Source organism: Schistocerca cancellata, chromosome 10, assembly GCF_023864275.1.
Source record: "Schistocerca cancellata isolate TAMUIC-IGC-003103 chromosome 10, iqSchCanc2.1, whole genome shotgun sequence".
Lineage (NCBI taxonomy): Eukaryota > Metazoa > Arthropoda > Insecta > Orthoptera > Acrididae > Schistocerca > Schistocerca cancellata.
This window is the reverse complement of record NC_064635.1, coordinates 224,715,966-224,860,144: the sequence shown is the minus strand read 5'-3', so window position 1 is coordinate 224,860,144 and position 144,179 is coordinate 224,715,966. Positions and strand designations below refer to the sequence as shown.

Here is a 144,179-nt window from a genome sequence, read left to right as displayed (position 1 = left end):
ATTGAACAGTGGAAAAACGTTGTGTGGAGTGACGAATTACGGTACACTATGTGGCGATCCGATGGCAGGGTGTGGGTATGGCGAATGCCCGGTGAACGTCATCTGCCAGCGTGTGTAGTGGCAACAGTAAACTTTGGAGGCTGTGATGTTATGGTGTGCTCATGTTTTTCATGGAGGGGGGGCTTGCACCCCTTGTTTTGCGTGGCACTATCAAAGAAAAGTCCTACATTGATGTTTTAAGCACCTTCTGCTTCCCACAGTTGAAGAGCGATTCCGGGATGGCGATTGCATCTTTCAACACGATCATTATGCACGGCCTGTGGCGGAGTGGTTGCACGTCAGTAACATTCCTTTAATGGACTGGCCTGCACAGAGTCGTCCGCAGTTCATGGTCTAGTGGCTACAGTTGCTACCTCTGGATCACGGGGTCCCAGGTTCGATTTCCGGCCGGGTTGCGGATTTTCTCTGCCCGGGAGCTGTGTGTTGTCCTCATCATTCATGAAAGTAATTAGATGGGACTGTGTACAGATTGAAAATGCGTACGGGCGCTGACGACCGCCCAGTTCAGCGCCCCACAAACGAAGCATCGTCATTATGATCATCATGCTCAGAGTCCTGACCTGACGTGGATCCTACAGAACCCCTTTGGGATGTTTTGGAACGCCGACTTCGTGCCAGGCCTCACCGACCGACATCGACACCTTTCCTCAGTGCAGCACCCCGTTAAGAATGTGCTGCCATTCCCCAAGAAATCTTCCAACACCTGACTGAATGTATGCCTGATAGACTGGAAGCTGTCATCAAGGCTAAGGGTGGGCCAACGCCATATTAAATTCCAGCATTACCGATGGAGGGTAATGCTGGAATTCAATTTTCAATTTTCAGCCAGGTACCAGGATATTTTTGATCACATAGCGTAGTCCCCAAGGAAAGATTGATACTTGTGTTGATCCACTGCAAATTGCCGAATTATGAAAGCATTCCCCAGACGACTAACCTCCCTCCTGCGGCCTGGGTCCTTCCGACAATTATTGCAGGGTGTTCGCTTTCAGACGTTTCACTCCGATGGAGCATGGAACGTGATTCATCTGAACAGCCGACCTGACGCCTCTCAGTTTGGTGTCTACTGCAGCCTTCATCGCCGTCGAACAGCAGTCATCTTGGGTGCGTGAACCAGATGCTTCCTGCAGAGGCCCATATGCATCAATATTAGCTAAACACTTTTGGTAGTCTCATGACCCAGTTGGTTGTTTGCTTGCTCAACAGTTGTACTCCGTCGTGTAACTGAGGCAGAACGTGGGGACCAGCCATGCATTCACCTAGGAGGATGTGGAAAATCGCCTAAAAACCACATTCTCGCAGCCATCGTTGACCCCTTCGATCACAGTTGCCTCGTCGCCAGTTTTGAATTGAGCCATTTTGCTATGCACAGTATAGTTTAACCACGGAGGCATGCAAACAGTTTAAAACCCAAGCCCAAAACCTAATGATTTTGCCGTTTTGGACGTAAGGTATTTCGCTCCCCTTACAATAACAACTGCATTGTGTTTCGGTGTTCCCCCAACATGTTTTATATACCCTCCTTGGTAGTGCTTCCAACCTACTGTCAGTGAGTGATTATTGCACGTCCATGTTGAACACAGGCGATGGTCACATTAATGTGACTGCGTTGTGTAACGTCAAATGTGAAATTTATTGGAGGAAAATCTCAGCCCTTCGAAAGAAACCCAGGTGTAGCTCAAGGCCTATGACAGTTCTGTTTAACTGCGTTCTAGAAAAAATAGTAGGGAACTTGAAATGAAAAGCTAAGTGAATATGGGATTTCACCAATAAGGTTGCAAAGTGGAATAAACCCGCCAGGGTAGGCGAGAGTGCTAACGCACTGCTTCCTGGACTCGGGTAGGCGCGCCGGCCCCGGCGAATTAACATCGTCGTCTGGTGTGCCGGCCACCCTGGATGTGGTTTTTAGGCAGTTTTCCACATCCTCCTAGGTGAATACATGGCTGGTCCCCACGTTCCGCCTCATTTACACAACTCACAGCCATTTGAAACACATTCACACTATTTCACGATTTACACTTGACGTAGACAGATGTTGTTGTTGTTGTGGTCTTCAGTCCTGAGACTGGTTTGATGCAGCTCTCCATGCTACTCTACCCTGTGCAAGCTTCTTCATCTCCCAGTACGTACTGCAGCCTTCATCCTTCTGAATCTGTTTAGTGTATTCATCTCTTGGTCTCCCTCTACGATTTTTACCCTCCACGCTGCCCTCCAATACTAAATTGGTGATCCCTTGATGCCTCAGAACATGTCCTACCAACCGATCCCTTCTTCTTGTCAAGTTGTGCCACGAACTCCTCTTCTCCCCAATCCTATTCAATACTTCCGCCTCTGCCTCGAAGTGACTGGGTGTTGTGTGATGTCCTTAGGTTAGTTAGGTTTAAGTAGTTCTAAGTTATAGGGGACTAATGACCATAGATGTTAAGTCCCAGAGTGCTCAGGGCCATTTGAGCCAATGCTTCCTCATTAGTTACGTGATCTACCCATCTAATCTTCAGCATTCTTCTGTAGCACCACATTTCAAAGGCTTCTATTCTCTTCATGTCCAAACTATGTATTGTCCATGTTTCAGTTCCATAGATGGCTACACTCCATACAAATACTTTCAGAAAAGACTTCCTGACATTTAAATCTATACTCGATGTTAACAAATTTCTCTTCTTCAGAAACGTTTTACTTGCCATTGCCTGTCTACATTTTATATCCTCTCTACTTCGACCACCATCAGTTATTTTGCTCCCCAAATAGCAAAACTCCTTTACTACTTTAAGTGTCTCATTTCCTAATCTAATACTCTCAACATCACCCGATTTAATTCGACTACATTCCATTATCCTCGTTTTGCTTTTGTTGATGTTCATCTTATATCCTCCCTTCAAGACACTGTCCATTCCGTTCAACTGCTCTTCCAAGTCCTTTGCTGTCTCTGACACAATTACAATGTCATCGGCGAACCTTAAAGTTTTTATTTCTTCACCATGTATTTTAATACCTACTCCGAATTTTCCTTTTGTTTACTTTACTGCTTGCTCAATATGCAGACAGATTGAGTAACATCGGGGAGAGGCTACAACCCTGTCTCACGCAGACAGATGGGGTACACTAAGTCCGTCCTGGGGGGTGTGGGGTGGCGGCAGAAAGGGCATCCGGCCACCCCTTCAAATTAACCACGCCAAACCCGTACTTACCCTGCTGACCCTGTGCACAGTCCGGATAAAAGCAGTAGCGGCAGAAAGAAAGAAAGAACGGAAGTTGCAAGGTGGAACAAGACATATAGAATTAAAAGGTGTCGCACTAGCAGCTGACATCACAATATTTCCTGTTAAAGTAAATCTGTTGTGACAGAAAGTAATCTTTTTGAGGAAACAGGCACCAGGATTGGCTTTTTCTGCAGGAAAACCAAATTTTTAACGAAGACTAAAAATGCAGGGAATAATTGAGTACGGATATTGTCGAAACAGAGAAGGTTAAAAAATTTAAATATCTTGGAAAGATAATCCCAGAAAATGTCTTGGGAAAAAGCTGCTTCCGACGAAAGGGTGAATAAAATAGGAAGGTTATGCGGTATAACTAATGAACTTTTCAAGTAAAATGGCAGTTTAAAAGTGGTCAGATAATGGTTCAAATGGTTCAAATGGCTCTGAGCACTATGGGACTTAACATCTGTGGTCATCAGTCCCCTAGAACTTAGAACTACTTAAACCTATCTAACCTAAGGACATCACACACATCCATGCCCGAGGCAGGATTCGAACCTGCAACCGTAGCGGTCGCGCGGTTCCAGACTGTAGCGCCTAGAACCGCTCGGCCACTCAGGCCGGCGGTCAGATAATGCATTGGAGTGTAGCAGTGAAGGCAAAATGCCGATATACAAGCGAATGGCGAACATTAAACCATAATTTAGGTGAATTAGAAAGGTTGAATCGTTAGCGAAATATTAAGACCACGAAATGCTATGAACGATTGGATGTTACGAAGTAATTATGAAATATATCTAAACATAGAAAACATACGAGAAGTAATGAGAGAAAAAAGACTCATGTCTTTTTGGACATTTATATCCAATGCAGGACGTTAGATTAACCAAAAAGGACTTCAATATTTGAAGGATGAAAAAGTCAACAACAAGTTAGATTCACAAAGTAAAAAAGGATGAAGGAAAAAAAAAATAGAAGTTGAAGAAACAAGTGACAGAGGTGTTGCGGAAGCAAACATCGAATATGAAACGATTCCAAGGTAGAAGAACGAAAAAAATTGATCTGAAGATAGAAAGAAATAACATAGTGAACAGATGAAAGAGTACTAGAAGAAAAGAACAACAATAAGGAACTGAAACTGACTCATGGTCCTTAGTTGGCGCATCCAAGAAGCAGACATTAACAGTAATACATATTATTATTATTATTATTGTTAGTAGAAGTGACAGTGGTGTAAGTACTATTGCACCTACTGCTACCAGGTTTTCCGAGCTTATTGTACTGCGTAAGACAGTGCACTAGCTTGAGCGGGCAGTGCGCATGACCCGTGTCGAAACTGTGCAGCGGATTAATGACTGTTGGGCAGCAGTATCACTGCTGCTTTTGGCGTTTTTCCACGCTCGTTTAGGCATATGCGGGCTGTTTGCCAATCTTCGCCTCAGATAATTCGACACACAAACAGCTAAAATACGATAACACTAAGAACAAAGTTTACTTGATCATCATCATCATCATCATCATCATCATCATTTAAGACTGATTATGCCTTTCAGCGTTCAGTCTGGAGCATAGCCCCCCTTATACAGTTCCTCCATGATCCCCTATTCAGTGCTAACATTGATGCCTCTTCTGATGTTAAACCTATTACTTCAAAATCATTCTTAACCGAATTCAGGTACCTTCTCCTCGGTCTGCCCCGACTCCTCCTACCCTCTACTGCTGAATCCATGAGTCTCTTGGGTAACCTTGCTTCTCCCATGCGTGTAACATGACTCCACCATCTAAGCCTGTTCGCCCTGACTGCTACATCTATAGAGTTCATTCCCAGTTCTTCTTTGATTTCCTCATTGTGGACACCCTCCTGCCATTGTTCCCATCTGCTAGTACCTGCAATCATCCTAGCTACTTTCATATCCGTAACCTCAACCTTCTTGATAAGGTAACCTGAATCCACCCAGCTTTCGCTCCCATACAACAAAGTTGGTCGGAAGATTGAACGGTGCACAGATAACTTAGTCTTGGTACTGACTTCCTTCTTGCAGAAGAGAGTACATCGTAGCTGAGCGCTCACTACATTAGCTTTGCTACACCTCGCTTCCAGTTCTTTCACTATGTTGCCATCCTGTGAGAATATGCATCCTAAGTACTTGAAACCGTCCACCTGTTCTAACTTTGATTCTCCTATTTGGCACTCAATCCGTTTATATTTCTTTCCCACTGACATTACTTTCGTTTTGGAGATGCTAATCTTCATACCATAGTCCTTACATTTCTGATCTAGCTCTGAAATATTACTTTGCAAACTTTCAATCGAATCTGCCATCACAACTAAGTCATCCGCATATGCAAGACTGCTTATTTTGTAAATAAATTATACACAACTGCAACCAGTCACTTTTTCACTGACTGGTTGCAGTTGTGTATAATTTATTGACATTAATATACAGTCACGGTTCTAAAATATCCGTAATGGATAAGCATAATCTGCTTATTTTGTGTTCACATATCTTAATCTCACCCAGCCAGTCTATTGTTTTCAACATATGATCCATGAATAATATGAACAACAGTGGAGACAGGTTGCAGCCTTGTCTTACCCCTGAAACTACTCTGAACCATGAACTCAATTTACCGTGAACTCTAACTGCTGCCTGACTATCCATGTAAAGACATTTAATTGCTTGCAAAAGTTTGCCTCGTATTCCATAATCTTGTAGAACAGACAATAACTTCCTCCTAGGAACCCGGTCATATGCCTTTTCTAGATCTATAAAGCATAGATACAATTCCCTGTTCCACTCATAACACTTCTCCATTATTTGCCGTAAGCTAAAGATCTGGTCCTGACAACCTCTAAGAGGCCTAAACCCACACTGATTTTCATCCAATTGGTCCTCAACTAATACTCGCACTTTCCTTTCAACAATACCTGAGAAGATTTTACCCACAACGCTGATTAAAGAGATACCTCTGTAGATGTTACAATCTTTTCTGTTTCCATGTTTAAAGATTGGTGTGATCACTGCTTTTGTCCAGTCTGATGGAACCTGTCCCGACTCCCAGGCCATTTCAATTATCCTGTGTAGCCATTTAAGACCTGACATTCCACTGTATTTGATGAGTTCCGACTTAATTTCATCCACCCCAGCAGCTTTATTGCACTGCAATCTATTGACCATTTTTTCCACTTCCTCAAATGTGATCCTATTTCCATCATCATTCCTATCCCATTCTACCTCGAAATCTGAAACATTACTGATCGCATTTTCACCTACATTGAGCAACTCCTCAAAATATTCCCTCCATCTTCCCAAGGCATCCACAGGATTCACCAGCAGTTTTCCTGACCTGTCCAAAATACTTGTTATTTCCTTCTTACCTCCCTTTCGAAGACTGCTAATTACACTCCAGAATGGTTTTCCAGCAGCTTGACCCATAGTCTCCAACCTGTTTCCAAAGTCTTCCCACGATTTCTTCTTGGATGCTGCAATTATCTGCTTGGCTTTGTTTCTTTCTTCAACATAACTTTCTCTGTCTACCTGGGTTCTGGTATGTAGCCATTTTTGATACGCCTTCTTTTTCCTTTTACAGGCTGCCTTGACAGTATCATTCCACCAAGCTGTTTGCTTCATCCTACTTTTACACACTACTGTTCCAAGACATTCTTTAGCCACTTCTAGTACTGTGTCCCTGTACCTTGTCCATTCCTTTTCCAATGACTGTAATTGACTACATTCAACTAACTGGTACCTTTCTGAGATCGCAGTTATGTACTTGTGCCTGATTTCCTTATCCTGAAGTTTCTCCACTCTTATCCTCCTACATATGGACCTGACCTCCCGCACTTTCGGCCTCACAATCCCAATTTCACTGCAGATTAAATAATGATCAGTGTCATCAAAGAATCCCCTGAATACACGTGTGTCCCTCACAGCCTTCCTGAATTCCTGATCTGTTATTATATAGTCAATGACAGATCTGGTTCCCCTGCCTTCCCAAGTATACCGGTGAATGTTCTTATGTTTAAAAAAGGAGTTTGTGATTACTAAGCCCATACTGGCACAGAAATCCAAGAGCTGTTTCCCGTTCCTGTTGGCCTCCATATCCTCTCCAAATTTACCCATAACCTTTTCATACCCTTCTGTTCGATTTCCAATCCTGGCGTTAAAATCACCCATGAGCAGAACACTGTCCTTGTCCTTTACTCTAACAACTAACAACTACATCACTGAGTTTACTTGATTCACAGAAATATGGAACAGACGATTTCTCTCCGTCGGATTAACGCTAGCGCAAGAAGCGTGTTGGACGACACAACTGAAATACTTTTGTCAAACGCTGGAACCGAAGGGAAGAGAGGGTTACTAATGAGTTTTCTGTCACGACCGTTAATGGAAATGGCCTTACACACAAGCACTTTTTTTACATAGATTCCTAACGTTAACACTCCTACTTATAATAATAGAATTATTTAATCGGGTTTCTTCGACTTCACACCTTAAAGCACACCATTATTTAATCACACTGAGGAAACCTGAGACGTTACACAATAATTATTTCAGTAAACTGTGGTGTAAAATAACTTGTGTGCATTAAAGCTGGCCCAGTGCAAGAGTATGCTTTCAGATTATAATAAAACAATCGGACAAGTGAGCGTAGGAATCGCGCTGTCAGGGTCCTGTTCAAACTTAACTATGTACTGCACTTGTACACGGTGGTCCATTGATAGTGACCGGGCCAAATATCTCACGAAATAAGCGTCAAACGAAAAAACTACAAAGAGCTAAACTTGTCTAGCTTGAAGGGGGAACCAGATGGAGGGATGGTCGACCCGCTAGATGGCGCTGACATAGGTCAAACGGATATCAACTGCGAAGTTTTAAATAGGAACCCCCATTTCTTATTACATGTTCGTGTAGTACGTAAAGAAATATAAATGTTTTAGTTGGACTACTTTTTTCGCTTTGTCATAGATGGCGCTGTAATAGTCGCAAACATATGAGTACGTGGTATCACGTAACATTCCGCCAGTGCGGACGGTATTTGCTTCGTGATACATTACCCGTGTTAAAATGGACTGTTTACCAATTGCGGAAAAGGTCGATATCGTATTGATGTATGGCTACTGTGATCAAAATGCCCAACGGGCGTGTGCTATGTATGCTGCTCGGTATCCTGGACGACATCATCCAAGTGTCCGGACCGCTCGCCGGATAGTTACGTTATTTAAGGAAACAGGAAGTGTTCAGCCACATGTGAAACGTCAACCACGAGCTGCAAACAAATGATGATGCACAAGTACGTGTTTTAGCTGCTGTCGCCGCTAATCTGCACATCAGTAGCAGACAAATGGCGCGAGAATCAGGAATCTAAAAAAACATTGGTGTTGAGAATGCTACATCAACATCGATTGCACCCGTACCATATTTCTATGCACCAGGAATTGCATGGCGACGACTTTGAATTTCGTGTACAGTTCTGCCACTGGGCACAAGAAAAATTACGGGACGATGGCAGATATTTTGCATGCATTCTATTTAGCGACGAAGTGTCATTCACCAACAGCGGTAACGTAAACCGGCATAATATGTACTATTGGGCAACGGAAAATCCACAATGGCTGCGACAAGCGGAACGTCAGCGACCTTGGCTGGTTAATGTACACTCCTGGAAATTGAAAGAAGAACACCGTGAATTCATTGTCCCAGGAAGGGGAAACTTTATTGACACATTCCTGGGGTCAGATACATCACATGATCACACTGACAGAACCACAGGCACATAGACACAGGCAACAGAGCATGCACAATGTCGGCACTAGTACAGTGTATATCCACCTTTCGCAGCAATGCAGGCTGCTATTCTCCCATGGAGACGATCGTAGAGATGCTGGATGCCTGTGGAACGGCTTGCCATGCCATTTCCACCTGGCGCCTCAGTTGGACCAGCGTTCGTGCTGGACGTGCAGACCGCGTGAGACGACGCTTCATCCAGTCCCAAACATGCTCAATGGGGGACAGATCCGGAGATCTTGCTGGCCAGGGTAGTTGACTTACACCTTCTAGAGCACGTTGGGTGGCATGGGATACATGCGGACGTGCATTGTCCTGTTGCAACAGCAAGTTCCCTTGCCGGTCTAGGAATGGTAGAACGATGGGTTCGATGACGGTTTGGATGTACCGTGCACTACTCAGTGTCCCCTCGACGATCACCAGTGGTGTACGGCCAGTGTAGGAGATCGCTCCCCACACCATGATGCCGGGTGTTGGCCCTGTGTGCCTCAGTCGTATGCAGTCCTGATTGTGGCGCTCACCTGCACGGCGCCAAACACGCATACGACCATCATTGGCACCAAGGCAGAAGCGACTCTCATCGCTGAAGACGACACGTCTCCATTCGTCCCTCCATTCACGCCTGTCGCGACACCACTGGAGGCGGGCTGCACGATGTTGGGGCGTGAGCGGAAGACGGCCTAACGGTGTGCGGGACCGTAGCCCAGCTTCATGGAGACGGTTGCGAATGGTCCTCGCCGATACCCCAGGAGCAACAGTGTCCCTAATTTGCTGGGAAGTGGCGGTGCGGTCCCCTACGGCACTGCGTAGGATCCTACGGTCTTGGCGTGCATCCGTGCGTCGCTGCGGTCCGGTCCCAGGTCGACGGGCACGTGCACCTTCCGCCGACCACTGGCGACAACATCGATGTACTGTGGAGACCTCACGCCCCACGTGTTGAGCAATTCGGCGGTACGTCCACCCGGCCTCCCGCATGCCCACTATACGCCCTCGCTCAAAGTCCGTCATCTGCACATACGGTTCACGTCCACGCTGTCGCGGCATGCTACCAGTGTTAAAGACTGCGATGGAGCTCCGTATGCCACGGCAAACTGGCTGACACTGACGGCGGCGGTGCACAAATGCTGCGCAGCTAGCGCCATTCGACGGCCAACACCGCGGTTCCTGGTGTGTCCGCTGTGCCGTGCGTGTGATCATTGCTTGTACAGCCCTCTCGCAGTGTCCGGAGCAAGTATGGTGGGTCTGACACACCGGTGTCAATGTGTTCTTTTTTCCATTTCCAGGAGTGTAATTTGCGGCATTGTGGGAGGAAGGATACTTGGCCCCCATTTTATCGATGGCAATCTAAATGGTGCAATGTATGCTGACTTCCTACGTAATGTTCTACCGATGTTACTACAAGATGTTTCACTGCATGACAGAATGGCGATGTACTTTCAATATGATGAATGTCCGGCACATGGCTCTCGTGCGGTTCAAGCGGTATTAAATGGCATATTTTATGACAGGCGGATTGGTCGTCGAAGCACCATGGCCCGCACGTTCACCGGACCTGACGTCCCCGGATTTCTTTCTCTGGGTAAGTTTGAAGGATATTTGCTATCGTGATCCACCGACGACGCCGGACAACATGCGTCAGCGCATTGCCAATGCATGTGCGAACATTACGGAAGGCGAACTACTCGCTGTTGACAGGAATGTTGTTACACTTATTGCCAAACGCATTGAGGTTGACGGACATCATTTTGAGCATTTATTGCGTTAATGTGGTATTTACAGGTAATCATGCTGTAACAGCATGCGTTCTCAGAAATGATAAGTTCACAAACGTACACGTATCACATTGGAACAACCGAAATAAAATGTTCAAACGTACGTACGTTCTGTATTTCAATTTAAAAAACCTACCTGTTACCAACTGTTCACCTAAAATTGTGAGCCATATGTTTGTAACCATTACACCGCTATCTATCACAAAGCGAAAAAAGTGGTCCAACTAAAACATTCATATTTATTTACGTAGTACACGAATATGGAATAAAAAATGTGGGGTTCCTGTTTAAAAAAACGTAGTTGATATCCGTTTGACCTATGGCAGCGCCATCTAGCGGACCAACCATAGTGCCATCTGGTTTACCCCTTCAAGCTAGAAGAGTTTCTTTCGTTGTAGTTTTTTCGTTTGAGGCTTATTTCTTAAGATATTTGGCCCAGTCACGATCAATGGACCACTATACTTGGATATATATTTGGTTCTTGGATATACATCCAAATTTTTTCCTTTTTTTGTACTGTGAAAAATTGCTTTTTGCCAAATTTTCTGATACTGTGTCAAAGGAATGTACTCTAGAGGTTTTATGAGAGAGCTCAGGAGTATCAAAATTTGTGACTTAAATGGGTATATCTTTTGCTCGCATTTACTCAGAAGTTTAAATTCTTTTATGTGGCCAAAGCATGAATATCAGTTTGATAAATCTACCCGTTTAGACAAAAAGTCAAACATACACACATACGGTCAAAAATGTGATCCTACAAGGTTTTCGTTTCTACCGACTGAGGTACAGAACTGCAAAGAAGTAAAAGTTTAGAGGGACACTGTATGTAAAAGTCAGCACTGAAGAACATTGTGCGCAGCTCGTCTGTGGAGTTCCCGCACTCACCTGCATGTCTTGTTCGTGACGCGACGGTTGGTAACCCTGTGTGGAGCCCGCGGCGGAAGCGCGCGCCGCCTTTATAGAGGACACAGGCGCACATCCAGGGTGGCGGGGGAACCCCCGGCCACGCGTGCTGACCTGCAGGAGAGGCGACACTGTTCGCGCGCCGGCGCCTACTACCTTTTGTTCCGGCCACTTGTCGCCGGCGTCACGGCCGCCAGCCCGCCTGCTTTCGCTCTCCACACACTCTGCGTCCTGTTAGTCTCACGAGAAGTAATAGCAGCAGCGATGTAGCGGCACGGGACGCGAGTGCGGCCCCGCTGGCTACTAGGGGTGGCAAGACGTCGCATGTCTGTCACACAGGGCAGTGACTGAGGGATCCGGTGACCTTGCTGGCCAAGGTAACAATTTCACGCCGTATTTTTATGAAATAGATGATGGGAAAGAAAAGGGAAACGATGGGTGGGTAACTCATGACTTCTAGGCGTATGGGGCATTGTGGTAATGCAAGGCTAAAGTTGAAAACTTATGCTGGACGAGGACTCTAATCGAGATATACCACTTCTCATGAGCAGTTCATCTGAAGAGCCAGAACCATTTTATCTCCTTTCGTAACCACGACGCTCACATCGTCTTCTAAGCCTAGCCTACTATCTTCTGGACGTTTATATGTATTCCTAGTAGTTATTGCGTGAATGTTGAGAGGAGAGGTTATCTTGCTGCCGTGAATGCCGTCAAGGGCATGGGGCAGCCTTCCCGTACGGATTTCGTCGTGTCTATCTCTTTAGTTAGCTGTTGTTTAATCATTATTCGTGTCGCCCTGTTTTTTAATATTTGTTGAGTAATCCACGTGATTCGTGATAGGAACCACATTTATTTAATGATTTTTGAGAAGATAATAACGTGTACTATATCAAACGCCTTCTGGAAGTGTAATCTACATCTACATCCATACCTCTATCGGTTCTCCCTTCTATTCCAGTCTCGTATTGTTCGTGGAAAGAAAGATTGACGGTATGCCTCTGTGTGGGCTCTAATCTCTCTGATCTTATCCTCATGGTCTCTTCGCGAGATATACGTAAGAGAGAGCAGTATACTGCTTGACTCCTCGGTGAAGATATGTTCTCGAAACTTCAACAAAAGCCCGTACAGAGCTACTGAGCGTCTCTCTTCCAGAATTTTCCACTGGAGTTTATCTATCATCTCTGAGATTAGTAAACGATCCTGTAACGAAGCGCGCTGCTCTCCGTTGGATCTTCTCTATCTCTTCTATCAACCCTATCTGGTACGAATCCCACACCTGTGAGCAGTATTCAAGCAGTGGGCGAACAAGTGTAGTTCCTTTGTTTTCGTATTGCATTTCCTTAAGATTCTTCCAATGAATCTCAGTCTGGCACCTGCTTTACCGACGATTAATTTTATATGGTCATTCCATTTTAAATCACTCCTAATGCGTACTCCCAAATAATTTATGGAATTAACTGCTTCCAGTAGCTGAACTGCTATACTGCAGCTAAATGATAAAGGGTCTTTCTTTCTATGTACTCGCAGCACATTACACTTGTCTATATCGAGATTCAATTGCCATTCCCTACACCATGCGTCCATTCGTTGCAGATCCTCTTGCATTTCAGTACAATTTTCCGTTGTTACAACCTCTCGATATACTACAGCACCATCCGCAAAAAGTCTCAGTGAACTTCCGATGTTATCCACAAGATCATTTATGTATACTGTGAATAGCAACAGTCCTACGACACTCCCCTGCAGCACACCTGAAATCACTCTTGCTTCGGAAGACTTCTCTCCATTGAGAATGACATGCTGCGTTCTATTGTCTAGGAACTCTTCAATCCAATCACACAATTGGTCTGATAGTCTACATGCTCTTACTTTGTTCATTAAACGACTGTGGGGAACTGTATCAAAGGCCTTGCGAAAATGACACCATTGTACATTTTATTTGGCAGACATCAGCGGTTGACATTAGATACCTATTGTGACGAAACAAGCGCTGTATCACTTGAGAGTTTTCAGGCACTTGTAAAAGACGGTCAATAAATGTACTATATTATCATCTACCCGCCACCCCACTTTATATTTGCATATATTGTAATTGACGTTCCTGAACGTCTTTGCCTACACCTGTTTGATATGGACAAGTTATGGATTTCATTAGAATTTTCATGCTTCTTGCTAATGCACGGGCCATGGTATTGAAGTCGAAGTTAGGTAATGTGAGTGGCAGCAGGTTTTCAGTTCCGTTGCTGACAGTTTTTAGGAATTAGAACTACGAGCCGTATTTTTTAAGTAAGTACCGTTTTGAAATTAAAAAAAGACATGGTAAGATATCTCAATAATTTTATTTTTACATGAAAGCCTGTACCTTAATCTACGCATGACGCCATTACAGTCTGATTCTTCCGTGTTTACGTTGTGTACTGAGTGTTTAAGATGCCTTCCATAATCATGAATCCCGCCGACTGTGAAGTACGGGCTGTTATAAGATTTCTTAGTGCTAAAGGCCTAAAAGCGATTGGTATTCATCGTGAGATCTGTGCAGTTTACGGAGAAAACATAAATTATGAGTGATGGAATGGTAAGAAAGTGGGTGAGAGCATTTAAAGACAGCCGCATAAATGTGCATGATGAACAAAGGAGTGGGCGTCCTTCGGTCGTTAATGAAAGTTTGGTGCAGGAAGTGGACAATAATGTGAGAGAAAACAGACGCATTACGATTTCCTCCTTGCGGGATGACTTTCCTAATGTTTGTCGTAGTGTTTTGTATGGCATTGTGTGGGTGAGAGCATTTAAAGATAGCCGCATAAATGTGCATGATGAACAAAGGAGTGGGTGTTCTTCGGTCGTTAATGAAAGTTTGGTGCAGGAAGTGGACAATAAGGTGAGAGAAAACAGACGCATTACGATTTCCTCCTTGAGGGATGACTTTCCTAATGTTTCTCGTAGTGTTTTGTATGGCATTGTGACCGAGCACTTTAATTACCGAAAATTGTGCGCACGTTGGGTACCGAAAATGTTGACGGATGTGCACAAAACCAAACGTTTAGACAGTGCGTTGGCTTTCCTTGAGCGGTACCACAACGACGGTGATGATTTCTTAAGCCAAATTGTTACGGGCGATGAAACATGGGTGGCCTACGCCACACCAGAATCAAAGCAGCAGTCCGTGGAAGGTGAGCAAGGGCATCGTTTTGCTGCAAGACAATGCCCGTCCGCATGTGGCGGATCAGACCAAAGATCTCATCACATCTTTTCGATGGGAAACTCTAGATCATCCTCCGTACAGCCCCAAATCTTGCGCCCAGTGACTACCGTCTGTTCCTGCACTTGAAGAGCAGTGAGGGATTAGCCGAGCGGTCTGAGGCGCTGTGCGGCTGGTCCCGGCGGAGGTTCGAGTCCTCCCTCGGGCATGTGTCTGTGTGTTTGTACTTAGGGTAATTTAGGTTAAATAGTGTGTAAGCTTAGGGACTGATGACCTTAGAAGTTAAGTCCCATAAGATTTCACCCACTTTTTTTCCACTTGAAGAAACATCTGGGTGGTCAGCGTTTTCAAGACGATGCCGAAGTCAAAACAGTGGTGATGCAGTTGTTAACAAGTCAGGCAGCAGACTTCTATGAGGAGGGTATTCAAAAACTGGTACAAGGTTATGACAAGTGCCTCAATATTGACGGAAATTATGTAGAAAAGTACATTGAGGTACAGGCTTTCATGTAAAAATAAAATTATTGAAATATCTTAGCTCGTTTTTTTCTAATTTTTAAAAACGGTACTTACTTAAAAAACGCGCCTCGTATTATCACGTCAGGAAAGCTATTTAGGAACGTCGACACTTTCGTTCACAAGCTCGTTGAACGTGCAAAGCAACTTGATTTTCATCTGCGGGGATGCCATCAGATCACGGGGAATTTTTTTAGGTCTCAAAAATGGTTCAAATGGCTCTGAGCACTATGGGACTTAACATCTGAGGTCATCAGTCCCCTAGAGATTAGAACTACTTAAACCTAACTAACCTAAGGACATCACACACATCCATGCCCGAGGCAGGATTCGAACCTGCGACCGTAGCGGTCGCGCGGTTGCAGACTGAAGCGCCTAGAACCGCTCGGTCACTCCGGCCGGCACACAGTTACTCTACAAGTTATAATTACAAGGGTTCCCGGGAATATAGTTAAGCAAATGAAAAGCTACCGGCCGGCTTTGAGGTATCTGTGGTATTGCATCTTTCATTTCGTCCTCACTTCTGAGACTCTTTGCTTCCTCCGCGTTCATTCTGCCTGGTAAATCCCTAAATAGATTTTGCCACGCATTCTCGTCGGTTGGTGTGATGAACACTCAACCTGAAATACGGTTGCGAGCTTCTGTCAAGTGACATTAATGTGACCACTTGTCGAAATCCATAATAAGCACCTTTTGCAGCGCCGACCGCTGTGAAACGTGCGGGAAGAGAGTGAGTCAGGTCGTGGAAGATAGCCACAGGGGTGTGCAGCCCAGCCGACTCCGGTGTCGCCGTCAGCTATGCTAGGTTTCTCTGTTGAGGCTCCGTGGGCGAATAGCTCGATCGATGCGTTTGAAACCGGGAAAAATGATGGCCAGGGGAGGACAGTAAAGTCATCCTGTTGCTCTTCGAACCACGCACGTACACTGCCAGCTGTCTGACACTTTGCATTGTCCTGCTGGTTGATACCTTCATGACGTGGAAAAAACTGCTTGTAACGGTGGTCACGGTTCCTAAAAGTGTGCGATTTGTGCTTTTACCAGTGGGGGGGATGTCTTGGGGGGATAGTATAATTACATATGTTACTGGCTTGGACCGTGGCGTTACCCATGGTTAAACAGTTATTTGTAAATAGATGTTAATGCCGAAACTCACTATTCACGCGTATGCACTATCACAAAAGACATCCCCTGTTATATCTTTAAAAGTACATTATAGCTAAAGCTTTTTTACAAAATCATCTACATACAGGTATACGACGGGAATTCAAAAAGTAAAGGCACATTTGTGAAAAGCTGTACTTATTGTGATGATAGAAAACTGAAACATGCGTTATTTTTCTACGTAACCTCCCTGCGATTTCAATGCAGATTTCCCGACGTTTTACGAGTTTTTTTTTATTTCATCAGAAAATACATTTCTCGGTTGCATCTGTAACCAATTTTGCACTGCAGCAATGACGTCTTCATCACTTTCAAATCTTCTTCCGTTAAGGGTCCAAACATATGAAAATTACTTGGAGTCTGTACTGTATGGTGGATGTTCCAGCACCGCGAATCTCAACTCCTTTATTGCGTCGGCTGTCCGTTTGGCAGAATGTGGGGGAGCGTTGTCTTGCTGCAGGATGACACCTCTTCACAGTTTTCCACGACGTTTGGATCTGATTGCAGGTTTTAGTGTCGTACGCAACACATCACATCCACCATACAATACAGACCTGGCTCTAAAGCCTCGTTTACGCTGGGGCGACGTCTTGCTACATTGTGGCATGCTACGGAAATGTGGTGTGCGTCGCCTTGTAGCATGCTACAACAGGCAACATCTTACGGCGTATGTTGCATGTGGCGGGTTAATTTATACCAAAGCAACAGAATTTGTGCCACACGTGTGTCGGTCTTGCAGTATGATGGATGGTAAAGTGGTCGCAGCGATGGCCTACTTGGTACTTGCACATGCAGCTAACGACGGAAATCAAAACCAAAGGAAAAGAAGAAACGATGGTGGAAGAGAAGAGTATTTAAAGAAGGTCCACGAAATAGTATCCTAGGAAGTAGAAGCAGACGATGGTGGGTTATTTAGTAATGTGTGCTTTCCTCCCAGGCGCGTTAGTCCGCGCCATACCGTTGCCAAAAGGTGGCCTAAGGGTAAATGTTCGCACAGGCACCGGGCCGGTCACCACCCTGTGTGAGGGCCCGGGGTGGGACTTTCAGACCCCAGCTCACCCAACTCTGCGGTACGACTGCTGCGGTATGACTGCCACACTACTTCCCTCGCAAGCTCGCAAGTAAACGGATGACGCACCTTAGACGAAAGCAACAATGACAACATGAGAATGATCATTTAGTTCTAAATGTTTTGAAATGCTTAGCTACTACATAACACTTTTTCAAAATTAATAAGCAAATATATTAATAGTATTAATAGTAAGACTGTATTAAAAACTTTCAGTGTTCGGCTCTACAAATTTAAATTATATGTAAAGTTTTACTCCAGTGCGTGGGAAATAAACATCCCAGGTTGGGATGCATAAATTAAAGGCAGAGAAGGGGATGGTCTGATGCAGAGGGGGGAAATCCCCCCCCCCCATCCCCCCCTGCAAATCGCACACTGGTTCCTAAGGATAGAGCCGTAATTGTGTTAATCTACTGTGCCTTTCAGAATGGTGCATTTGCCCAGGGACTGCCAGGAAGACATTTCCCTGACCATAACGCTACCTCGTACGGTCTGGACCCTTCCCAAGGGTGTTTTCAGACGTTTCACGCCAACGATCACGTTTCCTATGCAGCATAAAACGTGGTTAACCTGAGAAGACCACCTGTCCCCACACAGTGGACGTCCAGGTGTGGTATTGAGGTGCAAATTCTAGCCTTCACCGCCAATGAACAGTAACACGAACTGTAGTTCCTTCTCTAGATTTTCGCACAGATGACAAAATGGTAGATATCGAAATAGACGACAGAGGGATAGAGAAACAATTAAAATCGCTCAAAAGAGGAAAGGCCGCTGGACCTGATAGGATACCAGGTCGATTTTACACAGAGTACGAGAAGGAACTTGCCCCCCTTCTTGCAGCGGTGTACCGTAGGTCTGTAGAAGAGTGTAGCGTTGCAAAGGATTCGAAAAGGGCACAGGTCATCCCCGTTTTCAAGAAGGGACGTCGAACAGATGTGCAGAACTATAGACCTATATCTCTAACGTCGATCAGTTGTAGAACTTTGGAACACGTATTATGTTCGAGTATAATGACTTTTCTGGAGACTAGAAATCTACTCTGTAGAAATCAGCATGGGTTTCGAAAAAGACGGTCGTGTGAAACCCAGCTCGCGCTATTCGTCCCCGAGACTCAGAGGGCCATAGACACGGGTTCACAGGTAGATGCCGTGTTTCTTGACTTCCGCAACGCGTTCGATACAGTTCCCCACAGTCGTTTAATGAACAAATGGACTATCAGACCAATTGTGTGATTGGATTGAAGAGTTCCTAGATAACAGAACGCAGCATGTCATTCTCAATGGAGAGAAGTCTTCTGAAGTAAGAGTGATTTCAGGTGTGCCGCAGGGGAGTGTCGTAGGACCGTTGCTATTCACAATATACATAAATGACCTTGTGGATGACATCGGAAGTTCACTGAGGCTTTTTGCGGATGATGCTGTGGTATATCGAGAGGTTTTAACAATAGAAAATTGTACTCAAATGCAGGAGGATCTGCAGCGAATTGACGCATGGTGCAGGGAATGGCAATTGAATCTCAATGTAGACAAGTGTGATGTGCTGCGAATACATAGAAAGAAAGATCCTTATCATTTAGCTACAATATAGCAGGTCAGCAGCTGGAAGCAGTTAATTCCACAAATTATCTCGGAGTACGCATTAGGAGTGATTTACAATGGAATGATCATATGAAGTTGATCGTAGGTAAAGCAGATGCCAGACTGAGATTCATTGGAAGAATCCTAAGGAAATACATTCCGAAAACAAAGGAAGTAGGTTACAGTACGCTTGTTCGCCCACTGCTTGAATACTGCTCAGCAGTGTGGGATCCGTACCACATAGGATTGACAGAAGAGATAGAGAAGATCCAACGGAGAGCAGCGCGCTTCTTTACAGAATCATTTAGTAATCGCGAAAGCGTTACGGAGTTGATACATAAACTCCAGTGGAAGACTGCAGGAGAGACGCTCAGTAGCTCGGTACGGGCTTTTGTTGAAGTTTCGAGAACATACCTTCACCGAAGAGTCAAGCAGTATATTGCTCCCTCCTACGTATATCTCGTGAAGAGACCATGAGGATAAAATCAGAGAGGCATACCGACACTCTTTCTTTCCGCGAACAATACGAGACTGGAATAGAAGGGAGAACCGATAGAGGTACTCAAGGTACCGTCCGCCACACACCGTCAGGTGGCTTGCGGAGTGTGGATGTAGATGTAGATGTAGATGTAGATGCGTGGTCCAGGCGTCTACAGCGGCGGCAACGTTCAGTGGACGCTCGTCGGTGAGACACTGTTGGTAGCCCCTCGGTTCACCGGGCTGTCAGCTTCTCAACAGGTGCACGTCTATTTGCCTGTACGCATGCCCGCAGCTGTCGTTCACCCCTTCCATCTCTATACTTATATCGATATGGTGTCTGTTCTTTCGGACATGTCCGACACCATTAATGACCTGCAGCCGTCTAGAATGAAATTAGAATCATATATTAATACCGTCAGCTGCTGACGGGAGTTGATATACAGGGTGAAAAGTATTTAAACCGACCTACTCTGGGAGGTTGTAGGGGACATCAAAACAAATACTTTTCCCTAATGTCATTTCTTCCTATGAGGAGTATTTAAACCGGTGGAGGCCGTATTACGCTCTTCAGTTGATAGAGGCCGTATTATGATCTTCAGTTGTTAGAGGGCGTATTACGCTCTTCAGTTGTAGGCAACTGCTGTCACCTGTGTAGTAGCGCATTGTCTCTGTTTACTAAGGACCGATAAACCTGAAGTGAGTACACATAGCGCACCACAACGGACGAGCTGCACAGCGGGTTTATCAACAACAACATCCTAATCGCCGTATCCCGCATCATACGACCTTTGCTGCTGTGTACCGACGTCTGCGTGAGACCGAGTCATTTAGCAGATTACCTGGACAGGGACGCCGTCGCACGGTAAGAACGCTGCAACTTGAGGAAGTTGTCTTGCAGCATGTGGAGCGGGATCCTTCAATCAGCACGCGTGCAATTGCACCTAACATGGGGACGAATCAGACGAATGTAAGAACAGTCCTTCGAGATCCATTCTTACGTCCATTTCACTTACAGCGTGTCCACAACCTGGAACCAGTTGATTATCCACCCAGAGCACAGTTTTCGCAGTGGCACCTGGAACAGTGTGAAATGCATCCTACGTTTCCATCCTTTGTGTTGTTTACCGATGAAGCAACGTTCGGGCGTGATGGAGTCTGCAACATGCAGAATTGCCGTGTTTGGAGTGAGGATAACCCACATGCCACAGTTACTAGCGTTCATAAATTGCTTTTCTTCGTTAATGTGTGGCTCGGTGTTGTTGGGCACTGTTTAATTGGGCTGTATCTGCTACCTAGGCCATTAAATGGCAGGCACTATTACAATTTTCTCGCCAGAGCATTGCCAGAATTGCTGGAAGACGTCCCACTCCCCACAAGACAACGCATGTGGTTCAAACATGACGGGGCGCCGGCACATTTCAGCCATTTTGTGCGTCGATTCCTGGACCGACGGTTCCCAGTAACGTGGATTGGCAGAGGTGGTCCTGTACCGTGGCGTGCTCGATCCCCAGATATGTCCCCTCTGGACCTTTTTGTGTGGGTAGAGATGCGCAGCCTCGTTTACGCAACTCCTGTTGCATCAGAAGAGGATCTGGTTGCCCGGATAGTAGCAGCAGCAGGAACAATTCAGGATACTCCTGGGGTTTTTGCCCGTGTCAGACAGAACATGATCCGACGGAATAATCTCTGTTTACGTGGCAATGGAGGATTTTTGAAAAGCTACTGTAACTGAAATTGGGTTGTGTAAATGTGTTGTCTCTTGGTCATAAAAATGGAAAAGTGTTTGTTGGTTTAATTAATTTGCCGCCAGAGAAATCTTCCTCTACCAGTTTAAATACTCCTCATGCGAAAAAATGACATTAGGAAAAAAAAATATTTGTTTTGATGTCCGCTACAGCCTCCCACAGTTTGTCGGTTTAAATACTTTTCACCCTGTATATTAACAGGGACAGGTGAAAATGTGTGCCCCGACCGGGACTCGAACCCGGGATCTCCTGCTTACCTGGCAGACGCTATATGAGCCACCGAGGGCACAGAGGATAGCGCGACTGCAGACACCTTATCCTTATGAGTATATAGTTCTGACAATACCGGCCATGACCTTCCTCTTCTGTGCAGATGCACACATATTCCCCGAACTCTTACGGGACTTGGTAAGAATGTCTTCCACGAGTAATGAGTGTGTTGGGTAGGGACACTTCGAATGTAGTGGGTCTCGCGGGAGGCGTGCGTGAGATAGTCCCTGCAGTAGCACTATCCTCTGTGCCCTCAGTGGCTCGGATGGATAGAGCGTCTGCCATGTAAGTAGGATATCCCCGGTTCGAGTCCTGGTCACAGCACACATTTTCACCTGTCCCCGTTGACGTATATCAACGCCCGTTAGCAGCGAGAGGTATTAGTATATAATTCTAATTCCTTCCATCTATGCCATGTGGTGCACCACAGTTGCCCCCCAGTGCAGGTTTTGGATAGCGCCACGCACAATAGACTGCAACCACGGCGGCACGCGAACAGTTTACAGACTCAGCCGTTTCGGGAATACTTCCAGCCTTGGCCCGAAAGCTAGCGATCGTGCTCTTTTGGACGTCAGACAAATCGCTGCGTTCCCCCATTACGACAACAACTGGACGGTTTCCCGCGTCGCCTCGACACGCTTTATACACCGGCCACATCTAGTGCTTACAGCTGCCGTCTGTGCGTGATTATTGTTCACGTCAAACAGAGGCGGTGGTCACATTTGACTGGACCGTGTACACTAGTCTGTCAAAGAAACAATGCGATCTCGCGAAAAAAGGGATGTATTACGAGATGTGTATGAGGAAAACAACACTTCCGAAGAGGATGTGGTATTGATAAACAAAATATCGCGGGCAGATATTACATGGTCGCGAACAACGGCTTGACATTGCTAAAGAAACCTCTCTTTCTCGACTGCAACTGTTCGTTTACGAGCGGGTCATCTTTCCTTATCGCAAATCTTTAGTTCCTTCCATACATTCCACCCCCCACCTTTTCTTTTCGTTATGCAGAATCTCGATTTCGACTGTTTTCGGATTGTGACCTGATGGTAACGAGTGTCCTGTGAACGTAGAATGGAAAAGCTACTTGGTTCAATTGGTTCTGAGCACTATGGGACTTACCATTTGAGATCATCAGCACCCTAGACTTAGAACTACTTAAACCCAACTAACCTAAGGACATCACACACATCCATGCCCGAGGCAGGATTCGAAACTGCGACCGTAGCAGTCGCGCGGTTCCGGACTGAAGCGCATAGAACCACTCGGCCACAGCCGCCGACAATCAAGGCTACTGGTATCTTTTTGTACCTTTATATCATTGCAATCTCTCCCGGTTCGTCCGATAGAAAATAGTGGACGTGCACTGCATGTAATTTTGTAGACACCTGAACTTCATAAGGGGTCACTTCCGTTTTCGATATTATGAATTACGCTTTTCTGTATGCTGTTGTACGTAGATAATGCTACACACATCAAAAAACGTTTTGAATCACCTTGGTTCCGAGAGTTCCAGAACCTGTACAGAAAATTGGAGTAGAGGTCAACATTAACATCATTTCCGCCCTTTTTATTGCTCATGAAAACAACACACTGCATGTTGTACAACATACAGCGAGACCTTCATAGGTGGTGGTTCAGATTGCTGTACGCACCGGTACCTGTAATAGCCAGTAGCACGTCCTATTGCACTGATGCAGGCCTGTATTTGTTGTGGCATACCACCCACAAGTTCATTAAGGCACTGTTGGTCCAGATTGTCCCACTCATCAACGGCTATTCGGCGTACATGCTTCAGAGGGGTTGGTGAGTCACGTCGTCCATAAACAGCCCCTGAAGCAAGTCATTCACAAGATGTGCACGATGGGGGTCCAAACTGTCGTCCATCGAGACGAACTCCTCGCTAATATGCTGCCGTTATGGTTGCACTATCGCTCGGAGGATGGCATCCACGTATCTTACAGCCTTTACAGCGCCTTCCATGACCACCAGCGGCCTACGTCGGCCCCACATAATGCCTCCCCAAAACAGCAAGATGGAGTTCTTGCTGCACTCGCTGGACAGTGTGTCTAAGGCGTTCAGCATTGCCGGTTTACCTCCAAACACGTCTCCGACGATTGTTTGGTTGAAGGCATATGCGGCACTCATCGGTGAAGAGAACGTGGTGCCAGTCCTGAGTGGTCCATTTGGCATGTTGTTGGGCCCATCTGTACCGCGCTGCATGTTGTAGTTGCGAAGATGGACCTCGCCATGGACGTCGGGAGTGAAGTTGCGCATCATGCAGCCTATTGCGCACAGTTTGAGTCGTAACACGACGTCCAGTGGCTGCAGCAAAAACCCTTATTCCACATGGTGACGTTGCCGTAATCCTTAGGTAGCGGTCATCCACTGCAGTAGTAGCCTTTGGGCGACCTGAGCGAGGCATGTCATCGACAGTTCCTGTCTCTGTGTATCTCCATGTACGAACAACACCTCTTTGCTTCACTTCGAGACGCCTGGACACTTCCCTTGTTGAGAGTCCTTGTGGCGCAAAGTGACGATGCGGATGTGATCGAACCAAGTATTGACCGTCTAGGCACGGTTGAACTACAGACAACACCAGCCGTGTACCTCCTTCCTGGAGGAATGACTGGAACTGATCGGCTGTCGGACCCCCTCCGTCTAAGAGGCGCTGCTCATGCATGGTTGTTTACACCTTTGGGTAGGTTTGAACACTCATCCTTCCGAATGCGAGTCCAGTGTGTTAACCACTACGACACTTCGCTCGGTGGTGCGTAATCTGTCAATCCTTGTCCGTATTCTGCACGACTAGTCGAAACCAGAGGTTTCTTCCTTATGCAGGACGAGGTCAGCCAATGGGAAGGGCAAGAACGTGTCCAGTTTCGTTCCCAAATTTCATACGAATAGTGCTAAGTGAGAGAATACCTCTCTCTGTTATATTTTCACGAGTAAACCGTAGAACTGATTTCGACGAACTTTGATATGAAGACAGCTTCAACCCTGAGGACAGAGTAGGAAATGGGACATCGTTTTTTACGCCAATGAACGTAAACGATGTTAAGAAACTAGGCTATTGCAAGAAGGACTTGCGGTCTGATGGTTCCGTTCAAACTTAACTATGCATATAAATAGTTCATCTGTAATTTCTTATGAATGTGTGTGCATTAAAATACACTACTGGCCATTAAAATTGCTACACCGCGAAGATGACGAGCTACAGACGTGAAATTTAACCGACAGGAAGAAGTTGCTGTGATATGCAAATGATTAGCTTTTCAGAGCATTCACACAAGGTTGGCGCCGGTGGCGACACCTACAACGTGCTGACACGAGGAAAGTTTCCAACCGATTTCTCATACACAAACAGCAGTTGACCGGCGTTGCCTGGTGAAACGTTGTTGTGATGCCTCGTGTGAGGAGGAGAAAGCGTACCATCACGTATCCGACTTTGATAAAGATCGGATTGTAGCCTATCACGATTGCGGTTTATCGTATCGCGACATTGCTGCTCGCGTTGGTCGAGATCCAATGACTTAGAAGAATAGGGAGTCGATGGGTTCAGGAGGGTAATACGGAACGCCTTGCTGGATCCCAACGGCCTCGTCTCACTAGCATTCGAGATGACAGGCATCTTATCCGCACGGCTATAACGGATCGTGCAGCCACGTCTCGATCCCTGAGTCAACAGATGGGGACGTTTGCAAGACAAAAACCATCTGCACGAACAGTTCGACGACGTTCGCAGCAGCGTGGACTATCAGCTCGGAGACCACGGCTGCGGTTATCCTTGACGCTGCATCGCAGACAGGTGCGCCTGCGATGGTGTACTCAACGACGAACCTGGGTGCACGAATGGCAAAAAGGCATTTTTTCGGATGAATCCAGGTTCTGTTTACAGAATCACGATGGTCGCATCCGTGTTTGGCGACATCGCGGTGAACGCACATTGGAAGCGTGTATTCGTCATCGCCATACGGGCGTACCACCCGACGTAATGGTATGGGGTGTCATTGGTTACACGTCTCGGCCACCTCTTGTTCGCATTGACGGCACTTTCAACAGTGGACGATACATTTCAGATGTGTTACGACCCATGGCCCTACCCTTCATTCGATCCCTGCGAAACCCTACATTTCAGCAGGATAATGCACTACCGCCTGTTTAACGTCCTGTACGGGCCTTTCTGGATACAGAAAATGTTCGACTGCTGCCCTGGCCAGCACATTCTCCAGATCTCTCACCAATTGAAAACGTCTGGTCAATGGTGGCCGAGCAACTGGTTCGTCATAATACGCCTGTCACTACTCTTGATGCACTGTGGTATCGTGTTGAAGCTGCATGGGCAGCTGTACCTGTACACGCCATCCAACCTCTGTTTGACTCAATGCCCAGGCATATCAAGGCCGTTATTACGGCCAGAGGTGGTTGTTCTGGGTACTGATTTCTCAGGATCTATGCACCCAAATTGCGTGAAAATGTAATCACATGTCAATTCTAGTAAAATATGTTTCTCCAATGAATACCCGTTTATCATCTGTATTTCTTCTTGGTGTGGCAATTATAATGGCCAGTAGTGTATGTGACATAAATGTAGCTATCCTTCCATTACTCTAACTTAGAGGCTTTAATCTTTTACACTGGCAAGAGACAGTAGACCTTAACGTTTGACGTAAATTTCAACTTGATACCTCTACCCGTTCCCGAGAAAAACGCGTCTCAACAGATGGAGAGACAGTCATACGGACAACAAAATGTTTCTACAAGGGTTCCGGTTTTACCGACTGAGGTACAGAACCCTGAAAATTATTAAATTCATTGGGTAATGTTTGTTGTTATGGTTTTAGTCCAGAGACTGGTTTGATGCAGCTCTCCATGCTACTGTATCCTGTGCAAGCTTCTTCATCTCCCAGTACCTAGTGCAACGTACATCCTTCTGAATCTGCTTAGTGTATTCATCTCTTGGTCTCCACGCTCTCATCTCTTACCCTCGACGCTGTCCTCCAATACTAAATTGGTGATACCTTGTCGCCCCACAACATGTCCTACCAACCGATCCCTTCTTCTTGTCAATTGCCACTAATTCCTGTTCCCCCCAGTTTTATTCAGTACCTCCTCATGAGTTACGTGATCTACCCAGCATTCTTCTGTAGCACCACATTTCGAAATCTTCTATTTTCTACTTGTCTAAACCGTTTATCGTCCATGTTTCACTTCCATACATGACTACACTCCATACAAATACTTTCTGAGAATACTTCCTGACACTAAAATCTATCGTCGATGTTAGCAAATTTCTCTTCTTCAGAAACGCTTTATTTACCATTGCCATTACATATTATGTCATCTTTAATTCGACCATCATCAGTTATTTTGCTCCCAAAATGGCAAACCTCATTTACTACTTTAAGTGTCTCATTTCCTAATCTAATACCCTCAGCATCACCTGATTTAATTCGACTACATTGCATTATCCTCGTTTTGCTTTTGTTGATGTTCACCTTATATCCTCCTTTCAATTCACTGTCCATTGTGTTCAGCTGGTCTTTCAGGTCTTTTGCTGCCTCAGACAGAATTACAATGTCGTCGGGAAACGTCAATGTTTTTATTTCATCTGCGTGGATTTAAATTCCTTCTCCATGAATTTAAGTTCCTTCTCCATGGATTTTAATTCCTTCTGCAAATTTTTCTTTTGTCTCCTTTACTGCTTGTTAAATATACAGATTGAGTAACATTGGGGATAGGTTATAACCCTTCTCAATCACTTCTTCTCTTTCATGCCCTTCAGCTCTTATAACCGCCGTCTTATTTCTGTACAAATTGTAAATATGCTTTCGCTCCTTGTATTTGGCCCCCGTCACGTCCAGAATTTGGAAGAGAGTATTCCAGTCAATATTGTCACGCGCTTTCGCTAAGTCTACAAATGCTATAAACGGAGGTTTGCCTTTCTTTAATCTATCTTCTAAGATAAGTCGTAGGGTCAGTATTGCGTCACGTGTCTCAACGTTTCTACGGAAGCCAAACTGACCTTCCCCGAGGTCGGTTTGTACCAGTTTTTCCATTCGTCTGTAAAGAATTTGTGTTAGTGTTTTGCAGCCGTGACTTATTACACTGTCTTGTATAAAACGCAGCTGGTTCTATAGGAGATAGCATAGATGCATACTTTTCCAATGCCACACAGCCATGAACCGCTCGGAAGGACACTGCGTGTGCCACCACATCGTATGTTATGGATGTTGGCGGTGGGAAGGGGTACGAAATAATGGCTCTGAGCACTTTGGGACTTAACTTCTACGGTCATGAGTCCCCTAGAACTTAGAACTAGTTAAACCTAACTAACCTAAGGACAGCACACACATCCATGCCCGAGGCAGGATTCGAACCTGCGAACGTAGCGGTCTCGCGGTTCGAGACTATAGCGCCTAGAACCGCTCGGCCACCCCGGCCGGCGAGGGGTACGAATTATGCTTACCTAATCAGGCAGACACGTGAGAGCAGGCGATGTTATTCAACATACAACAGCTTACTTACTCACTATCACACATCGTAACAAAACTTCTGATATGCGAACACAGCTATGGGCAACAGCTAATAAATAATATGCGAGGGGCGTTTTTTCTGAAAGCAAGCTGGTTTTATGCAGGATTCCAATAAAGTGCATTATTCGCCACGGGTTTGGCTACAAAACCCTTTTATCAACATAATCTCTGTTCAGTTCGATGGCGTTACGCAACCACATTGAAAGGGCTCGTATACCCGCATGGTACATATCACTCTACTGGTCGACATGAAAACCAACGTATTGCTGCATCAGTAAACTCCATATCATCCATACACTGCTTCCCACGGAGTGCATAATTCATTGTACCAAATTTAACAGTCCTTCATTGCTCTTTATGTTCTCCTGTTAGGTGGTGACGAACCGAATGGGCATCCACGTTTGAGTACACAATCTGGTGGACGAGTGTGTCAACATGTCCAGTTGAGCAGTGACGTGTCTGATTATGATCCGGCGATCACCTCGAGTGAGAGTGTCCACACGTTTCAAAACTGCATGCACACAGGAGGTCAGACAGGTTCGTGTGACGCTGTTGCGACCCCTCGCCCGATGATTCACTGTGCTTTTGTTTACTGCCAGGTCTCCGTAGATATTCTGCAAGCGCTCATGAATATCTGCGATGCTTTGATTTTCCGCTAAGACATTCTCAACGATAACTCTCTGCTTGGAGCGCATCCCCATTGCGGAAGCCATTTTGGAGGCTACGTATAGCACTGCCACCTATCTGAAATCCATGAAACTATAGGGCTGGAAATATTCCACGATGTCGCACAACAAAATTCCGCATATTTTCAACCAAAATTAACAGAGAAAAGAATGTGTTGCTTTGCTTATTCAACGCCCCTAGTATAAAATATTCCACCAAGAAGCGACGGAACAGTCAGAAGAAACTTTAGTTTGTCTGTAGGTACATCCAGGTAGTTGTGGTACACAATGAAGAGTCCGGCACACAGAGCGCAGCGTGCTGCAAGAGAAAGCTGACCAAAATTGGGGCAATGCACTGAGAACGTTGCTAAGGAGATGCTGACATTTGTTATGTGAAAACTTTATTCATATTTGAGTTACGCGACTTGAGTCGCGCTCACTAGGGCACTATCTCGCAGACGAAGGGCAGCTGGCGGTCGCAGGGCTCGTCGCGGTAGTAGCCGCGCCGCGCCAGCGCCACGCAGTCCTCCGGCCTGCCGCCGTCGCCGTTGTTCGGCTCGCCCACGTCCCACACTTGGAACTCCATGTCGTCCAGGTGCCTGCCTGCGAAAATACCCAACCCGTCATTGGCAGAAGAAGGACGTTTCGTTTCTACACGAACAGCTGCGGCGCGATCACGCTGCGAGAGAGACGGCACTCATATGATAAGTGATGCACACAGGACTACAGTGGAATATTCCTCTTCAAAGCTCTGCATTTTCCAAAGCATTGCATGTACAAACACACGGTCCAGTCACTTTAATGTGGCCGCCTGTGAAAAGCCTGAATAACCATCTTTTCCAGCGTGGACGTGCAGGGACAGTGTCAGTGAAGTTCTGAAAGGTACCGACATGAATGTGGAACCATACTGACTCGAGTACCCTGGCCAGCAGCGCAACGTTTCTCTGTTGAGGATCCGTGGCGTGAACAGTCCGATCGAGGTCGGCCCACAGAGTGTCGACTGGGCTTAAATCCGAGGAGTTTGGTTGCTGGGGGTGTACGGTGAACTTTGAACCACGCACGTACTCAGCGGGCTATGTGACGCGTTGCATTGTCCTGTTGGTACATGCCGTCGTGATGAAGAAAAACAGACTGCATGTAGGGGTGACATGGTTCCCAAGGATTAATTTATACTTGTGTTGAGCCATTGCAAGAATACAAGGAGGAAACCGATCTTACCACAGCCTAGCACAACTGCTTCGGTCCAGATATCTCCCCAGACAGTTCAAGATTCGACCGTATAAAACCATGATCCAGCCTGTTGTTCTATATGGCTGTGAGATTTGGAGTTCCCGGAAACAGGTCTTCCATAAGCTCCTCGTTTTTGAGAGAAAAGTGCTTCAGAAGATCTTCGGTCCAGTTCTGGATGCAGACATAGGGGAATGGAGAATCAGACAGAACCAAAAGCTCAAGGACCTGTACCAGCAGCCCAACATAGTAGGAACTGTCAAAGCCAAACGAATGCAGTGGGCCGGCCATGTGGCCCGGATGGAGGATCACAGATGGCCTCGGAAGCTCCTGGACTTCACAGCTACAGGAAAGAGACCACCAGGGAGACCCAAGAAGCGTTGGAGAGATGGCCTCCATGAATTGAGCCAAGCATCAACAGATGTGGACGGATGGCGGATAGCAGCAATGGACAGAATACAATGGAGGAGGAAACTTGTAGCAGCGTGCGGTCCACTGGGCCTGATCATGGCTGCACGGGGTAGCCATGCAGTCTAAGGCGCCTTGCCACAGTTCGCGCTGCTCTCCCCATCGGAGGTTCGAGTCCACCCTCGGGCATGGGTGTGTGTGTGTGTTGTCCTTGTCGTAAATTAGTTTAAGTTAGATTAAGCAGTGTGTAAGCCTAGCGACCGATGACCTCACCAGTTTGGTCCCATACGAAAAAATTTCCAAAAACCATGTAGAAGAAGATGAAGATGAATAAGAAGAAGAAGAAGAAGAAGAAGAAGAAGACCCACTGTGCCTTCCCAGTGGCGAGATCACCCAGGGAATGACATGAAAATTTTTGCCGGGCTGTATCCGCCAACGGCCATTTGTCCAATGGAGCATAGGACGTGATTCATCTGGAAAGACCACCTGTCACCGCTCACTGAACGTCCAGTTCCGATGCTGGCGGGAAAATTCCAACGTTCCCCGCCACTGAACAGCAGTCAGCATGGGTACGTGAACCAGGCGCCCACACGCATCAACGTTAGCTGAACGGCCGTTGAGGAGGTACTGGTGGTCGCCTCTTTGGTTCATCTGGGCAGTCAGCTGCTTGCCCACACACATCTCGGCAACCGTCCTTCGCTCCTGTCACTTACGGCCTCTGGTGCACCAATTACCTCGGTGCCTCTTTTCGATAATGCAGTTTTGCTGTGCACACTGTAATCGTGACGGGATGCAAAGAATTTACAAAGTTAGCCATTCCGGAAATGCTTCCACCCTCTGTCTGAAAGCAAATTATCACGGTCTTTTTGGACGTCAGATAAACCGCTCTGTTTCCGTATGACGACGACAACTGCACTGTTTTACCATGTCCTCCGACACGCTTTATATACCCTCCACGTCTAGTGCTGCCACCTGCGACGTGTGGGTGGTTATCGCACGTTGACGTCGAACATAGGCGGTCGTCACGTTAATGCGACTGGACCGTGTTTGACTGACGCACGAGCAGAATCGCATACTCACCGAGTTTGCATTGTGTGACACCGGTTGGTGTTACGATTGCAGGGCGTTGACAAAATAACGGCAAAGCAAGAAAAGAGTGTTTGTGTATTGGTACATGCGAGAGGTTTATCAGTTAGAACGGTGCATTGTGGGTTCAGAAGGAAATACGGGAAATAGCCACCGTCTGAACGGAGCGTTGTGCGTTGTTGATGATGATGTTTGGTTTGTGGGGCGCTCAACTGCGTGGTTATCAGCGCCCGTACAATTATCCAATCTTTGCTCAGTCCAATTTCGCCACTTTCCTGGATGATGATGAAATGATGAGGACAACACAAACACCCAGTCATCTCGAGGCAGGTGAAAATCCCTGACCCCGCCGGGAATCGAACCCGGGACCCCGTGCTCGGGAAGCGAGAACGCTACCGCGAGACCACGAGCGGCGGACGTTGTGCGTTGTTGTCGACAGTGTAGGATCACTGGTTGTCTCTGTAAACAGAGCATTACTGGTCAACCAAGTGTGTCAGGTGCAATCGTGGAGAGGTTGACGGAAAAGTTTCGTACACAGTGGACAGTGGAAAACAGTGAACGGTCAGGGAAAGCAACGAATTTGGAATTCTGAAGGAAAGTGTGCTTCATTTAAAATCGTAGAGCCAACAGTTCGTGGAAAAATTAAAACTGGAAGATAATGTCTGGCGCCGTCACCCAGCTTCGTCGTTGAGTACACCATCGCAGGTGCTCCTGTCTGTGATGCAGCGTCAAGGGTATCTGCAGCCATGGTCACCGAACTGATAGTCTGTGCTGCTGCTAACGTCGTCGAACTGTTCGTGCAGATGGTTGTTGTCTTGCAAACGTCTGCATCTGTTGACGCAGGGATCGAGACGTGGCTGCACGATCCGTTACAGCCATGCGGATAAGATGCCTGTCATCTCGACTGCTAGTGATACGAGGCCGTTGGGATCGAGCACGGCGTTCCGTATTACCCTCCTGAACCCACCGATTCCGTATTCTGCTAACAGTCATTGGCTCTCGACCAACGCGAGCAGCAATGTCGCGATACGGTAAACCGCAATCGCGATAGGCTACGCATTTCTCCTCCTTACGCATTTCTCCTCCTTACAGGGGGAATAATCACATCAACGATTCACCAGGTAACGCCGGTCAACTGCTGTTTGTGTATGAGAAATCGGTTGGAAACTTTCCTCATGTCAGCACGTTGTATGTGTCGCCACCGGTGCCAGCCTTGTGTGAATGCTCTGAAAAGGTGATAATTTGCATATCACAGCATCTTCTTCCTGTCGGTTAAATTTCGCGTTTGTAGCACGTCATCTTCGTGGTGTAGCAATTTTAATGGCCAGAAGTTTATGTACACATACAGGGGATAGGCAAAATAATGTGAACGGTGGTAGAAATGGGATGGTTGTGTTTGACGGTCAGTGCGTGTTCAGTACGGACTGTGCGTGTTCAGTACGGACTAGACATGAGTGCAGGTTGTTTACGAGTAGTGCACACTTGGTATTTGCATTCAGAGGCCGAGGTCGGCGTGCAGTGAAAGACATACGGAGTTCCAAAGAAGGCAGGTTGTGGGGGCCCCATTAGCTGGAGCATCAGTAACCGAGACAGCCAACCTACTGAATGTTTCAAGAGCAACTGTTTCAACAGTCACGACAGTCTACACAAACATGGAAAGACATCATCGTGTAAACGTAATACTGGACGCAAATCATAACTAAATGAGAGAGATTGTCGTACGCTAACTCGAATTGTGTCAGAACAGCACAAAACTACGGCAGCTAAATTGACTGCAGAGCCATCTTCGAGACCCCGTATATATCGACACTGTCCGCCGAGAAATCCATAAAGCGAATATTCGTGGACGAGCTGTTATACCTAAACCATTCGTGACGACAACCAACGCAGTGAATCGTAAAGCATGCTGTCAGCAGCATAAATCCTGGACGGCTGATCAGTGGAAACACGTCATATGGTCCGACGAATCAACAGTTTCGTTATTTCCAACATCGGTCCAGCTTTACGTCTGGAGAACGCCAAAAGAAATCTGTAATCCTGATCTCTTGATTCCAACATTTAAGCATGGAGGTGGAAGTGTGATGGTGTGGGCAGCTATATCACGGTATTCTGCTGGTCCCATCATTACTCTCAAAGACGGTGTTACAGCCAACGATTAGGTGAACATTATAGGTGATCAGGTGCACCCCATGAATGAAATGTTGTTCCTTAATAATGACGTCATATTTCGGGGTGACGATGCACCCATTCACACAGCCAGGACAGTACAACCTGAGGAGCACTCAGCTGAACTGCAGCTTCTCCCCTGAACTCGAACATTATCGGACTCGTGTGTGCGGTGTGGGAGCGCAGACTCCGGAGCCACTACAGGAGTTAGAAGGGAGTGGAACAGCATTCCACTGGAGAGTATAGAGTCATTATATGGCATTATTCCTAGAAGTACCGCAGCTGTATTACGGGCAAATGGGGTCCTACTCCTTATTAATAAACCGTTGCCAAGTAAGTACAGCGGTTCACACTGTTTTGACTATCCCCTGTATCAGTCCGTTGGTTGTTTTCCTCTGCATCGAATAGTCTTCCTACAAACACGTCACAAACTTTACAACCTAATGTCGTAACGACATCACTAAGTGGACTACGCCTGTAAGTATAGGCTAACCGTCTTGCGACCACGCATCCTCTCTTCAGCATCTGAGCTACTGCCCAGGGGTGAACAGGCGTTAGTTAGTTAGTTAGTTAGTTACGTGTTCCATTGATCAATAGCACTGTCTTCCTGTTGGAAGGACAATACTACTTCTTCAAGACTGCATGGAAATCCACTACTTCCGTGTGCATTTTCTTTTACTGCTCAGACTTTGAGAAAAATCGTTATGATGTGGAACGTGTCAAATGCACAAGAAATGCGCACGGAAAACATCCCCCTGTTATCTATCCCATTCCCTTGAGTAGCTCAAAATGCATGTATTATATCTCCAAATTTATTTACTCATATTCAAGAATTCATCTACGGTATAGAAGGAGGTATGATTTCGATTTGCTTCTGAAACTATTACTGCTGTCTGACAGACTTTTTATTTCATCTGGTAATTTATCAAAAAGTTTTATAGCAGCACATTTTACCCCTTTCTGTACCAAAGATATGTTAAGTAAAGGATAGTGTAGGTGTTTCTTTGTTCTGGTATTGTAATCATGAATGTCGCCGTTGATTTTAAACTAGTCCGTGTTGTTGATAAAAAATTTCATTACTGTGTAAATGTACTGAGAAGCAGTTGTAAGAATTCCTAACCTAGATGCCTACAAGATGTGCGACAATGAACTTCACACATTATTCTAACTACTTTCTTTTGAGCAGTGAATACCTTTTGCCTAAGTATGGTGTTGACCCACAATATTATTCCGTATGATATCAGAGAGTGTAAGTATGAGAAGTATGTTAGCTTACTAATTTCTACATCCTCAAAATTGGAAATTATTCTGATTGCAAAAGTTGCTGAAACTAGTCACTTTAGGAGTCCAAAATATGACTTTTCCAATTAAGATTCTCATCTATATGTACACCCAAAAACTTAGTGTGCTCTACCCTGGCTACTGACTTCTTTTGATGTGCTATGTTTATTGAAGGAATTATACTTTTTGCAGCAGAAAATTTGATGTACTGTGTTTTTTTTTTCAGAGTTCAGAGCAAGCCCATTCGCAGAAAACCAAAGACCTTATTTGTATCATTTTCAGTCGGATTCTATTTTATTGGTTTAATAATTATGCTTATATCATCAGCAAACAGTGTCACTTCTGCATCTTGTTTCACATAAGAAGGGAGGTCATTCACATATATCAAGAGCAATAGCGGACCCACGATTGAACCTTGTGGAACACCTAATGTGATTTCACCCCAGTTAGATGAAGTGGCAAACTCCTTTGAAACACTTGAAGCATATAAAGATACTTTTTGCTTGCTGTTCTATAGATAGGAAGCTCTTGCCACACGTACTCAGATGTACTACTGAAGCTAAGAACATGCGACTGTAGTTATTAGTGTGCAAATGACGTAAATACTGATGTAATGTCGTGAAGTTGGCAATCCTCAGCCACCAATAGAAACATCTGAACTTATAGCCATTATACACCGTGTAATGTACGAACCCGTTTCGGTAACGAAGTCCCCCTCGTTAGCTTCGTCCGTGAAGCCTACCAGGTACAGCTGGAAGGTATCGTGGTCGAGGTCGAACAGGCTGAGCAGGGCCTCTCCACGGCGCCACGTGTCCGTGACGGCGAGCGTCGCGTTCTCGGAGCGGCACGTGCTGGCCGCCGCCGCGTGGCCCAGCCGCTGCGCGTGCACCTTGTAGAAGCGGCCTGCCTCCTGCAGCCACTCGTAGTCGTGCGGCACGGCCACCGGCAGCCGGCGCTCGCAGAAGAAGGGCGCCCTGTTCTCGCACACCACGTCGTTCGACTCTCCGGCGCTGTTGAAGTCGACGCAGTTCTCGTTGCCTCCGTTGTTGTCGGGCTGGTAAGCCTTCCACGGTATGTACGACACGGGGCGACCTGGGGCAGTACACGGCTAGGTCAGTCGTAAGGAACACCGTCGGCTTAGCCACGAACTTACATCACAGTAGTGCTAATGAGGCAGGCTTTACAATAGAAACAAAGAAGTGTATCTGGATACAGTGTAGCAGCACAATACGTGGCGCATTCGAGTTACTTATTTATAATTTATTTATTTTTTTGAAAGGGTACAGTACCGCCCGACATTGAAAATAGGTACAACATTATTCGTTATTCTTGTCAGAACAACATATTTTTTGTAATATGTTTCAGCACTCTGGCGCTGGATCTTGTGTTTGTAAGACCTGTCTTAGGTGTGTTCCGTAAAGACAAAAGAGTGGAGAAAATGGTATGCATGTGAAATACTTAAGAGTAGTTTGGAATAATTATTTCTCTATTTCAGGAACTTTTGAGGGGAGAATTACATGACAGGTAGGTAATATTAAGGGGACCGTAGTAATCTTCGGAAGTGACCAACGGTCACAATGAAACCACGTGTAGCAATAATTTGAAATACTTCCGAGTGCTTAAGTTAAGCTGAATTACTGGCGTGTGTACTATAAGTTGGAAATATTTAAGAAATGGTGTGTGCAGGACTTGAAATTAGAGACGAGCACTTCCACGTGGTGAGCACTGTGTGAGTCTCAATCTGTGTGTGAGACAAAGGATAAAGAGAAGTACTCGTCCATGGTATCAGTTGAGGACTCGCGTGTGTCACGAATATGATCTTAATATTATTTTGCGTGTTATGTTTCCGTGTGACGCTGGATTCAAACTCTAATACTCTGAGAGAGAAGCAAGGTGAGTCAGCCGTCTATCCAGCAACGCCACTTGGCTTGCATTGCACAGGAAGACGTGCATATATCCTCCAGAGTTCGTACTAGGAAAGAAAAGTTACAATGTGGGGCAGTGTCGTGTGAGACTGGGATGAATACTAATTTAAGTGCGAAAGCTGAAAATGAAGTGATTCTAAAGGTGTGACTATTCTTTATTATGTATTCTATGTTGCCAGTGTGATGTATTTTATGTAATTTAAGTATGTCTGGTTTACATGGGAGAGTAGCAAGATAGGTTCAGATGCAGTGGGTTATGCATGTTTCTTTTTGTACCGCTCGGTCTGGAGTAAATTTTCATGATGATGGGTGTGAGAGTCGAAGCGTGAGATATACCAAAAGATCCACCATCCTATCCAGAAAGTCCACTGTAGCGTTAGATAATTACGAGACCATAAGACAGAGAATCACCAATGTAAAGCCATGACCAATGGGCGGAGTTTCTCATGTGTAATTGTTGTATAAAATGTAATGGTATGTTTAGGTTACCTTCGAATCATAATAGAATTTATCGGAATAAAAAAGATAGTGAAAAAAAAGATTCGTGGCCTTGTTCTGCGAATAGTGTGTAGTCATGATATCCAGAATTTATAATGTGTGCGCCATTCATCTTCAGTGCGATGGCCAAGTGTTGATCGAAGCCGTTGGGTAAGAAAGAAAATGTGGTATTGCCAGAGCTTAGTGAACAATCAGAGTTGTGTAAATTCCTAATAGTCAGATGTGCGCTATCCGTTTCCGTTGCATAATATTCAAACAGGAGAATAATTTGTAGCTTAATTGTGGGTACTAGAGTTCATAATCAGTCATTGATGTTACTCAATAAATAAGATTAAATCCACTCGCTTGGTAGACCACTCATCTTGCAGGCATGACTGCTTGATGCCACACTATGAGCAAGGCATGCGGATGCCTCTCATAATTTCGACGCTGCCAGGATTCTGCTGTTAGGGTTTGCTGTAAACTTTTTTTATGGCATTTGTCAAGATTTTTACGTATATTGTGATAGCATTAAGATGTAACTGACTATGAAACAATGAAACTGATGTTTGTAATACTTGTACTACTCCATCTGCTGCCACTAATAGTGAAAGTAGCAATAATAATAATAATAATAATAATAATAATAATAAACCCCGTGGAGGCCCGGGAAAAGAATAGGCCTCCGGTATGTTCTGCCAGTCGTAAAAGGTGACGAAAAGAACAAACCACTAATAGGGCTAACCCCCCTTTTAGTGTGATTAGTTGGTTCAGGACAGAACTAAAGAAGCCTCGGACAAGCGTCGTCATGGTCGGGGACGACGCTTGAACCCTATGCCCGCCCACAATGGTAACGACACTGCTAGCCAACTGGAAAATTATTTAAATCCAAATAGAGGTGTTTTGCAGGATATGCTTCCTGCAACCACCCTAGAAGGAAAACAAAGACAGAGGATGAGATGGTTAGATGAAGTTAATCGACACCTCATGTTATGTTATTACCAAGCAACAAACCTAGGAACCAACACAACTGGATACAGATCACAAGTATACACAACATTTATTACCAGGTACCCGGAATTAAAATTTTTAACAGAACAACGACTAGCTGATCAGATCCGTGTAATAATAAAAAATAACAGGATACCCCAGTCAGAATTAGAAAACATCAAACAACAAGTACAACAAATACTGGAACAAAATAATGTGCAATTAGATGAAGAAGAAAATACAGTAATGGACTCAAACATCCTAGAGAAAACAAACAAAGAACAAAACCCGTCAATTAAACAATCAGAGGAAAACGAAATCTTAAGACAGCCACCAGAACAAGCACAAATAGAACATGAAGTTCAAAAAATGGTTCAAATGGCTCTGAGCACTATGGGACTCAACTGCTGAGGTCATTAGTCCCCTAGAACTTAGAACTAGTTAAACCTAACTAACCTAAGGACATCACAAACATCCATGCCCGAGGCAGGATTCGAACCTGCGACCGTAGCAGTCTTGCGGTTCCAGACTGCAGCGCCTTTAACCGCACGGCCACTTCGGCCGGCGAACATGAAGTGACACACATGTTAGATATAGAAGAAAAATTTCAGTTGACATATGTAGAATACAAAGACACAAATACAGACATTAGACCATTCTTGCATAGACCACCAAATAACCCACAAGTCGAATCAACAATAACAACTATCAACACAATCATACACAACAAAATAAATGAAAATACAACTATGGAAGAGTTAAAACTACTGGTTTATGTAGGAGCACTCACTACACTAAATTTACATACTAGGCAGATATCAGAACCAACCAACACACAGAAGAAACCCACAAAACCAGCATGGCAACACAGGCTACAGATCAGAATAGAAAAACTGAGAAAAGACATCGGACAGCTAACACAATTTATAAGAAATGAAATATCATACAAAAAACGAAAAAGGTTAGGTAAAATCTCACAACAAGAAGCAATAGAGCAATTAGATGAAAAGAAGCAGAAATTACAAGCATTGGCCAAACGACTTAGAAGATACAAAAAAAGTGAAAATAGAAGGAAACAAAACCAAACATTCAACACAAACCGAAAGAAATTTTACCAAACAATAGATAACACACACATAAAAATAGACAATCGACCGAACATAACAGACATGGAACACTTCTGGAGCAACATATGGTCAAACCCGGTACAACATAACAGGCATGCACGGTGGATACAAGCAGAAACAGACTCATACAAGATTATACCACAAATGCCTGAAGTGATAATTTTGCAACATGAAGTCACCCGAGCAATTAATTCTACGCACAATTGGAAAGCCCCTGGAAATGATAAAATAGCAAATTTCTGGCTAAAGAAGTTCACCTCAACACATTCACATCTAACTAAATTATTTAACAGTTACATTGCAGACCCATACACATTCCCTGATACACTTACACATGGAGTAACCTATCTGAAACCTAAAGATCAAGCAGACACAGCTAAATATCGCCCCATAACATGCCTACCAACAATCTACAAAATATTAACTTCAGGCATTACACAGAAATTAATGACACATACAACACAGAACAAAATTATAAATGAAGAACAAAAAGGCTGCTGCAAAGGAGCACGAAGATGTAAAGAGCAACTGATAATAGATACAGAGGTGACATATCAAGCTAAAACTAAAAAAAGGTCGCTACACTACGCATACATTGATTACCAAAAAGCCTTTGATAGTGTACCCCACTCATGGTTACTACAGATATTGGAAATATACAAAGTAGATCCTAAATTGATACAGTTTCTAAACATAGTAATGAAAAACTGGAAAACTACACTTAATATCCAAACAAATTCAGATAACATCACATCACAGCCAATACAGATTAAGCGTGGAATATACCAAGGAAACTCATTAAGTCCTTTCTGGTTCTGTCTTGCTCTGAACCCACTATCCAACATGCTAAATAATACAAATTATGGATATAATATTACTGGAACATACCAACACAAAATCACATATTTGCTATACATGGATGATCTAAAACTACTGGCAGCAACCAATCAACAACTCAACTACTAAAGATAACAGAAGTATTCAGCAATGATATAAATATGGCTTTTGGAACAGACAAATGTAAGAAAAATATCATAGTCAAGGGAAAACACACTAAACAAGAAGATTACATATTGAATAACCACAGTGACTCCATAGAAGCGATGGAAAAAACAGGTGCCTATAAATATCTAGGATACAGACAAAAAATAGGAATAGATAATACAAATATTAAAGAAGAACTAAAAGAAAAATATAGACAAAGACTAACAAAAATACTGAAAACAGAATTGACAGCAAGAAACAAGACAAAAGCTATAAATACCTATGCTATACGAATATTGACCTACTCATTTGGAGTAGTGAAATGGAGTAACACAGACCTAGAAGCAGTCAATACACTTACGCGATCACAATGCCACAAATATAGAATACATCACATACATTCAGCAACAGAAAGATTCACATTAAGCAGAAAGGAAGGAGGAAGGGAATTCATCGACATAAAAAACCTACATTATGGATAGGTAGACAATTTAAGAAAATTCTTTCTAGAACGAGCAGAAACTAGCAAAATATACAAAGCAATCACTCATATAAATACATCGGCTACACCACTGCAATTTCATAACCACTTCTACACCCCTTTAGATCACATAACATCAACAGATACGAAGAAAGTAGATTGGAAGGGGAAGGCACTACATGGCAAGCACCCGTATCATCTAACACAGCCACACATCGATCATGACGCATCCAACACATGGCTAAGAAAAGGCAATATATACAGTGAGACGGAAGGATTCATGATTGCAATACAGGATCAAACAATAAACACCAGATATTACAGCAAGCATATTATTAAAGATCCCAATACCACAACAGATAAATGCAGAGTTTGTAAACAACAAATAGAAACAGTAGATCACATCACAAGTAAATGTACAATACTAGCAAATACAGAATACCCCAGAAGACATGACAATGTAGCAAAAATAATACATCAACAACTTGCCACAATAAAACAACACGCTCCCACATACAAGTATGCACCACAAAATGTACTGGAGAATGATGAATACAAATTATACTGGAACAGAACCGTTATAACAGATAAAACAACACCACATAACAAACCTGACATCATACTCACCAATAAAAAGAAGAAATTAACGCAACTAATCGAAATATCCGTATCCAATACAATAAATATACAGAAGAAAATAGGAGAAAAAATTGAAAAATACATCCAACTGGCTGAGGAAGTGAAGGACATGTAGCATCAGGATAAAGTTGACATTATACCAATTATACTATCAACTACAGGAGTCATACCACGCAATATCCACCAGTACATCAACGCAATACAGCTACATCCAAACGTATATATACAACTACAGAAGTACGTAATTATTGATACGTGTTCAATTACCCAAAAGTTCCTAAATGCAATGTAACATACACCGTACAGTTAAAAGGAAGTCACGCTTGATGAAGGTCCGCGTCACTTTCCGTTTTTAACCAGACCTAAGGTCTGAGAAAAATAGAAATAACAACATTAATAATGCCCGGCCGCCCAGCCGCGAGGCCTGATGCGCTGCTGCCCCAGCGGAAGGCGTGTCGGTCCCCACCCCACACGAATCCGCCCGGCCGCCGCCTAATGTCGAGGTCCAGTGTGCTGGCCAGCCTGTGGACGGTTTTTAAGGCGGTTTTCCATCTGCCTGGCCAAATGCGGGCTTGTTCCCCTTATTCTGCCTCAGTTTGTCAGCGAATGCTGTGCAAACACTGTCTCCACACTGTCATTACTCTACCTGGCGAACATTTGGGGCTGCACTAGTCGCGTCGTATAAGACGTACCTGGGGCGGGGAGAAGGGGAGGGGGGAATCCAATAGGGGGCCGAACCGCACAATAACCCTGGGTTCGGTGTGGGGCGGCGGTGGGGTGGGTGCACTGCTGTGGACTGTTGTGGGGTTGTGAACCACTTAAGGCTACGGCAGGGCGAAGCCTCTCCGTCTTTTCTTGTTCCCCAGTTTAAAACGCAATACACACACAATAATAATAGCAATAACAATAATAATAATAATTGTATAAAAGTAATTTGTAAAAACTGAAATTAAACTCCACCCGAACAGGCCGTGAAGGCCCAACTGTACCGACCGGCCGCCGTGTCATCCTCAGCCCACAGGCGTCACTGGTTGCAGATACGGAGGGGCCTGTGGTCAGGACACCGCATGTAATGGAGCACCCTCCCCTAACACTACCTTCTTTTTTTATACAAATGCCGGCCTCGGCGGCCGAGAGGTTCTAGACGCTCAGTCTGCAACCGCATGATTTCTACGGTCGCAGGTTCGAATCCTGCCTCGGGCATGGATGTGTGTGATGTCCTCAGGTTAGTTAGGTTTAAGTAGTTCTAAGTTCTAGGGGACTGATGACCTCTGATGTTAAGTCCCATAGTGCTCAGAGCCATTTGAACCATTTAATACAAATAACCGATACCATGTATAGGCCTACTGCCGATTATTGTATAGGTGAACATTCTATGCTGTTTCACTGAAAGAATTTCACTTGATTTTGTATACGATGTATTATATTTCAGACTAAAATGTATAAAAAGAAATTAACTTGTAAATAGTCTGTACTTACAGTTAAAATCACTCTTTCAAAAATATTTGAAATTACGAAATTTGTGATGTACTTAAAATTCATATTATTAATTGCACAATCTAAAGCTAATTATTAAATTCATTTCTGTATTCATTTATAAAATAATGTTATATCTTGGTGATGACTCTCCTTTTATCAAGAAAGTTTATGAATTCTTTTGCTTTGTTAACTCTTTGGAATATTTGGAATGTAAGGAGTAGAGGCCTCTGATGGAGACAGACGTATTTATATGATCCACACTAACAATGTAATTTGGAATATTCAGTGGAAATTATAAAAACGGTGTGATATTTAATAATGTGACAAAGAATAAAGTTTAAGAGTAGTACCAGCAAATCTTCAAAAATGTGTGTGAAATCTTATGGGACTTAACTACTAAGGTCATCAGTCCCTAAGCTTACACACTACGTAACCTAAATCATCCTAAGAACAAACACACACACCCATGCCCGAGGGAGGACTCGAACCTCCGCCGGGACCCCAGCAAATCTTCATCAGTTATTTAGTCATCAGGAACCCACAACGTCAAATCAAAATTTCAGCCAGAAGAATGTGACCGAAGCTGTTACTTCTCAGTCAAGAAGCTCCTCAGTTTGCCTCACAAGGGCTGAGTGCACCCCGCTTGCCAACAGCGCTCGGCAGACTGGATGGTCACCCATCCAAGTGGTAGCCCAGCCCGACAACGCTTAACTTCGACGATCTCACAGGAACCGGTGTTACCACTGCGCAAGGCCGTTGGCAAAAAGAATTTATGTGTGTCCAATATAGACGTTTTCTATTATAGCGAGTTCTGGGCAAAGCAAGTTTAAGGTGACTACATCAACAAAGAATAATGGGGAGTGAGGAATATCTGGTTGAGAAGAAGGGTGTACGCTGGTAAAGAGTGTGTACAGGGAGGGAGAATCGAAACCCTTGTTGTTCCTTTTGTAGATATGTCATTAACTATCTTCTGAAGCTGGAGATGTTTTTCAGTTCTCTAATGTAATGTGCGAAGTTATTCCAGAGGCGGCTTCCTGTTACTGAAAAGGACTTCGACAAACTGGCTGAACGATGGGATGCGACAGGATTTTGCTCTGATGGGAACAGATGTTCCTGCCATGATGTTGGGATAAGACCGTTAGGATACGTAATGTGTATCCGCAGGACATCTGGCATGTAGCTGAAAAATTCTGTCATCATTATCCCTCCATTGGCAAGAGATTCCAGACTAGTCTTCCATTCTGATCTCTGGGAGGCGATTGCCAAGGGAAAAGTAACCTCGAGAAGAAGACTGAATAACCAACGAAAGGATAACGTTCTTCGAGCTGCGGCGTGGAATGTCAGAAGTTTGAACGTGGCAGGGAAGCTAGAGAACCTGAAAAGGGAAGTGCAGTAGCTCAGTCTAGATATAGTGGGTCTCAGTAAGGAGGAATGGAAAGAACACAAGCATTTCAAGTCAGACATGTATAAGGTAATATCAAAAGCAGCAGAAAATGGTATAAAGCGAGGAGGATTAGTTATGAATAGGAAGGTAGGGTGGAGAGTGAGTTACTGTGAACAACTCATTGATAGGGTTATTCTCATCAGAATCGACAGCAAACCAACACCAACAACAATAGTTCACATATACATGCCGACGTCGCAAGTAGGGGATGAACAGATAGAGAAAATATATGGTGATACTGAACGAGTAATTCAGTACGCAAAGCGAGATGAAAATATAACAGTATTGAGGGATTGGAATACGGCTGTAGGTGAAGGAGTAGAAGAAAAAGTTGTAGAAGAATATTCATGGTAGTAGGAACTAATTGAGTTTTGCAATAAATTCAGTTATTAATAGCGAACGTCAATTTTTAATGGCGAATACTCTGTTCAAGAATAATAACAGGAGGTATACTTGGAAAATGCAGGGAGATACCGGGAGATTCCAGTTGGATTAGATCGTGGTCAGGCAGAAATTCCGAAATCAAATACTGGATTGTACGGCTTACCCAGTAGTAGATATAGACTCAGACGACAATTCAGTGGTGATGAAGAGCAGGCTGGAGTTTAAGAGACTACTCAGGAAGAATCAGTGTGCAAGGAAATGGGAAACGGAAGTACTAAGAAATGAAGAGACGCGCGGTGAAGATCTCTGAGAGTGTAGATACTGCGAGAATGAATAGCTCAACAGGCAGTTCAGTTGAAGAGGAATGGACACCTCTAAAAAGGGCAGTCACGGATGTTGGAAAGAAAACCGTATGTAGAAAGGAGGTAACTGCGAAGAAATCATAAGAAATACTTCAGCTGATCGACGAAAGAAGGGAATACAAAAATGTTCTGAGGAATTCGGAAATACAAGAAACTTAAGAACAAAATAAATAGGAAGTGCAGGGAACCTAAGACAAAATGGCTACATGAAAAATAAGTTAAAAGCAAGGGTGGCAATATTAAGAGTGCAACGGGAATTCCACTGTTAAATGGAGAGGAGAGAGCGAATAGGTGGAAAGAGTACACTGAAGGTGTCTATGAGGGGGAAGACTTGTCTGATGAGGTGTTAGAAGAAGAAACAGGAATCGACAAGGAAAAGATAAGGGATCCTGTATTGGAATCAAAATTTTAAAAAAAAAACCTCTGGCATACTGAAGATCAAATAAGACAGAAGGTATAGATAACATTCCATCGGATCATTAGGGAAGCTGGCAACAAAAAGACTATTCACATTGGTGAGTACAATGTATGAGACTGACAATATGCCATCACACTTTCGAAAAAATATCATCCACACAGTTCCGAAAATAGCAAGAGCTGACAAGTGCGAGAATTATCGCACAATCAGCATAAGAGCTCACGCATCCAAGTTGCTGACAAGAGTAATAGACAGAAGAGCGGACAAGAAAATTGAGGTTCTGTTAGTTGACGACAAATTTTGCTTTAGGAAAGGTAAAGGCGCCGCTGAGGCAGTTCTCTGGTTGCACTTATTAATGGAAGCAACACTGAAGAAAAATCGAGGCTCGTTCATTTGATTTGTCGACCAGGAAAAAGCGTTTGGAGATGCTAAATGGTGCAAAATTCTGACAAAAACAGGATAAGCGATAGGGAAAGACGGGTAATACACGATATGTACCAGAATCAGTACAATTAGACTGAAAGACCAAGAACAAGGTGCTCGCATTGAAAAGGGTGAAAGATACTGATTTACTCTTTAGCTTCTACTGTTCACATAGAAGAAGCAATGACGGGAGTGAAAAGAAAGGCTCAAGAGTCGAATTAAAATTCAAGGTGAAAGGATATCAGTGAAAGGATATTAGATTCGCTGATGAAATTGCTATCCTCAGAGAAAGCGAACAAGTATTACAGGATGTTTTGAATGGATTGAACAGTCTAATGAGTATATAATATGGACTGAGGGTAAATCGAAGAAAGACGAAGGTAATGAGAAGTTGCAGAAGTGATAACAGCGAATAAATTAACAACAGAATTGGAGATCATGAAGTAGACGAGGTTAAGAAATTCTGCTACATTGGCAGCAGAATAACCTATGTCAGTCCGAGCAAGGGGGTCATAAAAGACAGACTAGCAGTGGTAAAAAGTGCATTTCTGGCCAAGAGAAGTGTGCTAATATCAAACTTTGGTCTTAGTTTGAGTAATAAATTTATGAGAAATTACGTTTGTAACGCAGCATTGTACGGTAGTGAGGTTTGCACTGTGGAAAAATAGAAACATTTGAGATGTGGTGCTACAGAAGAATGTTTCTACATCTACATCTACATCCATACTCCGCAAGCCACCTGACGGTGTATGGCGGAGGGTACCTTCAGTACCTCTATCGGTTCTCCCTTCTATTCCAGTCTCGTATTGTTCGTGGAAAGAAGGATTGTCGGTATGCCTCTGTGTGGGCTCTAATCTCTCTGATTTTATCCTCATGGTCTCTTCGCGAGATATACGTAGGAGGGAGCAATATACTGCTTGACTCTTCGGTGAAGGTATGTTCTCGAAACTTTGACAAAAGCCCGTACCGAGCTACTGAGCGTCTCTCCTGCAGAGTCTTCCACTGGAGTTTATCTATCATCTCCGTAACGCTTTCGCGATTACTAAATGATCCTGTAACGAAGCGCGCTGCTCTCCGTTGGATCTTCTCTATGTCTTGTATCAACCCTATCTGGTACGGATCCCACACTGCTGAGCAGTATTCAAGCAGTGGGCGAACAAGCGTACTGTAACCTACTTCCTTTGTTTTCGGATTGCATTTCCTTAGGATTCTTCCAATGAATCTCAGTCTGGAATCTGCTTTACCGACAATCAACATTATATGATCATTCCATTTTAAATCACTCCTAATGCGTACTCCCAGATAATTTATGGTATTAACTGCTTCCAGTTGCTGACCTGCTATTTTGTAGCTAAATGATAAAGGATCTACCTTTCTGTGTATTCGCAGCACATTACACTTGTCTACATTGAGATTCAGTTGCCATTCACTGCACCATGCGTCAATTCGCTGCAGATCCTCCTGCATTTCAGTACAATTTTCCATTGTTACAACCTCTCGATACACCACAGCATCATCTGCAAAAAGCCTCAGTGAACTTCCGATGTCATCCACCAGGTCATTTATGTATATTGTGAATAGCAACGGTCCTATGACACTCCCCTGCGGCACACCTGAAATTACTCTTACTTCGGAAGACTTCTCTCCATTGAGAATAACATGCTGCGTCCTGTTATCTAGGAACTCCTCAATCCAATCACACAATTGGTCTGATAGTCCATATGCTCTTACTTTGTTCAATAAACGACTGTGGGGAACTGTATCGAACGCCTTGCGGAAGTCAAGAAACACGGCATCTACCTGTGAACCCGTGTCTATGGCCCTCTGAGTCTCGTGGACGAATAGCGCGAGCTGGGTTTCACATGACCGTCTTTTTCGAAACCCATGCTGATTCCTACAGAGTAGATTTCTAGTCTCCAGAAAAGTCATTATACTCGAACACAATACGTGTTCCAAAATTCTACAACTGATCGACGTTAGAGATATAGGTCTATAGTTCTGCACATCTGTTCGACGTCCCTTCTTGAAAACGGGGATGACCTGTGCCCTTTTCCAATCCTTTGGAACGCTACGCTCTTCTAGAGACCTACGGTACACCGCTGCAAGAAGGGGGGCAAGTTCCTTCGCGTACTCTGTGTAAAATTGAACTGGTATCCCATCAGGTCCAGAGGCCTTTCCTCTTTTGAGCGATTTTAATTGTTTCTCTATCCCTCTGTCGTCTATTTCGAGGTGGACTGATAAGGTGGACTGATAAGGTAAGGAATGAGGAGATTCTCGTTTGAATCGGCGAGGGAAGGAATGCATGGAAAACCCTGACAGGAAGAAGGGACACAATGATAGGACTTCAGTTAGGGTATGAGGGAATGACTTCCATGGTAGCAGAAAAAGCTGTAGAGAGTAAAAACTGTAGAGAAAGGCAGAGACCGGAATACATCCGGCGAATGGCGAATAATAGAGGACGTACATCTTCAGGTTTTGGCGGCGCGAAGACTGTTCCATTAAGTTTCGGGTGTGCAGCCGCAAGAAATCTCCTTTCTTGCGTCTGCACACCCGAAACTTAATGGAACGATAGAGGACGTAGGTTGCAACAAGTGCTACTCTACGATGAAGATGTTCGCACGGGAGAGGAATTTGTCGCGGGCCGCACCAAAGGAGAAAACTGGAAAGAAGATATCGTGGGAAGATATGAGGGACAGCCTTCATTGATCAGACATAGACAGTGGAGAAGACAGGGGCTACGGAAGCCGATACGCTAGTCTGCACGCAGCCACGATAGGTGTCCATATGAGGGTGAAATATGATCAACTAGTGGAACACCCGATTTACGAGTATAACGAACATTGACATTTTTCAACATTTCCATGCGCCGTTAGCTTTCCTGAGAAAGATCTTGCAGGATAAACTCACTGTAATAAAGAATTGGAGATCTGTCTGAACAAGTTTCTTTTTCAGGTCAAGAGGGAAGCGCTTTTTATATTTTTGTACGGCATGGAGAGATGCTGATGTCTTGTTGCTCATTACAGTTACATCTTCTGTCCAATTTAAATTTTCGTTTGTTATTAACCCCTAGACTCTTTGCTGAGTGACAGAAATTGATATTTTTCCCGTTTAGTGTTAAGATGTTGGGGATTACCGACATTTATAATACCACCGATTTTTTTTTTCTTCAGCAGTGATAACACACAAATATGTGGTTTGTTTTAAAAAACGCGCGCACTCGTTGTGCATGAGGAAGGTGGAAGCACTGTACGGTCCACAGAACTCTAGTGGCTGCAGCGAGGGTGATAACTGTTTTTGGTACTTGAAACGGCGACGATTTCATTGTAAGAACAGCTCGTAATCATTCGTTTCCTCCATTTGCGTGGTGTGACAGCGACTGACATTCATCGCTGGTTAAGCGAGGTATGTGGTGATCGTTTCAAGGACGTGTGTAATGTGAGTTCGTGGGTGCGGTATGTCAGAGAAGGCAGAACGTCGTGTGTCAACAAAGCGAGACTGTCTCGGCCGCGCGGCAGCTGATCCGACGACATGATCGAGCGAGAAAAGAGTTGTTTTGGTGGAACGCCAATTCCATGTGGAGCACATCGCCTCCAAAGTTGGCAACTCGTGCGATTCGCGCACAAAATCCTGCTCGAAGACCTGAAAATGAGAGAAGAGTCTACCAGTTGGGTGTCACGAATGCTGAAGAACGACATCTGCATCTACATCTACATGAATACTTTGCAAATCACATTCAAGTCCCTGGCAGAGGGTTCATCCAACCAGCCGGCCGGAGTGGCCGAGCGGTTATAGGCGCTACAGTCTGGAACCGAGCCAGCGCTACGGTCGCAGGTTCGAATCCTGCCTCGGGCATGGATGTGTGTGATGTCCTTAGGTTAGTTAGGTTTAAGCAGTTCTACGTTCTAGGGACTGATGACCACAGCAGTTAAGTCTCATAGTGCTGAGAGCCATTTGAACCATCATCCAACCACATTCGCAATAATTCTCTATTATTCCAATCTCGTACAGCGCGCGGAAGAAATGAAAACCTTTCCGTGCGAGCTCTGATTTCTCTGATTTTATTAGGACGATCGTTTCTCCGTAGACAGGTCGGGGTCAACAAAATATTTTCGTATTCTGAGGACAAAATTGGTGAATGAAATTTCGTATAAGTTTCTGCCGCGACGAAAACCGCCTTTGTTCTAAAGATGTCCAGACGAAATCCTGTCTCATTTCAGTGACACTCTATTTCACGATAATACGAAACGTGTTGCTGTTCTTTGAACTTTCCCGATGTACTCCGTCAAACCAATCTGGTAACGATTCCAGACCGTGCAGCAGTACTCCAAAGAATGGCGAAAAGTGTAATGTTGCCAGTCTCTTTAGTAGATGTGTTGCACCTTCTAAGTCTCCTGCCAAGAAAACGCACTCTTTGGTTTGCTTTCCCCACAACATTTTCTATGCTTTCCTTCCAATCTAAGTAGTCCGTAATTGTAATTCCTAGGTATTTAGTTGAATTTACGGTCGTTAGATTTGACTGTTTATCTTGTAACGGAAGTTTAACTGATTCCTTTTAGCACTCATGTGGATGACCTCACACTTTTCGTTATACAGGGTCAATTTCCAATTTTTACACCATACAGATATCTTTTCTAAATCGTTTTTCAATTTGCTTTGATGTTCTGACAATTTTCCCTAGACGATAAACGACAGCGTCATCTACAAACAACCTAAGACGGCTGCTTAGATTGTCTCCTAAATCGTTTATGTAGATAAGAAACAGCAAAGGAGTTATAACACTAACTTGGGGAACGCCAGATATCACTTCTGTTTTACTCGATGACTTTGTCATTTACTACGAACTGTGACCTATCTGAGAGGAATTCGCGAATGCAGTCGCATAACTGAGACGATATCCCCTAAGCACGTAATTTTAGTACAAACCGCTTGTGACGTACAGTGTCAAAAGTCTTCTGGAAATCTAGAAATACGGAATCAGTTCGTGTGAATAAAGAGGTAATTGTGTTTGACAAGGACGGTGTTTTCTAAATCCGTGTGAACTGTGTATCAATAGAGGTAATTCGTAATGTCCGAACACAATATATGTTCCAGAATCCTACTGTATATCGACGTTAACGGTATGGGCCTGTAATTTAGTGGATTACTGCTACTACCTTTCTTGAATATCGGTGAGTGCAACTTTCCAGTCTTTGGGTACGGATCTTTCGTCGAGCGAATGGTGGTATATGATTGTTCAGTATGGAACTATTGTATCAGCATACTCTGAATCTAACTGGTACACAGTCTGGACCAGAAGATTTGGTTTTTTTCAAGCGATTTAAGCTACTTCACTGTAAGGTGCCAGGATTTGGGCTCTTATACGTTAGCTTACTAACATTAGTATTAATAATAAAGGGATTGGCAAGGGCATCAGACCATTACTTTATTCAATTATGGTGAATGTGAGACACTCTCGAGTAGTATTCCCTGCATATCTGCATGATCAAGTCACTATCTTAAAGCGCTGGTGAAAAGTGTCGGAAGTTGAGGATTGTGGAATATAATGTCTGCAGATGCCCGTAGCTCGCCTGGCCGCCATGGGCGGCAGGTAGCGGGCACCGGAAACGCGGGACAATACGGAGCTTTTGGAGATAGTCCGCCATCCGGAGCCACCTGTGCTGGAATTTCGTTTGCCTAGGGGCGATATGACCGACACGATCATTGGATAGAATCTCAGAAATGGCGTTGGAGGGATTTGGGCGATGTTAGAGCGTTCGACATTGGTTGAAAATGAGTATTCTTCCGCCGCGCTTTCGTACGCGTGGGAGACGGGAGAATGGTGGAGGAGAGGGCTTCGCCTTCAGCCATCGAGCGGTACGGACTTGGAGACGGCGTCTTGGCCATCGTCTGCGAAGGGAGCGGACTTCGACTTGGACGTCGGTGAGATCTAAGACACGAATTGTTCCTCTGTACAGAATAGTGCAGAGAGGGATTTTTCTCGTATACGAATTACGGGTTTTGTCAAAAAAAAGTTGGCATCTGATTTCTAACTTGCAGGATTTGTGGTGTCCTGTCCGGTGGAAGTTTGAGAAGCAACTTTCAATTGAGATTACCGCAGACTGGGGGTGCTGTGATTCGAAGACGGCAGAGCCATCCGAATTATAGGTATCTTTACTAGATGGCCAGTTTCAGTGATTGCCTTCACTATAGATGTAGGATTGCGCATTTTTATAGGTCTACATGATGAGGTTCAGCGCGGGAGGAAAACGGATTGCATCGCAGCATTGCACCAACGTGTGTTCCATGCAGAGTTCTGTGCTCAGAAGCGAGATTTTCACCAACGCTTAACACTTCCAACAACTTACATAGTATTCCTGATCTTGTAGTTATCCTTGCGAGGTGCTGAGTATTCATCAACGTAGCTGCCGGTAATTGGGGTGCGAAATTTCAAATTGTTAATGTTCGGAGTAGGAATTAAAATCCATGGAGAAGAAATAAAAACTTTGAGGTTCGCCGATGACATTGTAATTCTCTCAGAGGCAGCAAAGGATCTGAAAGAGCAGCTGAACGGAATGGACAGCGTCTTGGAAGGAGGATATAAGATGAACATCAACAAAAGCAAAACGAGGATAATTCAATGTAGTCAAATTAAATGGGGTGATGCTGAGGGAAGTAGATTAGGAAATGAGACGCTTAAAGTAGTAAATGAGTTTTACTATTTAAGAAGCAAAATAACTTATGATGGTCGAAGTAGAGAGGATATAAAATGTAGACTGTCAATGGCATGGAAAGCGTTTCTGAAGAAGAAAAATTTGTTAACATCGAGTATAGATTTAAGTGTCAGGAAGTCGTTTCTAAAAGTATTTGTATGGAGCGTAGCCATGTATGGAAGTGAAACGTGGACGATAAATAGTTTGGACAAGAACAGAATAGAAGCTTTTGAAATGTGGTGCTACAGAAGAATGCTGAAGATAAGATGGGTAGATGAGGAGGTATTGAAGAGAATTGGGTAGAAGAGGAGTTTGTGGCACAACTTGACCAGAAGAAGGGATCGGTTGGTACGACATGTTCTGAGGCATCAAGAGATCACCAATTTAGTGGCTCAAATGGCTCTGAGCACTATGCGACTTAACTTCTGAGGTCATCAGTCGCCTAGAACTTAGAACTAATTAAACCTAACTAACGTAAGGACATCACACACATCCATGCCCGAGGCAGGATTCGAACCTGCGACCGTAGCGGCTGCTCGGTTCGAGACTGCAGCGCCTACAACCGCTCGGCCACTCCGGCCGGCACCAATTTAGTACTGGAGGGCAGCGTGGAAGAGATGAAGCAGATTCAGAAGGATTTAGGTGTAGTAAGTACTGGGAGATGAAGAATCTTGTACAGGACAGAGTAGCTTGGAGAGCTGCATCAAACCAGTCTCAGGACAGAAGACAACAACAACAACAACAACAACAGCAACAACGTGCCGTTCTGAGGAGTGTGTGGGTGGACAAAGAAATTCACATTTTTTTGTAAATTTTGTCAGTTGTGGGAAATATCAAATTAAATGCCAGTATTGCAATCGAGTTATCGAATTTACTGTAGCTAGCATTTACCCTGTCCCAGTAAGCTTTGTATGTACCCTAGTCGGTGCACAGCTTGCCCAGAAAGGAAGGAGAGTAGGCTAGCGGTCTTCTGTGTCAGCGACGGACGAATAAGTTTACATCACTACTCTAGCAGCTGTTCTTGATCCGGATTCTGGAGTATTTACTTCGTCTTCCTTGGTGAAGGAATTTAGGAATGCTGTGTTTAGTAGCGCTGCTTTGGCAGCACTGTCGTCTATAGCATTTGCATTGCCGTTGCGCAGAGAAGGCACCACCGATTGTGCGTTGCCGCAAGGCTGCGCGCATGGCGTCTTGCCAGGCAGTGCTGGCGCCTCATGATGGCGCGGGTTCTACTTCCTTTTCATCGATTGTGTCAGTGGGTGGCGGATGGATTCGGTTTTTCAACCCTGAAAGCAAGCGCCAGTCAGGTCAGGGGCGCGCGCGCACACACACACACACACACACACACACACACACACACACACACACAAAAGTTTCGGGTAAGCGCCAGTGCTGAAGTAATGACGGTGGCGGTGCGGTGTTCTGGGACAGCGATACCGTTCCAAAGGGGACTACGGTTACATGTGCATCCTACCACGATGTTTTGGAGAACAAGCTCCTGCCAGCATTGCTTGGAAAACGAGCGAAAATAGCTGCGCATATGGTGTTTCGGCGACGCAGCGGCGTTTCGGGCGAACGGGACGCTGTCGTTTCCTCGCGACGATAACTTTGAAGTGGTTTCTCGTGGTCCCTGCTCACGTGAACTGGCTCCAGGCGGCTTTTGGCTGTTTCCTACATTCTCTGTGGTCGCACATTCGCTGACTCCACCGCTGTCGCGTCAGATATTTTCCAGTAGTCAAGTCAGACTCCTAAGGAAGAGTTGTGAAAAATATTTGACTGCAGGGGGATTACGTCGAAAAGTGACAAGTTTCACAGTTTTCGTGTCATTAGTTCGAGAGAAAAAAAACATCGGTATTGCTATAACTTGAACGCAACTCGTAACATTAGGAAACCGGAAATACACTAAAGTACTTCAGTAAATATTTTACGTGGGTCTGCTGAGAACCTTTATTGAAGAAATGAAAACGCAGTGACAAGAACACTGAGGTGTTTCTCATCCATCTCCCAGAATTTGAAAAAGCAGTTATAAAAGAATCAGCATAAACCGCATAACGATATCGACCTGCTCAGTTATGGAGTTCTATTTTACTTATTTCGTTGGTGTGCTCGGTTTCCTCTACATCCAAAATCTCTTCATTTTCTCATTGTGGTTTCTCCTACATTCTTCTGTCCATGTTCTCTTAGATGTAACACTTTGCTTAAGTTTAATCTGATGCTTCACAATTGGAGTTCTGAAAGCAGCTCCTTGTCCTGTAGTATTTTTTCTGTAATGCATGCTTCCTGAAGATCTTTTTTCAATTTCAGATATCCAAATGTTTTCAACTTTCAGTGAGAGGGCAAGACAGCACAAAATTCCATACAAACACAAACTCACACTTATAATCGCCAACATTTTGAAAAAAAAAGGGAATAAACATAGAATACACAACAGACAACTCTATCTGCAAATACACTACAAAACTGACAAAAAAACGGAGATATACACCAGAAAGCAGGTGTCATTCGATTAGAGTGAGTAAGACCTGTAATGGCAGATACATAGGACAAACAGGCAGAACATTTGATGTCAGGTACAAAGAACATTCGAGCGCCTGGAGGTATGGGACAAACCACACGACATTTGCATACCACCTAAGAGAACACAATCACAAACCAACCACTGCAGGAGAAGACATGAAAATAACTAGAATCAGCAATAAAGAACACCTCCTAACACTGCAAGAAAATTACCACATACAGAAAACCAAAGCAAAAAAGAAAACACCGTTGAATGATGAAGTACATATGCCAAACAACTCATTGTTAACGCTAATAGATAAAATAACAGAGTAACACTACATAGTGCACTATAATAATAATAATACCACCCAAGTCCATTTCACTCACTCGCCCATGAATCTCTCCACGAAACATTTAAACCGAAACTGAAAAAAAGAAAAAAGTGCATGCTTGTATTTTCTCTCTCTCTCTCTCAAACACACACACACAATAAAGTTAGTTTTCAGCATATACTTGTAGAGGTCGGCAACATGTACGTGTACGTACGCAAACCAAACAGGATGAGGTACCCAGTGAACTCAAAGTCGTTATGGCTATATCAATGTCATGTCTACACTAGTGACACAAGACTGGGACTGCATCACAACAACAAGAGCAACCAAATCATAAGTGGGAAGAAAAATGTTTAAACACAGAAACACGCCTATGTTTCGTAAACCGAGAGGTAGTGACCAGATGAGAGGAAACGCCGATGCCAAATAAAAGCGCGCAGAACTGTAAGTAATCACTTATTTACATAAAAAGAAGTGAGCAGTCTCATAATCTAAGAATAACACATAGCAAATCAAAAGTACATCATAAATCTATCATTATAGATCCGACTGATGATGCCTTAATGCGAAAAAAGGCGATACGCATCTGGGAGAATTAAATACAGTCCAGCAATAGAAGGCGTTTTTATTTACAAAACAAATATTTACCATATTTACACATGTTTGCACACATATTCCATCTGTATCTCCAGCGAATTTCTCTGTGTAGTTTCGTATTGACGGATCTCAATATTTATGGTATGGCATCACTTCAACTATGTGTTGTAGAATTATATACACTATGTGATCAAAAGTATCCGGACACCTGGCTCAAAATCGGTAATGCTGGAATTTAATATGGTGTTGGCCCACCCCATGACAGCTTCCACTCTCGCTGCAGGCATACGTTCAACCAGGTGCTGGAAGGTTTCTTGGGGAATGGCAGAGTGCTGCACTACAGAGAGGTATCGATGTCGGTCGGTGAGGCCTGGCACAAAGTCGCCGTTCCGAAACATCCCAGAGGTGTTCTGTAGGTTCAGGTCAGCACTCTGTCCCGGACAGTCCATTACAGAGATGTTATTGTCGTGTAACCACTCCACCACAGACCGTGAATTATGAACAGATGCCCGATCGTGTTGAAAGATGCAATCGCCATCCCAGAATTGCTCTTCAACAGTCTGAAGCAAGAAGGTGCTTAAAACATCAGTGTAGGCCTATGCTACGATAGTGCCACGCAAAACAACAAGGGGTGCAAGCCCCCCCTCCATGGAAAACACGACCACACCGTAACATCACCGCCTCCGAATTTTACTGTTGGCACTACACACGCTGGCAGATGACGTTCACCGGGCATTCGCCATACCCACACCCTGCATTGGATCCCCATATTATGTACCGTGATTCGTCACTCCACATAACGTTTTTCCACTGTTCAATCGTCCAATGTTTACGCTCCTTACACTAAGCTAGGCGTCGTTTGGCATTTACCGGCGTGATGTGTAGCTTCTGAGCAGCTGCTCGACCATGAAAACCATAGTCTTCTCACGTCCCGCCTAACTGTCATAGTACTTGCAGCGGATCCTCATGCAGTTTGGAATTCCTGTATGATGGTTTGGATAGATGTCCGCCTGTTACACATCACGACCATCTTCAACTGTCGGCGGTCTCAGTCAACAGACGAGGTCGGCCAGTACTCTTTTGTGCTGTATGTGTCCCTTCACGTTTCCACTTCACTATCACATCGGCAACAGTGGACCTAGGGACGTTTAGGAGTGTAGAAATCTCGCGTACAGACGTATGACACAAGTGACACCCAATCACCTGATCACGTTCGAAGTCTGTGAGTTTCGCAGGCGCCTCATTCTGCTCTCTCACGACGTCTAATGACTACTGAGGCAGTTGATATGGAGTACCTGGAAGTAAAATGAAGCTAATATGAAAAACATAAGTTTTTGAGGGTGTCCGGATACTTTTGATCACACAATGTATTTTTGTAGGTACATTGAGAGGCATCTGTGAATACTCTGTGAAATGTGTTTTAATAGAGATAGTAGCATAGAAATAATACACTACTGGCCATTAAAATTGCTACACCACGAAGGTGACGTGCTACAGACGCGAAATTTAACCGACAGGTAGGAGATGCTGTGATACGCAAATGATTAGCTTTTCAGAGTATTCAAAGAAGGTTGGCGCCGGTGGCGACACCTACAACGTGCTAACATGAGGAAAGTTTCCAACCGATTTCTCATACACAAAACGAAGTTGACCAGCGTTGCCTGGTGAAACGTTGTTGTGATGCCTCGTGTAAGGAGGAAAAACGCGTACCATCACGTTTCCCTCTTTGATAAAGGTCGGATTGTAGCCTATCGCGATTGCGGTTTATCGTATCGCGACATTACTGCTCGCGTTGGTCGAGATACAATGACTGTTCGCAGAATATGGAATCGGTGGGTTCAGGAGGGTAACACGGAACGCCGTGCTGGGTCCCAATGGCCTCGTATCACTAGCAGTCGAGATGACAGGCATCTTATCCGCACGGCTGTAATGGATCGTGCAGCCACGTCTCGATCCCTGAGTCAACAGATGGGGACGTTTGCAAGACAACAACCATCTGCACAGACAGTTCGACGACGTTTGCAGGAGCATGGACTATCAGCTCGGAGACCATGGCTGCGGTTACCCTTGACGCTGCATCACAGACAGGAGCGCCTGCGATGGTGTACTCAACGACAAACCTGGGTGCACGAATGGCAAAACGTCATTTTTTCGGATGAATCCAGGTTCTGTTTACGGCATCATGATGGTCGCATCCGTGTTTGGCGACATCGCGGTGAACGCAACGTTACCCAAGATGTTATTTACAGGACAAGACATATAACTTAACATAATAGCTTATTAGTTTTAATTTTTGTTTTGTTAGGAATAATGTTATGATGCTGCAATTAACGTTATTCACAATACGGTTAGAGAAGCATTCAGCAGTCTGACGTGATATTTCAACATTGCAGAGACATTTCTGCTCGCATTCCATGGAACATTGTTAAAGTTGGGCACTACCGGAAATACGGTTCGATAATTTTGGTACAGCATATAAATGTCGTAGTTAATGGTAGGATTACCGATGGCATTGGTAGCACTGGTAGGGAAGAAACATAAAGGTATGAGAGAGAGAGAGAGGGAAACTGGGACCCGGCGACTTCTTTCCGTTTTGTTTGTTTGCTTGTTCTGCACACAATTAGAGGTGCGTGTCGTTCAGTGTCAGTCCACTGTGCACGTAATCCCCTCATAAAATATAAATTGCATTTTATAAGCAATAAAAATTAATTGCTCGGGTAACTTCTGCCCTTTCTTGTAACCAAAGCAATTACTTTTTATGGATATACATGCACAAACATAAAAATCTATATCATTATTATTGTTAATTTGTTCTCAATAGAATGTTCTTCATCATGATTAAAGGCGAGAGTTTCTTGTTATTATTGATAAGTGCAAAAGTTGTTTACAACTAATATAAACACATTTTATATAAGTTCAACGAACTATTGAAGCGACGTTTCGTATGTTTTTGTTAGAGCTTTTGTTTAATTTTATCATTTTTTGAGGAAATATTCTAGATATTTATGATAAATGTGTATAGTTTTTATTAATTCTATTACAACATCCTTCTGTTTCACGTTACAAATCAACAGTTACCGAATAAAAATTGAATCAAATAGTGACCGTTTCAATTTTGCTATAAATGCCACTTATTTTTAAATAAGACAAGAGGACAAATATGTAAAACAAATATGTTCCATAGATTATGCGGCCGTTCATTTATCCTCATTCTGATTCTAGACGGTCCACTGCTCCCTGTTTCTAAGAGTCTAGTAAGACACTGACTGCATACGCAAACAAAGCGACTGAAACGAGATAACGCCTGATAGGTATTCACCACACCTAACATATGGGTAACACTGTTACGATCTTAACTGCCAAGGCTACTCGAAAAATATCTTAGTCTACATTTATTTATAATAGTCTAGCGCAGCTTTCGGTAGTTTCATGACTCTAAACATGGTTTGCGTGATGTACAATTTTATTTTGACAACAATTGAGATGCTGACATAATAAATGAATGCTGCACTGATTCACAGTCAAAAAACCTAAAATTGCTCAAGGAAAGATAATGTACACCAATAGTGAGTGTGACGCATACGATTTGAAGCTGCATGCCTATTTATTGTTTTTGATCGCTAGAAAAGCCGTATACACCTATGAGCCAAATCATTGTGATCACCTGTTGTTCCACTTTTCAAATACAGTACAATACGGATTCTACTTGGCACGGAGCTGGCCAAGACGTCAACGTGAGTTCACTATTGTTTCCCTCAAACCACTGCAGCACGATCCTGACCTTGAAACATGAACAGTTATCCTGCTGGAAGATGCCATCGCTGCAGGGCGAGGCCTCAAGCATGAAGTGATGCGGTTGGTCCACAGTATTGTTCACGTAGTTAACTGCCATCATGATGCCTCCCTTCACCACCACAGCTCCCATGAAAGCCCAACGCAGTGTACCCCATAGCATAATTCTGCATCTGTAGTGTGGTGCAAGTTTCAAGGAGCCGTGACGGCGTGTAAGGTCCCAACAATCGACCTGGTGTAACAAGAAATGTGATTCATTCGACAGGTGACACGTTTCTATCGTCGACAGTAGAAGCTCTGTGACGCTGTGCCCACTACAATTATAACTGAATACGTGGTTTGGTCAACACAGGAAGACGTAGGGGTCATGTGATGAGGAGCTTCTGTTCAACAATGGCCTTTGAAACTGCAAAACACTTATACCTACACAGACAATGTACCCTGTCGTTAGTGCTGCCTATTCTGAATGACACAGTGGGGGATGCCTCTACCTCTACATTTTGTGATGAGACGTAGTCGTCCAATACCGTACAGCCTACATGTTACTTCACCATCCTTCAACCACTTCACCATCCTTCAACCACTTCACAATCCCTCAATCACTTCACCATCCCTCAACCACTTCACCATCCCTCAACCACTTCACCATCCCTCAACCACTTCACTGTTCCTCAACCACTTCACTGTCCCTCAACCATTTCACCATCCCTCAACAACTTCACCATCCCTCAACCACTTCACCGCCCCTCATCCACTTCACCATCCCTCAACCACTTCACCGTCTCTGAACCACTTCACCATCCCTCAACCACTTCACCATCTCTCAACCACTTCACTGTCCCTCAACCACTTCACTGTCCCTCAACCACTTCACCATCCCTCAACCACTTCACTGTCCCTGACGTCAGTGGATTTCCTAATTTCTGCCCCGTATGTTCGTTACAATGACTGCCCAGTCCTCTCTTACCTGCTTACATTCTATCGTTACTGTGTCACGTGCCAGCAACAGCACCTGGAAGCTCGCGGTGGGCAGTGGTCATAATTTTTTGGCTCATTAGTGTGTAATAATTAAATTGCAAAAGAAATTACCATCCATTCCCACGAATACACCTTCGTCGGACTGGTCGGTGATTCCGAGGTTGCCCCAGTGCACACCTGGCACTTTGACGAACATCTGCTTCAGCCCGTCGAAGGCGAGGCGGTTGGTCGGGGAGGCCAGCTGCGCGCCCTCCTGCTCGCAGGTCTTCTTCGCCGCCGACCACGGCTTCAGCGTGCGGTGCAGCTTGATGAGAGCGTAGCCCCGCAGGTAGTGGTAGCCCGGCGGGATCTCCGGCACCTCGGCTGCAACAGCACAGCTCAGCTAAGCGGCGCTGCATACCACCCCACGCACAACTCTAGTATAACATAACTCGTACATTTTATTTGCAGCCCCGGATCTACGATATTTCCCAACTGAGACAAAAACTTTATAGTGGTGCACCCCCCCCCCTCCCCCCTTGGAGTGTTTGAGATAGCAGGCCAAAAATTAAGAATAAAAGATTTTTCAAAAAAGTTCATTTTTTAGTTCACATCTTTCTGAAGACGCTGATATAAAAAACATATATATGTTTGTAAAAATGAAAAACATGTTATTGTTCTTAAGTGTGCCAAAGTGCAGTCCCACTCCTCTTCTTCTAACGTACGTCACTGCACTTCACTCTCTTTCTTACCTTTTATTCCTGTTAGTCGTTTATTTCCATTCTGGTAAAAAATGTAAATGTCGTGTGACTATCAGGGATTTTCTCTGCCTCGTGATGACTGGGTGTTGTGTGATGTCCTTAGGTTAGTTAGGTTTAACTAGTTCTAAGTTCTAGGGGACTGATGACCATAGATGTTAAGTCCCTTAGTGCTCAGAGCCATTTGAACCTTTTTCGTGTGACTAGGGCCTCCCGTCGGGTAGACCGTTCGCCGGGTGCAAGTCTTTAGATTTGACGCCATTTCGGCGTCTCGCGCGTCGATGGGGATGAAAAATGATGATCATTACTACAACACAACACCTAGTCCCTGAGCGGAGAAAATCTCCGACCCAGCGGGAATCGAACCCGGGCCCTGAGGATTGACATCCCGTCGCGCTGACCACTCAGCTACCTAGAGCTGACTCTACGGATTTCGCTAATAATTACATTGAAGCGCCAAAGAATCTGGTATAGGCATGCATATTAAAATAGACAGATACGTAAACAGGCAGGATACGGTGTTGCAGTCGGCAACGCCTAATGCGAGACGACAAGTGTCTGGGACAGTTGTTAGATCGTTTACTGCTGCTACAATGGCAGAATATCAAGATTTAAGTGAGGTTGAAAGTGATGTTTTGGCCGGGCACGACCGATGGGACACAGCACCTCTGAGGCAGCCATGAAGTAGGGATTTTCCCGTACGACCATTTCACGAGTGTATCGCGAATATCAGGATTCGAGTAACACATCAACCCTCCGACATCGCTGCGGCCAGATAAAGATCCTCCAAGAAGCGGACCAACAACGACTGAAGAGAATCGTTCAACGTGACAGAAAGGCAACCTTTTCGCAAATTGCTACTGATGTCAATCCTGGGTCATCAAGAAGTGTCAGCGTGCGAACCATTCAACAAAACATCATCGACGTGGGCTTTCGGAGCCGGAGGCCCACTCGTGCACCCTTGATGACTGCACGACACAAAGCTTTGCGCGTCCCCCGGCCCCACCGGCAACGTCACTGAACTGTTGACGACTCGAAACGTGTTGCCTGGTCGAACGAGTCCTGTTTCAGATTGTATCGAGCGTATGGACCTGAATAGTCATTTCGATGGCACTTCCACCAACGATTTTAGAAATTCTGTTATCTGTCCCTTCTGCCTTATTTGATCTTAAGTCCTCCAAATCTCTCATAAATTCTGATTCTAATACTGTATCACCAATCTCTTCTTCTGCCACACTTGACAAATCTTCTCCCTCATACAGGCCTTCAATGTACTTTCTCCACCTATCCCCTCTCTCCTCTGCATTTAACTCTTGATGTTACCGTCCTTGCTTTTAATTTCACCGAAGGTTGCTTTGCCTTTCTTATATGCAGAGTCAGTGCTTCCGACAATCATTTCTTTTTCGATTTCTTCATACTTTCCAGGCAACCAATTTGTCTTAGTTTTCCTGCACTTCCTATTTATTTAATTCCTCAGTGAGTTGTATTTCTGCCTTCCTGAATTTCCCTGAACATTTTTGTACTTTCTTCTTTCATCGATTAACTGAAGTGTTTCTTCTATTACCCAAGTGTTCTTTGCAGTTACCTTCTTTCAACCTATGATTTGCTTTCCAACTTCTGTGATGGCCCTTTTTAGGGATGTCCATTGTTATTCATCTGTACTGCTTACTGAGCTATTCCTTATTGCTGTATCTATAGCCCTAGAGAACTTCAAGCGTATCTCGTGATCCCTTAGTACTTCCGTATCGCACTTCTTTGCGTATCGGATCTTCTCGACTAGTCTCTTCAACTTACTCTTCATCACTACTATATTGTGATATGAGGCTACATCTGCCCCTGGGTACGCCTTACAATCCAGTATCCGATTTCTGAATCTCTGTCTGACCATGATGTAATCTAACTGAAATCTTCCTGTATCACCCAACCTTTTCCAAGTATGCCTCCTCCTCTTGTGATTCTTGAAGAGAGTGTTTGCTATTAGTAGCTGAAATTTATTACAGGAACTCATTTAATCTGTCTCATCTCTCATTCCTTGTCCCAAGCCCATATTCTCCTACAACCTTTTCTTCTACTTCTTCCCCTTTAACTGCATTCCAGTTCCCCATGACTATTAAATTTTCATCTCCCTTTACATACTGTGTTACCCTTTCAATATCCTCATACACTTTCTCTATCTCTTCATCTACAGCTTGCGACGTCGGCAGGTATACCTGAACTGTCGAAGGCATTGGTTTTCTGTCGATTCTGATAAGAAGAACCCTGTCACTCAAGTGTTCACAGTAACACACTCTCTCCTACCTGCCTATTCATAGCGAATCCTACGCTCGTTATGCCATTTTCTGCTGCTGTTGATATTACCTTGTTCTCATCTGACCAGAGATCATTGTCTTCTTTCCATTTCACTTCACTGATCCTTACTATATCTAGATTGAGCCTTGGCATTTCCCTTTTCAGATTTTCTAGTTTCCCTACCACAACAAGCCTCTGACATTCGATACCCAGACTCGTCGAACATTATCCTTTCGTTGGGTTTTCAATCTTAGTAGCTTAAATACTTGCTGTGTCAATGATACAATAACTGCCGCTGAGTACAAAGCGTATGAATCGCGTCATATTGACGACCACCAGACAGTGGATCTGCCGGGTGTTCTGTCCACAAGCAGTGATCTTTTTTAGGAAAAGCCTGGAATAATTAGGCTAACTGTTATGAGTGCAAACTAGAAATAGTATCTCACAAGCTATTCATCCAGCTGTCATATTCCATTCTGTGGGGGAAAAAACGACCTGCCGTCTCAAAGTAAATGAACCAGATGTTGCATTGGAGAATCATCGAACCATCAAGCAGTCCTTATGCAAGTCCACGTTTATCAGTAGCTAAGCCTGGTTGTAAAATACGTCTGGCGGTCGATGCTAAAGTTTTGAGTAAAATATTGGTACCAGCCAGGACGAAGCCTAAAAATCGAGGAGAGCTGCTACAAAAATTTCATGGAACAATGTATGTGAGCAGTATTGTTTTAAGTGCCTCTTACGGGTAAGAATATGCAGAAATAAACTGACTTTGTTTTTGCTGGTAGGAGCTGTCAGTTTAAAATCTTGCCGTTTGGTATCTCTGTTAGCTCTGTTGTACTTGTCATAGTTCTGGAGTTGGTACGTTAACCTGAACTTCTGTATCAAGTTACACTCTACATGGATGATCTGTTAATTGCCACTGCTGCCTAAACAGAGTATCTTACCCTCAGTAAAAAAACTATTACAAACCTTTAGGGAAACAGGTGTTACTAGAAGTTTTCAGAAATCTGAGACTGGGCAGACTGAACTAAATTTTTTGGCCATTTTGCTTGATAGAAAATAAAAGCAATCATCAATTTGACACGTCCTCAAACAAAGAAAGTACTCAAGTCATCTCTAGGAGATTGTTCTTTTTGTGGACGTTTTGTAGACCTGGCTCTCAACAGGACTGCAGTGAAAACTCTATTGAAGTACGAGGCACAATGACATTGGTCACCTTAGTGCCAGGTGCCTTTTAACAAGATCAAGGCCAGCTTGTCTGAAGGACGGGTGTTGTTTCATCCTGTCATTAGTCTTAGACCTTTGCATAGACTTGATGCTTCAAAAGTAGGAGTAGAATGCCGCCTATTCCATTCTAATCAAGAGGATAGTAAAACTATGGTATGGACAATCAGTTTTGTGAACTGCGTCTTAAATAATTGTAAGTAGGCTTATTCCACAATCAAACTAGAAGCATTTGCGATGGTGGGAGCATTCCAGTGCTGCCACTATTATTTAGTGCGACACTACGTCAAACTATACAGTAACCTCATATCCTTAAACTTTCCGCTTGGTGTGTTGCTCACTGTCACAACAAGAATATGACTTTGAGATAGTGTGCGTGAAAGGAACAGACAATGTGGTCACTGATGCATTTACGAGGCTCCCACAAGGATTATAAGACATCACCCACAATACATACAATGAAAGCGATGTACGTCCGCCGCTCGTGGTCTCGCGGTAGCGTTCTCGCTTCCCGAGCACGGGGTCCCGGGTTCGATTCCCGGCGGGGTCAGGGATTTTCACCTGCCTCGAGATGACTGGGTGTTTGTGTTGTCCTCATCATTTCATCATCATCCAGGAAAGTGGCGAAATTGAACTGAGCAAAGATTGGGTAATTGTACGGGCGCTGATAACCGCGCAGTTGAGCGCCCCACAAACCAAACATCATCATTATCATCATCAAAGCGATGTACAGTTGTTGGTCATGAAAGATAAAACACATCAGCTACATTTTCTTGATCTTTGCACGAATGCGTCGCATCTGCAAGTCAATGATCCTTCATGGAACAATGTAAAGGAAAACTGATAGTAGAGAATCATGCACAACTGACATCCCACTATTTGATAGAAGATATTGTACTATCAGAGAAATCCATATACTGAGCAACGGCCATAAAAAATCTGATTTGGCACACACGCATAGCAAAGGGTCACTTTGGCATAAAGTTTACAGACAGACTCAGTGAGTACTGCTACTTTCCCAACATGTCATACTGAATTCAACACATGATCAAAACCTGCTTGATTCGTGATAAAACAGAAGCCACAAGCTTCTGATGCAGGGCAAAATTGTACTCTATCATTCCACACAAATAAAAATAGTGCTTTGCCATAGGTATGTATAGACCTCTTCCACAATCTAAGGCTAGAATTCGAGATGCGGTAGCATTTTACGCTGTGCTTAACAAGTATTTACGACTGTATGCAATCAGGAATGTGACGAGTCTGTCGTTAGATTCATATGAGCTGACCATTTGGCAATAGCTGGCAAGCCTAAGGAGCTGCTCTCAGACAATGGCACACAATTTACAAGTGACGAGGGGGCATATTTTCTCTGGAACAAAGGGATGAGAAAAAATTTAATTTCAAAGTATTATCCAGAAGGTAATACAGCCAAGCAATTCTTTTGCGAACTGCCTCAGTTTATGCTTACATATGTAGTATGAGACCACATGCCAAAGTATTTGGAACCCTTTGAAAGAACAATAACAACTGGTTACACTTGGCATGAGTGGTTGGTTGACAACCCAGAAGATAATGAATGGCGTAAACCTGTTTCGGAATAAGTTTGAGATAGAAAATCTTCACACATAAAGCAAGACATACATTAATAATCTTACACATAAGAGTGAACTAAAGGAAATACTGTTTTTAAAGTCACTCCAGTCTTGACTATAAATTTGGTGTCTTAATCCTGACTCACAATCATCCAGAATCCTCTCTAATATCTAAGGAATGAAAACGTAGGAATTACTATGGATTGAATAATTTAAAACTATTCATATTTAATATCCAGTGTTATACTTACTTAAATTTAGAGTTCAGAAGTTGACAAGTCTACACAACACAAATGGTGTGAGCTATTTGTTTTCCATTAATGGGCCACTGTAAGAGGAGTTGCAGAATATATTTGTCAGTTTGAAAAAGGTACGATATAGCTTTCTTTAACGAGGTACGGATTCATCATTGTGGATACTGCTCGGATCGATGATTACTGGGCATGTAGTATGGTCGACACTATACACATGGTCATTAATTCTTTGGGAAACATTAACACTACACGTTTCTGATATTGAAATGCTATGCCTGCTGGAAGATACCATTCAAATCTGTGTTTTCGGCTGCCCCATAAGAAGAAATCCGTGTTAGACTTGTGTTAATATTTTTTTAATCATTTTTGGCATCCTGTGTGAGGCCACTCCAGTTCCTTTTTTTCACTACTGAATTTATTGTTTTGGGGACCAGGGTTGGGCAACTCCGCTCCATTTCATTATCTCCTATTTCCTACAGCATTGATTTCTACAGGACAAACCAACAGTGAATAAATGAAGTCTAAAACCCTAAACCATTTTCACAGCTGTCGGCAACATCCACGATTCACAGCCTGTTGTCTCTCGCCAGCTCGATTGCCAAGCGGATTATGGCCATTTGGAGAAACGAGAAGAGCGCGTTGGTACGTTTCCATAACGAACACACGGAAAATTCGTACACTGCTGTAAAGAAAAAAGAAGCGCATGCACGACTACAGCCGACCTGCAGGACAAGGCGCATCGCCGAACCGGTTGGGGGTTGGGTTGTGGGTAGCTTTGTTGGGGGAAGGAGACAAACAGCGAGGTCATCGGTCTAATAGGAGTAGGAAAGGGCAGGGAAGGGTGTCGGCAGTGCCATTTCAAAAGGAGCCATCCCAGCATTTGCCTGGAGCGATTTAGGGAAATCACTGAAAAGCTACACTGCTGGCCATTAAAATTGCTACATCACGAACTTGACGTGGTACAGACGCGAAATTTAAGCGACAGGAAGAAAATGCTATGATATGCAAATGATTAGCTTTTCAGAGCATTCACACAAGGTTGGCGCCGGTGGCGACCGGCGTTGCCTGGTGAAACGTTGTTGTGATGCCTCGTGTGAGGAGGAGAAATGCCTACCATCACGTTTCCGACTTTGATAAAGGTCGGATTGTAGCCTATCACGATTGAGGCTTACCGTATCGCGACATTGTTGCTCGCGTTGATCGAGATCCAATGAATTTTAGCAGAATATGGAACCGGTGGGTTCAGGAGGGTAATATGGAACGCCGTGCTAGATCCCAACGGCCTCGTATCACTAGCAGTCGAGATGACAGGCATCTTATCCGCACGGCTGTAACGGATCGTGCAGGCACGTGTCGATCCCTGAGTCAACAGATGGGGACGTTTGCAAGACAACAACCATCTGCACGAACAGTTCGACGACGTGAAAATGTAATCGCATGTCAGTTCTAGGATAATATATCTGTCCGATGAATACCCGTTTACCATCTGCATTTCTTCTTGGTGTAGCAATTTTAATGGCCAGCAGTGTAAATCAGGATGGCCGGACGCGGGTTTGAACCGTCGTCCTCCCGAACGTGAGTCCAGTGTGCTGACCACTGCGCCAGCCCGTTTGGTCCGCCGAACCAGTTGTCAAGGTCCCTGTCCAGCACACTGTAGTTATCCCCTCAATACATAAATGGTCCATTCAGTGTGTATATTTTATTTAGAGTTGGGTTCTAAAAGTGTTGTTATTTATGAAGATATTTTTAATCATAATTGTCACTGTGGTGTACAATCTCCGGCTCGGGGCGGGTTGTGGGCTTGTGGAATCATCATATTTGTTGTCACGTGTACGTTTGTTGATTGTTTTAGAAGTTCCCTGCACCACCCTGTAGTCACAGTGTTCATGGTAGGGCAGCCGGCCGCTGTCTGCATAGCTTCTGGCCTGCAGGAGTATTGTGCCCGTTTCTGACAGCCTTTGTAGCAACCGTTTTCGGGTCATAGCTATTTATTTGGCGTAAAATACTGTAATAAAGTATTGCGAATTTAAAATTGTACCCTCTCGGTTATGTTCCTGTACACTCCCGAATGTTAACGTAATTTTTCCTTTCTCTTGTGTTCATGATTGTTCTTGGGCTGTGTATGATTTGTTTGAAGTTTAGTCTCAGAGAAGTTTCACATTTTCACGTTCTATTTTGTTGATGAAGTTGACTAGGACCAGCCTGTGACAGCAGTAGTCAGTTCCGGGCGTTAGTTTCTGTGCCACCTAATGCTTATCTCTGCTAGCTGAAGAACATCATGTTCCGAAGCAATTGTGCTAAAGGTTTCAAATGGACAACACGTCTTGTCCACAGCAACCTACGAAAGTAATCCCAAAAGTAATGTCTCCTATTTCTTTATAAGTACATAGACCTGTTTATTTCTACAATGGTTTACATCAGTTTACAGCTTGAACATTTAGCTATTTTTCGACATAATCACCATTTCTGTCGATGCATTTTTGTAGACGCTGTGGCAGTGTTTGTATGCCCGTGTCATACCAGCTCGCCGCCATGCTGTTCAGAAAGTTATTAAGCTCTTCTTTCACCTCGTCGTCGAAGTTGAATCGCTGCGGGCACAATTAACGCTGACAGGTACTGTGAGACGGTGAAAAAACTCAAACGGGCAATTCAGAACCGGAGAAGTGTTGAGCAAGGGCGGACACATTCTCCATGAAAACGCTCGCCCACACATCGCTCGGCAAACCGTTGCTCTCCTGCAACAGTTTCAGTGGAACATAGGTGATGGTCACTGGGCGCCAAGTCAGGATTATAGGGTGTGTGAGGCATTATGTACCTAGGTTAAAAGACCACTTGGCCGGAAAGCGATTTAGCTCCGACGAGGAGGTCAATGAAGAGGTTCAAAAGTTTCCGAACAATGGCTCAAATGGCTCTGAGCACTATGGGACTCAACATCTTAGGTCATAAGTCCCCTAGAACTTAGAACTACTTAAACCTAACTAACCTAAGGACACCACACACACCCATGCCCGAGGCAGGATTCGAACCTGCGACCGCAGCAGTCCCGCGGTTCCGGACTGCAGCGCCAGAACCGCTATACCACCGCGGCGGCGTTTCCGAACAGCATGGCGGCGAGCTGGTATGACATGGCCGTACAAAAACTGCCACAGCGTCTACAAAAATGCATCGACAGAAATGGTGATTATGTCGAAAAATAGCTAAATGTTGAAGCTGTAAACGGATGTAAACGATGGTAGAAATAAACAGGTCTATGTACTTAAAAAAACTAGGAGACCTTACTTTTGCGATTACCCTCGTATCGAATTTGCCTTTGTAACAGAATGTAGCCATAATGTTTTCCTAGCCTTCTCCACTACACTTAACAAGCAGTCATAGTGTGGAAGACTGGAGGTCCAGACTGAGAAGCTATTCGAAAGAACTTCAATCAACGACGATTGCTATGACTGTTTGTCACTGAAGGCACACTCATAATCATGCAAGAGAAGACCTCTAGTGAACTACACATTTTTGCACACAGGCTTGATCATTTGCCCTCTGCAATAAATTCAAGGTCTGAGAGTTTCTTCGTATCTTCTTTGCTCCTTAGAGACTAATAAAAGCGTCAGATACGGGAGACGCGGGCAGTGGGCACCTGAAGATTTCAGCCCATATGCGTAGAATTTTGTGCGGAAACGCTTCACGTTTATCACATTATACGCAGATTTGGGGACTTACTGCTGTCCCGTTTACCCGTCGGTGGTGGTACTCACATCTCACTCTTTGAATGAATGGGAGTTTCGGTGTGTAGTACAGTGCTTCATCCTATCACCACGAGCAGCATTGGTATTTGTTGGCAACAGTGCTAGTAACAAAGTTTCATTTATCATTGTATTAGCTGACTGATGTTACAATACTAGCGCAGGCTGTAAAAGTGGGGAAATTTAGAACTGTGGAATCACATTCTGTAAGTACGTAAGAGTTACACACTAGAAAATGAAGTAATTAGATCGTCACAGCCGGCCGTTGTGGCCGTGCTGTTCTAGGCGCTTCAGTCTGGAACCGTGTGACCGCTACGGTCGCAGGTTCGAATCCTGCCTCGGGCATGGATGTGTGTGATGTCCTTAGGTTTGTTAGGTTTAAGTAGTTCTAAGTTCTAGGGGACTGATGACCACAGATGTTGAGTCCAATAGTGCTCAGAGCGATCTGAACCATTTTGGAGATCGTCACAAAGATCTACATATATACAAAAAGCACGAGTAACCTTCCGTTGGCGCATAAGTACTTCTAATTCTCATCGCGTCTTTCCTATTAGCAAAGTTTGTTTACTTGATATCTGATGACAAAATATTTTTGCTGAGACTCTGTTGCGAAATGATTTGAAAGACATTGAAAGTGGTTTCTTACAAATATTTCAAGGTCCCGAAAACATCGAAATGCCTCTGGTTTATTACGGCCTTACTCGCGTACCTGTATTAAATATAATTATTGAACTCAAAATTTACTCACCTTTGTGGCAATACACCATAGGGGCTCCATTCTGAAAAATTACAAAAAGAATATGATTTGTAACGTACTTCCTTATACTGAAGATTTGATTACGTAGCTAAGATTAGTAATTACAGTGTGCCTGTATATTTGAATCACATAGCCAAAACAGTTATAATTCTGTGCAGAAAACAATGTCGGAATCCTCGCCGCTATTGTGCTGCTGGAAAAAGCTGTAAGACTGAATACCATGCATTAACGTCTGGTATTTAAAACACGTGCACTGGTGAGACAAAGCATTACGACGGCTGCACCACGGCGCCGGGTGCTGCCGGCACGTGACGCAGTAATAAGGGTGCGTGAGCAGGGCAGGCGCGGACGGGGGGTCACCCTCGAGAAGGTAAGGTACTGGCTGCAAATGTGGGAACCCGATGAGGTAAGGGCGTTACAAAAAGGTACGGCCAAACTTTCAGGAAACATTCCTCACACACAAAGGAAGAAAATATGTTATGTGGACATGTGTCCAGAAACGCTTACTTTCCATGTTAGAGCTCATTTTATTACTTCTCTTCAAATCACATTAATCACGGAATGGAAACACACAGCAACAGAACGTACCAGCGCGACTTCAAACACTTTGTTACAGGAAATGTTCAAAATGTCCTCCGTTAGCGAGGATACATCCATCCACCCTCCGTCGCACGGAATCCCTGATGCGCTGATGCAGCCCTGGAGAATGGCGTATTGTATCACAGCCGTCCACAATAAGGGTACGAAGAGTCTCTACATTTGGTACCGGGGTTGCGTAGACAAGAGCTTTCAAAAGCCCCCATAAATGGAAGTCAAGGGGATTGAGGTCAGGAGAGCGTGGAGGCCACGGAATTGGCCCGCCTCTACCAATCCATCGTTCACCGAATCTGTTGTTGAGAAGCGTACGAACACTTCGACTGAAATGTGCAGGAGCTCCATCGTGCATGAACCACATGTTGTGTCGTACTTGTAAAGGCACATGTCATAGCAGCACAGGTAGAGTATCCCGTATGAAATCATGATAACGTGCTCCATTGAGCGTAGGTGGAAGAACAAACTAAAATGAGCTCTAACATGGAAATTAAGCGTTTCCGGACACATGTCCACATAACATCTTTTCTTTATTTGTGTGTGAGGAATGTTTCCTGAAAGTTTGTCCGTACGTTTTTGTAACACCCTGTATATATATACGGATAGTATATGTTCTTTCGGACACGTCCGAACTCTTACGGGAATCGGCAGCAAGCCGCGAGTAATGAGTATAATGGGCAGGGGTCACTACGAATATAGTGCGGGACAATAAGTTGGGAATGTGGGTCTCACGGGAGGCGTACCAGAGGTACGTTCCTGCAGTCGCACTGTCCTCTGTGTCCTCGGTAGCAGCACAGATGGTTACAGCGTCTGCCAGGTTCGAGTCCCTGTCGGGGCACACATTTTCATCTGTCCCCGTTGACTTATATCAACGCCTATCTGCATTTAGGGGTATTCATTTCATTGTAATAAGCGAAGCTGCTCGGTTGTTCCCGTGCTACTGTCGTGAGCGTCTTCGGAAAGAGGCAGGACAGTGAAAATACCACCTGGAGCTAAATGGTTGGGCGTCCACGACTCTTGACAGAACGGGCAGTCCTATGGCTTGCCTACTCTGTAAAGAACAAACAGCTCAGACGGTGGTCTGTGGCGTCTGTGAAGGAGCGCACAGTTCCAGCGCGCGCACAAGTGTTCCGGAGCGCACCGTTCCTCGTCCCTTGTTGGACACGGAGTTCTGCAGCAGACAACGCCTACAAGTTCATACCCTTGACCCATCGACACCGTTAGTTGCGATTGTAATGGGCATGGGACCATCGGGACTCGGCCGTCGATCAATGAAAACGTGTCGGCTCTTCGTATGAATGACTTTTTTTTTTTTTTTTTTTTTTTTTTTTTTTGCTAGACTAGGTCGATGGTCGTCTCCACAAACGCCGCCATCGAAGTGAGCGGCGGCTCGAAACGTGCAGCGCGCCACGGGCGCAGGCTGGAGGGAGCAGCATTACGTTATGGCAGTAATCGAAGACACGCTGACAGCTGCGAACCACGTGCTTGCTGTCTTCCCAGACGGCGATGTCACCTTCCAGCAGGACGTCCTTGTCTCGGAGCCAGAACGGTGCTACAGTGGTTTGGGAAACAGTGTAGTGAACTCAAGTTAATTTCTCGGCGACCAAATTCGCCTGATGTAAATCCGGTGGAACCGATCTCGGGCGCCATCAGCGCGTACGCAGATCAGCGGCCCGTTATTTACGCGAGTTACATGACCTGTGCGTAGACATCTAATACGAGATACTTCCACAAAGGTACCAACAAACTGTCGGATACCCGATCCCCAGAATCAGTGATATATTTCGTTCCAAAGACGGACCAACAAGCTACTAAGCAGATGGCCATAATGTTCTGGCTCATCAGTGTACGGTAGTTCACTGACTCCTGTATTATAAGCGATCTTAAAAATAATACGGTACGGTAACTGCTGATCTAATACTGGAACATAACGCGAAATGTCTCTGGAATAAAAGACAGCATGTTTACTGTGTGATATGCGGTCCTGGCCATTAGAATAGTAAAACCATGAAGATCGCGGGAACAAACGTTAAACTGGCATGTTTGTCTATGCAAATGGTTAGTGGTTCAGAGCAGATGCGCAGTGTAGATAGCAGGAACGCTATCGAAATCTCTGTCTATATCAATACATATTATAGAAGTGTATGTGCAGCGGATAGGCAAAATAATGTGTACAGTGGTGGTAATGGGATGGTTGTGTTTGACGGTCACCACTGCAGGTAAGGCACGCGTTGCACTGGCCTGTGCGTGTTCAGTAGGGAGCAGGCGTCAGTGCAGGTTGTTTACAAGTAGTGCACACTTCGCACTTGCAATTCAAAGCCCGAGGTCGACGTGCAATGAAAGACCTAGGAGAGTTCCAAAGAGGGCAGATTGTGGGGGCTCGATTATCTGGAGCATCGGTAACCAAGACAGCCAACTTGTTAAATGTTTCGAGAGCAACTGTTTCAATAGTCATGACAGCCTAGACAAAAAATCGAAACACATCATCGTGTAAACATAACAGTGGGCGGAAATCAAAACTAAATGGCAGAGATCGTCGTACGCTAACACGAATTGTGTCAGAACAGCACAAAATTACGGCGGCTTAAGTGACTGCAGAGCTCAGTAGCCATCTTCGAGACTCCGTATCTATCGACACTGTCCGCCGAGAACTCCATAAAGCGAATATTCGTGGACGAGGTGCTATACCTAAACCATTAGTGACGGCAACCAACGCAAGAACTTGCTGTCAGGAGCATAAATCCCGGACGGCTGATCAGTGGAAACACTCCGTATGGTCCGACGAGTCAACGTTTTCGTTATTTCCAGCATCGGGCCGGGCTTACGTCTGGAGTACGCCAAAAGAAACCTACAGTCCTGACTGCTTGATTCCAACGGTTAAGCATGAAGGTGGAAGTGTGATGGTGTGAGCAGCCATATCACGGTATTCTGCTGGTCCCATCCTTACCCTCAGAGGCCGTGTTACAGCCAACGATTGCGTGAACATTTTAGGTGATCAGCTGCACCTCATAATTCAAATGTTGTCTCCCAGCAATGATGTCATATTTCAGGACGACAATGCACCCATTCACACCATCAGGACAGTACAGTCGTGGTATGAGAAGCATGCAACTGAACTGCAGCGTTTCCCCTGGCCAGCACAGTCTCCGGACTTGAACATTATCCAACCCTTGTGGGCGGTGTTGGATCGCAGACTCCGGAGCAGATTCCCGCTTCCCTCGTCACTACAGGAGTTAGAAGAGGTTCTGATGGAAGAGTGTCATAACATTCCACTGGAGACTCAACAACCATTATATGCCAATATTCCATGAAGAATCGCAGCCTTATTACAGGCAAATGGTGCTCTGGCCCCTTATTAATAAACCGTTCCCAAGTAAGTACATGTGTTGACATCATTTTTCCTATCCCCTAGTATGTGTGTGCGTATGTATGTATGTATGTATGTATGACGTCTTATCCTATGCCAACAGATCAATTTCAAACAAACTTGCTACACGTATTGCTTACTGTCTGTAAAGAATCGCTGTGGGAATAAGAACCACCTACCTCTGGAAGGTGAGGCAGTAGAGGTCAAGAGAAAGCAGCGTAGTTCACGACTCTCAAATAGCCAGACTATCACCCAGTATTTGAAAATGACAGTACTTACTGACTTGCAAGAAATATTTTGAAACCTCCCCTTAGAAAAATTTATGAATTACTGTGCTGGTAAACCCCTTACGTTATTTGATTTTCAAACAGCTGAGCAAAACTGAACGTACTCAGACATTTCTCTCTTTACTTATTCTGATCATCACTAAACTGATGACAATATTTTTAGCGCAACGCAATCTGATTTTCAATAATCCATACAAAAGAAAGACCGTGAGTAACAATAAACTATACCTTTCATGAATCACTTACCTCACAACAATCTTCGATACTCGAACTACTGCAATACAGCGAGCGCCAATACTGCGAGCTAAATAAAGGATTCTAACTACTGAAGGCACTAACTACTGATAGGCATAGTTAGCAAACGAAAGATTTTGATAGAGAACAAACAATATATTTACCTTAATAGTGTTCAAAACTCGTTATATATATATATATATATATATATATATATATATATATATATATATATATATATATATATATATATATCAGTTCATGACATCCAGTCTTACTAATTTCGTTTTTCTGACGGACACACGTCCAGATCGTCCGCTCTCAAAACTCTGCCATCTCTCTCCCCACATCCACCACTGCTGGCGGCTCACCTCCAACTGCGTAACGCTACGCGCTGTTCACATCCAGCTGCCCAACACTACAATAGCGAATATTCCAACAATGCCAACCAGCCACAGACTGCACACAGCACAGCCAGTGATTTTCATACAGAGCGCTACGTGGCGTTACCAAGATAAAATCCTAAACAGCCTACTTACATAGCCGCCATGCTCCCCACAAAAAATTTTGCAAATTTTTTTGGGCATTGGCCAACACATACTAGTTAAAATTTTTTATATTAACGCTAACAAATATATAAAATTCACACACTTATCGATACAATGTTAGTCAAAAGCAAAAATTTTCTCACAGTCCATATTCGCTATTGTAGTGTTGGGCAGTTGGATGTGAACAGCACGTGTGAATAATGTTTCGGTGGAGTGGGGAACGGGTTGTGGCAGAGTGTGCCTATGTGCCTCGCAATCCAATTACTCTGAGTGGAGTGTGGCGCTTTACAGCAACAGCTGTGAACGTGAAAGGTGACTGAAAATTTGATGCTAAAACGTAGCTGTAAGACGTACCCCAAGGCTGTAAAATAGGGTGGCACTTCTTTGAATAAAAATTTTATAGTCCTGCGCAAAAATTCTGAGATAAACCCTTTGATATCACCGCAGATGCTGAATTTAACTGACGAAATGACAAAATACACTCCTGGAAATGGAAAAAAGAACACATTGACACCGGTGTGTCAGACCCACCATACTTGCTCCGGACACTGCGAGAGGGCTGTACAAGCAATGATCACACGCACGGCACAGCGGACACACCAGGAACCGCGGTGTTGGCCGTCGAATGGCGCTAGCTGCGCAGCATTTGTGCACCGCCGCCGTCAGTGTCAGCCAGTTTGCCGTGGCATACGGAGCTCCATCGCAGTCTTTAACACTGGTAGCATGCCGCGACAGCGTGGACGTGAACCGTATGTGCAGTTGACGGACTTTGAGCGAGGGCGTATAGTGGGCATGCGGGAGGCCGGGTGGACGTACCGCCGAATTGCTCAACACGTGGGGCGTGAGGTCTCCACAGTACATCGATGTTGTCGCCAGTGGTCGGCGGAAGGTGCACGTGCCCGTCGACATGGGACCGGACCGCAGCGACGCACGGATGCACGCCAAGACCGTAGGATCCTACGCAGTGCCGTAGGGGACCGCACCGCCACTTCCCAGCAAATTAGGGACACTGTTGCTCCTGGGGTATCGGCGAGGACCATTCGCAACCGTCTCCATGAAGCTGGGCTACGGTCCCGCACACCGTTAGGCCGTCTTCCGCTCACGCCCCAACATCGTGCAGCCCGCCTCCAGTGGTGTCGCGACAGGCGTGAATGGAGGGACGAATGGAGACGTGTCGTCTTCAGCGATGAGAGTCGCTTCTGCCTTGGTGCCAATGATGGTCGTATGCGTGTTTGGCGCCGTGCAGGTGAGCGCCACAATCAGGACTGCATACGACCGAGGCACACAGGGCCAACACCCGGCATCATGGTGTGGGGAGCGATCTCCTACACTGGCCGTACACCACTGGTGATCGTCGAGGGGACACTGAATAGTGCACGGTACATCCAAACCGTCATCGAACCCATCGTTCTACCATTCCTAGACCGGCAAGGGAACTTGCTGTTCCAACAGGACAATGCACGTCCGCATGTATCCCGTGCCACCCAACGTGCTCTAGAAGGTGTAAGTCAACTACCCTGGCCAGCAAGATCTCCGGATCTGTCCCCCATTGAGCATGTTTGGGACTGGATGAAGCGTCGTCTCACGCGGTCTGCACGTCCAGCACGAACGCTGGTCCAACTGAGGCGCCAGGTGGAAATGGCATGGCAAGCCGTTCCACAGGACTACATCCAGCATCTCTACGATCGTCTCCATGGGAGAATAGCAGCCTGCATTGCTGCGAAAGGTGGATATACACTGTACTGGTGCCGACATTGTGCATGCTCTGTTGCCTGTGTCTACTTGCCTGTGGTTCTGTCAGTGTGATCATGTGATGTATCTGACTCCAGGAATGTGTCAATAAAGTTTCCCCTTCCTGGGACAATGAATTCACGGTGTTCTTCTTTCAATTTCCAGGAGTGTACATTAACCAGCCAAGGTCGCTGACGTTCCGCTTGTCGCAGCCATCGTGGATTTTCCGTTGCCCAATAGTACATATTATGCCGGTTTACGTTACCGCTGTTGGTGAATGACACTTCGTCGCTAAATAGAATGCATGCAAAAAATCTGCCATCGTCCCGTAATTTTTCTTGTGCCCAGTGGCAGAACTGTACACGACATTCAAAGTCGTCGCCATGCAATTCCTGGTGCATAGAAATATGGTACGGGTGCAATCGATGTTGATGTAGCATTCTCAACACCAATGTTTTTTTAGATTCCTGATTCTCGCGCCATTTGTCTGCTACTGATGTGCAGATTAGCGGCGACAGCAGCTAAAACACGTACTTGTGCATCATCATTTGTTTGCAGCTCGTGGTTGACGTTTCACATGTGGCTGAACACTTCCTGTTTCCTTAAATAACGTAACTATCCGGCGAGCGGTCCGGACACTTGGATGATGTCGTCCAGGATACCGAGCAGCATACATAGCACACGCCCGTTGGGCATTTTGATCACAGTAGCCATACATCAATACGATATCGACCTTTTCCGCAATTGGTAAACGGTCCATTTTAACACGGGTAATGTATCACGAAGCAAATACCGTCCGCACTGGCGGAATGTTACGTGATACCACGTACTCATATGTTTGCGACTATTACAGCGCCATCTATGACAAAGCGAAAAAAGTAGTCCAACTAAAACATTTATATTTCTTTACGTACTACACGAACATGTAATAAGAAATTTCCAGGAGTGTATAATAAATTGGCCAAGTGAGAGTAGCAATAGTGCAGTGAGGATTCGGTACGACTTTAATGATGCAGATACTAATATCCATCACGGGAAGCGACAGACTCGATGATTTGCGCCTGTTATCCATATCGATACTGGCAAATTATCTGTCGTGGGAATACCAAGCCAGTAGCAAAATCTCTACAGCAGTTCAAAGACTAGTCTGGACATACAATGAGAAGCAAACAGGGCACTTAGGTTTATATATGTAAAGAGAGAAGGTTTAATTACATACTTTTATGTCCGAAAGAACAGATATCCTCCTCATATAGTTAAGGCTAACCGGCCGTTGACCTTCTTCTTCTGTGCGGATGCACACATATTGCCTGAACTCTTACGGGACTCGGTATGATTGTCTGCCGTGAGTAGTGAGTGTAACAGGCAGGGGCACTACGAATGTAGTGTGTGGACATTAAGTTGGGAATGTGGGTCTCGCGGGGAGCGTGGGAGGGATAAATCCCTGCAGTCGCACTATCCTCTGCCCCTCGGTGGCTCAGATGGACAGAGCGTCTGTCATGTAAGGAGGACATCCTGGGTTCAAGTCCCTGTCAGGGCACCCATTTTTAACTGCTCCGTTGATGTATATCAACGTTTGTCGGCTTCTTAGGGTCTACATTTAATTATCATTTCATACAAGCTTAAAATCTTGACGCCGCCGAGGATCCATAGTCGTCATTATGCGACAAATTTGAACTTCGTACTCCTACCCGTTCCTGAAAAAAACGGGTATTGACAAACAGGCAGACGGGCAAAATGACAATTTTTTTCATTTGATCTAATTAAAAATTAACAGTACTCAGATTTTTTCTTTGCTTATACTGTGAAACCTTGTGTCTTGCTAAATCTCATGATCCCAAGTCAACTGTAAGTACCCTATAGGTTGATGAGTGAGTTTGCGATTATCGAAATATGTGACATAACTGCCCGTATCTTTCCATTCTATTGACTTAGAAACTTAGATGTTTTACGCCACCGGGGGACTGTACATCTCAGTATGTGACATAAATTTCAACTTCATACGCCTACCCGTTCGTGAAAAAAGGGTTCTTAACACTCGGAAAAACAGACAACAACCCTAAAATGCAGCGAATGATACAGGCGAAAGGCAATACAAATTTCTAAAAATTAGATTCTCAGGAAGTGTACAATCGCTAGACAAAAATGGCTAGAAATCAAATGTAAGTTTCTAGAAGATGTATAACTAAGACAGGTACAGCCTGCAGAAAAAATAAAGGTGCCTCTGCAGAAACAGCTGTATGAATATCAACAGCTAAGCAAAGAAGGGAATACTGAAATGTGGAAGGAGTACGTAGAGGGGCTGTACAAAGGAAAAGAACTTTAAGGGAAGGGAAGTAGATGAAGATGAGATGGGAAATGATACTGAGAGAAGAAGAACTAAGTCGAAACAACGACCCCGGTGTACACGACATTTCCTCAGATTTGCTGATATCGTTCTGAAGAGTCAGCCATGACAAAACTATTCCACCTGGTGTGAAAGATGTATGAATCACGCCAAATACCCTCAGACTTCGAAAATAATGCAATAATTCCGATTCCAAAGAAATCAGGTGCTGGCAGGTTTGAATATTACTGAACTATCAGTCTTGGTTGCAAAACACTAACACGAACTATTTACAGAAGACTGGAGAAACTGGTAGAAGCAAACCTCGGGGAAGATCAGTTTGGATTTCGGAGAAATGTATTAACAGACGAGGCAATATTGATCCTACGACTTAGTTTAGAAGATAAATTAAGGAAAGCAAAGCTATATTTATAGCGTTTCTAGACTTGGAAAGAGCTTTTGACAATGATGACTGGATAAACTCTTTGAAATTCTGATGATAACAGGGGTAAAATACAGGGAGCGCAGAGGCTATTTACACAGAAACCAGACGGCAGTTGTAAGAGTCGATAGGCATGAAAGGGAAGCAATGATTGAGAAAAGAGTGAGGCAGTGTTTGTAGCCAATCTACTATATTACTCAATCTGTACATTGAGAAATTACTAAAGGAAACCAAAGAAAAATTTGGAGTAGGAATTAAACCTCAGGGAGAAAAAAAAAACAAAACTTTGTAGTTGGCCGATGACATTGTAAGAGACAGCAAGGGACTTGGAAGTTCAGTTGAACGAAATGGAAAGTGTCAAGAAAGGAAGATAAAAGCAAAACAAGGATAATGGAATGTAGTGGAATTAAATAAGGCTATACTGAAGAACTTATATTAGGGAATGAGGCACTAAAGTGGTAGATAAGTTTTGCTATTTGGGCAGTAAAAACCTGATAATGGACAAAATAGAGAGGGTGTAAAATAAAAATTACGGGTGTCCGTACAGACGACAGTTTAAACTGAAAAAAGCACATTTGGGAACTCCTAAAACAACTTAGTTCAGCCACATTTGCACTCTGAATCATTACAAATCTTGGGAAGAAAGAAATCAGTATGTTAATAAATACTGCATATTTTATTCAATAGTGTCTTATCGAATAATGTTCTTTTGCAGCTTATCTTTAAGAAAGGAAGCTTTCTTTGCTCAAAAACGTACTGTAAGAATAATATGTGGTGGTCACCCACGATAATCTGATAGACATCTGTTGCATGTTTTGGCATATTATTCCTCATTATGTTTTTTTTTGTAAATAATCCACTGCATTTCAAAAGAACAGTGATACACGTAATTACAAGACCAGAAGGAAAAATGGCATTCATTACTCCACACTAAAGCTGTGTGTACACAAAAAAGGGGTGCACAGTGCTGCAGCTAATATTTTTGATTAGTTATCCGGTAGTTCCGTAGAAGAATTTCTGTTGTTTTAACGTGTAAAGTGTGGTGGGTAGGAAATGATATCTGAGATCTGTATATTTAATAATAAAGATAAAAATAATAGCAAACGAGAAAACTTATGAATGTTTAGCATGTACCCAAATTTAGAAATTAATTTTCGATGTGAATGTACAATGACTCGTTCCACGATTTGTGGTGCATATGATCCATTGAACTTGAAACTAACTAACTATAAATTTATTTTCTGAAGGTATTTTTCTGGAGTGCAATCTTGTACCCAAGTGAAACGTGAGCGATAAACAGTTCGTACAGGGAAAGAGGAGTTTTTGAAAAGTGGTGCGACAGAAGAATGCTGATGATCAGATGGGTAGATCGCGTAAGTAATGAATAAGTATTGACCACAACAGGGGAGAAAATTAATTTGTGGCATTAATTGACAGAAAGAAGCGATCAGTTGATAGGACACATTCTGAGACCTCAAGTAATTGACAATTTATTGTTGGAGGTAAGTGGGGGAGGGAGGGGGGAAGGGGTAAAAACTGCAGTGGGAGACCAAGACACGAGGAGTAAACCAAAGGGTCCATTATCCACAATCAGCCTATAAAATTATTTTTTTGATTTTTTGGGAACACTAATTAAGCTCGTTATTTATTGATTCCTGGACGATATTGTCTGATTTTTTAAAATAAGTACAGTCGTCATTAAGCCGCCCCTCGCAACCGAGATGTTAAAACTGCTATGTCCAAAATGAGGTGTGTCCACGACGGAAGTCCGCAACTCTTATCTGAAATAAAAAACATAAACAATTTTCTTTATTTGTAGGGTACTGTGCTGGGAGATGTAGCACAGTTTTTTTTTAAATTTTAAAAAATAATGAAACGATAAATGTTTGAAACAAATGTACAGTAGTTTTATGGCATGTTATTGGTCACATCTTTTGCAATAACTAATGAAAAAATTGCAATAAAAAACTAGCTTCAGATACAGATATCTCAAGCTGACAGAATAAATTGGGGCGTACTAATGAAGATATCTTTCTGAATTATGGCTGAATTACTCATTGGGCTTGCCCGTTAGGAGTAATAGGCTATTTTTCATTGTAACTTAGTCATTAGTTATTGCAATACAGGTAACGAAAAACACCCGAAAAGCACATCTTTGTTTGAAAAGTCCGCCATTTTATTGTTTTTCTTTTTTTTAAATTTCAAGAAATTATACTATTAATCCCTGCGAAATATCCTACAGACTATGAAAATTGTTGCTTGATTTTAGATCAGATTTGCAGACCGTGGGACTTCCGTTATGGACACACCTGATTTTTGACAGAGTAGCGATAAGTCAAACTCCTTGAATGAGGGGGGGGGGGCAGCTTAATGATAACTGAATACCTTGTAATAAAATCAGAAAATGTTGTCCAAGAACCAATAAATAATGTGCAAAAAGATTTACGTTCATCGCTTCATTAGCTTTTCAAAAAAATCCTAAAAATCGCTTATCTTATAGGCTGATTGTGGAAAATGGACCTTAAAGTAGGTTCCCATAGATACGGAGTGCAGTAATTATTCGTAGATGAAGAGGCTTGCACCCGATACAGTAACGAGGAGAGCTGCATCAAAGTAGTCTTCGAACTGAAGACCACAACACAACACGCGTAGGTCGAAACTTACCCCAAAATATTTGTCTTAGATGATGTATGGATGTAGTCTGGTAACCTCGAAGAGAACAGTCTATTGACACGTAATCAGCACGAATTTAGAAAACATCGTTCTTTCGAAACGCAACTAGCTCTTTACTCAAACAAAGTGTTGAGGGCTATCGAGAAAGGATTTAAAAAAAAATGGTTCAAATGGCTTCAAGCACTATGGGACTTAACATCTGAGTCCCCTAGACTCAGAACTACTTAAACCTAACTAACCTAAGGACATCACACACATCCATGCCCGAGGCACGGTTCGAACCTGCGACCGTAGCAGCAGCGCGGTTCCGCACTGAAGCGCCTAGAACCGCTCGGTCACAGCGGCGAAGAATTTCAAACTGATTCGATATTTCTACATTTCCAGAAGGCTTTTTATACCGTACCTCATATGTGGCTTGTAATCAAGTTCCTTGCTTATGGAATATCGTCTCAGTTACGCGACTGGTTTTGTGATTTCCTGTCAGAGAGTAAAACAGAAGTGATTTCATGTGTTCTCCAAGGTAGTGTCATAGGCCTTCTACTGATCATAGTTTATATAAACGGTTTTGGAGACAATCTGAGCAGCCGTCTTAGGTTGTTTGCAGATGATGCTGTCATTTATCGTCTAATAAAGTCATTAGAAAATCAAAAGAAATTGCAATACTATTTAGAAAAGACATCTGTATGTTGAGAAAATCGGCACTTGATCCTAAATAATGAAAAGTGTGAGGTCATCCACATGAGTGTTAAAAGGATTCCGTTAAACTTCGGTTTCACGATAAGTCAATCATATCTTAATTCCATAAATTCAACTAAATGGCTAGGAATTACAATTACGAACAACTTAATTTGGAAACAACACATAGAAAAGTCTCTGTTGCTCCATCAAGGCCAGAGGGCATCGGCTGATACGTAATTACCACTGTCAATAAAATTAACCAACAGCCGTATACTTTGAGATATTATTATATTTTATTCTGAAAGCAACCAGTTTCGGCATTTCATTATGCCTTGTTCAGGCCTCATACGCTTCTATCTAAATGAAAGAACTTGTCGTATAGCGCCATAAATCACCGGATAACGTGAATTCCAATCGTTATACAATCGCTTCATACGAAGACGCGACAGCAACTTCTTTAAGCCCTTATGTGTTTGATCATTATGTTTCCGTCAATATGCATTTCTTCTCCGATATTTTGTTGTCTAAGAACCTTAGTATGAATCTAATTTTTCAACCTTACTATAATGCACTGATTATTTAGCTGAGGCATACAATATGTCACGTTCATATGAGCTCGTAGATCTTGTTTTCTGCAACTCTTTGTGTCCGCTTGATAGCAGTCCACTCCCTTGTCAGGCAGCTTATTTTTATTAGTGATCATGTTTTCGGTTTCTTGGTATCTTATACGCTACTTTTATACTCAGGACAATGAAGCATTTTACTGCTACCTTCTAATGAGAAATGATGTTATCTATTTCAGCTACCACCTTTTAGCCAGTTGCAATAAAAAAAAAAAACTGTTGGTCCATCATGCTGTCACGTCTTCGAATGACGCAATCGTGTAACGATTGTAACTCACGATATCCGTGAGTCAGACAACATATTACTTCTCTCGACATACATCTCGCGTATTGAACACGAGGAGAAAATTCGAAAACAGGCTTGGAGGGATCAGATAGTGGTACCGAAAGTACCCTCCGCCACACACCGTTAGGTGGCTTGCTGAGTATGATGTACATGTAGATGTAGATATCCAGTGATTTATGGCGCTATACGACAAGTTAGTTTGGATAGAAGTGTATAGGGCCTGAAGATGACATAATGAAATCGCGAAACTGGTTGCTTTCAGAATAAAATATAATAATACCTTAAAGTCATAGAATGAAGGTTTTCACGACGGGATGACATTAACTGCTGGTAAACTTTGGGATATGACGTTGTGGTCCAAGAAATCAGCTTTAGCTGAATGCTCTTCAGTTAGGAAACCACGAAGTGAAGTTTACTGAAACAAATTTTATCTACAACGTTAAATTATTACCTACGACCATGTAGAGAGGTCACTGAAATTTATAAGCATCAGAATAACTTTAATAAGAAATAGTAGTCAATGAAACTTATATGGACAGTCATAATCACTAGACAATTTTATTTTTGACAAGACCACAATCGATAGTTAAGTTTTATCTTTGGCAAGAATTATCTCTGGTCATCACGTGTTACTTCGACCACGCCCCGTTTTGTACAGTATATATGTCGCTCTCGGACGACCGACCGGTTCGCTCCACCTCCCCCCCCCCCCCCCCCACCATCGACCTTTCCCGCCTATCTTCTCTTTGACGCCTTTCTCTCCCCCTGAGTCCTCGTTGTTTCACCCACACTGCCTTCCCCGCTCCTTCTCGCGTCCGCACTGTCCACCTTTTGTGTGTCCTCTCCTCCCCCTTTTTTCTCCCTCCTCTGTCCATGTTCTAACCCCCCCTCCCCCATATGCCTTCATACTGTATAGTGAAGTGTTCCGTAGGTGTTCCGTGTAGTGTGTATCCATTTTAAGTGTTGTAAACAGCCACCATACTGTTGCTAGGTGTTTTTTTTTTTAACTGTTGCGAACAGAAGCCAGACTGTCACCATGTTTTTTTAATTGTGCCTCTCTATTTACAGTGTGTTTTCGTCAGCATCAGCAACCCTTTGTTTTATATTTACTTCGCAACTTTTTCGCCATGTTTCACTTTTTAACAGTCACCGTTTTATCGAGTGCTTTTATTGCTATGATATCTCCTAAATCTGCTCTCTAACTTTTCTCTAGGCTATAGAGCGGCGTGTTATGCTGCTGCCAGTCCCCCCCCCCCACCTTCTGTGGAGGAATCGAAATCCAATACAGGAAAAAACAAAAAGGTCCGACGGTCAGTCGGCAAGACTCAGTGGAGGCGCCTCTGAGGATGTCCAGCGCAGTCCTACACGAAACGTCAGGAACAGAAGAGTTTCTTGAACCACGAGCTCACATCCCGAAAGGTTTTCCAGCGACAATATCTTAAAGTATCGAGCTGTTGGTGAATTTTATTGACATTGACAACATGGAAGATGTTGTGGGGAAGGCGAACCAAAGACTGCGTTTTATTGGGAGGACACTTACGGTAGAAGATACAACAGATCTCGTAAAGAGACTGCCTGCAGTATACTTGTCAGTCCTCTTACGGAGTACTGCTGTGCGGTGTGGGATCGTTAGCAGATACGAGTAGAGGAGTACATCGAAAAAGTTCAGAGAAATTATCGAGAAATAGGGGGGAGAGTATCACTGACACGATACAGGATTTGGGGTGGACATCATTAATGTAAAGGCCGGATCTTATCAAGAAATTTTAATCGCCAATTTTTTTCTTCGTATGCGAAAATATTTTGTTGATTCCGACCTACGTGGGGAGAACATGTCATCGTAATAAAATAAGGGAATTCAGGAGCTCCCACGGAAAGATATAGGTGTTAGTTTTGTGCACGTGCTTATCTAGACTGGAATAACAGAGGATTATTGTGAAGGTGGTTGCTTGGACCCTCAGCCAGGGTGATATGCTGATGTAGATGAAGTTTCCGAACGCCCTACATAGGTTTCAAGAGTATGGAACGAACCATTTGACAGCGACATTGAGATTCGTCCGATTGCACTGGCCTGTGTGTTCGCGCCAAGCAGAGAGCGGGTGTACGTACGTGGGCTGCCCTGGCGCAGTGGAGGCTGACGGAGGCGTCGCGGCGCCGCCACAGGCGGCAGTCGCAGGACAGGTCGACGGAGGCGGAGGCGAGGCAGAGGTGGCCGGCCGCCGCCGCCGCCAGCACCGCCCACACGCGCAGCAGCCGCATCCCGCTGGTCGTCCCCCCTGCTGGCAGACACCACGCGCCACACCGATGTGACCTGCTCCAACGGCCGGGCGTTCTCGGTCGGCTCAGCCGAGACTGGCTGTGTCGGCTGGCGGCTCTCTTGTCAGCCGTCCGCGACACGCGACCCCCGAACGCGTCACACCGGCTGTAGCGACGTCCTACGGTAACGTCCGTCGGTCGAGCCCTGGGCTTCACTGCCTGCAGGTGGTGCGTACATGCATCACGTCCGTCACTGTTGCTTTTAAGGGGGGTAGGACTTGGAGCAGGAGAGGCATCACAGGACATTTTAAGTTCCACTGTCTATACTTTTACAAATAAAGTCATAAAACTTTGTCAGCATCACCAGGAAGGATTCAGGATTCACACTCATTGCAGTGGAAGTTCGAAAACAAATTTTTTTTTACATCTGAAATTTCATCATTTTTTCACTTATTTATGGCTGCATTTGTTGCTATAGGTACACTTTTCTTCATAAGTTACAGAGATTCTTCGATGCACATCATACATACCACACTCAAAGCTGTATGAAACTCTAGAATTTATTTAATTTATGACAAAACGAATTTTAAACTTCATGTTTAGAAAAAACACAAATTTTATACTTAATTACCTCAATTTTTACCACAGTTTTTAATAGATTTAAAAAATTCTAGAGTTTTATACACCTTATTTTATTATGTTTTCGAACTTCCACTGCTATGAGTGTCAATTCTGAATCCTTCCTGGTCATGCTGACAAACATTTATGAATTTATTTGTAAAAGTATAGACAGTGGAAATTAAAATGTCCTGTGGTGCCTCTACTGCTCCAAGTCGGCCCGTTTGACTTCCTACCCCCCTTAAGGAGGCGAGCGAAATGTAACCGAACATATAAATATATATTTTAAAAGTCATTACAGCCATAGTTATAAGTGTACACATCTAAAATTTTCCATGTCAAAGAAAGAAGACCCGTATTTCGACGGAAAACTACACTGAACAACCAAAGAAACTGGTACACCTGCCTAATATCGTGTACGGCCCCTGCGGAAGCGCCGCAAACTTGTCCTGGCGTGGACTCGACTAATGTGTAAAGTAGGAGGGACCTGACACCGTGAACTCTGCAGGGCTGTCCATAAATCCGCAAGAGTACCAGGGGCTGCAGACCTCTTCTGAACAGCACGTTGCAAGGAGTTCCAGATATGCCAAATAATGCTCATGTCTGGGGAGTCTGGTGGCCAGCGTAAGTGTTTAAACTCAGAAGAGTGCTCCTGGAGACACTCTGTAGCAATTCTGCAGGTGTGGGGTGTCGCATTGACATGCTGGAATTGCCCAAGTCCGTCGCAATGCACAATTGACATGAATGGATGCAGGTGATCAGACAGGATGCTTACATACCGGGTGATCAAAAAGTTAGTATAAATTTGAAAACTCACTAAATCACGGAATAATGTAGATAGAGAGGTACAAATTGACACACATGCTTTGAATGACATGGGGTTTTATTAGAACCAAAAAAATACAAAAGTTCAAAAAATGTCCGACAGATGGCGCTTCATCTGATCAGAAAAGCAATAATTAGCATAACAAAGTACGACAAAGCAAAGATGATGGTCTTTACAGGCAATGCTCAATATGTCCACCATCATTCCTCAACAATAGCTGTAGTCGAGGAATAATGTTGTGAACAGCACTGTAAAGCATGTCCGGAGTTATGGTGAGGCATTGGTGTCGGATGTTGTCTTTCAGCATCCCTAGAGATGTCGGTCGATCACGATACACTTGCGACTTCAGGTAACCCCAAAGCCAATAATCGCACGGACTGAGGTCTGGGGACCTGGGAGGCCAAGCATGACGAAAGTGGCGGCTGAGCACACGATCATCACCAAACGACGCGCGCAAGAGATCTTTCACGCGTCTAGCAATACGGGGTGGAGCGCCATCCTGCATAAACATCCTACGTTCCAGCAGGTGTTTATCAGCCAGGCTGGGGATGATGCGTTTCTGTAACATATCTGAGTACCTGTCATCCGTCACGGTAGCAGTTTTGCTGTCCAGCGCCATCCGTCGGACATTTTGTGAAGTTTGTGTTTTTTGTTCTAATAATACCCCATGTCATTCCAAGCATGTGTGTCAATTTTTACCTCTCTATCTACATTATTCTGTGGCTTATTAGGTTTTCAAATCTATACTGTCTTTTTCTATGCTTTATAGATCTAGAAAAGGCATATGACCGGGTTCCTAGGAGGAAGTTATTGTCTGTTCTACAAGATTATGGAATAGGAGGCAAACTTTTGCAAGCAATTAAAGGTCTTTACATGGATAGTCAGGCAGCAGTTAGAGTTGACGGTAAATTGAGTTCATGGTTCAGAGTAGTTTCAGGGGTAAGACAAGGCTGCAACCTGTCTCCACTGTTGTTCATATTATTTATGGATCATATGTTGAAAACAATAGACTGGTTGGGTGAGATTAAGATATGTGAACACAAAATAAGCAGTCTTGCATATGCGGATGACTTAGTTGTGATGGCAGATTCGATTGAAAGTTTGCAAAGTAATATTTCAGAGCTAGATCAGAAATGTAAGGACTATGGTATGAAGATTAGCATCTCTAAAACGAAAGTAATGTCAGTGGGAAAGAAATATAAACGGATTGAGTGCCAAATAGGAGGAACAAAGTTAGAACAGGTGGACGGTTTCAAGTACTTAGGATGCATATTCTCACAGGATGGCAACATAGTGAAAGAACTGGAAGCGAGGTGTAGCAAAGCTAATGCAGTGAGCGCTCAGCTACGATCTACTCTCTTCTGCAAGAAGGAAGTCAGTACCAAGACTAAGTTATCTGTGCACCGTTCAATCTTTCGACCAACTTTGTTGTATGGGAGCGAAAGCTGGGTGGACTCAGGTTACCTTATCAATAAGGTTGAGGTTACGGATATGAAAGTAGCTAGGATGATTACAGGTACTAGTAGATGGGAACAATGGCAGGAGGTTGTTCACAATGAGGAAATCAAAGAAAAACTGCGAATGAACTCTATAGATGTAGCAGTCAGGGCGAACAGGCTTAGATGGTGGGGTCATGTTACACGCATGGGAGAAGCAAGGTTACCCAAGAGCCTCACGGATTCAGCAGTAGAGGGTAGGAGGAGTCGGGGCAGACCGAGGAGAAGGTACCTGGATTCGGTTAAGAATGATTTTAAAGTAATAGGTTTAACATCAGAAGAGGCACCAATGTTAGCACTGAATAGGAGATCATGGAGGAACTGTATAAGGGGGGCTATGCTCCAGACTGAACGCTGAAAGGCATAATCAGTCTTAAATGATGATGATGATACTGTCTTTTTGATCACCCGGTACGTGTCAACTGTCAGAGTCGTGCCTAGACGTATCCGGGGTCCCACGTCACTCCAGCTGCACACGCCCCACACCACTGCAGAGCCTCCACCACCCTGAGCAGTCCCCTGCTGGCACGCAGCGTACATGGATTCGTGACGTCGTCTCCATACCAGTACACGTCTATCCGCTCGATACAATCTGCAACGAGACTCGTCAGACCAGGCAACACGTTTTCAGTCACCAACAGGCCAAAGTCGCTGTTGACGGGCTCAGGCGAGGCGTAAAGCTTTGCATCGTGCAGTCATCAAAGATGCACCAGTGAACCTTCGGCTCCGAAAGCCCATATCGATGATGTTTCGTTCAGAGGTTCACACGCAGACACTTGTTGATGGCCCAACATTGAAATCTGTAGCATTCTTCGGAAAGGTTGCACTTTGTCACGTTGAACGATTCTCTTCAGTCGTCGTTGGTCCCGTCCTCGCAGCATCTTCATTTGGCCGCAGCGATCTCGGAGATCAGATGTTTTGCCAGATTCCTGATATTCACGGTACACTCGTGAAATGGTCGTACGGGAAAATCCCCACCTCATGCTGTGTGCCATCGCTCGTGCGCCGACTATAACACCACGTTCAAACGCACTTAAATCTTGAAAACTTGCCGTTGCAGCAGCAGCGCCAGGCACTTGTCTTATATAGGCGTTGCCCACCGCAACGACGTATTCCGCTTGTTTGCATATCTCTGTATGCATATACCAGTTTCTTTGGCGCTTCAGTGTATAATAAAAGACGCAAGGTTAATATTTTGCAGAAATTTGAACATTTAATTTATTTAATTTTTTTGTAAAAAAGCCATAACTCAAATTCGAATCATGTAATGAAGTTGAAAATGTTAATTAGCTAGCTATTTAGTTACATGTTACATGAATTATTTTGCACGATAAAACGAGTCATTTTACACTCACAGCGCAAGTTAATTTGCAGATAGGGCTACATTCTGAACATTTCACAGAGATTTTTCCCTACCTACCATGTGAGCCGAGCCGGCTTTCGTGCTGGCTCTTCTCCTCCAGACGTGGTACCCTTTCGGCGCTTGTGGTGCACTCTCGAGGAGGCGCGCACGAGAAAGGAGCGAACATGGCGAGTGAGAGGCAGTTATTAATGGCGTTTTGTTGACAGTGAACACGAGATGCAATTTTGGCGGCGATACTGTCGATATGAAAACGGCTATTCGGCTCGGCACCGGCCGTATTGGGCGCCTTTTGGGATGGACTGCGTAGCGAAGAAGTTTGGTGGTCGTTAGCCGATAATATGTTGTTGCGGGCCCTAGCACATAACCTAAGTTTCCGATGCCGTTGGACCCGAACTTCAACTGACGTAGTAAGGTGATAGCGATGTATTTACGTTATTCGTTGGAGACACATTTACCGACTTCCGTGTTGTAAATGTGATGAGCCTGAGACACATTGCTGGTTGATTCTCAATCACGAAACTCAGTACATAATTTACACTGTGTTATTAAACGTATCCGGACACACGGCTGAAAATGACTTACAAGTTCGTGACGCCCTCCATCGGCAATGCTGGAATTCAATATGGTGTTGGCCCACCCTTAGCCTTGATGACAGCTTCCACTCTCGCAGGCATACGTTCAATCAGGTGCTGGAAGGTTTCTTGGGGAATGGCAGCCAGTGCTGCACTGAGGAGAGGTATTGATGCCGGTCGGTGAGGCCTGGCACGAAGTTCCAAAACATCCCGAAGGTGATCTGTAGGATTCAGGTCAGGACTCTGTGCAGGCCAGTCCACTACAGGGATATTATTCTCGTGTAACCACTCCGCCACAAGCCGTGCTCGATCGCGTTGAAAGATGCAGTCGCCATCCCCGAATTGCTCTTCAACAGTGGGAAGCAAGAAGGTGCTCAAAACATCAATTTACGCTTGTGCTGTGATAGTGCCACGGGCAACAACAAAGGGTGCAAGCCCCCTCCATGAAAAACACAACCACCATAACTGCACCGACTCCCAATTTTACTGTTGGCACTACACACTCTGGCAGATGACGTTCACCGAGCATTCGCCATAGCCACACCCTTCCATCAGATCGCCACATTGTGTACCCTGACTCGTCACTCCACACAACGTTTCTCCACTGTTCAATCGTCCAACGTTTACGCTCCTTACGCCAAGCCAGGCGTCATTTGGCATTTACCGGCGTGATGTGTAGCTTGTGAGTATCTGCTCGACCATAAAAAGAAGTTTTCTCACCTCCCGCGTAACTGTCATAGTAGTTGCAGTGGATCCTGATGCAGTTTGGAATTCATGTGTGATTGTCTGGATAGATGTCTGCCTATTACACATTACGACCCTCTTCAACTGTCGGCGGTGTCTGTCAGTCAACAGACGAGGTCGGCCCGTATGCTTTTGTGCTGAGCGTGTCCCTTCATGTTTCCACTTCACTACAACATCGGAAATAGCGAACCTAGGGATGTTTAGGAGTGTGTAAATCTCGCGTACAGACGTATGGCGCAAGTGACACCCAATCACCTGACCACGTTCGATGTGCACGAGTTCCGCAGAGCGTCCCATTCTGCTGTCTCACGATGTCTAATGACTACTGAAGTCGCTGATGTGGAGTACCTGGCAGCAGGTGTCATGTACTAATGCACTTAATGTGAAAAACGTATGTTTTTGGGGGTGTCCGGATACTTTTGATCACATAGTGTATCTCGTGGTTCGCCGCTACGACACTTGTTGTGCCGTTCTGACTGTTGGCATCTGATTTCGTCGATATCCTGGTTTACCATTTAATACTTGGGGCCTACTGAGTACTATTTCTTAATCTTGGTGTAGAGAGTGTTACAGAAAGCTCTGTGTATCATTGAACAGACCGATGTTCCAATGTATGACAATTCCGTCAGTGCTTTCTGCGGTATCTTGAATGTTTCCGTTCATCAAGGACGTGTAAATATTGTAAGACTAATTTATCATCTTAGACCTTTCCTTGAAGGAATCCTATGTTAGTGCGATTTGATTTACTTGTGAGCCGTGGTAAAATTTGCTGTTTTGAAGAGCGTGCCGCAGCTCGTAGTGTGAAGCAGTCGCCCTCCGTTTCTGGCGGTGGCGCCGCTGTGGCAATCGCAGCTTTGGTGTCTCCCCCTGGTGGGAAACGGGAAAAGTTGCCTGTTCACGGGCATTTGAGGGGCGCTATGAGCGCGGCAGTCGGTCAGTCTGTCAGTCTCGGGGAGAGTCTGGTCAGTTGGTCAGCCGGGTCAGTGTGGGGCAGTCAGTGTCCGTCTGCCGTCCGGAGTGCTGGTACGTGTTAGGCCGTCAGTCTGCTCGAGTCTGTTCTGGCAACGGTCATTGGCGGTTGGATCGATCGGTTGGTCGGTGGCGCACTGAGACACAAGATGACTTGTCCGCCTGGAGCGTCGGCGCATGTGAGGTCGCCACGTGAGTCCAGTGGGCCGCGCCGTATAGCGAGGGGTAGTGGCTTCGCGGCCGGCACGAGAGCAACAGGAGTCAACCTACGACAGCGGGCTGGCCCGTGCGAGATGCGACGCCGTGAGACGGGAGATCGGCGCGCCTTCCTGCGTCCGTTGAAGCGGCTGGCAGCGGACGGTTCGGGAGAGCGTTTTGGGGGTGCTGCGCCAGGTCTTTGCCAGACATCGCAGTTTATTAGAAGTTAAGTGATTTGTGATATGTTCATTCATTTACTTGTTAAATTCGACTTGTTTTCTTGGTCAGTCTCTCGTCCGCATTTGTTAGGCACTTAGTGTCTGTCTGTCTGTCGGTCTGCCGTACTTTTAATAGCTGCATCTGTCATGTTTGTAGGATTCGGTGTTAACGAATGTATTGCTTAAGGTGTAAAGGCCGAATTCCTGAAATGTTTTTATCTTGCCTATCATCTTGAAAGGCTGTATATGTGTAATGTAGAGCATGTCTGTACATTTTATGTAAGACTGCATTTCATGGGTTTTATTTAAATGGTCATTTTAGTATATAAAGTTGCCAACCTTGCACCGTAAGAGTTCTTTTAAAAACAAGTTGCACTTTCGGTGGCAAATAATTTTTTAATGTGTTTTGTACCATTTCCATCCCTCCTACGGGGTGCATAGTTTGTGTTTGTGTGAGTTGTTAAAATTTTTAGTTTAAAGTAATCTGGTGTGTTGCAGATTTGCACCAGTGTAGTCCTTCAGAGGTTGTGAGCAGTCGTGACTAAGGCCGTGTTAAAAGGGAGCGGCAAGCTTCTCAGCCCGAAAGCATATATATATATATATATATATATATATATATATATGTCTGCCTCTGAATACATTGTAACTTGATATTTAGAGGCTGCTTTCTGATTATAATTTTAAATCTGTTCCAAAAAAAAGGGCTTTTAGGAATAAAATTCCCATTTATTAAAAACAATTTTAATTTGTTTTAATCAGTTACCCACTGGTAACTACTTCCACGCTCACATAGTGTGATTAAATGTGTTAACTTTCTTGATGAATCGCTAGTAAATAAAGTAAATTCTCTAAGAAAAGATTTTGAAAGTAAAGTCACGGTTCAGCTTGTTTAAAATATCTGGGGGTTTGAATGTGATTTGGTTACTGCTTGGAAGCAGTGACAATTTGTTTAACGTACTAATTTGATACTGTTTCATATAATAGTATTCTAAGTGCACTGCCTTTTGTTTATTGGCATAGGATTATTTATTTAAGGAGTTTAAGTTGTAACATGTTCGTTGTGTACCGGGATGCGCGATTTATTGGATCATAATTTCTTACTATTTGTTACATCTCTGGGCCTGGGTTGTGGGTTTGACCTGCGCCTTCGGTCTGTCGAGTAGATTCCAACGTTCCGTTTATGCTCCACGTACACCCTGTAGCAGTTGCGTGTTTCGAAGTTAATACCGTTTGATGTGAAACAAATACAGTCTGAGACTTGTCTACCTCGCACTATTGGTCGGGCCGACAATCGGTGTTGACAACTGGCCGTCGACGGCGCTGCCTGCCATGTACGGCGTGCCCGTCTGTCTGTGCTTGGCTCCTGGAGCTCACATATACTTACAAGACAAGTGTCGTTTACTGGTCCGAGATTCACAAACTTAAATGGAATTTCTGTATATGTAATTATTGTCTGTCCTTTTCAGGCCTTTGAGCTGTGCATGGCTCGTCTTCATGCCATTTATTGTTTGTCATTACGGGACCGTCGCCTCGTTTTCTTATTCCATTTACTGGCGTCACTAACTTCCTGCCTTACTTGTCCGTGAGCGGCAGCAGCAGCGCGTATCGATAAGTGCATTGCCGTACCATCTCTGGAGCGACCGATAGCATTTCCGGGTGGTCGTGTGTCTGGCAGTCAGTTCGGGACGCACCAGCAGTGCACTCAGGGACTGAGGCGCGGACAGCCAGTGCTCGCCGACCGCTGGCGACACACGTGAACTGTCCCACCGAGGGAGATTGGAGCGGGACAGCAGTTGGTTGGTCGCCTCATCGGCCGACGTATACACTCCTGGAAATTGAAATAAGAACACCGTGAATTCATTGTCCCAGGAAGGGCAAACTTTATTGACACATTCCTGGGGTCAGATACATCACATGATCACACTGACAGAACCACAGGCACATAGACACAGGCAACAGAGCATGCACAATGTCGGCACTAGTACAGTGTATATCCACCTTTCGCAGCAATGCAGGCTGCTATTCTCCCATGGAGACGATCGTAGAGATGCTGGATGTAGTCCTGTGGAACGCCTTGCCATGCCATTTCCACCTGGCGCCTCAGTTGGACCAGCGTTCGTGCTGGACGTGCAGACCGCGTGAGACGACGCTTCATCCAGTCCCAAACATGCTCAATGGGGGACAGATCCGGAGATCTTGCTGGCCAGGGTAGTTGACTTACACCTTCTAGAGCACGTTGGGTGGCACGGGATACATGCGGACGTGCACTGTCCTGTTGGAACAGCAAGTTCCCTTGCCGGTCTAGGAATGGTAGAACGATGGGTTCGATGACGGTTTGGATGTACCGTGCACTATTCAGTGTCCCCTCGACGATCACCAGTGGTGTACGGCCAGTGTAGGAGATCGCTCCCCACACCATTATGCCGGGTGTTGGCCCTGTGTGCCTCGGTCGTATGCAGTCCTGATTGTGGCGCTCACCTGCACGGCGCCAAACACGCATACGACCATCATTGGCACCAAGGCAGAAGCGACTCTCATCGCTGAAGACGACACGTCTCCATTCGTCCCTCCATTCACGCCTGTCGCGACACCACTGGAGGCGGGCTGCACGATGTTGGGGCGTGAGCGGAAGACGGCCTAACGGTGTGCGGGACCGTAGCCCAGCTTCATGGAGACGGTTGCGAATGGTCCTCGCCGATACCCCAGGAGCAACAGTGTCCCTAATTTGCTGGGAAGTGGCGGTGCGGTCCCCTACGGCACTGCGTAGGATCCTACGGTCTCGGCGTGCATCCGTGCGTCGCTGCGGTCCGGTCCCAGGTCGACGGGCACGTGCACCTTCCGCCGACCACTGGCGACAACATCGATGTACTGTGGAGACTTCACGCCCCACGTGTTGAGCAATTCGGCGGTACGTCCACCCGGCCTCCCGCATGCCCACTATACGCCCTCGCTCAAAGTCCGTCAACTGCACATACGGTTCACGTCCACGCTGTCGCGGCATGCTACCAGTGTTGAAGACTGCGATGGAGCTCCGTATGCCACGGCAAACTGGCTGACACTGACGGCGGCGGTGCACAAATGCTGCGCAGCTAGCGCCATTCGACGGCCAACACCGCGGTTCCTGGTGTGTCCGCTGTGCCGTGCGTGTGATCATTGCTTGTACAGCCCTCTCGCAGTGTCCGGAGCAAGTATGGTGGGTCTGACACACCGGTGTCAATGTGTTCTTTTTTCCATTTCCAGGAGTGTATTTGGTCCTTTCACCGTTTCCGGGCCTGGGCAGTCGGTCGGTTGGCGTGGAGTAGCGAGGAAGTCTCCGTCGCGCGTACTGTGGCCGGGGCCGCTGGAGGCGTGCACGCGCGGTTGGAGTGTGAGGCGCTGCTTGCGAGTGCCGCGGAGTTCGTCGCCCACCGATCTTCGACATGAAATGTGAGTCCCCACTTAACTTACTATCGAGCCTCAACTGCTTGTTTCTCCGTTTGAGCCTGGTTGTCGCTTTTGGAACATCCCCGTGAGCAACAATGTGTGTGTATTCAAGTCGGCGAAGATTACATCTGTCTTCCTGTGGAGTTTAACCTAACCTAATTTACTCCCCGTTATTGAAGTTGACCAGCGGTATTTTCTGCCTTGTGGCCGTTGACGTTCCGGTTACCTGCCCTCGTCGTTGACGTAATTTTCGGCAGTGTGTCTTCCTCTGCGTGTTGTTGCTGTCCAGAGCTGCGTCTAGGATGACAGCTGAGATGTTGTTGGTGGTTGCGGGCGCCAATATTCTGTGTGTCGTTGTATTGAAATCTTTTGGTTGTTTTGCCGGTTGAATGGAGCGGAACTGGTCTTGTTGATGGGTCTGTCGGCTGTCTGTCGGTTGGGTTGCCTTCAGATTAAGAAGTCGCTGGACAGGCTGCCGGTCTCACCTGAACGGGCGTCAGTGTTACAATCCCGGGCCGACCCTTGGAAACGTCTGAGCGCCGTTCCTTGTGTGTTACGTAGTAATTTTCCTGTTTGGGTTAGCTATTTGGATGATGTGTGGCCTTCGGCCGAGTATCAATATCTCTTAAAATTAATGTTCTTGTCTTGAGATTCCTATTCTTTTACATGGGGCCTTCAGCCGAATTTTACATGGTATGTTTTAAGATACCTTTTGATTGTAACTCTTCTTACTGCTTAATATGCGGCCTCCAGCCAAGTTCCATTAAAATTAAATTGCTAAGGCCTTCAGCCTGTTTAGATTGAAGATTTAGAAAATATTTTTGTATTTCAAATTCTTGCTTAGGCCTTGTTTTTTGGATTTTGAGTGTGGCCTTCAGCCGATCTAAAGTTAATCGAGGGAGGTCGATTAAAGTTTTGAGTGTTTTGCATCTTTGTTGTAATATTGTGTGTTGATAAATAAAGTTTGTATGTTGAGTGCAACTGCCAAACTTATTTTGGCCCATTTCCACAACCTAATCCGCTCTGTCCTTCTAGCCCAGGAATTTCAGCGTTAGCTGTGTTTCACATGAAAGATTTGCATGTCTAAAGTTGCTTATTTATTGAGTCACGGATGCATTTACCAATCTAGTCCTCGAGCTACTTAACACTGGAACCATTTCATTGTAATCAGGTTACTACAATCCCATGAAATTTGCATTAACGTAAATTGGCTTCTGCAGTTAACTTAAAACGAAGGTGGTTTTCACAATGACCCCTGTGGCTCACCTGGTATTGTTGAACAATTGAAATTGTGTGAGGAATAGACCTGTGGTTCAAATCTCACTATGATCTCTTTCGCCGCTTTATTTTTACATTTAATTGGAATACTTACTTCATTTAAATATAAAATTCATCAAATATCTCATAATTAACACAAATTTACACATTCATTTTATGAAAAATGCACATCTTCTCGCTTCTACTTACATAAAATACGCAGATTTCCAGTTTCCATTACAAACTCTTCATAACCGATATTTTGTAAACGATGTTATTCTATGCCCAGTGTTTCAAAAATAATTTTAATAGTATTTCCATATTTCTTTTTTTTCTGATTACTTGATAATTTTGTGTGATTTGCACTTGACATACCGGGTGATCCAAAGGTCAGTATAAATTTGAAAACTGAATAAATCACGGAATAATGTAGATAGAGGTACAAATTGACACACATGCTTGGAATGACATGGGGTTTTATTAGAACCAAAAAATACAAAAGTTCGAAAAATGTTGGACAGATGGCGCTTCATCTGATCAGAATAGCAATAACTAACATAACCAAGTAAGACAAAGCAAAGATGGTGTTCTTTACAGGAAATGCTCAATATGCCCACCAACATTCCTCAACAATAGCTGTAGACGAGGAATAATGTTGTGAACAGCACTGTAAAGCATGTCCGGAGTTATGGTGAGGCATTGGTGTCGGATGTTGTCTTTCAGCATCCATAGAGATGTCGGTCGACCACGATACACTTGCGACTTCAGGTAACCCCAAATCCAATAATCGCACGGACTGAGGTCTGGGGACCTGGGAGGCCAAACATGACGAAAGTGGCGGCTGAGCACACGATCATCACCAACTGACGCGTGCAGGAGATCTTCCACGTGTCTAGCAATATGGGGAGGAACTCCATCCTGCATAAACATCGTACGTTCCAGCAGGTGTTTATCAGCCAGGCTGGGGATGATGCGATTCTGTAACATATCGGCGTACCTCTCACCCGTCACTGTAGCAGTTACAAAACCAGAATCACGCATTTCTTCGAAGAAAAAAGGCCCGATAATGGTAGATGTGGTAAATCCAACCCATACCGTGACTTTCTCGTCGTGCAATGGAGTTTCCACGACAGTTCTAGGATTTTCGGTAGCCCAAATTCTGCAGTTGTGGGCGTTGACAGACCCACGGAGCGTGAAATGAGCTTCGTCGGTCCACAACACGTTACTCAACCAATCGTTATCTTCCGCCATCTTTTGAAACGCCCACACCGCAAATTCCCTCCGCTTCACTAAATCGCCAGGTAACAGTTCATGATGCCGATGGATTTTGTACGGATAGCATTGGAGGGTACGCCTAAGTGCCAACAAAACAGTAGTGTATGGAATGCCGGTGCGACGTGCGACTGCACGAGCGCTGACTTCCCCATGCTTAGACGAACCCGCTGCAGTCTCCATTTCTTCCTGAACTGTCTCAGCAGCGTTACGCCTTGTGCTCGGTCGGCCACTACGGCGTCTATCGTCTAAACAACCCGTGGCTTCGAACTTCGAAATCATTCTCGCCACAGCTGCATTTGTCAACGGACCTTCACCCGTTCGAGTCACCTTCCTATGGCGATAGGATCGTAACGCTGAACTAGCACATTCCCCATTCTAATAATACAGCTTCACTAAAAGCGCCTTTTCAAGTAACGTCAACATGCTGCGACTGCTGGAGCATCCGATTCTCTCTCATTACAGTTCCTTTTATACACGATTGTCATGCGCAGTCACTGAAGTTTTGCTGTCCAGCGCCATCTGTCGGACATTTTCTGAACTTTGTTTTTTTTTTGTTCTAATAAAACCCCATGTCATTCCAAGCATGTGCGTCAATTTTTACCTCTCTATCTACATTATTCCGTGGTTTGAGTTTTCAAATTTATACTGACTTTTTGATCACCTGGTGCATGTGGAATTCAAAGATGTCCTCTCCCGGATGATTAATGATGTAGCTCCTGTACTGTCCCATTAACCAATGAATGATATTGATTTTTTTTAATTATGGCAAAGCATCGAACCTGGTGGTACAAAAATGTTTGCTGAAGGTCTTGTAAGGAGAGCTAGCTCATCTCTGAGACATTTATAGTTTTGTATATTGCCAGTACATGTAAATATATCCACAAGATTAACATTTCTGACTCAGGTTCGTCTGGCTAGTCCCGACTGCATTCAGTCTTTCATTTGTGCTGACAGTATTGTTTACAACTTTATACCGTGCTGCAAGTCAGTGGTCGTGGGGCTGGTTCTCATTGCTCACTAGTGGGTGTTCTAGCTTTCGTTGTGGGCAAGAGGTGGCGAGAGTTTTAAAATTATTTTCAGTCTGATTTCAAGAAATTTCGACGTAAAGTAGTTAGTAAGTATTTATTGTTCTGTGGCTTAACTTGCTGTTACTCTACTTTATAACTTAAGTTGTTTCTGAGGTTTATAAATCACCATTACCGGGTGACTGGTGGATGGTTAGAAAAGTTTGCTGCTAACAGAGATACAGAAGTGGGCGGTAAGTAAAAAACCGTTGACTGCTCCTGCTGTAAGTATTCTGTTGGACAGAATCGTTTTAATTTTAGTGAGTTATAGTTACTTGTAAACCTTCGCAGTAAATTTTGTCGAGAATTTTTTAGAGATGCATAGAATCGCTTCGTGGGACTGATATTTAAGCTCTGATCTTCACGTACCACGAATATAAAAAATTATGGAACACTGATTGCCGAGTCTTCTGGCAAGATATAGAACACCAAGAGGAAGACGGAGACCCAGGCGAAATCTGACATGCAGCAGAGATGGCATGCTTGGGACAGCATCGAAAATGGAGAGATGTTTAAGGACCGTAATTGGTGGAGATGTGTCGTTTGTTGACCCATTGAATAATGTTTAACGACGTATTATGATGCCATCATAACGTCTTCCTTGTTAAAAGCCTACGAACTCTTCATGCGGTTGCGAGTAAACAAAAGCCTTCGTTCTTCGTAGCTGCACGCTTGTCTTAAACTCGCCCGTGCAGCTCGACTGGTTATATATGCAGCGTTGCTGCTTCCCATTGGTAGAGGCGAGGTCGGTTTTCCTTATGTTAGAACGCATCCACTTATGTACCTGGTGACATCAACCCCGACTCGCTGCTTTTTCCGCGTGCGGCGCGGCTGCTGGGTTATTCCCCCGTTTGGAGCAATTCCCATGTCGGGTACAGCAGTAAGCTAAGCCCCCACCACAAATCTCGTCTTCTGCTTCACGCCTCGCCACTCTCGGAGAGCTTTTGCTGTGCGTGCACTATACTGCCAACGAAACTGTCGCCACAAATGGTATAGTCTGAAATCTTTACGGATACATTTTTTGTAACTAATTGTGATGATCTGCTGTGCTGGCCGATAATAATTCTAAAAATGCACTTACGATGGTCTGTGGCTTTTACTTGGCGGCACCAAAGTTATGTTTCGAGGAAAGAATCCATACACGAGGCCTGTTCAAAAAATTCCGATCCTTTGTTCATAAAATTTTTCTACGCTTACCTTTCACTTATTGTGCATGGTCTCCTTCGAAACACTCTCCTCCACAATGTATACGTCACCCCCAACGCCGTTTCCTTCTCACATTTTCTCGCAGGAGTCGCAACACTTCCCGATAGTACCATCGATTAACGGTTTGCTCTTGTCACAAATTCATGATGAATGATCCTTCAGAGTCAAAGAAAACTGTCAGCATGGCTGTGACATTTAACCTGGCGTCCCATTGTGAACATTTAACCTTGGTCCCAACGTCATCTCTGTATGTCCACGTCTCATCACCAGTTACGATTCTCTTAAGGAACAACTCGTTCTCATTTGCGAGATCCAAAAGCACTTCACAGATTGCGAGACGAAAGTCTTTTTCGTTTTGACTCATGAGCTGTGGGACGAATATGACGACGTACACTTTATTGACATGAGCGTCGTCGATGGTAGATTTCGACCAGCATTCTGAACGAGAGTCATCTTTAATTTCCGACCGGCAATTTTTCAACCCTGTGAACCATTCGTAACGGCTGAAGCACTCATCTCTGAAAGCTTCATAAATCATTTGGCGTGTCTGTGTATAAAATTTTCTTGAGTTTCACGCAAATTTTAATTCAAACGCGTCGCTCCTCTAACTCGACCACCTCGAAATTTGCAAACTGTGGGACACAACAAAAAAATGGTTCAAGTGGCTCTAAGCACTAGAATTCTGGAAACATACCCCAGGCATTAGGTAAGCCATGTCTCCGCAATATCCTTTCTTTCAGGAGTGCTAGTTCTGCACGGTTCGCAGGAGAGCTTCTGTAAAGTTTGGAAGGTAGGAGACGAGGTACTGGCAGAAGTAAAGCAGTGAGGACAGGGCGTGAGTCGTGCTTGGGTAGCTCAGTTGATAGAGTACTTGCCCGCGAAAGGCAAAGGTCCCGAGTTCGAGTCTCGTCCCGGCACACAGTTTTAATCTGCCAGGAAGTTTCATATCGGCTCTAAGCACTATCGGACTTAAATCTGAGGTCATCAGTCCACTAGACTTAGAACTACTTAAACCTAACTTAAGGACATCACACACATCCATGCCCGAGGCAGAATTCGAACCTGCGACCGTAACAGCAGCGCGGTCCCGGACTGAAGCGCCTAGAACCGCTCGGCCACAGTGTCTGGCTGGGACACAAAGTTCTACTCAATACACCACTGAACAATAACTAATCGACATGCAACAATGTAACTTCCGGCAGACACACATTAAACGCAGGCGTGTGCAGGGATGCCAACCGCATTTCGCTCCAACACACCACTGGCGCGAAATTATGAATGTTCCGGAATCTTTTGGACAGACCTCGAAAATAGCACTAGCGGGATACTGAACACTGCCGAACACAATTAAAAGATCACTTTTTGAAAGCTCCCAATCAGACGTATAGGTTTGAAATTTGGCTGGAAGGTGTCTACAGCCTTCTTCCTCCCCCTGCGGGTCCGGGGATTAGAATAGGCCCGAGGTATTCCTGCCTGTCGTAAGAGGCGACTAAAAGGAGTCCATCCACCTCATGGGGGTAGTTAGCGCCTGCGTCCGGAGACGGACGGTTCCACGACCTATAATTGTGGTCTTTCTGGTTTTCACTTCTCGTTTCTTCCTTCCTTTTGTTGGTTCCTTTCTTTGCTCTTCTCCACCTCACTGTCTTCCTTACTCTTTCCCTTGACTTCTCCTTGCCTTCTCATTGCCTTTTTCTCCTTGCCTTCTCATTGCCTTTTTCTCCTTGCCTTCTCATTGCCTTCTTCTCCTTCTCCTTGCCTTCTTGTCATTGCCTTCTTCTCCTTGCTTTCACATTGCCTTCTTCTCCTTGCCTTCTCTGGTCTCCGCCTCGGCGTTTGAGACAGTCTGTCCTCTTTCTCCCTCTCTCTCTTCTTTTTCCTCTTCTTCCTTCCTCCCTGTGCGTGCCTGAAGGCCGACCCACGCGTTCGCACGCGTAGCTGGTGACGGGGTAACGCGTAAGTCCCCGCCCTGGGTAGACATGTAAGGCACGCGCGTACCCCCTGGTAAAGGCCAGGCCCGGGGAGGGGTGATTGCCTGAGCTGATACCTTCTGACCATGCCGATTGGTCCCTCCGTCTGTTTCTCGGGAGGTGTGACCTGAGGTGTAAACATTCACCTAAGGCGGGAGTGCCCTCTGAGAGGGTCCCCACAAGGAAGGAGCGCGCCATCGGAGACGCTGGCAATCATGGGGGATTCCTCCGCAATGGATTCTACTCCATCGCTTTCGACTTCTGCCCAAAAACGGAAACGTGACCAGCCACCAGTGACAAAAGTACTACCGCCTGCCCCACAGTTCCTCGTCGTTTCTCGATCTGAGGACGGAAAGGATTTTTCCTCTGTCAACCCTTTCGTTATCCAGAAGGGCGTAGATGCCATAGCCGGATCTGTCAAATCTTGTACCAGGTTGCGTAACGGTACCTTATTACTAGAAACTGAGAGTGCCTTTCAGGCACAAAAACTGCTTCGGGCCACACTCCTGTACACGTTCCCTGTCCGGGTGGAGGCCCACCGAACTTTGAATTCGTCTCGTGGTGTGGTCTATACTAGCTCCCTCGACGGATTGACTGACGAGGAGATTCAATCTTTCCTCGCTGAGCAGGGCGTGACGGCTGTCCATAGGGTCATGAAAAAGGTCAACAATGACCTTGTACCGACCCGGACACTTTTCTTGACCTTCGATAGTGTTAAGCTGCCATCGCGCATCAAGGCGGGCTACGAGGTTATTTCTGTTCGCCCCTATGTCCCGACACCTACGCGCTGCTACCAGTGTCAGCGTTTCAATCACACTCGACAGTCTTGTTCCAATGCGGCTAAATGTGTCACTTGTGGCAGGGATGCCCATGAGGGTGACTGTCCACCTCCGTCTCCTCGTTGTGTGAACTGTCAGGGTGACCATGCCGCATCCTCCCGCGACTGTCCTGTCTATAAGGAAGAATGCTGTATCCAAGAAATTCGGGTCAAAGAGAAAGTGTCCACCTCGGCTGCTCGCAAGCTATTGGCTAGTAGGAAGCCCGCGCTGCTCCCAGCGGGGAAATACAGTACTGTCCTCGCCTCTCCTCGGACTACCAGGGAGGTAACAACCCAGACATGCGATCTGACCTTCAGCACCACGGTCGTCCGTTCGGCCAGTGCTAATATCGCGCGGTCGACGTCTCCTCTTCCTCCCATCACCCCACAGACACCAGCCCCTTCATCAGCTTCTGCTAAGACGAAGACCCCGAAGTCAGATGCACGGGCCTTCAAGAAGGAACCATCCCGTGCAGACTTCCTACGTTCCTCGACCTCCCAGCCTTCGACCGGTACTTCCACCAAACGTCCTTCCAAAAAGGCTCATAGGAAGCACAGTTCTCCTTCTCCGCCACGGGGCGTTTCTTCTCCTGCGCCACCCAGCGGTTGCCGCCCCAGGCCGTCATCCGTTTCGCCTGGCCGCACCGCTGGTAGCCGTACATCTGGCCGTTCACCGGCGGAGGAAGCTCCCCCTCCCGGCCATCCTCCCGAGATGGCCGATGAACCTATGGACCCAATGGACGATGACTGATAGCGGCGGCGGTGCTCGCTCGAAGCCATGCCCTCAGCGGCCTTCGAGGTGACCCCTTCTTTCATCTTCCTTTTCTTACGATGGCACTTATTCACTGGAATATTCGCAGCATTCGCTCCAACCGAGAGGACTTGACGTTGCTGCTCCGCTTGCACCGTCCGCTCGTCGTAGCCCTCCAGGAAACGAAGCTACGCCCATGCGATCAAATTGCCTTGGCACACTACACCTCTGTGCGTTTTGACCTACCCCCTGTGGTAGGTGTCCCAGCTCATGGAGGGGTTATGTTGCTGGTCCGGGATGATATTTACTACGATCCCATCACGTTGCACACCGGCCTGCAGGCAGTTGCCATCCGCATTACTCTCCCCACTTTTACGTTTTCCTTTTGTACCGTTTACACTCCATCGTCATCTGCCGTTACCAGGGCAGATATGATGCAACTTATTGCTCAGCTACCTGCACCATTTTTGTTAACTGGAGACTTCAATGCCCACCATCCCCTTTGGGGCTCTCCAGCATCCTGCCCAAGGGGCTCCTTGTTAGCAGACCTTTTCAACCAGCTCAATCTTGTCTGCCTCAATACTGGCGCCCCTACTTTTCTTTCGGACACATCTCACACCTATTCCCATTTAGACCTCTCTATATGTACTCCCCAACTTGCACGCCGGTTTGAGTGGTATGCACTTGCTGATACATATTCGAGCGACCACTTCCCATGTGTTATCCATCTCCTGCAGCATACTCCCTCTCCTTGCTCCTCTAGTTGGACCATCTCCAAGGCAGACTGGGGGCTCTTCTCTTCCAGGGCGACCTTTCAGGATCAAACCTTCACAAGCTGCGATCGTCAGGTCGCACACCTCACGGAAGTCATTCTCGCTGCTGCTGAATATTCCATCCCTCACCCTACTTCTTCTCCACGTCGCGTACCGGTCCCCTGGTGGACCGCAGCATGTAGAGACGCTTTACGTGCTCGTCGACGTGCTTTACGCACCTTTAAACGCCACCCTACAGTGGCGAATTGTATTAATTATAAACGATTACGTGCTCAGTGTCGTCGTATTATTAAAGACAGCAAGAAAGCTAGCTGGGCTGCTTTCACAAGCACCTTCAACAGTTTTACTCCTTCTGTTGTCTGGGGTAGCCTGCGCCGGCTATCTGGCACTAAGGTCCACTCCCCAGTTTCTGGCTTGAAGGTCGCGAATGACGTCCTTGTGACCCCTGAGGCTGTCTCCAATGCCTTCGGCCGCTTTTTCGCAGAGGTTTCGAGCTCCGCTCATTACCACCCTGCCTTCCTCCCCCGCAAACAGGCAGAGGAGGCTAGGCCACCTGACTTCCGCTCCTCGAATTGTGAAAGTTATAATGCCCCATTCACCATGCGGGAACTCGAAAACGCACTTGGCCGATCACGGTCCTCCGCTCCAGGGCCTGATTCTATTCATATTCAGATGCTGAAGAACCTTTCTCCTGCGGGTAAAGGTTTTCTTCTTCGTACATACAATCGCATCTGGATTGCGGGACATGTTCCCGCATGCTGGCGCGAGTCTATTGTTGTCCCGATTCCCAAGCCGGGGAAGGACAAGCACTTGCCTTCCAGTTATCGACCTATCTCGCTTACCAGCTGTGTCTGTAAAGTGATGGAGCGAATGGTTAACTCTCGATTGGTTTGGCTGCTCGAGTCTCGACGCCTACTTACCAATGTACAATGTGGATTTCGTAGGCGCCGCTCTGCTGTTGACCATATGGTTACCTTGTCGACCTTCATTATGAATAACTTCTTGCGGAAGCGCCCGATCGCGGCTGTGTTCTTTGATTTGGAGAAGGCTTCCGACACCTGTTGGAGGGCGGGCATTCTCCGCACCATGCATACATGGGGCCTTCGCGGTCGCCTCCCTCTTTTTATTCGTTCCTTTTTAATGGATCGACTGTTCAGGGTACGTGTGGGTTCTGTCCTGTCAGACACCTTTCGCCAGGAGAATGGGGTGCCACAGGGCTCAGTTTTGAGCGTCGCTCTCTTCGCCATCGCGATCAATCCAATGATGGATTGCCTCCCAGCTGATGTATCAGGCTCCCTTTTTGTGGACGATTTTACCATCTATTGCAGCGCGCAGTGTACACGTGTCCTGGAGCGCTGTCTTCAGCGTTCTCTTGACCGTCTTTACTCCTGGAGTGTCGCCAATGGCTTCCGTTTTTCTGCCGAGAAGACGGTCTGTATTAACTTCTGGCGCTACAAAGAGTTTCTCCCACCGTCCTTACGACTCGGTCCCGTTGCTCTCCCAATCGTGGAGACAACCAAATTTTTAGGCCTTACATTTGACAGGAAACTTAGCTGGTCTCCACATGTGTCATATTTGGCCGCCCGTTGTACCCGTTCTTTAAATGTCCTCCGTGTTCTCAGTGGTATGTCGTGGGGAGCGGATCGAACCGTCCTACTTCGTCTATATCGGTCGATCGTCCGCTCCAAGCTGGATTATGGGAGCTTCGTATACTCCTCTGCACGGCCATCCATCTTACGCCGCCTCAACTCCATACAACATCGGGGTTTACGACTTGCGATCGGAGCATTTTATGCTAGTCCCGTAGAGTGTCTTCATGCTGACGCTGGCGAATTGCCACTCACCTACCGGCGCGATATACTGCTTTGTCGGTATGCCTGTCGGCTACTGTCAATGCCCGACCATCCGTCTTATCGTTCCTTTTTTGACGACTCTCTCGACCGTCAATACGGGTTGTATGTCTCTGCCCTGCTACCCCCTGGAGTTCGCTTTCGTCGCCTCCTTCAACACCTTAATTTTTCACTCCCTGCAACCTTTCGAGTGGGCGAGAGCCACACGCCACCTTGGCTCCAGGCTCAGGTCCGCGTTCACCTTGACCTCAGCTCGCTCCCAAAAGAGGTTACCCCCGGTTCGGTCTACCACTCCCGTTTTTTGGAACTTCGTTCGAAGTTCATCAACATGACTTTCATTTATACAGATGGCTCTAAGACCAATGACGGGGTCGGGTGTTCCTTTATTGTCGGGGCACAAAGTTTCAAATGCCGGCTCCATGGCCATTGTTCGGTCTTCACAGCTGAGCTCTTTGCCCTCTACCAGGCTGTTCTTTACATCTGCCGCCACCGACATTCTGCTTAAGTCATCTGCTCCGACTCCCTGAGCGCCATCCAGAGCCTCAGTGACCCGTACCCGGTTCACCCTTTCGTACACCGGATCCAACGCTCTCTTCAGCAGCTGGTGGACGTCGGTTCTCCGGTTAGCTTTATGTGGGTTCCTGGCCATGTCGGTATCCCTGGGAACGAAGCTGCAGATGCCGCGGCCAAGGCTGCGGTCCTCCAGCCTCGGACAGCTTCTTGTTGTGTCCTTTCGTCCGATTTTAGCAGGGTCATTTGTCGGCGCATTGTGTCGCTGTGGCATGCCGATTGGGCTGCACTTACAGACAACAAGCTTCGGGCCTTAAATCTCTTCCCGTGGCTTGGACGTCCTCCTCACGCCCTTCTCGGCGGGAGGAGGTAGTTTTGGCCCGGTTAAGAATTGGACACTGCCGGTTCAGCCATCGCCATCTGCTGACGGCTGCGCCAGCGCCGTTCTGCCCATGTGGGTACTTGCTGACGGTTCGACACATTTTAATGTCCTGTCCATATTTTAACACACTGCGTCTAGATCTTAACCTGCCAAGTACTTTCGATGCCATTTTAGCGGATGACCCACGAGCAGTTGCTCGTGTTCTTCGTTTTATCAATTTGACAAACCTCTCTCAGGACATTTGATGATGCTGTTTTTTAATCCTATGCCTGTCAGTCTGTCTTTTATCGTGTTTTCCCTTTTAGTTGTTGTTGTCCACTTGTGCCTCGCGGTGCACTCTTAGAGTAGTCAGGGCGCTAATGACCATTGAAGTTGTGCGCCCTAAAACCGCAAAAAAAAAAGCCTTCTTCCGTTATGGTGTAGAAGTTGGCGCCCTGGGGCGTGACCCTCGGCTTCGGCAACACTTCAGAGCAAGGTGCCGACACATGCGAAAAAGAAGGCCAGAGGTCGGAATTTTCTTTATGGGTAGTCAAGGAAATGTTTCAGGCACGGGGTCAGAATCAACAGAAAGAGGCCTCAGAGAGTGACATAAAGATCGCCAACGAAACCATCCCTTTCTCTTGGGGCACTGATACCCACACACTTCTTGGTATGACACGGAAGGTGTAATGTGGGCTAATGGTCCCACATTGTCATCAAATTTCTTCAAAATTCTGTCCAGCACCACAGTGGATTTATCACATGATGGGAACGCCGTCACACCCACATTTCATCCCTTCTTTTGACGTGTTTTGGATGTAGGTTAGAACTGTGACACCCTGTGTTGAAATCTACATCTACATCCATACTCCGCAAGCCACCTGACGGTGTGTGGCGGAGGGTATCTTGAGTACTTCTATCGGTTCTCCCTTCTATTCCAGTCTCTTATCGTTCGTGGAAAGAAGGATTGTCGGTATGCTTCTGTGTGGGCTCTAATCTCTCCGATTTTATCCGCTTGGTCTCTTCGCGAGATATACGTAGGAGGGAGCAATATACTGCTTGACTGCTCGGTGACCGTATGTTCTCGAAACTTCAACAAAAGCCCGTACCGAGCTACTGAGCGTCTCTCCTGCAGAGTCTTCCACTGGAGTTTATCTATCATCTCCGTAACACTTTCGCGATTACTAAATGATCCTGTAACGAAGCGCGCTGCTCTCCGTTGGATCTTCTCTATCTCTTCTATCAACCCTATCTGGTACGGATTCCACACTGCTGAGCAGTAGTCAAGCAGTGGGCGAACAAGCGTACTGTAACCTATTTCCTTTGTTTTCGGATTGTATTTCCTTAGGATTCTTCCAATGAATCTCAGTCTGGCATCTGCTTTACCGACGATCAACTTTATACGATCATTCCATTTTAAATCACTCCTAATGCCTACTCCCTGGTAATTTATGGAATTAACTGCTTCCAGTTGGTGACCTGCTACATTGTAGCTAAATGATAAGGGATCTTTCTTTCTATGTATTCGCAGCACATTACACTTGTCTACATTGAGATTCAATTGCCATTCCCTGCACCATGCGTCAATTCGTTGCAGATCCTCCTGCATTTCAGCACAATTTTCCATTGTTACAACCTCTCGATATACCACAGCATCATCCGCAAAAGGCCTCAGTGAACTTCCGATGTCATCCACAAGGTCATTTATGTATATTGTGAATAGCAATGGTCCTACGACACTCCCCTGCGGCACACCTGAAATCACTCTTACTTCGGAAGACTTCTCTCCATTGAGAATGACATGCTGCGTTCTGTTATCTAGGAACTCGTCAGTCCAATCACGCAATTGGTCTGATAGTCCATATGCTCTTACTTTGTTCATTAAACGACTGTGGGGAACTGTGGTTTTCTTACAGGTGGCCAAGGAAAACATTTCAGATGTACCACCGCTCAGAACTGACAGGAAGAGGCCCTAGGGTTTGACATAGAGGGCGTTTATTACCACAGATTTATGGGTTTAAAATGATAGTTCGCATTGTAATGAGTAAGAGGACAATGTTCCTAACAACGTTTGACATTGCTGCCACACCGCCTGCCCCCTCCCCGAAGGGGAGGACATCGAACGTGATCCCACACCTTCGGAGTGCAGTGAGATCGCAGTTTGTGCTCTGGTGTACAGTGTGGAACCACTACGAATCACACAAAACCTTCCTGGGAAAGTTGAACGCGATCCGAAGCAGCAAACGGTGCTTAAGCATTTTCAGTCATCCTACTTTGCGCCGTCCTATGCTTTTAAGGCCTTCAGCCTAAATTAAAGAACTGTTTCACGTAAGGCCTTTGGCATTTAAGAATGAAATGAATGTTATGGAGTTTTAAGTTCAAAATGGTTCAAATGGCTCTGAGCACTATGGGACTCAACATCTGTGGTCATCAGTCCCCTAGAACTTAGAACTACTTAAACCTAACTAACCTAAGGACATCACACACATCCATGCCCGAGGCAGGATTCGAACCTGCGACCGTAGCAGTGCCGCGGTTCCGGACTGAGCAGCTAGAACCGCTAGACCACCGCGGCCGGCGAGTTTTAAGTGGTAGGCCTTCAGCCGATTTGAATTTAACTTGTTTACTTTAGCCTAACTAAAGAACTGTTTTAAAATAAGGCTTGCCTGTTAAATTTCTGGTTATACTTGGGTTTTAAGTTATTGGCCTTCAGCCGTTTTTAAATGAAGGTGGCTTTCAGCCGGTAATTAAGCCCCAAGGATTAAAGCTGTGTGTTAGTCTTTTTTTTTAAAAAAATTCGGATCTTGTAGTGTTTAATCAAATAATAAAGTTGTATGTTCAAGTGTAACTGAGTGCCCTTATTTTGGCCCATTTCCACAATTTATACTGTCTGTTCTATTCTGCGGCATTAGCAGCGCGTTTCACAAATAACACCAGAAAAACTTTAAGTGTTTAGCTAATTTAGCAGCTCTTCTGATCGTAATTAAAAAGTCTTATATTGTAAGCTAAGAAAAGCTTTTCCACATTTTCACTGAGAAAATTATTCGGCTACCTGCGTAAATCTGTCTAGCGCCGTTGAAGAGCTGTTTAGTGAGAACCCTAGTAGATGGAGCTGAAGGATACTTGTAGACTGCTTTTCTTAGAGTGGGATATGGACTATATCCTAGTACTAGTAGATTCAGCGTTGCCTTGCAAAAGTGGTTCCGAAACACGGAAGTTTGATCTTGCAATACTCTTGTCTGTGTGCCTGACTTCATCTGAACAGAGAAGTGGTAGTGGGAATCCCGCAGACTTCCTTCTTCCTGCGGAATACTGATTGCAGACTGGTTCTGTCCTGCAGAAGTTGAAGGCTCATTGTCTAGCAGTACACTATCGTTGTAGCCCTTCAATGATCGAATTATTTCGGACACTGATCCGCCCTGTATTTGGAATGTGTAACATCGTTTTTTTTAATAATGTTTTTATAAAAAAAAAGATAGCTGAGTGGTCAGTGTGATAGAGTGCCGTTCTACGGGCCCGGGTTCCATTCCCGGCTGGGTCGGAGGTTTTCTCCGCTCAGGGACTGGGCGTTGTGTTGTCTTCATCACTTCATACCCATCCGGCGCGCAGGTCGCCCAGTGTGGCGTCGAATGTAGTGAGAGCTGCACCGAGGCGGCCGGACCTGCCCCGCAAGGGGCCTCCCGGCCAGTGACTCCAGACGCTCGTCTCCATTTATTTTTTTTTCCTGTTACTGTAATTTCCACTTCGTCGCAAGTGAGATATTTGGATTTAAATCTTGGGTCGAGTAATGTCGCAGCAATCTGCGAAGGATGTCATTTAACATACGAAAATTTCTTATTTAAATATTCAAGCAACGCATTTCTCATCTTTCCCACTGTCTGATCTTCACTTTCGCATTGAACTCGCAATTTTTGGTTCAATAAAGATAACGAAGGTATTATTACAGAAATGCATACATTACTCAGAAGTCCAATGTCCTTCGTAGAAAAATTGTAAGACGTCTACAAAGTGTTTTGTAACATTCCGCTCGGAACGGGAAAGTGTGGTAATTCAAATATGTTCAACAATATACTAGTATACTCACCTTTTTTGTTCCAAAAGTCTTTGCAACATCAAGTATGTGGTGTTCAAAAAAATGGTTCAAATGGCTCGGAGCACTATGGGACTTAACTGCTGAGGTCATCAGTCCCCTAGAACTTAGAACTACTTAAACCTAACTAACCTAAGGATATCACACACATTCACGCCCGAGCAAGGATTCGAACCTGCGACCGTATCGGTTTTGCGGTTCCAGATTGTAGTGCCTAGAACCGCTCGGCCACACCGGCCGGCTATGTGCTGTTCCATCTCACATGCACATCTTGTATCAAAGCAGACTTGGGCTCTCTACACTGATTCTGTTCGTGTGTTAATTGCCGGCCGCAGTGGCCGAGTGGTTCTAGGCGCTACAGTCTGGAGCCGCGCGACCGCACCGTCGACAGGTTCGAACCGTGCTTCGGGCGTGGATGTGTGTGATGTCCTTAGGTGAGTTAGGTTTAAGTAGTTCTAAGTTCTAGGGGACTGATCACCTCATAAGTTAAGTCCCATAGTGCTCAGAGCCATTTCAACCACTTTTGTGTGTTAATTTTCCGGAAGCTTGTTCACTGTGGTCGAAGCGGTCCACTGTTTTCCTGCACTTTTGTTACTATAGCTTTGGTTTGTTCACTTGAGAAAAGGGAATGTTTTACCACCAACTGCAGCTTGTATGACACACAACCTATAGACTCATATTGCCCACACATTGCACAAACCATATTTGGTGCACTGTCACGTAATATCACAAAAACCCTGCCCCTTATGCTGCATTCAGTAACCATGTCTGTTAACTTTTGTCCGATAAATTGACCAGTACGATCTTGTTCTAACACAGCTGCCACCAGTGTAACATTCGAACGTTGCTGCTCAGTGATGAAGTGCCCTGTAGGGCTGACAAGTGAGCATGTTTTGCTTGCGTTTGTTCATTTGCCACTGGTGGCACTTAACCACTCACGTTTCGCCATCACATTCTTTACTTTGGCTTTCACTTTGTTGTAGATGTGCGACATCAGCGTTGATCTGAACAATTTTTGAAATTTGATTCAGTATTTGTAACAGCCTGTGGATGAGTAAAATTGAGCCGTCGTCTACCAAAAAATATAAATTTCTACATCATAATAGCTTTGTCTATTCTTTTCGTAATTTCATGGTAGTCTGTCCATGCGCAGACTTAGTGGTCAAACTCGGAATGGTTGACTGAATTAGATTGGGTTCCCATCCTTGACGGTACTCAAGCAGACTGGAATCCACCCGCTTTAAATTGGTTTCATTTTTTAAATAGTCTAGTTCTGACTGACGTTTTAAAACCTGGTTATATTCTGAGCCATGAAACTTTGATACATCTTTCAATCCACGAAGTGTTTGTCTCTTGGGTTCATGGTTGCCTAACGAATGTGTTTTGTTGCAAACTGAACAAAATGGCTTTCAGATAAATCGATGGTACTTTTATTAAATTACTTCCAAATTGGATTCTTTTCCCCTTGTTATGACATTTTATACTAAAAAAATTGAAGTAAGCTATAAAGTAAGTAAACTGAACTAGATATAGCTACCACAAAAAATTTCACGTCATATTAAAAACTTTACAGTCCTGCATGTCTTTGTACAGGAAGATAGTCTTCAGGTGTACTACAAGCGTGCCAAGTAGATACTACGAAATTCTACACGCTGAGACCTGCCTAATGGCAGATACAATACAAAATACACTGAAAGGAATAATTTGTTTGCTTCCATAAGTAGCATTTACAATCCCTTCTTTCTTCAAACAACCATCTTCACTTCCGTTTCTGCAGTCGACAAACAACCTGACATATCTCCCGTTCGTCATTCCTAATTAAGTAATTCATATTACTTACATTCCTTACGTTCAGTAGACCAACATTAATCAGTGCTACGGATTCGAAAAATAACATCACGGTTCTGACTAACTGATTTACGGAAACTGAACCGAAAAAGATGTGTAGTAGACGATCAATGTTTTCTAAACTCATGTTAGCTCGCTTTCAAGGAAACACATTAATACGACAGTATTCAGCACACCAATATCATAATCCATTCCATTACGTACAATACTGAGTAAGTTAAATTGTTATTAACTCAGTATCAGAATATCACTATCAGGTACGATTACATTATATTGTGATCAACAAAATACTAACAGTTTTTACATGTAAGGGAAGACTCTCCATAATAGGTTGCATTCACGTGAGGTCTCCATCCGGAACATATCGTCACCTGGGCACAGTATTTCGGTGGTTCACCTGGCCGCCATCTTCAGGTGAGTAAGCCGTCGCACTAACTCGCCGGAACTGATGTGCGACGGCCTACTCACCTAAAGATGGCGGCCAGGTGAACCACCGAAATACTGTGCCCAGGTGACGGTATGTTCCGGATGGAGACCTCACATGAATGCAACCTATTATTACGCCAGGAAAGTTTACCGAGCTACTCCTATAATAGTTAAACGGTGGCCCGCCGACTGAGGTTGAGCACTGACTGAACCCATTTCGAACGCGACTCGACTTGATCCGTGAGTGCAGAAAACCTGGTTTCGGCTGAGCCGAGGATTCGGCTGATTTTTGGCCGTAACTGGCACTGCGTCCGAAATCAATATTTTTGGGAGAGGCCGAAATTTCGATCAGTGCTCAGCAAGGGGTTTCTGTGGCAGGGCGCTCGACAATGTCCCTGGGTCCCAACTCTCGCCATACGAGGGTATGTCCAGTATTGTTGAACAGATCATTTGGATGGTCCGTGTGTTATGGTGTGGTGAGGCACGGTACAATCAGCAATTACCTTTATTATGACACTGTGATCCTTCAATATGTGCATCGTTTCAGGGATGCCTTCCGCCCTGAACTCATTTTTATGGATGACAACGCACACGTGCAGGTTCTCCTGGATGGGAGGATATTCGGCGAATGGACTCGCCTGCCCATTCCCCCAACTTAAATTCGACCTAGCGTGTGTGAGATGCATTGGGATGACATGCACCACCGACCATTCAGCGGTCGCCTGCTGCTGTGGTGGACGATGGAACTCCCTACCACGAGACCTCTGTACTAACGTTGTGGCCAGCATGATGAGAGTACGTTGTAGAGCATCCAGTGCCGTCCCTAGTGACCACACACCATATTAAGAACCGTGTCCCGCCTTTTGCGATGTCCAGGTGACCATCATGAATTGCGATGACTACAGTGGAATTATTGTCTTTTATTCAAAGTGTCACATTACATTCTTTTCGTAGTGACAGTTACGATAACAATTTGCTGGACTGTTGTACAGGGTGTGACGGGTGTAGGTGTGCTGGCGTAAGCTGTCGCCAGCAAATAGGTCGGCAAAGATGTAGCAAGAAGATCGACAGAAGACGCTGGATCGAGTGCGCCTGTCAGAAGAGAGGCCAGAGACACACCGACAAGCGACACGCCGCCAACGCCCTCTCCACCGCAACTATTTAGATCGCCATCGCTGTCCGGAGGGCTCAGTCTGTCACTAGCTCAGTCTCAATCACTGGCTCAGTCGGCGACGCACCAACTCGCATTCTAGTTTGGCGCCTGTCATTCATTGCATAGTGGTACTTGTACTTCACCAGCAGTGAGACAAATGTGGCCTACTACAAAAGAGCTTGTACCATACACATGGACTTTCTTAAAGATAGGTAGCTTCCTTATTATGTAACTAAAGAACCCCGTTAATATATGTGTTCAGCGGTGTTTTAGAAAGACGATACCGGCCAACGAACAACATCCTTTCCCTTGCTTCCCACGGTACAAGACTCTACAATGGCAACAAAGATCCAACAATATTTACACATCTGTTACCTTGACATGTACAAAAATCAGTGTTTCGGTCGTTTTTCTCTGCACCGAACAGTCTTCCCACAAACACGCCATGCCACGGTTCGCACAGCTCCCTCCATCGGAGGTTCGAGTCCTCTCTCAGGCTTGATTGTGTGTGATGTCCTTAGCGTAAGTTAGTTTAAGTTAGATTAAGTAGTGTGTAAGGCTTGGGATCGATGACCTCAGCAGTTTGGTCTATAGGAACTTACCATAAATTTCCTTTCCACAAACACGTGAGAAACTTTACAAACTGGTGTTTCCCACATCGTCGTAACTGCACCACTAAGTGGACTACGCCTGTCAGTATAGTCTAACGATTTTGCGTCCACATATCCACATATCCACATTTCAACACCTGACCTGCTGCCCAGGGGCAAACAAGCATTAATGGCTTGTTCTTGCCACTTTTACTAGGAGGTACTATGCAATCTAAAAACATATGACTTGTAATACATATAATTATTAGTCTGAAAATGACGTAAATAATGTTTTTCATTGCAGCCTCCTCAGTCACCAAGAGAAATATACCCATTACACTCTGTACATACAATTACAACACAAAATAAGAATTTATCTTTCATGTAGAATTAAGCCTCCTTGTTCACAGCGAGGGTCTGTATTTTACTGCTACGTTACTCAATAAACTCTCATCAGGCATAAATTTAGAATCCATGCTGACTGAAAAAGAAATTTACAACGTGGAAAGCAGGCTAGATGCTGCACCACGACAATGCGGGGCCGCATATTGCCCATGTTGTTGCCGAATATCTTGCAAAAATCAACGTGAACTGCATCCCTCACCCTCGCTATAGTCCGGATTTAGCCCCATGTGACTTTCTTCTATTGCCTAACATGAAGAAACGCCTTAGTGGGAGGCCAAATCAGTCATCAGAAGCAGTGGTCAAGGCTGCGGAGGCGATTTTGAAGGGCCTCTCAAAAATGGTTTCCAGCAAGTATTTGAAGACTGGCGGAAACGCTGGGACAAGTGCATCGCATTCATGGAAAACTACTTTGAGAAGGACCATCAAAATTATGAGGCTGAGTAAAGGTATGTTGTCAAAAAAATTATGATCATTCATTACTGAACAGCCCTCATACTAAAGAGACTGCCTCCACCACACTTGAGCCGGCCACTGTGGCCGAGCCGTTCTAGGCGCTTCAATCCGGAACCGCGCTGCTGCTGCGGTCGCAGGTTCGAATCCTACCTCGGGCAGTGTGTTATGTCCTTAGGTTAGTTAGGTTTAAGTAGTTCTAAGTCTATGGGACTGATGACCTCAGATGCTAGGTCCCATCGTGCTTAGAGCCATTTGAACCAAACTCTTAATCGATGGTACTATCGGGAAATGTTGCGACTTTTGCGAGAAAATCGTCCCCTTTTAGAAAACTGCCGGGTGGTCTGCGATCCTTACCAGACAGTATTAACGAATACATCGAGAAAGTACAAAGAAGAGCAGCACATTTTGTATTATCGCGTAATAGGAGGTGGGGGGGGGGGGGAGGGGAAGAGTCACGGTGATGATACAGGATGTGCGATGGACACCATTAAAACAAAAGCGTTTCTCATTGCGGCGAAATCATCTCACTAAATTTCAATCACCGACTTTCTCCACTTAGCGCGAAAATATTTTATTGATGTCGACCAACATAGGGAGAACGACTACAACATATGGAAACAGGAAGCCGCAACTCTGGATTTGGATTGTTTGGGGGAAGAGACCAAACAGCGAGGTCATCGGTCTCATCAGATTAGGGAAGGAAGGGGAAGGAAATCGGCCGTGCCCTTTCAAAGGAACCATCCCGGCATTTGCCTGGAGCGATTTAGGGAAATCACGGAAAATCCAAATCAGGATGGCCGGACGCGGAATTGAACCGTCGTCCTCCTGAATGCGAGTCTAGTGTCCGCAACTCTGAACCGTTTTCCAGAAAACAGAGTTTGAACATTTCACGCGTTCTTACCTAATTCCGGGGCTCACGAAAAAAACAGGCGTACGTCACAGCACGTGACACTGCAGAGCCAGCAGCCATCACCGTAGGGGAGCGAGTAACGATTTCACACGAGTTTAAAAATTCTTGATTGCTTGTTTAAGTGGATTCAAGCTCTTGATAGCACACGACAAAGTTAAGACCTTTTGAGGTTACTTTTTAAATTATATTTTGATTTCTCGTCGGCCCTGCAGGGAACCGAGCGTTCGCGAAGCGTGGCGGACAAAGCGACTTGTGTGAGATGTCACAAATTCTTTACAGGGCCCGTGTATCCCGTCGGCCCTGAACTACTTCGAATGCTCGCCAGTAGCCAAAGATTCTGCAAGCAAGCGAGCAAGCGCGAGGTCTGTGATTCGAATCTCGCTTCCGGTACTCTTTTTTCTTTATTTAATTCCCCGTAATGCTAACAACAGATATTCGTGGTACGCCACGAAATTGTGTGATGAACAAGAACGGCTTACAGACGTAACCGAAGTCGTTTTGCAATACACACATTGAAAAAAACCCATGCACATGCAGAACTTTGACGTTCATTAAAAGTGTTGTATGAAGAAAGCACTCCGTCTTCAGACCACAAGTGGCCCATCGTAACCATCCGACCGCCGTGTCATGAACCAGCTGAGGATGCGGATAGGAGGGACGTGTGGCCAGTCGCTATGATGGTTTTCTTGGACCGGAGCCGCTACTGTCAGGTCGAGTAGCTACTCAAGTGGCATCACGAGGCTGGTGCACCCCGCAAAATGGCCAACAGCCTGGATGGTCACCCATCCAAGTGCCGGCCGCGCTCGACAGCGCTGTAAGTAACATAATATAAATAAAATGACTGTGCTGATTCGATTAAAAGTTGTTGTGTGTCCATTTTTTCCAACCTCATTAAGAAAATGTTTTTGTTTCTTTTTTCAGGATAAAGACTATGACAAGGTGTATCAAAAAGAATCATCCGATTTAAAAAATTATAACTGCTATGTTATTTGAGATGTGCCTGAACAGCGAACTGATGGAAAGAGCAAACTCCCGAGTTTTACATGGTTCGCGCTAGGTAGCAGCAGTATGCGCCCACTTCAGCTGTTGTGGTAATGTCGTGCGTTTTGTGTCCTAAGTTTCGCGCAGTGCGGGTCAGTTAATGACTGTTCAACGTCACTGGCGTACTAGGCATGGTGTGGATCCTCCTGCAGCACAGAGCATTAGACGACGGCATGAACAATTCCGAGAAACACGTTGTTTGTGTAAAGGGAAATCGCCAAGGCGTCCCCGAGTATCTGACAGAGAAAGGGTGTCTGATCCATTTTTATTTGTCGAGAACATTGTTACAGGAACTAAATATTTCGAAAAGGCGTGAGAACGTTCTTTTCCCACCGTTGAAGACTGATTCGAATGACTTGGTTTATCAGCAGGACGGGGCCCCGCCACCCTGGCATCTGGAACTGCGGGAACTTTTAGATCAAAGGATTACTGAACGATGGATCGGTTGCACTGGATAAAGTGATTCAGCCTTACATCACTGGCCTCTAACGTCATCGGATCTGATTCTTTCTTGTGAGAGTTTATAAAAGACTGTTGATGTGTCTCTGTTAACAACAACAATGAAGGAACTGAGGCATCCCATAACAGCAGCAGTGGAAGCTGTAACTCAAGAGACGCTCTCTGCAGTGTGGGAACAATTTGAATCCTGACATATGCCGTGCATCTCAAGGAGGGCATATTGAAAAGGAATGAAAAAAAAACTTTTTGAGATTCCCGTTCATCAAGAAACAAAATTCATTGTACATGTTTATTAGTTTCAGAACATGTTGTTGTTGTGGTCTTCAGTTCAGATACTGGTGTGATGCAGCTCTCCATGCTACTCTAATCTTTCCAAACGTCTTCATCTCCAAATAACTACTGCAGCCTACATCCTTCTGAATATGCTTAGTGTATTCATCTCTTGGTCTCCCTCTACGATTTTTACCCTCCACGCTTCACTCCAATACTAAGTTGGTGATTCCTTGATGCCTTATAATGTGTCGTACGAACCGATCCCTTCTTCTAGTCATGTTGTGCCACAAATTTCTCTTCTCCACAATTTTATTCCGTACCTCTTGATTAGATACGTGATCTGCCCATCTAATTTTCAGCATTGTTCTGTAGCACCACATTTCAAAAGCTTTTATTCTCTTCTTGTCTAAACTAGTTATCGTCCATGTTTCACTTCCGTACATGGATATACTGCATACAAATGCTTTCAGAAGCGACTTCCTGATGCTTAAATCTATACTCGATGTTAAAAATTTCTTTTTTTTTCAAAAACACTTTCCTTGTTGTAGCCAATCTACATTTTATATCATCTCTACTTCGACAGTCATCAGTTATTTTGCTTTCCAAATATCAAGCATCATTTACTACTTTAAGTGTCTCGTTTTCTAATCTAATTCCCTCAGCATTAATAACTGCCATCTAGTTTCTGTACAAATTGTAAATAGCCTTTCGCTTCCTGTATTTCATCCTTGCCACCTTCAGAATTTCACAGTATTCCAGTCAACATGGTGAAAGGCTTTCCCTAAGTCCACAAATGCTAGAAAAGTAGGTTTGCCTTTCCTTAACCTATCTTCTGAGATAATTCGTAGGATCAGTATTGCCTCGCGTGTTTCAAGTTCATAAATATAGACGTGCCAAATCGGATGATTCTTCTTGATACACCCTGTATGAATCAAAAAGAAAGACAAATGCAGGCAAGAAAAATTCGATCTACGGACCTAGCACTTCTGTAACTAACCACTTAAATTATTTTCTCTTCTTTTTTCCTACGTCATTGTCTCCTTCATTTGGTTTGACAGACGTAAAATGACACGCCTTCAAGTTAATCGTTGAACACTTCGCTCATTTTTTATTTTATTTTTTTCTTATTAAAGAATAAACACGTTGAGCTACAGTGCCGGTTTCTCGACTGCCGCTTCCTCTAGTATTAACGAGCATACAAACTCCATAAATACACGTAAAATTTTCAAACTCGATTTTCTCGAAAACGGTTGAGAGTTGCGTCTTCCTGTTTACATATCATGAGGTCGTAGTCGTGCCTAACAGCCGGCCGAGGTGGCCGAGCGGTTCGAGGGGCTGCAGTCTGGAACCGCGCGACCGCTACGGTCGCAGGTTCGAATCCTGCCTCGGGCATGGATGTGTGTGATGTCCTTAGGTTTAAGTAGTTCTAAGTTCTAGGGGACTGATGACTTTAGAAGCTGAGTCCCATAGTGCTCAGAGACACATGAACCATTTTCGTGCCTTACACGCCCTGTCAATGTGAGTAAAATCGGCGACGGTACAGCATCCTTGTCAATATTGAAGTAATAGAATGGAATGGTGATTGTTTGAAATATTTACGTCCTTACCGTTAAAAAATCTACATAACTATTCTGTACTTTTCAGGTTTGTAATACTACTGTTATTCTAATAAATCCAATTGTGTTCGCATATTTACTATGGCTGGTGAAGAGTGTTTGCACTGTACTCAGTTAACAGACAGTAACAGTTTCGGGGCCCCCACTTAAACTTGAATCAGTAGTTCAGTAATTCTTACAGTGTCGGTTTTTGTGAAGCGCAGTAATCTGTCTCGAAACATTTGTGTTCTAATAAATATAAGTGGCAATAAATTAGTAAGATCATAATACATTCAAGGTCCTCATGTTTCATTCACGTCCTGCACACTGAAAAGACTAATATGTTCCAATTATAAACCAACAATAGTTATACTAGTTAGAATAACAGTGTGATGGTCATTTCTATGTTGCTGTCTTTCAACAGAAAGCCACTTCTTGTCCAAATTCACTGCGCTCCTCCGTTATTAATTTGTAATGTATAAAGATAATTGTCTTTATATTAGAACAAATCAGCCCTCGGTCACAAATATTAAGTCAAAATTGAACAGGTTTCGAAGCTACTATGAGCTTCGTCTTCAGAATTAAACTAACAGTTCTAAAACATGATAGGTATATAAGATATTAATAAATTAAAGCGTGTACTGACTGGAAAGAGATGCAGTACTTACACGTCACATTCTAAAAATATCTAAGCCGGAAAGGCGAGGTCATGAAAAGTTGTAAGTAAGAGCCGCTAAGGGCTGCTCGTACCTGAGTGAACACGGGTTGTAACAATACTGAGGTGCCCACGTTAGAAAGTGTGGGCAATACTTCCTTCATTGTGACTTGGTTTTGTGACTAGTTTACAAAACAGATTCCAGTTTAAAATAGAGTGATATACAGCAGTCAGTTTTCTTGATTAACGGTATTTTAACTTGGATCACTTTTCCCTAATTAGACTGTCGACCGTCATTCACTTACATGAATACAGTGTTACTTTACAAACTGAACAGCAATGATTATAACTGCTACTACCTAGCAATAAACAATCTTTCTGGTTATGAAATGTAACCCTATTCCTTCTCATTGGCTCACTATCACTGTCAAATTCCTATCATAGGAGTGACATAATCGGTAACTTACTCCCGGACTAATAACCAGAAGTGTTAAGAGTTTAATATTAGTTGCTTCCTTTGTTGTAATTATAAGATACTCGTTCTGACATATAGTATCTGATGTCCTATACATGAAGCGTTAAACTGCAAGATGGTCGTTGTTCGGCAGATGAATGCGAACGTTTTTCCATTCTGTACAGCCTTCAATTGTCATAGCCGCGCGGGATTAGCAGAGCGGACTTGGGCGCTGCAGTCATGGACTGTGCGGCTGGTCCCGGCGGAGGTTCGAGTTCTCCCTCGGGCATGGTTGTATGTGTGTTTGTCTTTAGGATAATTTAGGTTAAGTAGTGTGTAATCTTAGGGACTGATGACCTTAGCAGTTAAGTCCCACAAGATTTCACACACATTTGGACATTCAAGTATCATACGAAAACAGCTTGAAGTCTAACATTGCACTTCCCTATGTTTAGATCATTAGTGTTTCGCTCGTCTGGCGGTAACATGTTTAATCTACGGAGCGCGTATATCAAAGCAGACCTTGAGACGGAATGGTTAAGTGCGGCATTGCACAGTTTTCCTTTACGTGTGGAATGAGTGTCGGTTAAATTTCTGTGTGATATCTGTATGTAGGAAGTTTATTTGGCCTGCTTCCCCCTTTTTTTTTTCTAATGTACAGTTTACGCAATGTGTTCATCTGCCGTGCGGCAGATACAGGGTGTTTCAAAAATGACCGGTATATTTGAAACGGCAATAAAAACTAAACGAGCAGCGATAGAAATACACCGTTTGTTGCAATATGCTTGGGACAACAGTACATTTTCAGGCAGACAAACTTTCGAAATTACAGTAGTTACAATTTTCAACAACAGATGGTGCTGCGGTCTGGGAAACTCTATAGTACGATATTTTCCACATATTCACCATGCGTAGCAATAATATGGCGTATTTTCTGAATGAAATTACCCGAAACCTTTGACAACGTGTCTGGCGGAATGGCTTCACATGCAGATGAGATGTACTGCTTCAGCTGTTCAATTGTTTCTGGATTCTGGCGGTACACCTGGTCTTTCAAGTGTCCCCACAGAAAGAAGTGACAGGGGTTCATGTCTGGCGAATAGGGAGGCCAATCCACGCCGCCTCCTGTATGTTTCGGATAGCCCAGAGCAATCACACGATCATCGAAATATTCATTCAGGAAATTAAAGACGTCGGCCGTGCGATGTGGCCGGACACCATCTTGCATAAACCACGAGGTGTTCGCAGTGTCGTCTAAGGCAGTTTGTACCGCCACAAATTCACGAAGAATGTCCAGATAGCGTGATGCAGTAATTGTTTCGGATCTGAAAAATGGGCCAATGATTCCTTTGGAAGAAATGGCGGCCCAGACCAGTACTTTTTGAGGATGCAGGGACGATGGGACTGCAACATGGGGCTTTTCGGTTCCCCATATGCGCCAGTTCTGTTTATTGACGAAGCCGTCCAGGTAAAAATAAGCTTCGTCAGTAAACCAAATGCTGCCCACATGCATATCGCCGTCATCAATCCTGTGCACTATATCGTTAGCGAATGTCTCTCGTGCAGCAATGGTAGCGGCGCTGAGGGGTTGCCGCGTTTGAATTTTGTACGGATAGAGGTGTAAACTCCGGCGCATGAGACGATACGTGGACGTTGGCGTCATTTGGACCGCAGCTGCAACACGGCGAACGGAAACCCGAGGCCGCTGTCGGATCACCTGCTGCACTAGCTGCGCGTTGCCCTCTCTGGTTGCCGTACGCGGTTGCCCTACCTTTCCAGCACGTTCATCCGTCACGTTCCCAGTCCATTGAAATTTTTCAAACAGATCCTTTATTGTATCGCTTTTCGGTCCTTTGGTTACATTAAACCTCCGTTGAAAACTTCGTCTTGTTGCAACAACACTGTGTTCTAGGCGGTGGAATTCCAACACCAGAAAAATCCTCTGTTCTAAGGAATAAACCACGTTATCTACAGCACACTTGCACGTTGTGAACAGCACACGCTTACAGCAGAAAGACGACGTACAGAATGGCGCACCCACAGACTGCGTTGTCTTCTATATCTTTCACATCACTTGCAGCGCCATCTGTTGTTGAAAATTGTAACTACATTAATTTCGAAAGTTTGTCCGCCTGAAAATGTACTGTTGTCCCAAGCATATTGCAACAAACGGTGTATTTCTATCGCTGCTCGTTTAGTTTTTATTGCCGTTTCAAATATACCGGTCATTTTTGAAACGCCCTGTATGTTGCTTACTGCAGCGCGGAAGGGAACTGTTGAGCTCTGTTTCTTGGGTAAGCTAACGATTCCGTCGTAATTTATCTTGGTGTGACGTCAGACCTCGGATGGCTCCCGAAAAACAAGGCTACAGGGGCGTCGTAAAGCGGGGCTCTTGGATTCAGCAATGAAAACCTCCGGTAAGAAGTTATATTACACTCTGAAACTATATGACGTGTTCTGTGGTTTAGTACTTTTTACTAATAAAGTGTATTATTAGGATTTTTTTTTTACAAGGGACCCTATTTTGGCAACCATTTTTCTCAACATCGCTGAGTATAAGGTTTAAGAAAATAATTTTCTGATAACTTTTAATTATATTTTATAAGAGTAAAAATTTAATCGTGGATGACATTATGAAGTACATATTCCACGCATTAAAAATTTAATTTTTAGAATTTTGTTTGAAATAAGAAACGAATGATGGTCCACGTTTGAACACTTTCCTCTGTAAGAATATACACGCTTCAACGAAAAATTTTATGGCGGGGGAGGGGGGGGGGGGGCCGTGTGACCCCACAGAACTCTCTTCTCTCTTCGTCCCCACCACCCTCCTCCTTGGATCCGTGCCTCGATGACGAAGATGGCGTGACGACAACGATGAACGCTTTGCACTGTCGTTTGGTGTAATGCGCTTGGGAAGAATTTATTTCAATCTTGACTGAGATTTTCACTCTGTAGCGGAGTGTGCGCTGATATGAAACTTCCTGGCACATTAAAACCGTGTGCCGGACCGAGACTCGAACTCGGGGCCTTTGCCTTTCGCGGGCAAGTGTTTCCTGGAAACATCTTTATGGAACACAGACGGAAGTCTGGTGGATGCTCCAAAAGGAAGAGAAAGATATTAACGAAGACATTCAGATACAGAATGAAAAAGACAGCCGGCCTGTGTGACGGACCGGTTATAGGCGCTTCAGCGTGGAAACGCGCGATCGTCTCGGGCATGGATGTGTGTGATGTCCTTAGGTTAGTCAGGTTTAAGTAGTTCTACGTTCTAGGGGACTGATGACATGAGACGTTCAGTCCCATAGTGCTCAGAGCCATTTGAACCATTTCGAAAAAGAGACAATCTACACTTGTCCGACTTTCGCTCGATTCTAGCGCACGTAAAATCTCGGTTGCACACTAACTGTAGGATTATCCACACGGCTTTTGAGCGACGAATGGAAGATTATTCTGACGGCGCTACGTACTACAGGTAGCGGCGGAGCCCTCCACTACATTTCTTACGCTACGGTCAGCCGCAGCGAGTGTACTCACTTGCCGATGCGCACCGCTGCCTTCACCTTGGCGCCTCCGTGTGGACTGCAGCCCAGCCCACAGCTGCCCGAGCCATCCGACGCCCGCCCGCCACCCCCACCACACCGGCACTGATTTCCGACAAACACAATCTCGCAACGAGTTCTTCAGAGCCGCAGTACGACTGGCAAAAGGAAAAAAGGCTCATCTTAATGTTTGCTAACCCTATCCATATACTACACGGCTTCATCATCTTCAACTGGAGAATCGTAACTGTCGTCAACAAAAATATTCGAGCCGATTGCAATATACAAATTAATTAACGATGTACGCCCCGATAGCTGAGTGGTCGGCGTGAAGGATTGCCGTCCTACGGGCGCGGGTTCGATTCCCGACTGGATCGGGGATTTTCTTCGCTCAGGGACTGGGCGTTGTGTCATCATTTCATACTCATACGGCACGCAGGTCGCCCAATGTGGCGTCGAATGTAGTGAGACCTGCACCAAGGCGGCCGGACCTGCCCCGCAAGGGGCCTCCAGGCCAACGACGCCAAACGCTCATTTCTATTTCCATTTACGATGTGAATGTATAATGAATCGTTCACACCATTATAATCTAACGTGCAAAATGATCCACGGAACTTGTTACTAACGTTCAGCTCAGAATGTTTGGCACTTGCACATGTTTCTTATGCTGAGTGTAATACAAGAGTATTAGCATATTGTACACATTTTCGCTCGAAGATCCCTTATGTAAATATTTTACAGCTACATCTACTTCCATAGTCTGCGAACTGCTGTGAAGTGCGCGGCAGATGGCAGCACGGCCCATTATGTAAGTCATTATCTTGTGTTCCGGTTCGTTCACGTATGGACTCCGGAAAGAATAAACGCCTCTGTGCGTGCTCTAGTTAATCTAACCTTGTGCTCCCGATCCCTACAGGAGTGGCACATAGGGGCTAATGGCACAGGATTGTTATAAACAAACTTTAACTACGTGAGAGGGCCACCAACCAAAACGACTGATCGCAGGGCAAAGAAACTTTGTGGAAACATTTGTAAGGACCTGCGGACGAGAAATAACGAATAAACCTTTTGAAAAAGAGACATTTTAATTTGCATTTGTTAATTGCGTATCTAGCATTTCTAGCACTTGTAGACTTAGAGAAAGCTTTCGACAATGTTGACTGGAATACTTTTTCAAATTCTGAAGGTGGCAGGGGTAAAATACAGGGAGGGAAAGGCTATTTACAATTTGTACAGAAAGCAGATGGCAGTTATAAGAGTCGAGGGGCATGAAAGGGAAGAGGGAAGCAGTGGTTGGGAAGGGAGTGAGACAGGGCTGTAGCCTATCCCCAATGTTATTCAATCTGTATATTGAGCAAGCAGTGAAGGAAACAAAAGTTGTTTCTGAAAGTATTTGTCTGGAGTGTGGTCATGTATGGAAGTGAAACGTGGACGATAAATAGTTTGGACAAGAAGAGAATAGAAGCTTTCGAAATGTGGTGCCACAGAAGAATGCTGAAGATTAGATGGGTAGATCACATAACTAATGAGGAGGTATTGAACAGAATTGGCGAGAAGAGGAGCTTGTGGCACAACTTGACTAGAAGAAGGGATCGGTTGGTAGGACATGTTCTGAGGTATCAAGGGATCACCAGTTTAGTATTGGAGGGCACCGTGGAGGGTAAAAATTGTAGAGGGAGACCAACAGATGAATACACTAAACAGATTCAGAAGGATGTAGGTTTCAGTAGGTACTGGGAGATGAAGAAGCTTGCACAGGATAGAGTAGCATGGAGAGCTGCATCAAACCAGTTTCTGGACTGAAGACCACAACAACAAAACAATTTGCGTGAATTGTTTTCTAGCGATCCAGGAAACCAGCTTTCCTAGGCACCGTATATTAGACGAGTCGGCAGAACACAACGTTTGTGACTTAAAAATTGAACGTCTGTGAGAAACATATCACAATCAGATCTTCAAAAAGTATTTTCCAATCAAATTGATCAATTTTAGACTTGTATAGCCACCCGTGGACGTCGTTTCCAACGTATGTTGTAACGGCACAGTAACTTCCGGAATACCCTGTACTGAAAATAAATATCAATTTGTAAGTTTCACATGGTCTCCATAAACACCGGTGTTTGGCACCCGTCTATTTTCTCTTCGCCTCTGTGCTGACAGTTGCTGTATCCTCACAATACAGAATAAGGCAATTCTCAAGAGTCAGTGGTTGCTACAAGCATTGGGACGACGCTTTGTGGTCACCGCCAGATAAGCGCCGACAGGATGATAGTTTCCTTTGCTTCCTGAAACTGTGCTATGGGAAGATGTGTACAGTCGTTGACTGAGTATTCGGAGAGAAAAGATATTCTCGTGAAAATGTTTTGTCACGACCACTGGCTCACACGCCTCTTCAGTCTTTAAGGTACTTCAGTACTCCTATTTGCCGAGTTCATTAACAGCGCCATTGTTTTTAACGTGTAGATTGCATGCTAAAATACATCTAACAAACTGGAGCCAAGCAAAGGAAACAGGTGCGCTCAGTCTTGTAATGACAGCTGAGAACATACTTGAAGTAGATATGTGCTGATTACGTGAATACGAGACGGAGTAGGAATGCATGTTCTGACTCACATAGTTTTCTCGCCATCTTCTCTTCTATCGGAACTATGTCATGAAAATTAATACTTCTCATTCTTCGTAAAAATCTGCTTGTCACGCGACTGTATTTATGGCATGAAATAATTTTGTGTTTTAAATTATTCTTAATCACAATTTACTAATCTCATAGATTGGGATTCAAGCAAAATGATAAATGCAGAGGATCGACAAAAATGTGGAAGCACCAAAAACACATCGCATTACCACGAGTAATACGGTGTAGGAAAACAGATGACATTCAAAACAGCTTCCAGTGATCTCGGAATGGATTAACACAGATCTGGTACGGTTTCCAAGGGAATCTTGTACCACTCTTCGTGCAAAATAGTGGCAGGTTCAGGTAAACATCATGGAGGTGGACAGCGATCAAGCAGCCTTATCTCCACAATAGATCGGAAAGGTTAAATATATTGAGATCTCGTGACTGTCGTTGCCAGGGGAGATGCAACAGTTCATCCATGTCGGATTGGAACGCAGCGTCACTATTGTTGTTGTAGTTGTGGTCTTCAGTCCAGAGACTGGTTTGATGCAGCTTTCCATGCTACTCTATCCTGTGCAAGCTGCCATCTGCTTTCTGTACAAATTGTGGAACAAATATTGCACTATGGCGTGGACCTGATCAGCGAAAATGGTCACACAATCCTTGACAGTAGCACGAAGTTCCAGAGATCACAAGGGGAGGGGGGGCATGGAATACCACATGACTGTCCAAATCAACATCGAACTCCCGCCATGTTTTACTCTTGGTACATAAACTCGGCCAGTGTGAAATAAGACACGTGCGACCAAACGACTTCCTTCCATTGCCCCGTAGTCCAGGTTTCATGGATGCGGCCTCACGTTTCCCTGTTAACGGTTATTTCCGCCACTGGTGAGTGGTTTCGGAGTTCGTTCGCCGTGTAATTTCCAGCTTGTGGAGCTCCCTCCCTGTTGTTTTGGTGCTGACAGGATTCTTGAGCAAGCCGCTCAGCTGGACAGTGACATTTGCAGCTTTCGTCCACTCATTTTTCATTACAGTTTCGTCCGCGTTGTGACAAAGCGGATGATGCTTTCCCGCTTTCTCTGGAGTAATTCTTCCTTGTAGTGCCCCTTGAAATACCAAACTCTCCGGCTCCCTTCTACATCTAAATCTAGACACATACCCTTCAAGCTAAAATACGGTGCGTAGCGGAGGGTACCCTGGCCCTGGGCCATTACTAGTCCTTTCCTTTCCTCCTCCACACACAGACAGAGAAAGGGAAAGCGACTGTCTATATACATCCGTACCAGCCCTGATTTCTCTTATCTTGTCTTCGTGGTTCTTACTCCCAATGCACACTATGTGATCAAAAGTATCGGGACACCCTCAAAAACATACGTTTCTCATATTAGGTGCATTGTGCTGCCACCTGCTGCCAGGTACTCCGTGTCAGTGACCTCAGTAGTCATTAGACATCATGAGAGAGCAGAATGGGGAGCTCCGTTTAATTCACGGACTTCGAACACAGTTAGGTGATTGGGTGTCACTTGTGTCATACGTATGTACGCGACATTTGCACACTCCTAAACATCCCTAGGTCCACTTTTTCCGATGTGATAGTGAAGTGGGAACGTGAAGGGACACGTACAGCATAAAATCGTACAGGCCGACCTTATATGTTGACTGACAGAGACCGCGAACAGCTTGTCGTAATGTGTAATAGGCAGACTTTTATCCAGACCTTCAGACAGGAATTCAAGACTGCATCAGGATCCACTGCACGTACTATGACAGTTAGGCGGGAGGTGAGAAAACTTGGATTTCATGGTCGAGCGGCTGCTCATAAGCCATATATAACGCCGGTAAATGCCAAACGACGCCTCGCTTGATATAAGGAGCGTAAACATTGGACGATTGAACAGTGGAAAAACGTTGTGTGGAGTGACGAATCACGGTACACAATGTGGCGATCCGACGGCAGGCTGTGGGTATGGCCAATGCCCGACGAACGTCATCTGCCAACGCGTGTAGTGCCAACAGTAAAATTCGCAGGCCGTGATGTTACTGTATGGTCGGGTTTTTCATGGAGGGGGCTTGCGACCCTAGTTTTGCGTGACCCTGTCAAAGTACAGGTCTACATTGATGTTTTAAGCACCTTCTTACTTCCCACTGTTGAAGAGCAATTCGGGGATGGTGATTGCAACTTTCAACACGATCGAGCACAGGTTCATAATGTACGGCCTGCGGCGGAGTGGTTACACGACAATAACATCCCTGTAATGGACTGGCCTGCAGAGAGTCCTGACCTGAATCCTAAAGAACACCTTTGGGATGTTTTGGAACGCTGACGTCGTGCCAGGCCTCACCGACCGACATCGATACCTCTACTCAGTGCAGCACTCCGTGAAGAACGGCCTGCCATTCCCCAAGATACCTTCCAGCTTCTGGTTGCCTACGAGAGTGGGAGCTATCTTCATGGCTAAGGGTGGGCCAACGCCATATTGAATTCCAGAATTACCGGTGGAGGGCGCCTCGAACTTGTAACTCATTTTCAGCCAGTGCCCGGATACTTTCGATCACATGGTATATGTTGGCGGCAGTAGAATCGTTCTGCAGTCAGTTTCAAATACCGGTTCCCTATATTTTCTCAATACAGTTCCTCGAAGAGAACGTCTCCTTCCCTTCAAGGGTTGCTATTTGAGTTCCCAAGGCATTTATGTAATACTTGCGTGTTGTTCCAATCTACCAGTAACAAACCAAACAGCCCGCTTCTGAAATGTTTCGACGTCTTGGTGCGGATCCCAAACACTCGAGGAGTAGTATGCGATATCCTTCGTAGCTGAACCACAATTGCCTAAATTTCTCCCAATAAACCAAAGTCCACTACTCATCTTCTCTACTACCGCCCTTACGTCCGCGTTCCATTTCTTATGGGCTTGCAGCCTTACGCGTAGGTATTTAACCGATGTGACTGTCAAGCAGAATACTGCTAATGCTGTATGCGAACATTACGGGTTTGTTTTTCCTACTCATCTGCATTAAGGCGCTCCGGAACGCCCTATACTTGCAATGTTAAAATAACGCTTATAAATTACATCTTTCCTCACAAAGTATTTGAGGTAGGAAGTTGAACTTTTTACAGATTATTTATTGGAATATGGGCTACAACTAAACACAGGGATTTTACAAAATTTTAGTTCAGTTATTAAAGATGATTTTTTTTCAATTGTAATGAAAATACACATTTTTTGCAATTTTTTATTTATATATTCAAAAATATACAGTTTTTTGGAAAAAGGCTGTGTTAAATTATGCAGAAGGTACTGTGTAACATTTACTGAAAGTTTGAAACAAATATGTTTGGAAGATCCTTAGAAAACATGTAATTAGTATGAGAAAATAAAAGTTTTGGGAATCGAGCGACAAAGATTGGGTTAACTTTTTAGTGCATTTCAGGTCCATAGGATGGATTATCTTCATCCTCTGCAAACTCCTCCTCCAGCTTCCTCTTGTTCCTCCTCCTGTTTACTCTTGCTTGTATTTCTAGACTCTTTACAGCCCTGTCTGCAGCCCGAAGGCGTTCCTTGTCTAAAGCAAGCATCGCTCGTACCATGTTAGAACCTATCTTCATTCCCATATTTCTAAATACCTCGCACCTTACAATGTTGCCATCATTGAAAGTCGCAACAGCATCATACACACCAAAGTGAAGTGTTTCTATTCCAACAAATACAGTCTTGGAGATTCTCGACTATATAACACTATTTACACTTTCATTGGGGTTTTGAGTTTTTCCGTGAATACACTTTTTCAACAGTTCAGGTGCTGCTAAGTCTCTGAAAATAGGTTTTATCACCTCCGTTATTGCATGAGACAGACTATGCTTATGAGTGTACACTTCACCCGTTAGCAATCCTTTGTTATATTTACACCAACTGTCTTCTTCTTTGGGACACAAGCTATGTTGGGGATTTTCATCGGTTGAAGAAGTATGAAAAAAAGAGCCCAAACAGCCTTCTTCATTTCGTCGACACTTTGTGTATTTTGCCTAATAGCCATTCCATAATAGCTCTGTATTTTGTCAATTACACTGTCAGTTAACCTTCCCTTCCCATCCAACCCTTTACCATCACTGAGTTTTTGTTTTTTGTACGAAGCTTTCAGTCGCCGAAGTCTTGTTCCCATTCGCTTCTGTACGTGTCCAATACACTCAAATTTCCGCACTACAGCATCACCACCATAGGGCTTCAGTCCTTGAACATGTTTGAAACTTTTAGAATCACCGTCACCAAGGTAATTAACATATCGCACAGCGCCACAGTGGGTCACGCCCATGTAGAACACATTTCAAAAAAAATTTAAAAATAGTTGTAGTCTTCGGAATTGAATAAATTATATATCTATTAAAAGGTAATAGTCTGCAGATTCAGAAAACGCAAAAAAGTAAAAATTGAACTTTTCATGATTTTGAGCCTTTCCGGAGCCCCTTAACCTGGATTTTTCTACATTTAGAGCCAGCTGCCATCATCACACCAACTAGAAATTTAGTCTACGTCGCCTCGTATCTTCCTGCAGACACTCAACTGCGACACCTCACCGCACTCCACAGCATCATTAGTAAGCGACCGGAGATTGCTGCTCTCCCTATCCGTCAGATCATTTATGTATGTAGAAAATAACAGCAGTCCTGTCACAGTTCCCTGGGGCACACCTGATGATACTCTTGTCTCTCATAAACACTCGCCGTCAAGGACAACGTACTGGGTCTTCCAGCCACTCACATGTCTGGGAACCTATTCCGTATGCTCGTACGTTCGTCAAGTCTACAGTGGTGCACCTTTGAATCTATCCCTTAAAATGATTTAATACTCGTATAAAATTGAAGGCAGACGGTAAAGTACGCATAGCTGAGAAACTGTGAAATATTGACTGAAAAATATTTAAGCTTATTTTAGATGGATATATGTGTAGCTCACGCCACACGATATCAAATCCAGAGTAGTCAGTCAATTAAACAATACGACTCCGAGAAAGAAATCTGTTCTCAATAAAATTCACGTATACTATCGGACTCAGTGACGAAATGAGTTTGTGTTAAATGGTGGCGCTGAACGTTGCGAATCTTTGTTAGTTTAGAAATGAATTGTTGTACAACAACTATTATCGTAATTATACAACAAATTGCCACTGAATAAAACCCATCTGATTTCATCTGTTAAGTCTGAAACTACAACGTAGTACTTTCATGAAAGATCTCATTCGCACTAAACCTCTGAAGTTATACTGATATTACTCTCGTAAATGCACTCTGAAAATCACTGTGTCCGACTCTGAAGATGAACTACAGCGATAATCAACTTCTAATGACCCTCCCTTGGTCAGTAGAAAAACTGTTACGTATTCCTGATAAGAGCGTAAAGGACAAACAGGCATGCAGCTTCGAAACTTTCCGCTGCAAAACTGATTGAAACTACTGTTCGCTACTCTTAAAAGGTCCTCTTTCCTTCCTAGTAGCAAATGATTTAAATAATTTACGCACTTTGGTCTTACTTTTGAATATGAAAATTGAAACTGACTGTTTCATCAAAAATAAAATATTTTGTGCTGTGGATCTTAATTACTGTCTTCTTGGCTGAAAAAGAGTAAATTACAAATTATGCAGTAATGCGTGGCGTTCCCGGAATGTATACGAGCGCACCCAAGATTAAAGTTCTTAGCAGCCAGCGTAAGAAACAGCTTTTCCAGATCTGGGTCGTAATGTAGCTCTGAAAAATTCTTGACGCTGTTATTGAAGTCCAACGGCCTTACTGCAGTGGTAACACCGGTTCCCTGTAGATCACCGAAGTTAAGCGTTGTCGGGCTGGGATAGCACTTGGATGGTGACCATCCAGTCTGCCGAGCGCTGTTGCCAAGTGGGGTGCACTCAGCCCTTATGAGGCAAACTGAGGATCTACTTGACAGAGAAGTGTCGGCTCCGGTCTGAAACTGACATACAGCCAGGAGAGCGATGTGCTGACCACGTGCCCCTCCATGTTCGCATCCGGTGACGCCTGTGGGTGAGGATGACACGGCGGCCGGTCGGTCCCGCTGGGTCCGTCAAAGACTGTGGACGGAGTTCACTTTTTTCCGTATGTCATTGAAGAGCAAGTCAGACAGATACGATTCTGAACAACTATGATAGTCTGTGTCGGTAGGGCAAGTTCCACAAATTTTCGCTTTCCACAAAAGAGAATCTGTTCATTCCAAAAGACCGTATTATTAAACAGGGATCGCACAGTACTACCTAGTATTCAAAATCCTAAGTCTTCTGCTTGCTTGCACTTTGTACTGTAATTACTAGCAGAGGAAAGATGAGCAAAATATTCACTTCAGAAAGGAGAAAAATTTTACCTTTTACGATAACAATTATTATTTCATGAAAACGTTCTTCTCAGTGCTCAACTATTTACAGTATATATTCAGCTTCTTACAAGAGCTTACATTGACAAAAATTAATATTTTCTGATATCTCGCAGCAATGGCAGCTGTCGTTTCTTTTTTTAAAAGGGGAAGTATACCTGCTTTCTAAATAGGACCTGACGTAGTCAAGTCTACTATCAGGAAAAAAAGATCATTGGTAAAGTCACAGAATACACAAGTTTGTTAAAAATCACGGAACGCTGACAAGCCAACCATGTTATTTACAAAGAGATAGAGGGGCTGGCCAGTACTTACCTCAGCTCAGTACAGCCAATAGATACACAAAAAACAGAACCGAAAATTTACGTTCCTAGCTTTCAGAACAAATGTTCCTTCATCAGGGAGGAGAGAGGGGAAAGAAAGGGAAGAAGGGAAAGGAGATTCAGTTACTCACAACCCAGGTTATGAAACAACAGGGAAAGGAAAATAGGGAGGGTAGCAAGGATGGAGGCATGGTTGTCAGAGGGCCTCTGACAATTTTTCATTATATACAGATGATTTTTTTCATTATATACAGATGAAAGCCACACTTAAATACTACTTTCCTACATAGTTGCCATTAAAATTAAGGCACTTATCTTAGCGATGGACGAGCTTGGAAATTCCTTTGTCGTAAAATTCGGACGCCTGCGCCTTCAACCACGTAATGACTGTCTTTTGGGACAGAAAAGGTGTGATTTTTGTGGATTTCCTGGAAAGAGGCACTACAATAAACTCTCAAAGGTATTGCCAAACTCTGCACAACCTCAGAAGAGCAATACAAAACAAGCACAGGGGAAAGTTGGGCACAAAGATCTTGCTGATTCACGACAACGCCCGGCCCACACGGCAAATGTCACTCGTGAAGTTCTCGAATCTTTTAAGTGGGAGTTGTTTCCTCATCCGCCGTGCAGTCCCGACCTGGCACCGAGCGACTTCCACTTATTCCCAGCAATGAAGAAGTGGTTGGCTATGCAGCGTTTTGATGACGACGCACAGCTTCAAGAAGACGTAACCACGTGGTTGAAGGCGGAGGCGGCCGAATTTTTCGACGAAGGAATTTCCAAGCTCGTCCATCGCTACGAGAAGTGCCTTAATTTAAATGGCAACTATGTAGAAAACTAGTATTTAAGTGTGGCTTTCATCTGTATATAATTAAAAAATTTCCAATACTTTATTTATTTTTAATTCCAAAACGCAATGTATTTTGTGGATAGCCTTCGTATGTTCCACAAATTTTCTGTGGGATTCATGACGTGCGATGTGGGTGGCCACATCATTCGTTAAAATTGTCCACAAAGTTCTTCAAGCCTCTCGTGAACAATATTGTGGCCCAATGACATGACGTAACTGTTACGGAACATAAACACCATGAGTGGCTGCAAGTGATCTCCAAGTAACCGGACATAACCATTTCCAATTACTGATCAGTTCAGTTGGACAGCCGCACGGGATTAGCCCAGCACTGCAGTCGTGGACTGTGCGGCTGGTCCCGGCGGAGGTTCGGGTCCTCCCTCGGGCATGGGTGTGTGTGTTTGTCCTTAGAATAATTTAGGTTAAGTAGTGTGTAAGCTTAGGGGTTGATGACCTTAGCAGTTAAGTCCCATAAGATTTCACACACGTTTGAACATTTTTTTCAGTTGGACAAGAGGATGCAGTCCATTCAACGTAAACACAGCCATATGGTCACAACCATATGGTCAGTCGTAAAGGAAGTGGCTGGTCTGCAGAGACAGGTCGAGGATATAGAATCAGTGCGTAGTGGGAATGTCCGTGTTACTGATAAGTCGCATATATGTACAGTATTTAATAATCACTTTCTGAATATAGCAGGTGAACTAAATAGAAAAAACCCAGTCCCAACAGGGAATCATATAGCGCTCGTAGAAAAAAGTGTTCCGAGACTGTTACCTGAAATGCTCCTCCATGATACTGACAAGAGGGAGATTGAGTTAATAATTAAATCACTAAAGACCAAGAACTCTCATGGATATGACGGGGTATCTAGCAGAATACTGAAGTATTGTTCCATGTATGTTAGCCCAGTACTTAGCCATATCTGTAACTTTTCCTTTACGAGTGGTCGGTCTCCTGACCGATTAAAGTAGTCGGTAGTGAAACCACTTTATAAAAAGGGAGACAGGGATAATGTTATCGAGAGGGTTGTATATACAAGGTCACTGCAGCATTTAAATTCAAATAATTTGCTGTCAAATGTACAGTTTGGTTTTAGAAATGGCTTAACAACTGAAAATGCTATAGTCTCTTTTCTCTGTGAGGTCTTGGACGGATTAAATAAAAGGTTGCGAACGTTAGGTGTTTTCTTTGATTTAATGAAGGCTTTTGACTGTGTTGACCACAAAATATTACTGCAGAAATTGGAACATTATGGAGTAAGGGGAGTAGCTTACAATTGGTTCGCCTCTTACTTTAAGAACAGAAAGCAGAAGGTAATTATCCGCAATATTGAGTGGTAATGATGTTCAGTCCCAATGGGGCACTGTTAAATGGGACGTTCCCCAAGGATCGGTGCTGGGGCCACTGCTATTTCTTATTTATATAAATGATATACCTTCTAGTATTACAGGTGATTCAAAAATATTTCTGTTTGCTGATGACACCAGCTTGGTAGTGAAGAATCTTGTGTGTAATATTGAAACATTATCAAATAATGTAGTTCCTGAAATAAGTTCGTGGCTTGTGGAAAATAATTTGATGCTAAATCACAGTAAGGCTCAGTTTTTACAGTTTCTAACTCACAATTCAACAAGAACTAATATTTGGATCAGACAGAATGGGCATGTTATAAGCGAGACGGAGCAGTTCAAGTTCCTAGGCGTACGGATAGATAGTAAGCTGTTGTGGAAAGCCCATGTTCAGGATCTTGTTCAGAAACTAAATGCCGCTTTATTTACCATTAGAACAGTATCTGAAATATGTGACATTTCAACACGAAAAGTAGACTACTTCGCATATTTTCATACGCTTATGTCATATGGTATTATTTTTTGGGGTAATTCTTCTGATTCAAAAAGGGTATTTTTGGCTCAAAAACGGGCTGTTCGAGCTATGTGTGGTGTAAGTTCGAGAACCTCTTGTCGACCCCTATTCAATAGTCTGGGAATTCTGACATTACCCTCACAGTATATATTTTCTTTAATGTCGTAGGTTGTTAGCAATATTAGCTTATTCCCAAGAGTTAGCAACTTTCACTCAGTTAATACTAGGCAGAAATCAAATCTGCATGTGGAATGCACTTCCTTGACTCTTGTGCAGAAAGGAGTGCTGCATCCATTTTCAATAAGCTACCACAAGAGCTCAAAAATCTTAGCAGTAGCCCAAACGCTTTTAAGTCTAAACTGAAGAGTTTCCTCATGGCTCACTCCTTCTATTCTGTCGAGGAGCTCCTGGAAGAGCTAAAAAATTAAGCAAATTCCAGTGTTACATTCTTGATTTTCTTTAATTAAACTAACGACGTGTCGCCTGAATATGTTTCTTATATTTCATTTTATCTGTTTCTACAATCGTGTTATAATTTCATGTATTGACTCGTTCCATGACCATGGAGACTTCTCCTTAATGTAGTCCCACGGAACAATAAATAAATAAATACACTATTATCGGTCCACCACCTTCTTGTAAAGTGCTTTGTTGACAACTTGCCCATGCCTTCGTGGAGTCTGCGCCACGCTCAAACCCAACCATCATCTCTTACCACCCGCCGGCCGCTGTGACCGAGCGGTTCTAGGCGCTTCAGTCTGGAACCGCGCTGCTGCTACGATCGCAGGTTCGACACCTACCTCGGGCGTGGTTGTGTGTGATGTCCTTAGGTTAGTTCTAAGTCTAGGGGACTGATGACCCATAGTGCTTAGAGCCACTTGAACCATCTTACCAACTGAAATCGGGACTTATCCGACCAGGCCACGATATTCCAGTAACCGATAGGGCCCCAAGTCCAGGAGCGGCGCTGTAGGCGATGTGCTGTTAGCAGAGGCACTCGCGTCGGTCGTCTGCTGCCACAGCCCGTTAACGCCAGATTTCGCCACGCTGTACCAACGAATACATTCGTCGTACGTCCCTCACTGATTTCTGTTGCTATTTCACGCAATGTTGCTTGACTGTTAGCACTTACAACTCTACGCAAAGATCGCTGCTCTCGGTCGTTAAATGAAAGCCGTCGGCCATTGCGTTGTCCGCGGCGAGAGGTAATGCATGGACTTTGGTATTCTCGGCACACTCTTGACAATGTGGATCCACGGATATTGGTTTCCCTAACGATTTCCGAAATGGAATGCCCCGTGCGTTTAGATCCAACTATTACTCCGCGTCGAAAGTCTGTTAATTCCAGTCGTGCGGTCATAATCACGTCAGAAAGCTTTCCACATGAAGCACCCGAATACAAATATCAATCCCGCCCATGCACTGCCATTTTGTACACTGCGTTCGCGATACCACCGCCATCTATTTGTGTTCATATCGCTATCCCGTGACCTCAGTGTAGCTAATTACGTAATGATGATAGGTTTTCTTTATAGTTGATAAATCGTAGAATGCTCTTTGTCACACATACTTTTTTGTCATATCTCTCACATTTCGCAAGATCGTAAATTCAATTTAAGAAATTGAATATTGTGACCTTCATAAAGCGTGAATTCTAGGATGTTTACATGACAACGAATATCGGGAAGCCAGGCGGCGAGAAAAGATATTTCTCCCTGGCAGTCCGCAGCTCGTGGTCTTGCGGTAGCGCTCTCGCTTCCGGCGCACAGGTTCCCCAGTTCGATTCCCGTCGGGGTCAGGGATTTTCTCTATCTCGTGATGATTGGGTGTTGTGTGCATTTCATCATCATTGACTCGCGAGTCGCCGAAGTGGCGTCAACTAAAAAGGACTTGCAACCCGGCGGCCGAACTTCCCCCGCGTGGGGCCTCCCGGCCAACAATGCCATACGACCACTTCATTTTTTTCTCCCTGGTAAATATCTCATACAGAGAGGCAACACCGGAACTTCGGTGCAACACCCATCTTCAGACACCAATGGCCGCCACTACCTTCACAGTCACAGTAATGTGAGACGGTTTCACTTGTATTAAAATACGGGCTCTAGACACACAGTTTTCAGCTCCTTCTACACAGTCCACTGTCAATACTAGATATCAGAGAGCACACTTTTCAAAAACTTTGTAACATTACGCTCAGAGGAAACGCTGTGATGACTTCTTTTCTTTGGTAATCTCGGGACGTAACATTATCTGCGGTAATCTGTGGTGTCACGTTATTATTACTCCGAAGAGGCCATCTGAAGACCACGTTCCAAATTCAATTCTTCGTTCTTTGTTCTTTTATTTTCTTCCAGTATGCTTTCAACTGTTCATTACGTTTCTTCTTTCTGCCTTCAGACCATTTTGACCCGTCTTTTTACCTATCCTGTCTTGCAATCCTCACTTTTTCCTGAAAGGCTTCTCTGTTGTTTATATCTTCCGTTTTTATATTCCTTCTTTCAAAAATCCTTTTCTACTTCGTTGGCCCAGCATGTTGCGGACTTATTACCCCACAAGTATTTTAAAATCTTCTTAGTTAATCAACTGTCTCGCACTCGCAATAAATGTCCAAAAAACGCGAGTCCTAATTTCCTTATTACGTTTGAAATATTTCCTAAATTTTGGTATATTTCAGCATTACTTCGTAATTTCCAACATTCTGCTGTGTTTTGTGTCATAATATTTTCCTTATAATTCGCCTTCCTAGTATTTCTAATTTATCTATATTATAGTTTAATGCCAGGCATTCACTTGCATATAGGTGCCCTCTTGCTCCACTACTGTGTTTTAATGCCTTATTTTTGCATTTTTGGACAACCACTTGGTATTGTAAAGGTCTTTGGTGATACCATATGCTCTCCCCATTGTATGCAACCTTTCCTCTATTGCAGAATTTTCCAAAGTATTTTCCTGGGTTATCTCCCCTAGATATTCGATTTTTTACCCTGTCTATTTGGCTAATATATGTCTTCAGGAATTTTGGAGCACCCTTAAGGTTTATTACAAATTTTGTTTTTCTGCAGAAATTCTTAAGCCATTTCTGCTGTATATTTCTTCCAGGAGATTTATTTGTGCAATAGCAGATGCCACATTTTCGGAAAGAATAGCAAAATCATCTGCAAACGCAAGACAGTTGATTTCGATCTTTTCGCTTCCTCTTCCGACCCTTGTAGGCGGGCTATTGCGTTCTTACATAAATTTTACTTTACAGACTGTATCTGTTAAGTGTTTCATGGATTAGGTTAGCCAGGGGACTGATGACCTCAGATATTGAAGTCTAATAGTGCTTAGAGCCATTTGAACCATTTGTACCCTTTTGATTATGTTTGCCAATTCAGACTCGAATTATTTTACCTGTAGTTTCTCTGTCAAGAGAATCAAAAGCGTATTCTAAATCTACAAACGTAAGTACAATGTCTTTAAATTAAGTAATCTGTGGCGAATTACTGAGTTGAGATTAAATATTTGTTTTGAGCATGACTTCACTTTCCTAAAACCGCACTGATATTCACTTAAATGACTGTTTCTATTCTGCTTAATAAAACCTTGGAAAATACTTTATACGCTCCTGGCACTAAATAGATTACTCTGTAGTTGTTTGCATCCTGTTTATTACCTTTTTTGTGGGGTGGATGTATCAAGACAGCTGTCAATTCCTCTGGGATTTTCTCTATTTTCCAGATTTCTTCAAAGAGTAAATTTAGCTGCTTCGCAATCTTCGTCCAGGACCACTTCAAAAGTTCAGCTGTAATAGAATTTTCTCCATTAGCTTTGTTGCTTTTGAGGTTCTTACTTACCATTTCTTGTATAGTTGGTGGTAAATTTTCTTCCAAACTTCTCTTTAATACCTGAGAATTGCAATTTGTGACTTGGTTCAGGAGAGTTCAGAAGCAGATGAAAATATCTTGCTAGTATCTCAAAATTTTCAGTATTGTTTAACGCAATTTTCCCGTTTCCATTTTTGAAACAGACATTTGGAGTTTGGTATCCTTTTAATTTGTTCTTAAAAGTTTGATAAAAGTCACGAGTATTATTTTTACAAGGCTTTTGTCTATTCCCAAAAGTTTCTCCTTTTCTAAGGCTCGTTTGGTATTTCTGATTGACCTGCTGTTTCCTTTCTTTGTTGTTTAGATTGATCATAATCTTCAATTTTCTTTGAGCATCTCCATTTTTCTTATTTTTT

The 144,179-nt window shown here is 44.5% G+C and overlaps 1 protein-coding gene across 1 annotated transcript; it reads right to left on the bottom strand.

The window, feature by feature from the left end:
* Positions 1-29,355: 29,355 nt before the first annotated feature.
* LOC126106477 (mannose-binding protein C-like) lies at positions 29,356-127,958 on the bottom strand. The gene is made up of 6 exons (XM_049912777.1): positions 127,916-127,958; positions 87,622-87,987; positions 71,718-71,748; positions 61,245-61,496; positions 35,807-36,205; positions 29,356-29,548 (listed from the first exon to the last, which is right to left on the bottom strand). The coding sequence occupies exons 2-6, from the start codon at positions 87,769-87,771 to the stop codon at positions 29,385-29,387; spliced, it is 996 nt and encodes a 331-aa protein (XP_049768734.1). The 5' UTR covers positions 87,772-87,987; positions 127,916-127,958; the 3' UTR covers positions 29,356-29,384.
* Between the last annotated feature and the right edge of the window lie 16,221 nt (positions 127,959-144,179).

What these genes read in the sequence shown, in the direction of transcription:
- LOC126106477 (XM_049912777.1), bottom strand. Translation starts at nt 87,771, where the DNA reads ATGCGGCTGCTGCGCGTGTGGGCGGTGCTGGCGGCGGCGGCGGCCGGC. An exon ending in ACTGCGCCAGGGCAGCCCAC is followed by an intron (nt 71,749 to 87,621) that starts GTACGTACACCC and finishes GTAATTTTTCAG; the next exon opens with AATGGAGCCCCTATGGTGTA. An exon ending in TATGGTGTATTGCCACAAAG is followed by an intron (nt 61,497 to 71,717) that starts GTGAGTAAATTT and finishes GTGCTGTTGCAG; the next exon opens with CCGAGGTGCCGGAGATCCCG.